The sequence below is a fragment of the Phoenix dactylifera genome, unplaced genomic scaffold (assembly GCF_009389715.1).
Source record: "Phoenix dactylifera cultivar Barhee BC4 unplaced genomic scaffold, palm_55x_up_171113_PBpolish2nd_filt_p 000140F, whole genome shotgun sequence".
NCBI classification, from domain to species: domain Eukaryota; kingdom Viridiplantae; phylum Streptophyta; class Magnoliopsida; order Arecales; family Arecaceae; genus Phoenix; species Phoenix dactylifera.
In genome coordinates, this window is record NW_024067696.1 from 772,573 (window position 1) to 916,751 (window position 144,179).

The 144,179-nt window shown below is 40.5% G+C and overlaps 1 protein-coding gene across 6 annotated transcripts; it reads left to right on the forward strand.

Annotated features, from left to right (window-relative positions):
• Positions 1 to 652: 652 nt before the first annotated feature.
• LOC103697780 (beta-1,6-galactosyltransferase GALT31A) lies at positions 653 to 101,918 on the forward strand. 6 transcript variants are annotated; one of them, XM_039116819.1, is made up of 11 exons: positions 653 to 974; positions 41,326 to 41,428; positions 41,596 to 41,657; positions 93,550 to 93,761; positions 93,849 to 93,912; positions 93,987 to 94,059; positions 94,170 to 94,293; positions 94,387 to 94,474; positions 94,588 to 94,713; positions 94,824 to 94,904; positions 101,578 to 101,918. In XM_039116819.1, the coding sequence occupies exons 1-10, from the start codon at positions 862 to 864 to the stop codon at positions 94,855 to 94,857; spliced, it is 999 nt and encodes a 332-aa protein (XP_038972747.1). In that variant the 5' UTR covers positions 653 to 861; the 3' UTR covers positions 94,858 to 94,904; positions 101,578 to 101,918. The 6 variants fall into 6 exon arrangements, 5 of the variants coding, with proteins under 5 accessions (XP_038972747.1, XP_038972746.1, XP_038972749.1 ...); XM_039116821.1 differs by having other exon boundaries at positions 654 to 974; positions 94,173 to 94,293; XM_039116816.1 differs by having other exon boundaries at positions 655 to 974; positions 94,795 to 94,904.
• The last annotated feature ends 42,261 nt before the right edge of the window (positions 101,919 to 144,179 follow it).

Consider the following 144,179-nt stretch of genomic DNA (forward strand, 5'->3'; position numbering starts at 1 on the left):
GTGAAGGTAACGGCGCCGCGGATTGGGTAGCTGCGTATGTAGCTTGTCATTCCGGAGGCACCTTGTGGATTGATGATGGGGAGTTGCCTTTGGCACTTCGAGGTATCCTATTTTTTGACCTTATTGGGTGTATCCGTTTCCGTCGGGTATGATACCCCATTTTAGTAAAAAAAAAAAAGAAAAAAAAGAAGAAAAGAAGGAAAGAAGAAGAAGAAAGGTGCAAGCACAGGTGTTGGAAGCTCCCAAAACAACTGTTACAACGACTGCTAGTCTGGACCATGATTTGAACCAAAGGCGACCTTCTCCTCTCTTTGAAGCAACCATTTTGCCGGTGGAGATTGTGTTTAAGTTAAAATATTCAGAATAGACTCCTGAAACGAGCTAAAAAATTATTGGTGAGGACCACATGGCAAGTAACGAGTGCCGCAGCAGAGTAAAGAGCACGGAGGCCCAGAGTCCCAGAAGAACACAATTTTTAAAATTTGAACCAGTAAAATGTACGGGCACGTCAGTGATAGAGGGTAGGGGTGGAAATAACATGAGGAGGCGACCGCACTAGCCCTTTCAATAGTATACCAAAATGTGCTCCTGCCAACTCTGACAAAAGCCCGCTTAATGGATGTACAAACACCAATTTACAATTAGTATATAATAATAATAATAGGCAGTCCGATATCGAGCTCCATCTTCCCCACTGCAATGGTGTTGGGCTTTTGGGAAAAGCCCCTCTAAGCAAGCTCAGAGCATTTCCTTCTCTTCTCGTAGCTGCGATCGAGGGGTTTCTCCTGCCGCTTGCTGCTGAAGCGATGAGTCGAAGGCTCTGCTGAGAGAGGGTGGGGAGCTTTCGAAAGGGGAGGAGAGATGGGCACGTTGCCGGGAACCAAGCACCAGAAGGTGGCGGGCGGAGTCTCCACGACATGGGTTTCTGTTCTCTGTCTCTCTTGCTTCCTCCTGGGCGTTTTCGTGGTTAACAGGTGGTGGTGTTTCTACTTTTCCTTTGCTCGTATGCTTCTTTTTTTTTTTTCAAGCGCAAGGAACTTCGGTGGCTTTTCCTACTCCTGTTGGGACTTGTTTGATGGATAAAGAGTTTAAATCTGGGAATTGAACCACTTCTATCATCCGGTTTTCTGGGTTTTCTGATTTGGTTGTGCTGAATTATGTCTTCTGGTGTTTTTTCGAAGTAGAATAATGGAGAATTTGCTAATAATAGGATGCAGTGTCTCTAAATTGGAGATCTGCAATGCCACATTTTTTTTCAAAGTCCTCGAAATAACAGAATAACACCTTGCTTAACTCCCATCTGCTTGCAAGCTGTGTTAAATGGGCGGTCCTTTTAAGAGTTAACATGAGACCATGATTTATGTTGTCAATGGGTGACAGATATATGTTGTGTTAAATCCTTTTGTGTGTTGGGGTGGGGGGGGGGGGGGGGGGGGGGGGGGGGTGTGTTGCAGGAATAGATACTGTTGCTGGAAATTGGACCCGGGGGCGGCCGTCGGCTGAGAAGGAGGAACTTCGGCGCGAGAATGGCGGGTGGCGGTCCGTCGGCGGGCGGCGTCCTCCGGGAGGCCTGCAAAATGCCGGTGGCCGGGGTTTCCGGCGCCGGCCCTCCGATGCTTAAGTCAGAGGGGGGCTTAATTTTGGAGAAGGAGAGGGACTGTATGTAGAAGTCCGAAGTCCTCCCTTGGGAGGAAGAAGCCCATTTTTAGAGGAAGAAGCTCCCCTTTTATGGGAGGAGTGTCAGGGTTACCTGTGATATGACTGGGCGAATTAATGGGTTACCGTCACGATTGGACGTGGGCATGTGAAATAATGAGTTGCCGTGGATGGCCCGTTTCCATCATGGGGGAGATGGCGCGTAGCCAGAGCTTGCTTGTGGCGCGCAGTGCAGTCCATTCTTGGAAATGGTGAGGCGTTGACAATCGTAGCAGGGTATGGTTCCTGGTTGATATGTAGTGGCATGACCAGCAGGTAAAGCATGGTGCGGTGAGACTGCTGCAGGGCATGGCCGCAGCATGTGGACGACGAGGTCGGCCTTCTGAGGTCAGCTCGGCAGCCTTCTGAGCTCGGTCTACATGAGCTCGGCCTACGTGAGCTCGGTCTTCTGAGCTCGGACTGCATGAGCTCGGCTCGGATTGCATGAGCTCGGCCTGCATGAGCTCGGTCTTCTAAGCTCGGACTGCATGAGCTCGGTTTTCTGAGCTCGGACTGCATGAGCTTGGCTCGGACTGCATGAGCTCGGCCTTCTGAGCTCGGCCTGCATGAGCTCGGTCTTCTAAGCTCGGCTCGGACTGCATGAGCTCGGTCTGCACGAGCTCGGCCTCATGAGCTCGGCTCGGATTGTATGAGCTCGGTCTGCATGAGCTCGGTCTTCGGAGCTCGGTCTTTTGAACTCGGCCTCATAAGCTCGGCTTCATGAGCTCGGTCTTCGGAGCTCGGCCTCATGAGCTCGGCTCGGACTGCATGAGCTCGGCCTCAGGGGCGGCCCAATACATCTGGGGGCCTAAGGCGAATTCAATAAATGGGGCTTTTTTTTTAATAATAAATTTTTTAATAAATATAAAATACTTAAAAAAATATTATGGAAATAGATTGCGGTCAAGTACACTATTTCAACAAAGATGCATGAATCTAATAAAGGTAGACAAAAAGGCTCTTCAATTTAATATAATTCTTGAATGAAAATATTAAAAAAAATACTTAAAAAAAAGGGCCCATGAAACTGTTCTTGGCAATACTGTTTACCATGTGAAGCAAGAGCAGAATAGGAAAAGGTCATCCCATGGCGCTTCACGGTCAAAGAATTTGTCCAGAAAGGGACCTCTCTATAAGAGAAAGTAGGGTCATTATGGGAAATTCACTCCATCTAATTAATAAAAGTCCCATCCCACCATCTTCCCTTCAAGTGAGTACCCAAGCAGCCACTGCAACATCACGGCACATCAGCCATTCAACCCCCCCTCCCTCCCTCTCTTTCTCTACCCTCCTTTTCTTTTGCTAAAGACCATCTCCCCCTTCAAGTGAGCACCGAAGCTGCAACTGCAACATCACGGCATAGCAGCCATTCAACCTCCTCCCTCCTTTTCTCTCTCTACCACCCAAGAGGGGAGAAGAAACCGAGAGGAGAAAATTAAAAGAATCTCCACCCTCCAAGAAGTCCATCTCCAATCCCCCTATCTTTCTTTCTGATGGCCCAGCTGGATCAGGAGTAATGACTTGTGAGGGAAGGAAAACCAAGACCAAAACCAAAAAAGAGAAGGGATGAAAGATAAGAGTGGCTTCAGGCGTGTATCAAGCCAACCAAATCCCTCCTCTCTCTCTCTCTCTCCACCCAAAACAAAACTACTGTCCCCAACTTCCCCAATTGCCCCTCTGCAGGCTAGGAAACCCTCCACCTCCCTTCCATCAAGGGAGAAGACTCGTAGCCAGCTTCTGCTCCCGGAGGCCTTCCATTGGCCCGAGGCCTTAGGCTACTGAGGCGCTCGGGCCGGCCCTGCTCGGCCTGCATGAGCTCAGGCCTGCTGTCGGATTTGGGTGCTTTAATTGTATTTGTGGGGTGGTCCATTTTTTCCCCAACACTATCCCCTGACTTCCAAGTTCGAGCTGCTTTTTGGCTCGAGCGAAGGAAGTAGTCCAGTCATCGATCATCCTGTAATATAGCAAAATGTCTATGGAGATGTACGTACCAAGTAGGGTGTACCTCTCATGTAGTTGGAGCTAAGTGCTTCAGGTCGACTCAGCGGCCTTCTTTGGTTAGTGGTCGACTCAGCAGGGTGCCCCCACTCAGATCGGGGCGTGTTGTCATAGGAGGCATTGAAGGGCGTCGAACGGCGTTGACATGGCGTCAAACGGCGTTGACATGGCGTCGGATGTCGTCGAAGTGGTGTCGCATGGCGTCGAATGTCGTCGAATGGCGTCGAATATCGTTGAAGGGCGTCGAATGGCGTCGAATGTCGTCGAATGTCGTCGAATGACGTCGAATATCGTCGAATGTCGTCGAATGGCGTCGAATGTCGTCGAATGGCGTCGAATGTCGTCCAAGGGCGTCGAAGGTCGTCGAATGTCGTCGAAGGGCGTCGAAGGTCGTCGAATGTCGTCGAAGGGCGTCGAATGGCGTCGAAGGGCGTCGAAGGGCATCGAATGGCATCGAATGTCGTCGAAGGGCGTCGAATAGGCGTCCCGAGCTTGGTCGGGGCATCATTGGAGACACATACAGGAGATGGACTTCGTTCGTTGGCGATCGTGCGCCCTTATTCGGAGCGGGGCGACGTTGGAGATAGAGATACCCATAGGTCGTTTTTTGGATTCTCCGACCTAGAAATAGATAAAATAGTGAAATTATTAGAAGCCAAAGTGGCGTCCTATACCTTTTGGAGATATTTTGATGGCTCTCGAGCTTCGAAGTTTCTCAGGACTTGGCTCAGCACCGGCCTTCTAAGCTCGATTTTCTGGGGGAGGCGTTTTGCGCTCGGGCTTCTGAGCTCGGGCTTCGGAGCTCGGCAGCCTTCTGTGCTCGGCGGCCTTCTGAGCTCGGCCTTCTGTGCTCGGCGGCCTTCTGAGCTCGGCCTTCTGTGCTAGGCGGTCTTCTTAGCTCGACAGCCTTCTGAGCTCGGCGGCCTGAGCTCGGCATTCTGTGTTCGGCCTTCTGGTCTCGGCCTTCTGAGCTCGGCCTTCTGAGCTCGACTTGGCCTGGATGAGACTGCTGCAGGTCGTGGCTGCAGTATGTGGATGACGAGCTCGGCCTTCTGAGCTCGGCTCGGCCTGCATGAGCTCGGCCTGAATGAGCTCGGCAGCCTTCTGGTCTCGGCCTTCTGAGCTCGGCTCGGCCTGCATGAGCTCGACGGGGGCTTCGGTGATGGCGACGCTCTGAAGGAGAGCAATGTCGCCGGCGCCGTCCTGAGGACTTACACCCGTGAGGAGGGAGTACATGCTGGTTTCTTACTTGCTGCCGGAAGACAGAAGACTTGGAAGGACAATGGGATTTAATGGGGCTGTACCCTTTGCCATAGAGGCTTACAATCCCATTTTAAAGCTTCATAACTCTCCTTCTCCAGACCTCAGCTTTTATTTCTCTTTTCCTCCAACTCGTTGACGTGAGACTTGGGCTACTACTTCTCACTGGTTGCCCCCACATATGTCGTTGCAGTGGGAACCATGCCTGATTCGAGATGGCTCGGGAGAAAGTTTCTTCCTCTGCTTAACATGAACCCGTGGAGGCGGCACAGGAGGGGCCTCCACTTGTTGCAGGCTTTGGGCTGCAATGGCTAGCGCTTGGACTTGCTGCACTAGCGCGTCGAAGTGCTCGGGTTGGACTTGTGGAACTTGATCTACCGAAGATCTTGGTGGTGAATTCTGGACTGAGCGTTCGGGACTTAGAGCATGATGCCGAGAGGCATTAAAGGCTCCTCTGCTCCTTAGTTTCATGGCTGCAACTCGGGCCCTTCCTCTAGCGCGAATTGTTGCTGGAAATTGGACCCGGGGGCGGCCGTCGGCTGAGAAGGAGGAGCTCCGGTGCGAGAATGGCGGGTGGCGGTCCGTCGGCGGGCGGCGTCCTCCGGAAGACCTGCAAAATACCAGTGGCCAGGGTTTCCGGCGCCGACCCTTCGATGCTTAAGTCAGAGGGGGGCTTAATTTTGGAGAAGGAGAGGGACTGTATGTAGAAGTCCGAAGCCCTCCCTTGGGAGGAAGAAGTCCCTTTTTAGAGAGAGAAGCTCTCCTTTTATAGGGGGAGTGCCAGGGTTACCTGTGATGTGACTAGACGAATTAATGGGTTACCTTTACGATTGGACGTGGGCATGTGAAGTAATGAGTTGCCGTGGATGGCCCGTTTTCATCATGGGAGGAGATGGCGCGCAGCCAGAGCTTGCTTGTGGCGCGCAGTGCAGTCCATTCTTGGGAATGGTGAGGTATTGACAGTCGTAGCAGGGTATGGTCCCTGGTTGATATGTCGTGGCGTGACCGGCAGGTAAAGCATGGTGCGGTGAGGCTGCTGCAGGGCATGGCCGCAGCATGTGGACGACGAGGTCGGCCTTCTGAGGTTAGCTCGGCCTTCTGTGCTCGATAGCCTTCTGAGCTCGGTCTGCATGAGCTCGGCCTTCTGAGCTCGGACTGCATGAGCTCGGCTCGGACTGCATGAGCTCGGCCTGCATGAGCTCGGTCTTTTGAGCTCCGACTGCATGAGCTCGGCTCGGACTGCATGAGCTCGGCTCGGACTGCATGAGCTCAGACTGCATGAGCTCGGACTGCATGAGCTCGGCTCGGACTGCATGAGCTCGGCCTTCTGAGCTCGGCCTGATGAGCTCGGCTCGGACTGCATGAGCTCGGCCTTCTGAGCTCGGCCTGATGAGCTCGGCTCGGACTGCATGAGCTCGGTCTTCTGAGCTCGGTCTGCATTAGCTCGGCTCGGACTGCATGAGCTTGGTCTTCTGAGCTCAGTCTGCATGAGCTCGGCCTCATGAGCTCGGTCTTCTGAGCTCGACCTCATGAGCTCGGCCTCATGAGCTCGGCTCAGACTGCATGAGCTCGGCCTGCATGAGCTCAGGCCTGCTCTCGGATTTGGGTGCTTTAATTGTATTTGTGGGGTGGTCCATTTTTCCCCCAACAGATACCAAGCTGTGGTGGAGGAAGTCAAGGATTGACAACACGCAGAAGAAGAGGAAAAGAAAATAAGAGAAGAGAGAAAAAAATGATTTTATTTCTCAATTCCATCATATTCGATACATCTCGAGAGTTATATATACTCATGTACAGATTCCATACAAAAAAAGTAATATAGACTGATATAAGATGATGCAAATAAAAAATAATAATATTCGCTGATACAAGTTGCTATGTGATTTCTAAAATCACTCTAAACAAATCATGCTAACAAAGAAAAATAATACTGACCAATATAGAATTATGCTAATAAAGAAAAATAATACTGATCAATATAGTATCATGTTTATTGTGGTTCAAATCTGGCCCGAGGATGACCATGCCGGTGGAGCTGAGGGAGCCGCCGAAGCTGGAAAGGAAAAGACGTGAGCCACCTCATGCGCGACGGCCGCGGACCTGCACAAAGCCTCATCGGTGTTCCCAGTGAGGGCCCCTCGACGATCAAGTTAGAGTGGGTAGATTTGGTCCAGCCAAAAGGTTCTTTTGAAATTACCTGACCGAGCTATTTATAGCCTCGGTGGAGTGGCCCAGATGACGAAGGTATTGTCAGTCCCCATCATGAGGGGGCATGACTTTGAGCCGGATGGCGCGCAGCTCAGGTTGGCTGGTGATGTGCGGTACAGCCCGTTCTTGAGAACGGTAGGGCGTTGACAGTCACAGCAGGGTATGGTCGGAGTAGTCGAGGTGCCATCTGACTGTTGTTGGCCGGTTATGGAGACGTGACACGGCAGTGTGGGGAGTACGGCCACGTAAGTGAGGGTAGGCCCGCACATGGGTGTGGTCATTGACGAGGCCGAGCTCGTTAAGTAGTCTCGTTATGCGTTTGATGAGGTCGGCTTGGCGGATACTAGGAGTAGCTCGGCTTTCCGGATTACGAGATGTGCTCGGGAGAGCGCTCCGAGCTCGAGGATCAGAGCGTATGCTGCGTATCGCTGGGGTTGGCGCCTCGAGCTTAGTCGGGGTGGGTTGGCGATTGTCTGGAGGTACCTCGAACTTAGTCAGGAGAGTCGGCGAATGTCCGGAGTTGGTGGAGCTTTCGGCGGGGTCTCGAGGACGAGATGGCCCTGGGCTGAGGTGAAGATTCAACCGATCGTCGTTGATGTTTACTGGGCCGAAACTGGACGGCCTTTTAGTTGTGGGCTGGATGATCCATTTTTTTCTCTATCATTTGCCCCCCACTTTCGAGGTCAAGTTACCTTGTGGTTCGGACGAGGGAAGTAGTCAGACTTCTAGTCGTCCAGCGCTTCAGTTAGATAAGCAAAAAGAGGCGTGTACCGAATCGGGTATGTATATTAAGGGCCGGTCCCTTTTGGTCGCATCGCGTGAAGCGAGCTTGGGCAGATTAAGTCGCCACGTCAGCTGAAGTGGAAAAGGTTGCTAGAGTTCCTTTAATGCCTTGCGTGCGCACTTCCTTTCGAAGCGTTGCCGGGTGGAACGCGAGGGCCTCATTAATGCTCAGTTTTCAAAAGCATCTGCCATGATGACCGGCCTTTAGTATGACAGCCTGGGGGAAGATTTGCTATGGCGGTCTCGAGGGTCGCCGCGTGGCGAAATCTGATCGTCCCACCGTGTCGGGAAGTAGATCGGAGCCGCTAAGGCAGGCTATATAAAGCCTTGAGAGGGAGATCTTTGGGATCCCTATTTTTCTTCCTTTCTTTATCTGTCGTCGCCTTCTTTCCGAACCTTTCTGGAGGTTCACGGAGTAATTCGGAGTTTTCCGGCGGACCTTTCGGCGGCTCTTTTTCTGTCTTTTTTCTTTGGTGAGTCCCCTAGGTAGGCGTCTTTACCCTTTGTTGGTTGCTCGGAGGGACTTTCCTTTTTTTTCATTTTCTTCCTTTACTGTGGGCGAGGCAATGGGGTCACCCTCGAGGGCTCTAGTGCTTGGTGCGGGCCCATCTCAAGCTCGGGTTTCTTCGTCGTCGGAGGAAGCGGAGCTTGATGGGAGCCCCGACCCGTATGGACTTAGCTCTTGCATGGTCGGGGAAGAACTGTCCCATGTTAGGGGATAGTTTTTCATTCCCTTAGGGTTCACTTTGGAACTCTCTGGTCCCGGGGCTCGCGTCGACGATCCTCCCGAGGGTCGGATTGGGGTGTACATGGATACACTCCAAGCGGGACTGAGATTCCCCTTACATGGGTTCGTGAACGAGCTTCTGGCGACTTACTACTTAGTCCCAGCGCAGCTCACCCCGAATTCATGGAGGATGATAGTGGGTCTGCGCTAGCCAATCAAGGGCGCAAAATTGAAGCTCTAGAGCATAAGGCTGGGGAGCTTGACCGGCTTGCTAAGGAGCAAGTTTCAATGGCCGTCCAGAACTTCCGCGAGTCCGGAGAGTATATGGACGAGTTGGCGAAGGCGGCGGCGAACGCTATGGTCTGGGGCATGGTCTGCCATACCGGTCCGTACCGGCCGGTACGGGCCGGTACGTACCGGTCCGGCCTGGGACCGGTACCGGATCAGCGTAAAATCCGGTACCGGTAATTTATTGTTGAAGAACCGGTACGGAACCGGTACGGGACCGGTTCGGCACGGTTCGGACCGGTACGGACTGGTACGCCACCGGTATGGACCGGTACGGACGGTTTCGTACCGGTCCGGGCCGCCACCGGTACGCCGACCGGTACCGGTACGGCGGACCTTGGTCTGGGGTTTTGACAATTGCCAGGACCAAACCCAGAAACTATGTCCCGGGGTCGACCTTAGTGGCTTGTGCCCGTGCTTGGACGACAATGCCGAGGCGGACGAGTCAGTGGAGACGCATGGATCCACTGTTGGGGCGGTAGACCTCATTGAAGCTGCTGCCAAGGCCACGACGACGCCCGCTACCAAGGCTGAGAGCGAGAACCTCTCCTGAAGTTGACCCGAGGTGGAACAGGTCAGTTAAGCCTTTGGCTTAAGTGTACATTTTCTTTTTCTTCTTTGTAAAGTCGGTGATCTGGGAGGCCTTTTGTATTTTGTCTGACCTTGAGATCAATTCTTTTTGTACTTGGCTTTTCGCCTTTTAGTGTTAATGAAGTAAACTTTTTTCTCCTTTAATTCCTTTATGTCTTCGATTCACGTGGCTTTGCCTTTAAGAACTTAACCACGTCTTCAAATTTTTCCGTCTTACGTCCGGTCATTAAAAACCAGACCGCGGTGCTTAGGTTCACATCCGGCCAATGCAGAAGGAACTATGCCGAATATGAAAGAATAGATGCCCTACAAGCCAATCGCAATATGTATTGCGAAGAATTTTCTTTTGATTTGTCCAAATCATGTACATGACATTTAATTATGAATAAAGACATTATGTTTCATCATACGCTGTTTATTATATTTGTGATGAATCCTTTAGATTAGGGCAATGGTTTTAGGGCTATGATGAGATCATACTTGTGAGACCTAAAATCCTAAAACCCTAATCTTAAATATTTTCAGTCGTTGGTACATTGAGTCGGGAATCAATGTTTACCGGCAAGACTGGCAGATCTTATGTATGCTCGATGCAGAGGGTGATTGATCTCACAATCACTTGTATGGAGATACTAATACAAAGATGTAGGTGCTCATTAGAGGAATGAGTTCACTGAATTGACCTACAAAGAAAAATCTTATAAAGTCTTACTTACATGTCAAAAGATGATTCTCTTAGTGGGAGTTGTGCAACTGATCCTTTGACCTGAGATCACCATGGTATCTTGTGCACATGAACCCATATTTTGGTTCACACTCATTCATATCTTTAAGTTGTGTACGGGGTCTTCTGGATATGGTAAATTGTGTACGAAGATTATGAGTAGGTCAACAAGGAATCAATCACTTCTAGTAAGAGAAGATCGCATCCCATTTATTCTAATCATATGATAATTCAGGGAGTCTTTAATCAAAGCAAAATGAAAATTAGAAAGAGTTTCTAATATTTCATGATTCGAATTATCATTAGAAGATTAAGAGAAATATGAATATGAAATTGAGTTTGACATACATTCATACTCATATACATATTCGGGATGCAATTTAATTAAAGGATTAAATTGCACGGTAACTTGCCATTGAAGGATATTTTTGGTATTTCCACCAAATTCCATATTTTTTGGGTAGACATGATACGTTGCTTGATGTCAATCTTGTCTTATAGGTTTGATCAAATTAAAGAGTTTAATTCGATCCCCAATTAGAAAGGACTCTAATTGTTAAGTTCGGGTTCGCGCAGTTTGGACTTAAATCGATTAGAAGAATTCTAATCAAGTTGGGTCAACTCGCACTCACACCTATTGCTGGCTAAGTATGGAACCCAATGGATCACACATAAGGAAACTGATCAAGGGTCTAATTGGATTAGATCATGTTTGCAAGATAAATATCCTAGCAGGTGTTGCAAACCTTAGCTTTTGATTCGAATATGATTCGAATTCAATTCAAATCTGATTCTTAATTGATCTAATTTGATTAGATCATATCCTAATATGAGTTAGCCAAGAGTTGGCACCTAATTGGCTTGGTTTGAGTCTGATTGGATTAGATTTGATAAATCATTCATTTTAGACCGTTGGATCTTTATCTACTGTTGGATGAAGACATAATGGTGAGGTGGTTTGAACCCAATTGGATTGGGTTAGGTAGGGCCTTTAATCATGACCATTTGATCTTCATCATCCATTGGATGAAGACATAATGGGATCATGATGAGGCACCTTGGATTGGAGCCCTTGGATCATCATCAAATCATTGGATGATGACATAACTCTCTCTCCTTGATGATGATGGCATGAAGAGGTACTTCCTTGGTTAGTTACGGATAAGACATTCTTATCTTTTTATCAGATAAGGATTACATCTTATCTCTCCATAACTTTCCTATATCATACTATCATGATATGCCCTCTCATCAAGAGGCACATCCCTTAGATCCCACGCCTAGGACTGTCGGGCTACTCATGAGCATGGTGCCTCATGCGAGTGACCGGCAGTAGGGCTCGCGGGAGCCATGATTTTCAATATTTAAGCTATGTATACATATGACTGAGCAACAAATGTATTATTTTTAAGCATAATGATTTCAGAACCTATGCGAATGTTCTATGTATCAAATTCCTCAGGGAAGGAAAGTGGACTCTACGGTCCAGAAAAAAAGACTTGAGCAAGGCGATTTTATTATTGCTTTATTGTAAAGCAACAGCTTTATTTCCTGCTAGTTGTAGTACTATTGGCAAATAGCAGGTTTCTTATGGAGTTGAAATCTAAGTGCTTTAAAATCAAATGCAAATGTTTCATATGTGGCATAAACACGTTATATTTAATGTATGTAAATAAGTATCACAGCTGAAACCTCTTATTTCCTCATGGTTAACAGATTATCCACTTACTGGGACTTAGGTCTCATCCCTTTCTTTTTCTGTAAATTTTTGCAGATCGGTAGAGTCATAACATTATAAAGGTACCGCATCAGCATCATCCTAGAAGTTTGTCATAGAAGGTTGGCCATGCTCCTCTGAGTGAAAGGAAAAACCTTTGTATTATGCATATAGGTGGGGTGGAATGTAAAGTAAATTGAGACAGATGTAAAGTTTGTTATATTTTGAGCTATGTATAGTAGACTTTAAGTTATAAATGAAAGCTTGGGTTGCTTTTAGTTATGATTAAAGTGAGTTAAATTAATTAAACTGACAGGTTTAGTATGTGTTAATTTTTATTGGTTGGTTGGTTGGTATAGTAATTGACAAGTTTTTAATAGTAACTTGTGAACCGCGGCACAAGCTGCTAATAGAAACTCTGCTCGGTACTGTACCCGACTAACCTACTGTGGGAAGGGATCCCACAGCGGTTGGTATCAGAGCAAAGGGATTAGATTGCATGGGCATATGCATAATAAAGTTATTTTCAGTCGGTCTGATCATTTCCATTTTTGTGATGTAGGGAGATGGTACAGACAAGATTAGGTTCTGGTGGAGAACGACCATCAGTCAGAAGTAGAGGTCGGGGTAGACCAAGAAAAGTTGATAGGGATGGCCAATCTAATAGGATTTCACCTAGTGTTTCATCTTCTGCCCCAAGAATGGAGGCAGAGGTATCACCAGTTCATGAGCATGTGCATGATTCTCCACCTAATGTACCAGCACAGGCGCATATTTCTGGGTTATCAGATTTGATTGGAGTACTTACTGTTAGGGATCAACCCTACGATTGCGGAATATAAAGGATAGTAGGAGAAAGAAGAACACGGCAAAAAACAATAGCAAACGCACAAGACACTCAAGTTTATGTGGTTCGGAGTCTCTTGCTCCTACGTCCACAGCCGCACAGATCAATATTTCACTATATGATCAAAGGAAGTTACAGAGATTCAAGAGAAGAGAACAAAATCTCTTTCTCACAGCAAACAATCTCTCTCAAGACGAGCAACACGTCGTCTTCCTGATGCACACAAAGGATCTACTTTTGGAACCTCTCGTTGATGAGTTCTAGGGTTTCTCTAGGTTGCAACATACCTCTCGTGTCCCTCAAGAAGTCTATATATACCTCCCAATCTCTTACTTTGATTAGGGCTCAAATAACCATGGCTTAGACCTGGTTCATAACTCAGCCTCGCGTGAAAATCGTGCTCGAGTAGACTCCCACAATTTTGCGAGTCGACTCGGCAACAGTCCACAGAAAATGCCTCTCTGTCTGCCTGTGGGAGTCGACTCCTGGAGTTCTCGAGTCGACTCCAACACTGGGGAGTCGACTCCAAGTCTGCTAGAGTCGACTCCAAAAGCTGTGCCAAGTCTACCTGCGTGCCAGAGTCGACTTCAAGTCTGCTGGAGTCGACTCCGAACCTTGCTGAAGATTTTTTCTTTGCTGATTCAACTCTGAATCTTCTCAAACTCTTTCCGGCTTGTCTTTCCTTGATCCTCCACCACCATAGTGCACATAGGGGTCTAGAAAAAAAAGTGAATGGATCAGGCTCCACAACCCAACAACTCTCCCACTTGGAGATTGATACATCCAGTCGTGCATCTATCTTAAAAATAAACAAACTTCCATATCTTGATCTGTATTCTCTGTGCGGCATCTCCATTCAACTATCTTTGGAGGCCAATTGAGGCCATGCATCACCTCAATTTCTCTGTAGTGACTGTCTTAGTCAACATATCAGCTGAATTCTTTACTCCTTGAATCTTCTCAAGTAACAAACTGCCATCTTCTAGCAACTTTCTGATGAAGTGATATCTCAGTTGTATGTGCTTCGTTCTCGCATGAAACATTGGGTTCTTAGCTAAGTGAATAGCACTCTGACTGTCGCAGAATAGTACACTACAGTTCTGTTCTCTGCCCAGCTCTTTCAGAAGGTTCTGCAGCCAAATCATCTCCTTGCTGGCTTCTGTAATGGCAACATATTCTGCCTCAGTTGTCGAAAGAGCAACGATCTTTTGCAGTTGTGAGAACCAGCTCACTGCTGTCCCGCCTACGGTATAAACATATCCTGTGGTGCTTCTTCTAGTGTCAGTATCACCTCCTAGGTCTGCATCCACAAAACCTTGTAGTGTTTGACTGCCTTTTCTATAACACAAGCCTACATTTCTGGTACCTTTCAAATATCTTAGGATCCACTTGACAGCCTCCCAATGTTGTCTACCCGGATTGGCCATGTATCTGCTCACAGCTCCCACTGCATGTGCAATGTCGGGTCTCGTGCATATCATAGCATACATTAAGCTGCCTACGGCTGAAGCATATGGTACCCTTGACATATTCTTCAGCTCATCATCCTTGGGTAATTGCTCTTTTGAAAGTTTGAAGTGGCTCGTCAAAGGTGTCTTCACAGGATCTGCATCTGTCATATTGAATCTATTCAGCACCTTATCAATATAGTTAGCTTGAGAAAGCTTTAGTGTTCCAGCCACCTTGTCCCTTTCAATCCTCAGCCCAAGCATCTGTTTTGCTGCACCCATGTCTTTCATTGCAAACTCCCTTGATAGTTCTTTCTTCCATCTTTCAATCTCTTGTAGGTTCGGTCCGGCTATCAACATATCGTCAACATACAAGAGTAAGATAATAAAACTGCCATCAAGTACCTTAAGATAACAGCAATGATCTTCTTGACATTTTGCAAAACCATTGTTGATCATGAATGCATCGAACTTTTTGTACCACAACCTCGGGGCCTGTTTTAAACCATACAAACTTCTCTTTAGCTTGCATACAAGGTTCTTCTTGCCAGGGACTGCAAAGCCAACAGGTTGCTGTATGTAGATGTCTTCATCAATCTCTCCATAGAGAAATGCAGTCGTAACATTCAACTGCTCCAAATATAGATTTTCTGCTGCCACAATACTCAGAATCACTCTAATTGTTGAATATTTGACTACCGAAGAGAAAATCTCAGTGTAGTCGATACCTTCCTTCTATTGGAAGCCTTTCACAACCAACCTTGCTTTGTACCTTTTGCTGCCATCATGTTCCTCTTTAACTTTGTAGATCCACTTGTTCTGTAAAGCCTTCTTGCCTTCTGGTAGTGAACTGAGTTCCCAAGTTTGATTTCTATCCAAGGACTTCATCTCGTCCTTCGTGGCTAACTCCCACTTCATCGAGTCTTCACTTTCCATGGCTTCTTCATAACACTCGGGTTCACCTCCATCTGTCAATAGCAGATAATGTAAAGAGGATGAATATTTATCCGGTTGTCTCGAGATTCTTGTAGATCTTCTCAGCTGTGGTATACTTGGTTGAGGTTGTGTTGCAACAGTTTTTGAATTTTCAGGATTTCTCTGAGCTCTTTTGGCAACGTCTTCTTCTGTAATCTCTTGCAACTCAACTTGTTGTTTTTCCTTGCTTTGCTCCCCTACATTCTCAAGATCTGAAGTATTCTTGTCCTTATAGAGAACTCGCTCATTGAATATCACATCCTTGCTTCTGATGATTTTCTTGTTCTGCGCATCCCAGAACTTGTAACCAAAATCATCTGTACCGTATCCAATGAAGAAACATTTTTTGGACTTTGCATCTAGCTTGTCCCTTTTCTCTGCATTGATGTGCACAAATGAGACACACCCAAAGACCCTCAAGTGTGACAAATTTACTAATTTTCCAGTCCACTCTTCTTCAGGCAATTTGCAATCTAGGGAAACTGACGGGCCTCTGTTTATCATATACGCTGCGGTGTTGACTGCCTCAGCCCAAAATATCTTGGGCAAACCAGCATGGATCGTCATACTATTGGCTCTCTCGTTCAGGGTTCTGTTCATTCGCTCAGCCACCCCATTTTGCTGTGGTGTGCTCGGTATTGTCTTCTCCATTCGGATTCCATTCACTGCGCAGAATTCCTTGAACTCACTGCTGTCATACTCACCGCCATTGTCAGACCTTAGTCGTTTTATCTTTGCACCAGATTCATTATCTACTAGACTTTTCCACTTCTTAAAGGTGATAAATACCTCTGATTTGTGCTTCATGAAATAAATCCAAACCTTTCTGGTAGAGTCATCGATGAACGTGACATAATAGTGTGAGCCTCCAAGAGATGCAACCGGTGAAGGCCCCCACACATCTGTGTGTACAAGCTCTAGCTTTTCTGTCTTCGGTGTTCTTCCACCCTTTGAGAAACTGACCCTTTTCTGCTTCCCAAATATACAGTTTTCACAGAGACCTACATCAATAGTTTTCAGATCTGCTAGCTTGTTCTTCTTCACCATTATCTTCATACCTTTCTCACTCATATGTCCGAGTCTGCGATGCCAAAGAGAACTATCTGCACCTGTCTCTGCTAATGCCACCGTATCCTTGGTGTCGTTGGTCATGTAGAGTGTCCCCAACTTGTTCCCACGTGCTATCACCGTAGCTCCTTTGGTAATTTTCCATGAACCACCTACGAAGGTAGTAACATACCCTTCGCTGTCAAGCTGCCCAACAAAAATCAAGTTTCTCTTCAAGCCTGGGACATGCCTCACATTCTTCAGTTTCCACACTGACTGATTCAGCATCCTGATATGAACTTCACCTTTCCCCACAATATCTAAAGGCTCATCATTAGCGAGATAAACCTTTCCGAAGTCTCTTGTAGTGTAATTTAGCATACACTCCTGTGAGGTAGAATGAAATGAAGCTCCAGAGTCTAGTATCCACGATTCCATAGGACTGTCCACGCTGAGAATCAAAGCATCGTTGGCTTCATCTGTGGTTGCATTCGCGGACTCCTCGTTCTGCCCTTTGCTAGGATTCTTCTTTCTGAGCCAACAATTCTTCCTCGTGTGGCCCATCTTGCCACAATGCCAGCAGCCATCACCTTTCGATCTAGACTTGCTCCTCCTCTTAGACTTCGATCTGCCACGGTTTTCACTGCATTGCACAGTTCTTTCTCTACCTTCAGATGTGTTCAGAATCGAACTAGATTTCACACCAGACTCCCTCCTTCTGATATCTTCACTGAGTATCAGATTTCGGACCTCCTCAAACTTCAGTTTGTTTGAGCCGCAGGAACTGCTTACAGCTGTCACCGTTGCACCCCAACTTTCTGGCAAGGAGGATAGGAGAATTAAAGCACGAACTTCATCCTCAAAACTGATTTCCACCGAACTCAACTGGCTCGTAATCAGATTGAACTCATTGATGTGATCCGTAACTGAGGAACCTTCACTCATCTTCAGATTGAATAAACGGCGCATCAGGTACACCTTATTGGAGGCCGAGGATTTTTCGTACATATTCGACAGTGCTTTCAGCAAACCTGCTATTGTCTTCTCTTCCAAAACGTTGAACGTAACGTTTCGAGCCAACGTCAAGCGAACAACTCCCAAAGCCTGACGATCCATTAAATCCCAGTCGGCCTGTGACATATCTGTCGGTTTCATAGCTTCAAGGGGTAGATGAAGTTTTTTCTGATACAGATAATCTTCGATCTGCATCTTCCAGAAACCAAAGTCTTTGCCGTCAAATCTGTCAATCTTAACCTTGCTTTCTTCAGCCGCCATTGCTCCCACTTTTTCCTTCGAACCAGATTGCTCTGATACCAGTTGTTAAGGATCAACCCTACGATTGCGGAATATAAAAGATAGTAGGAGAAAGAAGAACACGGCAAAAAACAATAGCAAACGCACAAGACACTCAAGTTTATGTGGTTCGGAGTCTCTTGCTCCTACGTCCACAGCCGCACAGATCAATATTTCACTATATGATCAAAGGAAGTTACAGAGATTCAAGAGAAGAGAACAAACTCTCTTTCTCACAGCAAACAATCTCTCTCAAGACGAGCAACACGTCGTCTTCCTGATGCACACAAAGGATCTACTTTTGGAACCTCTCGTTGATGAGTTCTAGGGTTTCTCTAGGTTGCAACATACCTCTCGTGTCCCTCAAAAAGTCTATATATACCTCCCAATCTCTTACTTTGATTAGGGCTCAAAAAACCTTGGCTTGGATCCGGTTCATAACTCAGCCTCGCGTGAAAATCGTGCTCGAGTCGACTCCCACAATTCTGCGAGTCGACTCGGCAACAGTCCACAGAAAATGCCTCTCTGTCTGCCTGTGGGAGTTGACTCCTGGAGTTCTCGAGTCGACTCCAACACTGGGGAGTCGACTCCAAGTCTGCTAGAGTCGACTCCAAAAGCTGTGCCAAGTCTACCTGCGTGCCAGAGTCGACTCCAAGTCTGCTGGAGTCGACTCCGGACCTTGCTGAAGATTTTTTCTTTGCTGATTCAACTCTGAATCTTCTCGAACTCTTTCCGGCTTGTCTTCCCTTGATCCTCCACCACCATAGTGCACATAGGGGTCTAGAAAAAAAAGGAAATGGATCAGGCTCCACAACCCAACACTTACTCAAGCTATCATAGTTGCTGTAGCATCTACTCCTAATTTTCAGCCTAGTGGTGCTGAGGTAGAAAAGAGTTATGAGAGGGCTATAAAGTTAGGGGCAACAGAATTTCAGGGTACTACAAACCCAATACAAGCAGAAAATTGGTTTCAAAAGTTGGAAAGGGTGTTCACATTAATGAAAAGTACTGATGAGCAGAAGTTGAGTGTTGCCACCTTTCTGTTAGAGGGCCGGGCCCGAAATTGGTGGTCATATGTTGAAAGGCAGTCGCAGGAATCTGTAATTTCTTGGACTGATTTCAGTAGAGAATTTTATCAGCAGTATTACTCCACTGTGTATCGAGACTAGAAAAGAAGGGAATTTCTGAATTTGACTCAAGAGAATATGACGGTAGCTGATTATGAAGCAAGGTTTAGTGAATTGTCTCAGTTTGCTCCAGCTTTTATAGCAGAAGAAAAAGAAAAGTGTAGATTATTTCAAGATGGATTGAGGCTTGATATGAGGGCCAAAACAAGAATGCATGGCTATAATAATTTCTCAGAATTGATAGAAGGGGCTATCCGAGCAGAAGATATTGAAAGGGAGTTTTATGGGCGGAGGCAGGAGAGGTTCAAGAGGAGTGCACAAAGTTTCTCCTTAGGTGGAGGGAGTCATCAGCCACCAAGGAAGACTTTTGTGGTTGGGCAGCCTAATCAAAATTTTAGGATGCCAGGAGAGTTAAGTAGAGATTCATTTGCTTTTACTAGTCTTGTACCTAGGAGACCAGAACAAAGAGCTGTACCACAGCCAGCAGAAAGTAGAGTTACTGGAAGAAGGGAGAATCAAGGTAGCTTGAACAGGGGAGTTAGCCCAGTAACTACCTCAGTTAGTCAGATTCCTCGGTGTAGGACTTGTGGAAAGTTATACCGTGGAATGTGTAGAGAGGGGTTCCAGGGATGTTTCCGGTGTGGCCAAATGGGCCATCGGAAAAGAGATTGCCCTAGGAATGTTCAGGACAGTGGTCCTCCACCAAGATCTTTTATCTCACAAGAACTTCCAGTGAAGGGCAGTAATTATAATGCTAGTACACCAACAAATAGAGTGGAGACTAATATGAGCAGGCAGAACACTGTGCAGGGCCGATGAAGAGCTGAGGCCAGAGTATTTGCCATGACAAGACAAGAGGCTCAGGCTACTCTTGATGGGGTGACAGGTACATTATCTATATTTGATCATGATGCATACATATTGATTGACCCCGGGTCTACACATTCATATCTGTCACCAGCGTTTGCTATGCATACTGATAAAAATTTGAGTCTATTAGACTGTAGTTTGATGGTGTCTATACCAGTGGGGGAGCCATTTAAAGTAGAGCATGTGTACCAAAATTGTTCAGTACGGGTAGGTGAACATGAGTTGGTAGCAAACTTGATACCTTTAGATATGCATGATTTTGATGCTATTTTGGGTATGGATTGGTTAGCTGCACATCGAGCCAAAGTAGATTGTTTTAGGAAGGAAGTAAACTTTCACATGTTAGATGGCAGGGAGATATATTTTTCAGGTGAACGCCGAGTGCTTCCCTCATGTATTATTTCAGCTTTAGTGGCAAATATTTCCCTTAGAAAAGGGTATGATGCATATCTAGCCTGTGTGGTGAATACAAAGACTAGTAAGCTGAACTTAGCAGATATTCCAGTGGTCTGTGAGTACCCAGACGTTTTTCCAGAAGAACTTCCGGGGTTGCCACCAGATAGGGCAGTAGAGTTTGGTATTGATCTGATTCCAGATACCAGACCTATATCCAGGGCACCTTATAGAATGGCTCCAGTTGAATTAAGGGAGCTTAAGACTCAGTTGCAAGAATTGCTTGATAAGGGTTTTATTAAACCAAGTATTTCACCTTGGGGGCCCCCCGGTGTTGTTTGTTAAAAAGAAAGATGGTACTATGAGGTTGTGTATTGATTATAGATAGATTAATAAAGTAACCATCCGAAATAATTATCCATTGCCTCATATAGATGATTTGTTTGATCAGCTCCAAAGAGCTAGAGTATTTTCAAAGATAGATCTCAGATCAGGATATCATCAGCTTAAGATCAAAAACGAGGATGTATCAAAGACAGCTTTTAGGACCTGGTATGGTCACTATGAATTTCTAGTGATGCCGTTTGGTCTAACAAATGCTCCAGCGGCTTTTATGAGTTTGATGAATCAAGTATTTCAGCAATACTTGGATAAATTTGTGATTGTGTTTATTGATGACATATTAGTATACTCCCAAGATGAAGTAGAACACAGAGAACATTTGAGGACTGTGTTGTAGGTGCTTCGAGAGAACGGCTGTATGCTAAGTTGAGTAAAAGTGAGTTTTGGCTGGATAAAGTGGGGTTCCTTGGTCATGTGATTTCAGCAGAGGGTGTATTGGTGGATCCACAGAAAGTGGATGCTATTGTGAACTGGGAATCACCCACTAGTCAGACAGAGGTAAGAAGTTTTATGGGTTTAGCCGGTTACTATCGAAGATTTATTGAGAACTTTTCAATCATTGCCTCCCCAATGACCAAACTGCTTAGAAAGAATATAAAATTTGAATGGACTGCTGAATGTCAGAAAAGCATGGATGAATTAAAGAGTAGGCTGACCACTGCTCCTGTGCTTGCCCTGCCTTCTAGTGAAGGAGGTTATGTGGTTTATAGTGATGCTTCCCGCAAAGGGTTGGGGTGTGTGTTGATGCAACAAGGAAAGGTAATTGCATATATTTTTCGACAACTTAGACCCCATGAATTGAATTACCCTACACATGATTTGGAACTTGCTGCAGTGGTATTTGCTCTCAAAGTGTGGTGACACTATTTGTATGGGGAAAAATGTCAGATATTCACAGATCACAGAAGTTTAAAGTATATGCTAACCCAGAAAGAGCTAAATTTGAGACAGCGAAGACGGGTAGAACTTATTAAAGACTATGATTGCACAATTGAGTATCATTCTGGAAAGGCTAATGTAGTGGCAGATGCATTAAGCCGGAAGTCTACAGCCACCTTGTCTCATATTAAGACGGTGTATTTGCCATTATTGACAGAATTGAGGATGTTGGGTGCTGAGTTATCAGTGGGAGATTCTAAAGCCTTATTGGCTAGTTTTCAGGTTAGACCTACATTGGTGAATGAAATACATACAGCTCAGACTCAGGATTCACAATTGGTAAAAATTTTTGAGGCTGTTCAGAATGGATCTCGAACAGATTTTATAATCAAAGAAAATGGTATTTTGATGAATGGGAACCATGTTTGTGTTCCAGGGATCGGTAATCTTAGAAAACAAATAATGGAGGAAGCTCATAGTTCGGCTTATGCTATGCATCTAGGAAGTACTAAGATGTACCGAACCATTAAGCAAAGTTATTGGTGGAATGGTATGAAAAGAGAAATAGCTGAATATGCATCTAAATGCCTAGTATGCCAACAGATTAAAGCAGAACATCAAAGTCCAGCTGGAAAACTGCAGCCACTACCTATCACAGAATGGAAGTGGGAACATATTACAATGGATTTTGTTTTGGGTTTTCCAAAAACAAGTAAAGGTAATGATGCAATTTGGGTGATAGTTGATAGACTAACTAAATCAGCTCATTTCCTGCCTATCAAGATAGCATTTGCATTGGATAGATTAGCAAAGCTGTATGTGGATGAAATCATTTGTAGACATGGGGTTTCTATTTTAATTGTGTCAGATAGAGATCCTAGATTTACTTCACGATTTTGGCCAAGTTTACAAAGAGCCTTGGGCACCAGGTTGAATTTTAGTACTGCATTTCATCCGCAGTCTGATGGACAGTCTGAAAGAACTATTCAAACTTTAGAAGATATGCTACAGGCATGTGTGATAGAATTTTTAGGTAGTTGGGATGAATACCTACCATTAATGGAGTTTGCATACAACAACAGTTATCATTCCAGTATAGGCATGGCACCTTATGAGGCCCTTTATGGTAGAAAATGCAGAACTCCAGTATGTTGGGATGAAGAGGGAGAAAGGAAATTGTTGGGCCCAGAAATAGTACAGATCACCTCAGATCAGATAAAATTGAGTAAAGAAAGATTGAAGGTAGCCCAGGATAGACAGAAAAGTTATGCAGATCCAAAACGGAAAGATGTATATTTTAGTGTAGGAGATAAAGTTTTTCTCAAAGTTTCCCCTTGGAAGGGTATACTGAGGTTTGGAAAGAAAGGAAAATTAAACCCAAGGTTATCCGGGCCATATGAAATAATAGAATGTATTGGGCCAGTAGCGTATCGCTTGGAACTACCACCAGAACTCTCCCAGATACATAATGTGTTTCACATTTCAATGTTGAGAAAATATACTTCAGATCCCTCTCATATTTTGTGGTCTGAACCAGTTGAATTAAAAAGAGATTTATCTTATCCAGAGAAGCCAGTGCAGATTCTGAGTAGAGAAGTGAAACAGTTGCCCAATAGAGTTATACCCCTAGTTAAAGTGCTCTAGCAGAATCAAAATGCAGAAGAGGCTACTTGGGAAAGAGAAGATCAAATGAGAAAAAAATATTCATATATATTCCAGATTTCAGGTAACTAAATTTCGAGGACGAAATTTTTTTTTTGTAGGGGAGAAATGTAACACTCTGAAACAGGGTTAGGGTAGCTTAAGTAATTTTTACTAGTTATTAAGCATTTTCATGATTTTAACCTAGTTTATTATAAGAATCCGAATGCACATGAAAGGTGAGGGAATATCAAAAATTTTGTGATGCAAATTGGATTGGAATTTCCCAGGAAGTTTGATTCAAAATCAATTCAAAAAGGTCGGAATTTCAGCTGTTACAGAAAATTTTACGGTTCCACGGATTGAGAGTGCAATAACTCTGGATATAGTCCATGAATCTAAGTAAAATTTTAAACACATAATCTGCATTGAGTGAGGGATTTACTCTTGAAATTTCAGCTCAAACGGATTAGCCTACAGCCTGGAACAAAACAAGTTAGTTGAGTCCCTCGGAAGCCTGTCATTACAGAAAACTGTAGACCTAGATTTGTCCAAAATTTTAGTAAAAAGTAGGAAGCATGACGTGGCCTGAAACCTAGTTTTTAAAACCCCTGGGAACCACTCTTTTGACTCGTTAGGTATCTGGGAAGCTAACGTGTCAAGAAGGGGGGGGGTGTCTAGCGTGTTTTCAGCAGGCAGCAACTTATGCTGCTGCTGTTCAACCGTTAGGAGAAGTTTAGTTGTTGGTTGTAGGTGCCAGCCCAAATCAGGCCAGGAAAAGCTCCAGGGAGGGAGAGAGGAAGCTAGGGAAGAGAGAGAGCTACTTGGGGAATCCAAAGAATTTGTGGAAGAAGGTTTAAAGAAAAGAGGAAGAGCAACTTGCTGTTGGGCTGCAGAACAGAAATACAGAAATTCTGGTGCACCCAGGCTTCCCAGCGAATTTTAGGTGAGTTTTCCAAACTTTTTAGTGATTCTAATTGTAGTCCCACGTAGGAGGGTGATAAAGGAAGATTTTAGTTATTTTAGATGAATTTTTAGGTATGAAAAAAGATTTGAACTATGCTTCCGAAGTTGTTGAAAGCAGTCTGAAATTCTGCAGAATGAAGCGATGGGATTTCTTTGTGTTTTAGGTGATTAAATTGTTATTTAAAGCTAAAAGTTTGTAGGTTGTGTTAGGGATTTCCTAGTCCTAACACAAAGCCTAATAGGTGGAATTGATTGTTTAAGAACCTTCGGGAGTTAAGAGGTTTAATTGGCTCGAAAATAGAACAAACAAGCTGAAAACAGGGAAATTGAATTCTGATTTATTTTTGATGTTAAGTAGTTGTTTGGCAGCTGAAAATTTATAGATGATATAGAAGGTTTTCTAGTCCTAACCCAGGGTATCAAAGAGGGAGATAAAAGCTTGGAAACCTTTGAGAATTGAGAGGTTTTATTTATCCTAAAACAAGACAAGCAAGGTAAAAATCAGAAAGTTGAGATGAGGGTGTTGGATTTCTTTTTGGAACATGCATAATCATGTTGCATCATATAGGTTATAAGTTTGATCGACTCTTTTAATTGTTTAGGAGGAGAAGAGAGTCCTGGAAGTGTGCCAGGAGTATCAAGCACTAGGGTGGTGCATTAGCCATCACAAGGTGAGTGGTTTTCATCTTAACTATGGTAGTTTATTTTGTAATTCTAGAGAAATGAATGATGTCTCCAAATTCAGAATGAATATGCTACAGAATGAAAATAAGAAGTATTAATTCTCATGATTAAATTGCTTTCTATCAGTGGATAAATGATCTGATTTGGAAAATATATGCTATGCTTGAAAATACTTTAAATTCATGTTTGTTGATTCGTAAGTTTATGAACTTGTTTGGGAATGGATTAACCCAAAGTGGCTGAACCACTTAAAACCCCTTATCACGGCCAAGAGAGTTATTTTAGTTTGACTCCAAGCTATTCTGGAGTCGACCCCTGTACTCTAGAGTCGACTCCAACCTTGTTACAGTAACTAATATTTGCACTTTTACCTTGGATACATCACATCAGAGTTTATGATATGTGCCCAGTAGGGCAGAGATGGGACGCCGGGAGGGCGTAGCTATGATATGTGCCCAGTAGGGTAGAAATGGGACGCCGGGAGGGCGTAGTAATGATATGTGCCAGTGGGGCAGAGTTGGGACCCCGGGAGGGCGTAGTGGTAGCACCATGCATAGGACTGTCGGGCTACTCATGAGAATGGTGCCTCATGCGAGTGACCGGCGGTAGGGCTCGCGGGAGCCATGATTTTCAATATTTAAGCTATGTATACATATGACTGAGCAACAAATGTATTATTTTTAAGCATAATGATTTCAGAACCTATGTGAATGTTCTATGTATCAAATTCCTCAGGAAAGGAAAGTGGACTCTACGGTCCAGAAAAAAAGACTTGGGCAAGGCGATTTTATTAATGCTTTATTGTAAAGCAACGGCTTTATTTCCTGCTAGTTGTAGTACTATTGGCAAACAGCAGGTTTCTTATGGAGTTGAAATCTAAGTGCTTTAAAATCAAATGCAAATGTTTCATATGTGGCATAAACACGTTATATTTAATGTATGTAAATAAGTATCACAGCTGAAACCTCTTATTTCCTCATGGTTAACAGATTATCCACTCACTGGGACTTAGGTCTCATCCCTCTCTTTTTCTGTAAATTTTTGCAGATCGGTAGAGTCATAGCATTATAAAGGTACCGCATCAGCATCATCCTAGAAGTTTGTCATAGAAGGTTGGCCATGCCCCTTTGAGTGAAAGGAAAAACCTTTGTATTATGCATATAGGTGGGGTGTGAATGTAAATTGAGACAGATGTAAAGTTTGTTATATTTTGAGCTATGTATAGTAGACTTTAAGTTATAAATGAAAGCTTGGGTTGCTTTTAGTTATGATTAAAGTGAGTTAAATTAATTAAACTGACAGGTTTAGTATGTGTTAATTTTTATTGGTTGGTTGGTTGGATATAGTAATTGACAAGTTTTTAGTAGTAACTTGTGAACCGCGGCACAAGCTGCTAATAGAAACTCTGCTTGGTACTGTACCCGACTAACCTACTGTGGGAAGGGATCCCACATTTCCCCATTTGGAACTCGGAAGGTTGTTCGGTATGCCCAGAGGATATTGTAGAGATCCTCTGCCCACTGCCCCTTCGCCCGGTCCAATCGGGCTTTAAGCCCTTGTAGGATGGTCCGGTTGGTAACTTCTGCTTCCCCGTTGGCTTGCGGATGGGCCACCGACGTGTAGCGGTGATTGATATCGAGCTCGGAGCAGAACTCGTCGAACCGAGCATTGTCGAATTGGCGGCCGTTGTCAGAGATGATGATCCAGGGAAGTCCAAACCGACAGATGATCATCTTTCAGATGAAATCTTGTACCTTTAGTTCGGTAATTTGGGCGATGGGTTCGGCCTCGACCCACTTGGTGAAATAGTCGATGGCGACAATGAGGAATTTTCATTGTCCCGTGGCCGGAGAAAAATGTCCCAGGATATCGATTCCCCATTGGGCAAAAAGCCAAGGGGCACTGATCGATGTTAACGGCGCCGCATGTCTGCGTTGAATGCTGGCGTAGCATTGGCATCGGTCGCACTTTCGGGCGAATTCTATCGTGTCCTTCCGCATAGTGGGCCAGTAATACCCTTGCCGCAGGATTTTGTGTGATAGGGCTCGGCCGCCTTGGTGACTCCCGCAGTAATACCCTCCTGCATCACGTAATCTGCTTCCGAAGGTCGGAGACATCCGAGGAGCGGCGATGTAAAAGATCGGCGATATAGCTTGCCCTCGTACATGATATAATGGGCAGTCGAGCGCTCGAGTCGTCAAGCCGCAAGCCTATCCGCGGGGAGGATTCCATCTCGTAGAAAGTCTATTAGGGGATCCATCCAACTGGGCTCGATTTCTGCGCATAGCACTGATTCGGACTCTTCCGTGCTTGGCGTCATTAAGTGTTCGAGAAAAGTGCCTGGTGGGAGTTCGACCGAGGTGGAGGTCGCCAGCTTTGATAACAGGTCGGCTCTTGCATTTTCTGACCTGGGGATGTGCTGGATGTTGAAGTTGGTCAAAGTTGAAGTGATGCTCCGCACCTTTTGTAGGTATTTTACCATGGACGGTTCTCGGGCTTCGAAATCTTCTAGAACTTGGCTTACCACGAGCTGGGAGTTACTAAAGACTTTTAAGCTGGGGGCGTTAAATTCTTTAGCCAACTTGACCCCGGCAATCAGAGCTTCATACTCCGCCTTGTTGTTGGAAGCGGGGAATTCAAAGCGCAGGGCTTGCTCTGCCACCACTCCTTCCGGGCTGGTGAGGATGAGGCCTGCGCCACTGCCCCCCGACGTCGAGGAGCTATCGACATGCAGAATCCACGATCGTTCGGAGGCATTTTCTTTTGTCTGGTTGAGCGCGGCCGAAGGGTCGTCCGGCAGTGTGGACTATACTAGAAAATCGGCGAGCACTTGGGCTTTGATTGCCGGTTTGGGACGGTATTCCAGACCGAATTTCTCGAGCTCAATCGCCCACTTTGCAATTCTTCCGGCCCGATCAGACCGCTGCAAAATTTGCATGAGGGGTTAGTCAGTCAGCACGACTATGGGGTGCGCTTGGAAGTATGATCGAAGCCTGTGGGCTGAGGTGACGAGCGTGTGGACAGTTTTCTCTAACTTGGAATATCTGATCTCTGCATCTCGTAGGATCCGGCTGGTGTAGAATATGGGCTTCTGGCTTTTATCTTCTTCTCGGATCAGCACCGAGCTTACCGCTGTCGGAAAGACCGCAAGGTACAGAAAGAGAGCCTCCCCATGCTGGGGCTTCGTAAGCAAAGGAGTGGCGAGGTAGCATCAGAGCTCTTCAAAAGCTTGCTGGCACTTTCGGATCATGCGAAGTCCTTAGGCTCCTTGAGAATTTTGAAAAAGGGGGGCACCGCTCGGCTGATCGGGCGACGAATCTTCCAAGAGCTGTCCCCCGACCGGCGAGCTGCCGCACCTCGTGGACTGTCCTCGGCGGTGTCATTTCCAGCAATGCCCGGATCTTTTCGGGATTAGCTTCGATTCCTCGTTGCGGCACCACGAAGCCGAGGAATTTTTCTGAAGTGACTCCAAAGGCGCACTTCGCTGGGTTGAGCTTCATTCGGTACCTTAAGAGTGTGGAAAATGCTTCTCCCAAGTCAGCAACGTGGTGACTGGCCGCTTGACTCTTTATTAGCATGTCGTCGACGTAAACCTTCATGTTTCGCCCGATTTGATCTTTGAAGATCTTGCTGACAAGCCGTTGATAGGTCGCACCGGCATTCTTCAGTCCAAAAGGCATGACCTTGTAACAATAGAGGCCATTGTCAGTAATGAAAGCGGTTTTTTCATCATTTTCGGATGCCATTCGGATCTGATTATATCTAGAAAAGGCATCCATGAAGGTCAAAAGTTGATGTCTGGAGGTGGCGTCAACGAGTTGATCGATCCTTGGAAGAGGAAAGTTGTCCTTCAGGCAGGCTTTGTTCAGGTTGGTGTAGTCTACGCACATGCGCCACTTTCCGTTAGCTTTCTTTACGAGGACAATGTTGGCGAGCCAATCGGGGTAAGTGACTTCCCTGATGAAGCCGGCTTTGAGGAGATTGTCGACCTCTTCGGCTACTGCTTGTTGTCGGTCAGTTGCTAGGCTCCGCTTCTTTTGTCGGACCGGCTTGTGGGTCGGTTGTACTTTGAGGTGGTGGACTATCACCTCGGGGTCTACTCCTGGCATGTCGGCGGATGACTAAGCGAACATATCCGCATTAGCCTGGAGAAATTCGATCACATGGGCTCGAACCTTCGGGCTCAAATCATACCCGATCAGTATAGTCTGCTCGAGTCTGTCATCCCTCAGGGGAACGCGAAGGAGAGGCTCGCCCGGCTCACTTCGTTGCTGTCTTGGTTCGTCCCGTACTTCTAGTCCTTCAATGGGCAGTGCTTGAGGGGGAAACTCGGCTGGCTGCTTGCCTTTAAGCGCAGTCATGTAACATTGCTTCGTGATTGCTTGATCCCCCCGGACTTCGCCGACCCTTTTGCTTGTAGGGAACCGCATCAAGAGGTGATAAGTTGACACCACCGCTCGGAAGGTGTTCAGCCCTGGTCGACCGAGGATGGCGTTGTAGGCCGAAGCGACCCGGACCACGAGGAAGTTCAACTTCATAGTACTTTTTCGGGGCACGCTTCCGGCCGAGACTGGTAAGCTGATAACTCCTTCGATGGGCACAGAGTCTCCTATAAACCCAACCAGGGGGGTACTCATTCTTTCAAGCTGCTCTCCGGCCATTCCTATCTTTTGAAAGGCATCATAAAAAAAGACGTCTGCAAAGCTTCCATTATCAACCAGAACTCTTTTTACATCATAGTTTGCGATGGTAAGGAAAATCACTACAACGTCGTCGTGGAAAGTTTCAACACCCTTTAGGTCCTCATCGGTGAAGGAGATGACCACCGCAGTGCGCGGACATTTCGAAGGAGCTTCTTTTCGGCCTGTCGTCTCAAGCATTCTGGGCCGTCCTCCGCCGATGGTGTGAATAACGCCCGCAACGGGGTGACTGTTGTTCTGCTCCTCGGGCGGCACGCAATTCTGCTCCTCGGGCGCCCTCCTTTCAGGTTGGCCGGTAACAAACCGGCTTAGCCGTCCACGGCGGATGAGTGCCTCAATTTCATCACGGAGCTGGTAGCAGTCCTCCGTATCATGGCCGTAGTTTTTATGGAAGCGGCAATACTTGTCCGAGCGCTTCCGTGAAGTCGAGAACTACATTTTTGGCGGGGGTTGGAGGTAGCGTCGACCTTCGATCTCCATAAGAATCTCAGCTCGGGTGGAAGAAAGGGGTGTGTATCTTCCGAACTTTGGAAGGGGTGCATACTTCTTGAACTTTTGGGCCGGAACCTCGGGTCAACCGAGCTCCGAGGCCAGCGAGGATTTTTCTCACGCCGAGGAGATCGGTCCCTTGGGCGGAAGCGCTCCTCAAAGCGTTTCTTCTTTATCTTGGCCGGTGGCTCGGCCGTCTCTCGTCGAAAGGCCATGGCTTCTTCGGCCTTGGCATACTTCCGGGCTCTGGCCAACATCTCGATAAAGTTGACGAGGAAGCTTTTCTCGATGGAGAAGAGGAATTTGTAGGATGGAGCTTCAATCTTTAATACCGACATGGCGATTAACTGGCCAATATCTCGAATTTCCCACGTGGTCGAGGTGAAGCGGTCGATGTAATTTTTCAGAGATTCTCCTTCCCTCTGCTTAATAGCGAAGAGGGAGTCTAAAGTCCGGCGCTGACGTCGGCTAGCAGCAAAGTGGGTGGCAAGTTGCCTTCCCAACTGTTCGAATGAGAGAACCAAACTAGGTTTCAACCCAGAGAACCAGAGGCGAGCTGCTTTGTGGAGAGTTGCTGGGAAGGCCCTGCAAAGCAGGGCATCTGAGGCTCCTTGGAGAGTCATGAGAGCCTTGTAGCTTTCCAGGTGGTCCAAAGGATCAGAAGAACCGTCATACGGTTCCATTTGTGGCATCTTGAACCTCTGGGGAATCGGCTCGTCCGCGACCGATCGCGGGAACGGGGACTCGGTCGTGAAGTCGACATCCACGTCGCGCCTGGGAGCCTGGTCTCGGAGCGTTTGGATCTGTCGCTCCAGCTCCTCGACCTTCCTGTTGAGTTCCGGCGGGGATGCCATCGCTTATGGTCGGCGGGGTCTCCCTGGCTCCGGGTCAACATTGCAGGCGCCCCAACACGGGGCAGACCCTGCCTCCGATGGTTGATCCTGCGATCGAGGGGTTAAGCTTCGACGTTGGCTTCCAGGATGACGATGGCACGATGAGCTCTCCCGGCTCAGAGACCGGATTTGGCCGGGACTTTGACGGCTGCTGGGCTCCCTCTCGCTCGCTGTATGGTGTCTGATAGGGGAGCGATGCTACGGGTGACATCCCGCGGACTCCCACCCACGGAGAGGGGGCGCAGATTGGGCCCTGCTTCGTTGCAGGCCCTAAACAGCTGCGGTCAGCGTCTGGACCTGCTGAAGTAGTAGGTCAAATTGCTCTGGCTGGATTTGCGGGACCTGGCCCGCTGGCGCAGGCGCCGCAGAGGGTGGATTTTGGTGAGAACGGTTGGGTAGCGGGACTCGGCTGCTCGATGCACTCGGAGCTCCGTGACTCCTTAACTTCATGATCACGACTTAGACCCTCCTAGCGCCAGAAATGTTGTGGTTCAAATCTGGCCCGAGGGTGACCACACCGGTAGGGCTGAGGGAGCCGCCGGTGCTGGAAAAGGGAAGATGGGAGCCACTTCCTGCGCGACGGCCGCGAACCTGCACAAAGCCTCACCGGTGTTCCCAGTGAGGGCCCTTTGACGATCAAGTTAGAGTTGGTAGATTTGGTCCAGCCAAAAGATTCCTTAGAAATTACCTGACCGAGCTATTTATAGCCTCGGTGGAGTGGCCGAGGTGACGGAGGTACTGTCAGTCCCCATCATGAGGGGGCATGGCTCTGAGCCGGATGGTGCGTAGCTCAGGTTAGCTAGTGACGTACGGTACAATCCATTTTTAAGAACGGTAGGGCGTTGATAGTCACAGCAGGGTATGGTCGGAGTAGTCGAGGTGCCGTCTGACTGCTGTTGGCCGGTTATGGAGACATGACACGGCAGTGTGGTGGAGTATGGCCACATAGGTGAGGGTAGGCCCGCACATGGGTGTGGTCGTTGACGAGGCCGAGCTCCTTAAGTAGTCGCGTCATGCGTTTGACGAGGTCGGCTTGGCGGATACTGGGAGTAGCTCGGCTTTCCGGGTTCCGAGATGTGCTCAGAAGAGTGCTCCGAGCTCGAGGGTCGGAGCGTATGCTGCGTATCGTTGGGGTTGGCGCCTCGAGCTTAGCCGAGGCGGGTCGGCGATTGTCTGGAGGTACCCTGAACTTAGTCGGGAGAGTCGGCGAATGTCCGGAGTTGGTGAAGCTTTCGGCGGGGTCCCGAGGACGAGCTGGCCCTGGGCTGAGGTGAAGATTCAGCCGATCGTCGTTGATGTTTACTGGGCCGAAACTGGACGGCCTTTTAGTTATGGGCTGGATGATCCAGTTTTTCCTCTATCAATGCTAATAAAGAAAAATGATATGGGTTGATACAGGTTGTTATGTGATCCCTAAAATTATGCTAACATCCTTCTTCAAACTCAAGATGGTACTATAAGTGCCAACTTGAGTTTGGAAACTAGATCACAAATGTATCTAAAAATTGGCGTACTAGATTAAGAGATAAAGTAGCAGTTTAGAAACTGGCTTGTTAGACTAGGAGCTGACATAGCAGCTCAAAGACTAGCGTGGTGGTAAATCAAGAGTTAATATGGCAGAACATAAGTTGTTATAGCAGCTTAGAATCTAATGTAGTAGATTAGGAGTTAACATAATAACTCAGAAGCCGTTATAGTAGACTGATGTGTTTGACTGACGTGACGGATTGACATGTCTATCGATGTGGCTGATTAACTTGTCTGATGATATGGCAACGAGAAAATACATAGAAGATGACAGTTGTAGCGAGGATAGAAGTTAGAGAAAAAGCAACCGAAGGTCGACGATCCTCGTAGATGGAGGCACTATGGAAGAGGAGCATTGGTTGATGGACTTGTCTGATGATGCGGCAGCAAGAAGACACATAAACGATAACAGTTACAGCAAGAACAGAGCTCAGAGAGAAGACAACTGAAGGTTGATGATTTTCGTAGACGAAGGCACCATGGAAGAGCAAAAGATTTTGAATTGGATGGTGAAGGAGCCGGAGGCAGCAAATAAAATTGGAGATGGAGTTAAAGGGACCAAGCCACAGTGAGGAGAGACGACCGAAGATTTGAAGCTTAGAAGAAAAGTGGTGGAAAGGAGCTATGGATCCATTAGAAAACAAAATATTTTTGGATATTATTCTACCAAAAGTAAAGGATATGCGGGAAAATAGAGGATCTGTGGATCCACCGAGAAATAAAGAATTTTTGGATGTTGATTCACCCGGGTACAGAGATCGATACATCGACTATGGGGGTCTTGAAAGCTTCTAGACATGGCAAGGGCAGCCACAACAAAGACAGAAGAGATGATGGGGATAGATTAGGTGATCGGTGGCTTTGATACCATGTTAAAATATTTGTTAAAATATTTATAGAAGAAGAGGAAAACAAGAGAAAAAGAGATAGAAAAATAATTTTATTTCTCTATTTGATCATATTCGGTACATCTCAGGGATTATATATTCTCGTGTATAGACTCCATACAAAAAAAATAATATAAGCTAATATAAGATCATGCTAATAAAAAATAATAATACTTGTTGATACAAGTTGTTATGTGCTCCCTAAAACTGCTCTAATAAGATAATGCTAACAAAGAAAAATAATACTGACTGATATAGAATCATGCTAATAAAGAAAAATAATACCGACTGATACAGGATTATGCTAACAAAAAAAATAATATGGGCTGATACAGGTTGTTACATGATCCCTAAAATTATGTTAACAAGGTGAAAGAGGGTTCATAGAAAATAGAGAGTAAAATAAGAAATATAGCTGAGAAGTGATGATACAACCCTTGACAGGGATGAATAACATTGTTTAAATTGTATAGTTGAGCATAGATAGATGAAACAAGGCCTGTTAGTTCCATTGTTGGTTGTTTGATAGGGCAAGTAGGATGCTATTTGCTACAGCATATAATTCATTTATCTGACATTAAGGTTGGTTTTGCTAATTAGGCTTCAAATATTTTGGTTTCTAATAGAAGCACGGGTGTCAACTTTTGTGCTTGATTCAACAAAAAAAATAAGAAATTTAGCTACCAGATGACAATTAAGATACTGTGACTGTGTCGTGACCATAAAATTAAGATATAAGACAAGTCTATTAATTTTTCATATTGTAGCCAGAAAGACTTTTTGTTGTTTAGATTGTATAGGGAGTAATCATTGTGTTTAATGTTAGATAAAATGTAGCATAACTTATTCAGATATAGGAAAACTTATGAGAAGCCTTATAAGGTAAAGAACAGATACATACAAATCTAGTCTCTGGCATAATTGAAATCAAATACCCAATCTAAAGTTTCACGGAAATTTAGTGGTGAGTGGTAACAAATTGGTTTGGCTAGGGATACTTTTCTAGATAGTTATAACAATAGATTATCATGTTATATATACCTTTGGAAGCAAAGGCTTGCCAAATGTAGTGCTGAAGCAGTTACCTACTCCCTCTTCATTTTCTACTCTTTGTGCCACTTTGAACATAAAAATAAAACTTCGAACTTATTCTTGCTCCTGGCATCAAATGATAGCATATGAACATTTGATGCATTTTTCATGTGTTTTCTTCTATACTATGTTTGTAACATTTTACCTGGAATATAAATAAGTCTAGATACATATGCACTTGTAATAGAGTCAGTATAATGTACAGTCCTCTTAATCAGATATATAATAAAGCAGCATAAATAAGGTCTAAAATATTAATTTGTGCAGTTTGTTGTTTTAGGTAGCCAACTGAAACTACTCATATCATAAATCTAGCCATCTAATTGACATCAATAAGTCATTTTAAGATACACTCAACTTGTGCATGTAATTCCTTTAGCACAATATAGGCAATTCATTGTCATGTACAATGTTGGCAACTAAAAAACATAAGATATCTGTCACAATATATAGTTGAATCTTAACTAATTTTTTTTAAAGAACACAAAGTATGTGCTTCTAATTTCTAATGCCACTTTAAGGACTCGATCATTTGTACATATTTATATTTGCAAATATATGTAGTATTATTCAGTAATATCTTGAAAAAAGGTGCCAACTCTAAAGGGATGTTTGTTGCATTTTGCATTTACTCAATTTTTGAAGATAGATGGACTTGTGCAACTTATTTGTGGTTATTGTAGTTTAAATTTAAGGACAAAAGACCCCAAGCATGTTTTTTTAAATTTTTTTCTTGCTAGCTTCTAGTCTGCAAAGGATGAAGGGATGGATGTGGTATCTTATATGACACTGAAATTGAGGTGGTAGATGTCATTAGGTAGCTATAGGTGTTATACACTTTTTTCAAGCAGAATTGTAAGCAAGGTTTGCCGAACTGATATTAGAGGGGGTTTCGGTTAACAATCGGTTCAGTACGGTACAAGTCCGTACATGCTGCTCTAGGGTGTACCGACATAGGGAGAGCCAAAGAGGAGGGGGAGAGGGAGAGAGGGAGAGGGAGGGAGAGATGGAGAGGGAGGGGGAGAGAGAGGCTGGGAGAGAGAGGGCTTGAACAGCCCTCCTTGTCATCGTCGAGGGGGGAGAGGAAGAGGGAGAGATAGAGAGAGGGAGGGAGAGGAAGACTGGAGACTTACATGGTCGGAGGGAGAGGGAGGTTTCGAACGAAGGGAGACAACTGATCGAGAGAGAGGAACGAAAGATTGGGTGAGTGTGACAAAAGATCTGGTGAGTATGACAAAAAATCCAGCGGGCAGGATGGAGCTTTGGAGCTTTGAAGAGAGAGAGAGAGGTCCTCAGAAAGCATTGTCGGAGGTGGAGGGGTTTCTAGAGTCTTTAAATGCATTGAACTAGCGCTCGGGAGATTTAAACATGCTGAACGGGTTAGAGTAGCCGAACCGTTCTGGTTCTTGATCGATTCGGTTTGGTACAGACCCGAATCATCTGGTTTGTTTTGTCTCGACAAACTTTGATTGTAAGTATAGCTCCAAGTATTCTCCATGCTATGATTCGGGTGACTGAAGCAAACGAGATGAAAGAAACTAAAGCAATGAGTGAACAAGGTCCTTTGAAAACAAACAGAATGGATTTGTCTTGCTTTGTAGTAAGTAGAGAAGAAGGAAATTCACTATGAGGTAGAGCTGCAAAGATGAAAGGTGAACATGTCAGAAAATTAGAAAGTAATGGGTGGAAAAAGACAACAATGAAGGAAACAAATCCAATAAATGATAAAATGAGTGGAATCTGAGATAGTAGGGCTTTGTCCTAGGTAAGCAAAAGCATTTCTTATAGAAAGGAGTTTTAAAATCCATATTAAAGGGTTATAAAGCTTGGGGAACCAAAGGAAATTTGCATGTAAAAAACAAGAAAAAATTCAAAGTTACCTCGAATTTAAGGGGGTTTTTGTGGGTGGTAAGAACTAATGACGCAGAAGGAACATAGATTTATAGATGGGATAAAGCATGTTGTTCATGTTTTCTTGGTGTTATGATTTTCTATCCAGTAATATAACAGACAAATTTTGTCTCATAAAATATCATTATACAAACCAATATTTTAAGTGATACCAAGGAACCTGAATAACTTCAGGAGTTTGAGATAATTATTTATATTTTTAATTAACATGACATCACATTTTATTTCATTTTATATTTTCCTTTAACATGACATCACATTTTATTTCATTTTTTATTTTTGAATCTCGACAGTGCAGATGATTGCAAGGGATAGTAAAAAAAGCAATTGCTACCTTGATTTCCCTATTTCTATTGTATCCCAACAGTCCAAAATTCGCTTTTAACATTAACAAGCTACAAGTGTTGGCTAAAAGAACAATCTTGCTTTCTTTCCTTGGCGGAAGCATGTGCCCTTCTAGCTTATGAGAGGCAGACATGGCATACCACACCAAAGTCCATTGATCAGGCCCCTTGGTCACTTCTTCAAGTCCGCTTCCATTCCATTTTATGAGTAAGAGGCTCTTCCTCTTCCCTGCATGTGGAGAGAGCCTCCCAAATCCCATTCCACTGCCCCATTAAAAAAAAAGTCTCTTCCTCGATATAGTGACCAAAAAGAATATTGAGCTCACTTCTCTATGAAGAATCAGAAGAGGAGGTCTTGATGATAGAATGGTTTGGAGTGTGCATATAAGATCAATGATATCCCATATACTTTCTTGGGGTTCCTAGTCAAGAGAGACATTCTTGCGATGATCCTTCTCTAATTATTGAAGGAAAGGTTTTTTGTTAATTTATGCATTTTTTGAAAAAACAATGCTCCCGTTGTTAGTAGCGGTCGCAAACCTCTTCGAAGTTATATATTCTTTTTGAAGTTCACTGCATTATTTCCCGTATTTTCTGATTGTGACATTGGAATATTTGGGAATCTCCTGGACTCTAAGATAAGGGTCTTGTTATGTTTGATCTCCTTTATCTCTCTTTCCTGATGATTTTCTACCCAGGTCATTAAAGGCAGACAAAGATTTGGTCAAATTGCTGTGGGTTTAGTAGGTTCTTTATTTCTGTCTTCCTCTTCTTTGTTCCTCACTTCTAGATCTCCAATTCTTTGCTTTGTTCTATCAAAATAAATGTTAAAGCCCGTTTCCACCACTCACTCCTTTTGAATTCTTTTGCTTCCCCTTCTAGATTTGGTTGTCTATGTCTCTAAATCTGCTTGTAGATTCTCCTTCAGATTGTTATGTACCATAACTCCTAGCAGATTCGAGATTCTTCTTCCCAATCTTTCAAGGTTTTATGTGGGGAAAGGATCCCCAAGACCTAACTCTTAGGCCTCCAAACTTTGGGTTTCCTAATCCAGCATGAACCCATTTTTTTTTTGTCTACATTGACCAAACCTGGCATAGGTAATGGGTAGTGGGTTTGGTGAATGACCTGTAACAACCCAAGAGTTCACCTAAAAAAGCTACTTAGAAGTCATTAGGTGGGTTCCTTCATCATGTATAAGTATTCAATATCTCCCCATTGCACAGTGACGTGGGACTAACACACACCAGCATAAGTCCTTTCATACTCCCTTCGTTTAAGCCTTGGTGTTCTTGCTAGGCTAAAGGTCCAATTAAGATCACAAACACTATAATCGGCTCGCAATCAACCCCAAATGAGCCCATACTGTGGTGTCTCCTTTTTCCATATGGACTATGGGCTGTGTTTGTTTTGATACCATTAGCAATGACCCAAAAAACTTATCCCAAAATGCTAGCCTGAATTTTGGTTCCTTAGCCCTCTATAGGTACCAACATCTTGCCAATACACAATCAATATGGGATTAAATAAACGCCTGTATGCCTCCTCACATATGACATGTATTAGATAAGATAGAATTGTGATTAAAATTTAGTGATTATGTATTAATCCTAATGAGACTTGAGTTTGCTGGTCAGTGCTTCTCTCCTTAGTATTTTAGACTAAGTCATAGTTCCATGTTTGAACACAAATAGTGGTTCAACAACCATTATTCTTAAAAGGAAAAAGTATATACATTAAGTGACAATGGTACCCAGGCCCACATGAAAATCTTTTCTTGGCAGGTGCTCTCGAGTTTTATAAAATATCATGTCCATATTCAACAATGGATGTGTTCTCTCTTTTGTAAAAGTCATGTGGAACTTATCTTTGGTGGTTATGGTGATGATAGAAAATGACATTCATTGCCTTCTGTTATTGTGTTTGGGCCGAGGGCTAGTGGGTTTCTAGCATGATTTTTTTGAGGAAATGGTGACAACATTTTGGATGGATAACAATGGGGACAATCTTTTATGGTGACTACTTGCTTCAAGTTAAGGTTTGGTTTCAAAAACTGAGAGTTTAAGGATCTTAGAAAATTATGAGATAATAAGAGTCAATGCCCAGGAATAGAGAGTATGTTTCCTGGAATTGAATCCAAGTTTACGTCGATAATATTCTTGGTTATGTTGCTTGGAGCATATGCATAGCTTTGGGTTATGTTGCGTGGAGCATACACATAGCTTTTGAGAGCACTTAATGAAAGAGCAGTAGAAAGAGTCCAGTCATCTATGTTTTTATGACAATCAACAAGAGGAAATGGGAACATGGAGAGTGAGGTGACCAAAATGTATCTGTACAAAGACATGTAGAAAATGAATTCATTCTCTCTAAATATGTTTCTGTATGTTGTTTTTGGCCATTTTCATCATTTCCTTATGAATTCCAGATATCCTGTGTTATTTCAACTATTGTGCCCTTAGCTTTTTACAGGAGGCATAGATACTTCAAATTGCTTTCTATGACCATATTGGATACTGATACTTGTTAGATACTTCTAGAGACGTGTCTAATACTTGTGTTAAATCCTGTCTTTCAAAATTAAAAAGTGTCTGGATGCTTTTAGGCTTCACTTAAGCTACTTCCTTGATACCTTTGGAAATGAAAGGGAGGATTTCTTTTCTTTTTTTTTTTTTAAAGAATGTTAACCTTTTAAACAAGGTTTTTAATCTCGGTGCCAAATCCCATACTCGTAGGTTTCTAATATGGTTTGGGTTGGTTTGATATAGCTAACAGTATGGGTTGGGTAGATATGGTACATCCCCACATAATAACCTGCTGGATGCAAGATAGTAACTATACCATGTGTTGGTTTAGAACAATATCAAGCCCTTGTACCATACTGGTACCTTATTGGGTTAGATCACTTAGATGTATGATACACTTGGCACCATGCAATATCAGCCAGTATAGAAAACTTTGGTTTTAATAATCAATGGTTAATTTTGAAGTTTATGATAATAATTTTATGATATGGCATGTGGACTGAGATCTTTGGATTTGATTCATAACTAAATGACAAGTTGGTGGAAGTTAATGCTATTGTAGGAAATATGGACTATGTAATATTGATTGTTTACTATACTTCATGGAAGCTTTTCCTATATATGTATATATATATATGTAAAAAGTATGCATATACTTATAGCCATATCTTATCCTAATTCAAGATTTGTTGTATAGATGTATATGTACCCCATATCGATACCCTTAGGTAAATTATTCTGCTCCTGAATGCTTACGGGCTGTTTGGACTTTGGATGCTAGCAATTGCAATTGCAGGTTGCATTTGAACCGCAAAAAAGGGATTAAATCTTGTAATTGAAACTGCATGCTAAATTAGCCATAATTCCAATGCAAGATTTGTTGCAATTGGAAGCAACCTCAAAAGAGTTTCCTTACCACTCCAACCATTGAAAGTAATATCCTATACTTTTAACTTCTTGAGGGTGAGCTTTGTCACAATGGTAAGGTTGCTTCACTGTGATTTAGAGATCATGAGTTTGACATGCAGAAAGAGTCTCTCGCACATAGGATATTACTTTCACAGTGATGGGAGCCTCATGCATCGGGCCGCCTTCATTTTAACATTATTAAATATATATTAATTAAATAGATATAACTTAACTATATATATTTGTTATAATCAAGGTTATCTTAGTAATACTGTAACGTTATGTTATTGGTTTAATATGGTACAGTAGGGTCGGTACCTAGGTTCACTATCTCGATTCTGGACTCTGTATCGGTGCCATTCTATTATAGTGTCGGTATGCTTAGTACAAGGGCTAGTTTAGTATACTGAGTGTTGGTACTCTCTTTGTACTATATACTGGTTTAGTATCGGTATGGTCCGGTACAATCGGTATGCATCAGTATCAACCGGTATAACAAACTTTGGCCGGTACAGTATGATATGCACCTTGTACCGAGACAGTTTCCAACCACTTTTCTCACTTTCTATCATGGTACCTCCCAAACGAGCAATAGAGGTCGATATGGTATGTACTTTGGTATGGAGTAGTACGAGTCGGTTTTTCTCGATTTGGATTTGTATGGACTCTACTGAACTAAACCTCGATACTATACTGGTACTTACAAGTACGGTACGATACAGATTGATATGGCCGACCTTGATTACAATATATCTAATTATTTTATAGTGATATGATTACTATAGTAATTGCAGTTTTGATAATCTAATAATTTAAATACTTTTCTATTATATTTATAAAATTAATATGATAAATATTATATTATGATAACAAAATTAAACAAGTTAGCGTAGCCAAGGGGGTAACCTTACCAAGTCATTTACATTGTTATCATATCTCTTTCAGCATCATACAACCAAACAACTATAATTGAATTTATAATTCTCAATTACAGACAACCAAATAGTAACTGGTTTTGCAACTGCAATTCTAATTGCAGCCTATATTTGAATTGCATGAAATTAAATTGTAGGCAAACAATTGGCTTCTTAGAATACTTTACTCTTGGATGATGTCATGCTTCCATTCTATTATACTATTTTCTAAAATTGCCACCTTCAAACATTGACTTTTATTCATTGCTGCATTTCTGAATTTAATGTTTCAAGTCTCAATAGGCATGCAATTCTATTTCTATTTTGTATTTTCATCCATAATACCTTATTTCTTTTGTTTGTCAGTCAATTACTACTTTGTTATTTCTTTTATGATAGGAAAGACTTATAATGGTTGTAGTTCATGTAGCCATGGACGGTTATGTGAAAGTTTACATTACATCTCCAATTGGATTTCCTTTGTAATTCTATTCCTTAATGTTCATTTGTTATAGGATAGATGTTGTGTTTGATGATTGCTAACAATCATTTATTTTTCTTGAATTTAAAGGATATGGAGTATTCCTGAGCTGGTCGAAGTAAATGGAGAGGCTTCATCTGTGGAAGGTATCCAAAGGAAACACTCAAAAGTTTCTATGAAGTGTGAAAAGAAGGTAAGCTACTGTAATGATCTTTCTGTACCATCTTGAGTGCATAATAAATGTTTCTTTATGTTTATGGTGGTTGGCTGTCAGCATCTGCAAGTTGCTGTATGTGGATATGGTTGGCTAGATGCAGGAGCAGTTATGTATTGTGTCTAATTTTTCTGCTGCTATTTCAGGAAACCTCTGTTCGTGCTGGAGATATTCTTAGTCAAGTTTCGTTGACTCATGATGTAATCATGTAATTCCTTATACTCCTTTCATACAGTGCTTGGCATTATTACTATTTACTCTTTCATTTTAAAGTATTGTGGCTTTTTACTTTTAGAGGATGAGCCTTGGTGCAATTGTAAGATTACTCAAGGTCCGTTGAATCGGTATTGAGACCCGTACCGGTTGGCGTCCGATATGGTTCGGTGCCGAACCGAACCAGTAGGGTGTGCCGGCCGGCAAGCCCTAATTTTTTTTGGAGTTCTCAAAAATATTTAATTGGTAATCACTTCTTTTGAACTTTTTCTATAAATTTAAGTCTAATTTGATATTTTTTTATGTTTTCTTTTTTTAATATTTTTTTATTTTTTTTGTTGTTTTTATGATTCCGGTTTAACCTGAATGATGCATTTTATTGCTTTAAAATGATACAAATCATCAAATGAACAGAATAAAATATCGTCAAATCAAGTAATAATGTGAAAATTAAAAAATAATACAATCAATTGCATACTTTTAAAATCCAACATACATATCGATATCTAAAATCGGGTCGAGTGGCGATGTCTCTCGTAGATATCCGAATCATCAGTATAATCAGGAGGCACATCAACCCACCCCTCTAACCAAGCGGCGGTGTAGTTTTGTACGTTCATCCTTAAGAAATGCGCGTTGGGTTATAAGCACTTTTGGATTTCTCGTTGAAGCTCTGGCTCTGAGAAATGTCCTCTGGCTGATAATACGACTGTGGAAAGGCCCATCCGAATATGCCGACAGCAAAATTCGGCCTGTGAGATGCTTCGGGCTACGTAGGATAGTAGCTACCAGAAGATGCCTTAGACGCACCAAATCTATATCCGTATCTGTATGGATCATATGCTGCCTGCGGCTGCGAATAATAGGATCCAGTATATGACTCGGAACCTGATACGTCTATAGATTCTACTTCACGTGCGAGGTCATTGGCAGTTGCATCGTATTTTTCTGAATGATCTCAAGGAGCCCGTCTCCTGTATGCAATCGTGTCCTCATGAGCTCTACCAGATCGTGCATCGTAGTTCTTATCCTGTGTAGCATGCGTAAACTGGGACTCACCGGTATATCAAAAACCATCCTATGGCTGTCTCATAATAATGGTGTCCTGTCTTCCATTTTCTTCATGGCCAGTAGATCTATGACCACCAGAACTATCATCACTGCTGCTCCAAAACTTCTTGACACTCCATTGGGGCTGCAGGTGCCTTTTATTTTTTTTGGTGTGTTGGGCAGCTGTTTTCTTACCCTTTGTGCCTCTTTGCCTGACTATGTCGCTCTCTTGACTGAGTCGATCGGATGGCATAATGGCCTCGTCTAACTATCTTTCGATCATATCTCTGAGAGGATGTCTCGGACAAGGAGTCATGTGGTGATTGGCTTCTCTGTGGCTGTGGATGATCAACTGTAGGAATGCGGGGAATATTGCACTTAGCCCATTGCGCTATATCGACCCTAGCCTCGTTGGCTACGAAACTGGCCAATCATGGAGGAGACTCTGGCTCTTTAAGTTTCAGCTCCTGCTGCAGGCCTACAAGTCATCCGATCATAAGATCATCCTCATCATCAACAAAAAGACTATGGATCGTATTTGTATTCTTAAGCTCTACTGTGAGATAACGCCCCTTTTGGAAGGAGCCAAAGCAGGGGATCGCTGTGCGATCCCTTCCGGCTTCTTCGGGAGCAGAGACACCGTGGGCAACCCGCGGCTGCACCGCGGTCATCCCGCGTCTATCCCGCGGCCGCATGAGCGGCCGCTGATTTCGCCCCCACCGTGATTCCCGCGGCAGAGAGCTGTTGAAATGGGGTGATAAAAACCCCCATTTTCTCCTCCTGAGATCACCAACCGAGCCTTCTTCTCCTCCTTCCTTTCATCCTCCTTCCTCACCTCCGACCACCGCCTTGAGATCTGATAAGCTCTCTTTCCCTTCTCCCTCTCTGTTTCTTTCGAGCCCTGTTCTGAGATTTGTTTCGCCATTGGAAGCACCCACCAAACGCCGCCACCGCTTAACTGCCAGATCGAGCAGCCGCGGTCGAGATCTCCCTCCCACCGCCTCTGCCACCGCTGGTAAGCTCTCTCCGCTCTTCGATTTCAAGCTTAATCATGCTATATTTTCCCTATTTCGGGCCCATAAACCGAGACCTTCTTGGTTGTTTCTCGACCCCGGCCACCGCAATGGCTGCCGGCCGCCACTGCGGCCGGCTGGCCGTCGACCGAGGGATGGCCTCCGGCCACCTAGGCCAGCCACCCCGCCGGCCCCCTTCCTCCCGTTTTTCCTTCCCGTCTGTGGGGGTTTGGGGAAGGAGGCCCATCATGGGCCAAAATGGGCCTTGGGCCCTGTTCACCGTGGGCCCAACTTGGGCCCAGTTACGCCTAGCTGGCCCTATTTCGGTAGTACCCTTTGTGGGCCCAACTTGGGTCCAGTTCATATCCGAAATCCAGTTCAAACCCGAAATCTAGTTCAGATCCGAAATCCGAAGTCCGAAACTCGAACCCGTTTGGCCAATAAATGAAATTTTGCAGTTAAGCCCTTGACAGTATATTATTCTACAAAAGAGTTCCGCAATTTATGTTTGATCCCTATAAGAAAGATTGCATAAATGTCCATTTAGAGGCCAACTTTGGGGCCCTATTGGGTTGGATCTATGCGGGTCCATTGGGCCATGCCCGATGTGGGCCTTATCGGGCCATGCCCATTATGGGCCAACTCTGGGTCCTGTTGGGCCGTGTCCAATAATATTATTTTTGATTTTGCTTAGCTCTGAAATTAACAAAAAAAATTAATTAAATTTAAACAGGTGAACCTGATCTGCCTACCTGAAGTAGGAGTTAAGCGAGAAGAGGTAACTTAATACTTCAAGTGTAATTTCCAAATTATTTGATAAACTGATTAAGTTTTGACATATGTTTTGTATTCAATAAAATGGATCAGGCATGTTAAATTTTATTTGAAAATCATGTTATATGCTTTAAAATCCATGAAATATGAATGGACAGTTTATGAAATCTATTTTTGTATATATGCATTCTCAGCATGGCTATGACCTGTTCTGTTCTGGCTCCGCCAATAGGGATTATACGTTGGACCTGTCGACTTATAATCTGTGAGAAATCGGTTTCGACACCGCGCCACCGATGATTAGAATAGTGAATTTGGACACCGGCTGCCATCGTTGGGTAAATATAGTGGATTTGGCACTTTTGTGCAACATCGGCTGCCATCGGTGGATAAAAATAGTGGATTTGGCACCTTGTGCAACCCATGCCACTGGGTTACGTGGCCGTAACCTGTTATGTTGAGATTATGATATCAGAGTTTTTGTAAAAATGATAATAAGTCTTGGAAAGAGAAAAATGATGTTATTTGTGATTTATTTTCAGTTATTATTTTGTATTTTGATCTGATATGCTTTGACCCCACTCTGGGGTATTTTGTTGCTTACTGGGCTAGTGTAGCTCATTATTCTGTTTTCTCTGTTTTTCAGATCTAGAGACTTGATCGTACGGGATTGGGGGAGTGCGTTAGAATTTTCGACGATTCCTTCAGTTAGATTAGCTTGGACATTTGAATTATGCTGGCATATGCTATTTTGAAATTTTATAAGACTGTTTTTGAATAAACGACTTAATTATTGATTGGTCCTTTAGTTAGATTAGCTTGGACATTTGAATTATGCTGGCATATGCTATTTTGAAATTTTATAAGACTGTTTTTGAATAAATGACTTAATTATTTATGTCAATTTTAAGTATTTATATTCGCTTCGATATGATCAGCTGCCTTGCACACCTGTGCGGCCCGCCGTGCGGGCGTGCGGCGTCTGTCGTGCTCCGGGCTCGGGGCGTGACAGATTTGGTAGTATCAGAGCTCAGATTTCAGATTCCTAGGGATTGTGTTTGAAACAGTCATATTTGAGCCTAAGTTTTAAGATCCTAGGATTCGTTGAAAAGTTTGAGAGATGGGTAGGAATGAGGAAATGAGACACAAATTTTGTTTGCTTTTGATATTGGTAAATTTGTGTTATTTTATCTGAATTTTATTTGTCATGCTTATTAAAAGCCGAATGCTAGCTAACTGTGCTAGTAGCCAAAGTGTGAATAAATTATTTTGAGAGAGTTTTCTTGATGGAGTAATTTGCATTTCAGGTTATGATTAAATAAGATTTTGATAAAATTAAGTGAAGGATTATTAACCATGGAATATTATTTTACATTGTAAATTATTAGCTTATTTGCTATATAAGTGAATTTGGAAGTTTAACTTTATATTGGGTACTGTGATGTTACTTCTAGCTTGAAGTCAACTATTTTGGTGAGAAGTTAAGGTTCGTTCATAAAAAGTTGTTAATATTTGAATTTGGAAAGATTTTATTATATTTATTAAAATATTTTTTTGAGGTTAAAAATCTATATATGGATCATACATGAAACTTTTACATATAAGAAAAATATATTTGGGATGAGACTTAAAGAATTCTAATCTGGCTCTACATGAGACTTGAAACAATTAAGATTGATATTCTGTTGGAAAGTCAATTAGTAAATCTTGAGAATATTGGTGGATTAAAATGTTTTTGGGTTGGTCGAAAATAGGACTTGTTTGATTTGGAAAAGTTCTTGATGCTTTCCTTTTTAAGAAGAAAAAAAATCATTGAAAAGTATAGGATTTTGATCGATATGGATATCATTGTGTTATTAGTAGATTCTCTAAGTCTAGTAGATTTACAAGATCTCGAAATGTTTGTAGTATTGCAAATAAAACTATTTTACTTATTTGAGGAATTGATCTCAATGTAAAATTATAGAGCTTATATCTTGGTGGAATTTCTTGTAAATCTTTGAACTAGATTATTAGATTCTTGTGAGTTAAATATTTATAAATCAAGGCCATGAGTTGATTATGGATTTTGTATCACCACATGAGAAATGCAAGTGGGCTTTCATGAGAGGCCCTAATAAGTTTAGCCTAAAAGAAAAGATTCGGGATGATTGAGTAGGCTCCTGAGTAAGTTAATCTAGAATCTTTTAATTATCGAAGCTTAGAATAAACATCAACTTGTATAATGGAATTGTCAAGGGAAACTAGAATTGGCTTAGTTCAAATTTGGATCTAGAATATGATTACTTGATCATATGATGGTACAAATACGACAACTATCTCAAAGGTTAATCATGACTTAGTGTACTTGGGAAGCAAGGATAAAATTTTGCTTGGATATTATAAAAAAAAATGTTGATCTGGGATCATTAAGAAATTTTGGAGAATATTGATCAGAGTTGCGCAACGAAAGTATGATGGACTGAATCAATTTAAACTGGTCAAAAATATTGACTGTGTTTTGGAAACATGTTATGATGAAGGACTATGTTGTTCAATAATGAAAGATTTTGTTAATAAGGGAAGGTGAATACTATTGATGCTCAGGTCAATCATGATATGATTATGTTATCTCTTGGATAGACTTTGCCATTTTTGGGTATGTTAAGAAAAATTTGAGTATATCATGACCAGGATTGGTTGATCATTGATTAAATATGGTCTAATTTGTTATGTATCTGAATAAAGCATAAAGCATGCATTATTTGCTCCCATCTTATAATTTATAAGTTAAAAGCTTTGTGGCATATTGAATCACGATATCAATACTCTGCTTTCTCAAATTTGCTCTTGTGATTTGATGCCAATCATTTTCCATATAGACCATTGTTGCCTGATAACTATCATTACATGTTCATTTTGTGAATCACATTCCAAACTATATAATAATTTGACTCTACGGTTGGTCATTATCCTTTGTGGAATCAGCACACTACCATGATAAGTGTATGAGATCTATTTCATTTCAAGTTCTACCCCAAATACAATTCATTTTATCGATCCTGTTGTGAAACGATCCTGATCTGATCTCGAGTGAACATGCATCAAGATGATAATTTCAATTTGAGATTTTAGTTAGTCACTTATCTAGTGCTAATCTTGTGAGTTTATATGAAATTTTTGATAATTGATCTAAAGCTATCTATCACACTGATTTTGATCGGAAAAAAAAATGAGATCTTGGATTTATATAACTCAATGGGCTGAACATCTTTAAAGTTGGAAGGCCAACATTCTTCAAATTTCGAGGACGAAATTTTTTATAAGAGGGGGAGAATGTGAGATAACGCCCCTTTTGGAAGGGGCCAAAGTAGGGGATCGCTGTGCGATCCCTTCCGGCTTCTTCGGGAGTAGAGACATCGTGGGCAACCTGCGGCTGCATCGCGGTCGCCCGCGTCTATCCTGCGGCCGCACGAGCGGCCGCTGATTTCGCCCCCACCGTGATTCCCGCGGTGGAGAGCCGTTGAAATGGGGTGATAAAAACCTCCATTTTCTCCTCCTGAAATCACCAACCGAGCCTTCTCCTCCTTCCTCACCTCCGGCCACCGCCTTGAGATCTGATAAGCTCTCTTTCCCTTCTCCCTCTCTGTTTCTTTCGAGCCCTGTTCTGAGATTTGTATCGCCATTGGAAGCACCCACCAAACGCCGCCGCCGCCGCTTGACTGTCGGATCGAGCGGCCGCGGTCGAGATCTCCCTCCCACCGCCACTGCCATCGCTGGTAAGCTCCCTCCGCTCTTCGATTTCAAGCTTAATTATGCTATATTTTCCCTATTTCGGCCCCATAAACTGAGACCTCATTTCTTTCTCGACCCCTGAGGATCCTAGTGTGATTTTGATGTTTACAAAGCCATTAAGGTCAAATGGACAGACTAATGCTTTTAATTCAATTGATCTAATACATAAGTAAGTAAGGAAGAAAGATTTGATACATCCTTGATACGCTTTACTTGATATATTTAAAAGAACTTTCAAGAACACATCTAAAACAAATTATATTGGAAGAACTTGAGGAAAGAACTAATTTAGAGTTTAATATACCTTAGAGTCAAGTTCTTTTGATTGAAGCTTAACTCTGTCATTTACATGCTTAATGAGCTTAAACTTTAATGTGTTAAGCATCCTAAGGAGTAAGAAATGATTTGCAATGTTGTTACTTCTTTTATATGTTTAATGTGCAAATCTAACCTAAAGATGCAGAAAAACAGGGTTAGAGTCGACCTCAGAAGAGATGGAGTCGATCCTGGCACAATTTGGCACAGATCTCAGGTCGACCCCAGAAAAGCTCGGGCCGACCCCAGCTCGGGTCGACCCCAGCTTCAGCCATCTGAAAATACAGCCTTCTGGAATTTCTTGAGAGGGCCGACCCCAAGTTTCCTTGAGCCGACCCCAGGTGGAGCCGACCCCAAGAGACCATGAGCCGACCCCAGGTTAAGAACTCAAAAAATATATCTCTGGAATCCCTGAGAGGGTCGACCCCGCTGTAGCTTGGGTCGACCCCACTGTAGCATGGGTCGACCCCAAGAAAGTATGAGTCGACCCCAGCGTGAAGAGTCAAAAAAACAAGCTTCTGGATTTTCTGAGAGGGCCGACCCCACTGTAGCAGGGGCTGACCTTAGAAAAGTTTGAGTCGACCCCAGCACGGGTGACAGTCCAACGGCTAGTTTTGCAGATGTACTTTTTAAGTCCTCAACGGCTATAAACGGCTACTTTCTCCATTCCAACGATAGGAAAGTGATCTTTGGAGATTGGAGAAGTATTTAAGAGCCACTATTCATCAAAGGAAGTAATCTTGGTGGGAATCTAAGTGTGCATTCAAGAGAAAGAGGAAATCCAAGAAAGTTAAGGTTATTGCTTCAAGTTCAAACCCAAAAGAAGTGTGTTGAGCAGAATTCAAGTGCCTTCAAAAGCTCAACCAATTCATTGAAGAGTGAAGCAACCTTGGGAAAGAAAAGAAGAGCAATCTACAAAGCGATAATTATTTTCTACTCTCTTCTTTTTGCGCATATTTGTTATATTTGCTCATTTAGGAGTTTTAAACTTCTTTTCTATTATTCATTGTAAGGTTTGTTGGTGAGCCCGCAAAAATCAATGGTGTAGGTTGTTGGTGAGCCCGCAAAACCAACGTTAGATTGTTGGTGAGCCCGCAAAACCAACGTTAGGTTGTTGGTGATCCTAGAAAACCAAATTGTAAAGGTTTTGGATTGTGAGCTCGAAAAACAATCCTACTATAATATGAGGGATTATAGTAAAATTTCCAAGGGGACGCTTGGGGAGTGGACGTAGGTGCCTTGGGGTGCACCGAACCACTATACATCATAGTGTTTGTGTTGTGGCTTCACTTGTGATTATTCTTGCATTATCTTTCATCTTTGCTATAGTTTAATTCATTGAAATAATTTAAGAAAGCATCCACCGCACTCAACTAAGGAAGTTTTTAAAACACTAAAAATTTGGAAAAACCTAATTCACCCCCCCTCTTGGGTTGTCACCTTGGGCAACAAGTGGTATCAGAGAAGGTGCTCTATAATTCCTTGCCTTTTTAATTTTGACCTAACCACCAAAGAGCCAAAGATCATGACAACTCAAATAGATAGTTTCCTAGGAGAGAGACAATTAATTGATCGACCTCCACTATTTAATGGTATAAACTACACACATTGGAAAGCACGCATGCACATTTTCATTCAAGCACATGACTATGATTTATGGAGTATCATAGTCAACGGGCTACACACAAACACTAATCATGATAAGAAAATGGCTCAGCAAAATGCAAAAGCCATGAATATTCTATATTGTGCATTAGATGATAGTGAACTTAATAACATATCTTTTTGCATAAATGCTAAGAAAATCTGGAATATGCTTGAAGGTAAATATGAATGCACTAACATTTTTAGTGAATCTGAAACTAGCTCTGAAGAAGAGCAGCAAACTAAAATTAAAAATATATGCTTTATGGCATATGAAGATAAGGTATGTACTGAAACACAAAGTGATTTCTCATTCCAAGATGAAGTACACGCTGAAACTTAATCTGATTTTACATTTGATGAACTTCATGATGCTTTTTCTGATCTATACTTAGAATATAAGAAGCTTAGTTTAAAGAATAAAAAGCTAAATCAGAAAAATCTTTCTTGCTGAAAGCTATGATATAATTCAGAAAAATAATAAATTATTTTTAGAAGACAATAAAAGGTTAACTAAAGAAGTTAACAAATTTAAGCCTATAGTTGAAAAATTTACTATCAGCTCTGAAAAGCTGAACTTATTGATAAATAATCAAAGAGCTGAATTTGAAAAGGCTGAATTAGGATATCAATCTTGGTACATGTTGTCCGATTCCTGTTTACCTAAAAATATGCTAAACAGATCGTTGTTAGAACCGACAAACAAAGTTTAAATTAATTTTACTCTTACCTGTTCTACTCGAAGAATAGTGGTTGTAAGAAGTCGATCCACAGGGAGGCGATTGGAGTTGCTTAAAAATAAAAACGTTCACTCGGATTCAAAAGCGATTTTTGAATAACAAAAGAAAAACATTATGTCGGGGATGTTGATATGATTTTCTAATTGAAACTAATTAAAAGAAAGGTACTCAGATTCGAAAAGCATTTATTTAATTAATCAAAGAAGAGTTTTGGCATAAATTAAATGGATGAAAACAAGAAGATTGAAGCGAACACAAATTACATGAAGGAAGATTTAATTGTATTGCATAAAAAGAAAAATTACAGAAGTTGAAGAACGGAACTTAAAAATACAGAAATTAAAAACAATAGAAATTAAAGCTTTAGCATAAATTGGATGAAAACAGTGCTAGGAAAATTGTAGACTGGAATATAGATTGCATAAAATAAATTTATGGATTGCATAAAAGGACAAGTGCTTACAAGAGTAAGAAAGAAAAAAAATATTAAAAAAAACAAGGAACAAGTAACTCGGTTGAACACCTAAACAAAAGAAAAATTAAAATAACATTTTTTTTTCTTCCTTCTTCTCGGAAAACAGGGCCTCCCCTGTTCTTTGGCTCAACACCCAGCCCGCACCGAGAGCTCCCCTCCTTCCGATGGCCACCCTCTTTATAGGTCGAGTGAGGATGCTTGGATTCCGGAAGGGGCGGACTCGGAGGCTTGACTACGGCACGATCCATGGAGCTCGGACGCGGGGGATGGGATTTGGATGAAAGGGCGCTGCGGGATCTTTGCTGGGACCACTGCTAGCATCACGGGAGGCTTGGATTTCGGAAGCTGATGCACGCGGGATCGCTGGAGATGGATGCAAGCGAGCGGCTGGGCGCGATGATGGGAGGAGCGGATCCATGGGAGAGGGGCTGAGACGCTGGATCTTGATCACGGGATGAGCTGGGAGCGTGGATTCGGGACGATGGCCGCTGGGGTTCCGGATGAGCTTGGATCACGGTAGAGTCTGGGACGTGGGCGTTGAATGCCGACGGTTGGAATGGAGGAGACGCGGTGGGAAGACGCCATTCACGGACGCTTGCTTGGGGGCGATCTGTGAGGCGGGATCACGGGAGAGGGGCTGAAGATCATGGTGCGGATGCGGGCGGCTTGATGCTGGATTTTCAGAATGGGTGCACGACTGGGATTGGGTCGCGGACGCGGGATGAGACGGGAAGATGAGAAAACAGGGGAGGATGAACGCGTTGGGAGGCTGGAAATGTGGTTCCTGGGGGGTTTGGGATTCCGGTGCGTCACGGACGGAAGCGGCTAAATCAACTGATGCTGGATGGCTGTAAGGCATGGTGGGGACGCGCTGGAGACGCGGACGGCCTGGCACGGAAACTGGCATGCGGCTGGCACGATCAAGGGAGGAAGTCTGGGACGCGGGCGTTGCTGGCACGCTGGCTTGACTAGAGCTTGGGCTGCTGGGCCTTGCGCTCAAACCCAATATTATGGGGTCTTTTGGATTACTTGCACTCAAACATAAATACAACGTTAATTAGTTAATTTTATTATTAAAGATTAACTATAATACTAGTTAAGATGGTATGACGATTGCACTTTTGTGCTCTCATCACACCCCCCAACCAGCTTATTGCTAGTCTCTAGCAATTAATGAGCAAACGATAAAATGAGGGCACAAAAGATGTAGTCTAGCCCATGACTTTTTATTCAAGCTAAGTACATAAAAACTGAGATACGTACCCACTTTCGTAAAGCATCACGATTACACTTAGCACGTGCAGCAAGCCTTTAAACCCCTAGGTTATCCTAGTGGACGAGTGTTGTCTCGTGAGGGTTTACAGTGAAGTTACCCACAAACTTCATGAGTCAGGGATTTCCAATTTTTAACTTGAAATTTGAACAAGTATTACTGTTTGAAACTAGAATTGCAAGGATAATAGAGACTCTAATTCAAGTTTCATTACACCCCATCTATCTGCTAACAAGTCAAGAATGTAGTGAGGTGCAAGATAATATCATATAAATGAGTGGCTTTCACTTACTTTCAACATGATCACTCCAATTTTCAAGACTTTCTAGAGTTAAATGGTAATGAACACCCCAGATTTATTTATTTATTTATTTAGTTTATTTTTTTTCTTTTTTTTCTTTTTTTTCAGACTAAATACTAAGAAGAATGACTTGTGCAATATCTAGCCTTATTAAGCTTTCTAGCTAACCCATGTAGCGAGTGTTAGGCCAATGACTCCCGATCCAGATGGCTCAGGGCACTAGGTGTAAAGACACCCTAACAGGCTTAATAACTCAAGTCAACTAGGCTCGAAGGCCGAATTAGTCATTCAGAGTTTAATCTCAGCCATCCTCACCTTTTTACGCGAACACTCGCTGCTTGCCAAGCAAGAGGCCCGGTTACTCAGTGAGAAGACTTAAAATAAACTCGTTTTATTTATTTTTTTTCATAATAGGGTGTTCATCACACATATAACTTTAAATTATCCAGAATATTAAAAGTATTCATATTAGTTGCAAGTTTACATACCCCACTATCATGTGCTTACGTGTAGGTGCTAAATCGTCTTCTATCATGTTAGCAGAAGATAGGTGGGATGAAAACTCAAGCTAGAACTGCTATCATATTCCTCAACTCAAAGCTATTGTCAAAGCAATTCCTAGTTTATACAGGCAAAAAGATTAGATCTTGAGTTAAAAATTTGAAATCCCTTCTCTCTTTTTTTTTTTTTTCAAATTTTTTTAGGCAGAAAAATCAAAAATATTCTCACCCCCATACCTAAATCTAACATTGTCCTCCATGTTAAAGAAAATTTAAAGCAGTAATAGGACAGAGGAGAAGTTATCTGATATGGGTAGGTAAAGTGACAATTGGGGCCAAAAAAAAATCCAAACCTGCATGTTAGTAATTTATTGATTTTTTTTAAAAAATAATTATTTTATTTTTATTTTTATTTATTTTTTTATAATATTTATATGTTGGGTTGCCTCCCCAGAGCGCTAAGTTTTATGTCTTCAGCCAGACAAAATGTGGATTCATTTTTTTTCAACCATTATCTAAGAATGGTTTTGGAAGAGTCCGAGGAAGAACAGTTGGCTGATGACGATCTATGCTCTGAGGAAAACAGAATTAGGGAGCGCATGCTCGACTCCTTCATCGGAATGGGCAAGGTAAGCTTCGAAAGGATCTTTACTATAAGTTTGAAAAAAGTCTTCTGAACCAAACTTTCAATCATGTCAACTTCATTGATTTCTTCATCGTCTGGTGGTTGTTTACTTATGTTAAAGACATTAAGCTCAACTTTCATGTTGCCAAAAGATAACTTCAGCATCCCATTTCGACAATTGATCACAGCATTTGCTGTGGCTAAGAAAGGTCTCCTTAAAATTATAGGTGTGTGAATGTCTGGATGTATTACAGATTCGGTCTCAAGGATAACAAAATCCACGGGATAGTAAAACTCGTTTACCTTCACTATTACATCCTCTACAATCCCCTTGGGGTACTTCACCGTCCTATTTGCTAAGGAAAGGGTAAGATTTGTGGGTTTTAATTTTTCCAAACCTAACTTTTGGTACACATAGTAGGAAAGTAAGTTCACACTGGCACCTAAATCTAATAGGGCTCTCTGGATGATCGTTTCTCCTATTTTTATTTCAATGGTTGGGCAACCAGGGTCTTGAATTTCGGGGCAATCTGTTGTTGAATGAGAGATGAGGCTTGTGCAGCCATAACAGCTTGCCTAGGAATGCTGGTTTTTCTTTTGACCGTGGTGAGGTCTTTCAAGAATTTTGTATAGGAGGGAATTTGTCGTATGGCATCGAGGAAAGGTATATTTATTTGAACAGTTTTAAAGACTTCCATTATTTCATCAAAGTTAGATTGTTTCTTGGAGTCCTGAAGTCTACTGGGAAAGGGAACCTTAGGTTTGTATGTTTCTATGGGTTCTTCCTTTTTGTCTGATTTATCCTGTTCTTGATCCCTCTTTTGAATAGGGTTCTTATCGGATTCATTTTTATTTTCTTTTTCATGTTCAGGAAGTTGGACTTTATTGTCTACTTGCTTGCCAGACCTTAAAGTGGTAATTGCCTGGACTTCTTAGGTCGGATTTTCATTAGAATCGATTTGATACTGACCTCTCTGACCTTGATTTTGTTGTCTACTAGGGTTAGGCACTGGTTGACTAGGTAGCTCACCTTTCTTTCTATCCCCTATATAGTTTGCTTTTTGGCTTAGACTAACCTCAAGTTTTGCAATCGCTTGCGCATGGAATTGGTTAGTCTGGGCTTGGGTTGTATTGGTCTGTTGTTGTTGCTTGATAAAATCTTGTTGTTTCATCATATTAGCCATCATGGTTTCTAATTGTGAAGGTTGCTGTGGGATAGGGGCATTATAAGGAGGTACAGATAGAACCAATGGTTGGTTCATTTGTGATGGACCTATCCTGGGGAAGTTGTTCTGAAAATCTGGTGGACCACCTTGATGCTGAATAGGTTTATTCTGCTTGTATGAGAAATTTGGATGGAACCTATTATCAGGGTGGTAAACTAGGCTGAACGAGTTGGGAGTGGGCTTCTTAAAGGCACTATATGAATTTAGAGCATTTGCTTGCTCGGCCTTTATGGTGGGCAGATTAGGGCAGCACTCCACTAGATGCTCCGGACTGTTACACAAGACACACAAACTATATGACTCGTGATCCACTTTCATGACGGGATTTGACTCTTTGTATGAACTCGAACTAGGGGAAATAGTGAAAGCATCAAACTTTTTACTTAAGTTGTTCATTCCAGTCACCAGATTGGACATGACATTTTTGAGTTCTGGATCTGTTTTCATTTCATAATTACCTGATTTTCTAGATCCGAACTCATCTCTATTTACTTTCTCACCATAGCTACTCCAATTTTGGGCATTTTCAGCTAAGTCAACAAGAAATTCATAGGCTTGATCTGGAGTTTGGTTCATGAACCTACCCTTGTGCATGGACTCAATCATATTTCTATGTGCCGGAGTTAGTCCTTTATAAAAGAAGTGGACCAGATCAGCTTTATCAAGCCCATGGTGCGGGCACTTGACCAAAAGATCATGGAATCTTTTCCAAAGTTGGAAAAATTTCTCCTCAGATTTTTCTCTAAAAGTTCTTATGGCATACTTAATTTTTTCTGTTTTAATCATGGGATAGAACTTAGCCATGAACTTCCTAGATAGTTGTTCCCATGATGTGATGGAATTTGAAGCAAGAGAGTACAGCCATACAGCAGCACGATCCTCTAAAGTCATGGGAAACAACCTTAATTTAATACCCTCTTCATCTAAGTTTTCATTTCTAAACGTTTGACAGATTGTCAAAAATTTGTTTAGATGAATATACGTTTGTTCACTCTCAAACCCATGAAATTTGGGTAACATGTTTATTGTTGCAGCCCGAATTTCGAATTGGGCTGCATTATTAATTGGTAATACTATGCAAGTAGGTGGACTAGCAGATGCGGGAGCGAATAATTCATTCAGGGTTCTGATATGATCACCCATTGTAGAGATTGGTGGTTGATCACTAATTCGTCGGATGTGAGGATAATTTTTTCCAACCTCTGGGTTAAATGGTGTTAACTTACTCCTTAATGATCTTCTACCATGCATACATTATCCACAACTTAATTAGACTCGACTCCTAAACGAAATCCTAAAAGATAAGAAGGGCTAGACCAAGATGACCACAATCAACAACACACAATGGATTGGCTCTTTAATCTTGCGGTTAAAGAAGGTTTAGTAGCTTTTAATCTAGTTGCACAGAGATTTATCAGGTTAAAAAGTTCCTAAAATTTTCTCCTAGATTAGACAGTTCCTAATCTCTCTTTCAGATTAAGCTTGAGCTTACCAGTTAAGCGACCCAGTAACCAGTGACCAGGAAAGTCTCGGGGTGTGTGGTGGTGCCAGAAGGGATACACCGATACCACAATATCCGTAACAGTTCTTACTGTTGTAAAACTTTCCAAGACATCACCAATTACTAAATTCTCACTGGAGTGGCTTTCGGCCGCTTCTTTCCAAGAGCCTAATTGAGCTCGAAAATTCTAAGGCCAACGTCTAATTGATTTTAATTTAATTTGGCTTAGGATATGTATGCAAGGTGGTGATTTTTGGGCTAAGGACAGGTAATGACTTTCCGACCTTATCTTTTTAATGGGTTTTGCCCTTAAATTATTTTATGCAAATGCTTAATACTCAATGCAGCAAATAATCAATGATTTTAAAGTTTATGTAATGTCATTAGGTTGTACTGATTAAATGAGCAAGCAAATTTTTTTTTAAATTTACTATTTTTTTAAAATTTTTTTTTATATAGCAATAACTTGAATGTAAACTAAACACAATCCTTATGCGTCAATCAATCTCCGAATGTCCGGTGAATAAGCTCTAGAGATTACTCCGTGAGGAGCCCCAATAGAGGTATGATAACCTCGGAGGATTGTATCCTATCAATTACTAGCAAAAATAATATTTTTATTTTTATTTTTTAATTTAATTAATTTTTTTTTCAAAATTTTAAATTTCGAATTTCAAAATTCAGAATTCAAATTTTTAATTTAATTTTTTTTTGAATTTTAGAATTTTGGAATTTTTTCTTTTTCAATTTTTTTTTTGAATTTTAAATTTCGAATTTCAAATTTCAGAATTTAATAACTACGAAATTATTAACTAGAATTATCAAAATAAGAAAAATTAATAAAAATAAAAATAAAAACTTACTACCGAAGTGCGTTCACTCCGGGCATCCAAAACTCGATTTATCTTCGTGATCGTTCTTGCTTCTCGATTTGCCTTTCCGGCAACGGCGCCAAAATTTTGTTGTCCGATTTCTGTTTACCTAAAAATATGCTAAACAGATCGTTGTTATAACCGACAAACAAAGTTTAAATTAATTTTACTCTTACCTGTTCTACTTGAAGAATAGTAGTTGTAAGAGGTTGATCCACAGGAAAGCGATTGGAGTTGCTTAAAAATAAAAACGTTCACTTGTATTCAAAAGCGATTTTTGAATAACAAAAGAAAAATATTTTGTCGGGGATGTTGAGATGATTTTCTAATTGAAACTAACTAAAAGAAAGGTACTCAGATTCGAAAAGCATTTATTTAATTAATCAAAGAAGAGTTTTGGCATAAATTAAAATGGATGAAAACAAGAATATTGAAGCGAACACAAATTGCATGAAGATTTAATTGTATTGTATAAAAAGAAAAATTACAGAAGTTGAAGAACGGAACTTAAAAATACAAAAATAAAAAATAATAGAAATTAAAGTTTTAGCATAAATTGGATGAAAACAGTGCTAGGAAAATTGCAGACTGGAATATAGATTGCATAAAATAAATTTATGGATTGCATAAAAGGACAAGTGCTTACAAGAGTAAGAAAGAAAAAAAATATTAAAAAAAACAAGGAACAAGTAACTCGGTTGAACACCTAAACAAAAGAAAAATTAAAATAACATTTTTTTTTCTTCTTCTCGGAAAACAGGGCCTCCCTTGTTCTTTGGCTCAACACCCAGCCCGCACCGAGAGCTCCCCTCCTTCCGATGGCCACCCTCTTTATAGGTCGAGTGAGGATGCTTGGATTCCGGAAGGGGCGGACTCGGAGGCTTGACTACGGCACGATCCATGGAGCTCGGACGCGGGGGATGGGATTTGGATGAAAGGGCGCTGCGGGATCTTTGCTGGGACCACTGCTAGCATCACGGGAGGCTTGGATTTCGGAAGCTGATGCACGCCGGGATCGCTGGAGATGGATGCAAGCGAGCGGCTGGGCGCGATGATGGGAGGAGCGGATCCATGGGAGAGGGGCTGAGACGCTGGATCTTGATCACGGGATGAGCTGGGAGCGTGGATTCGGGACGATGGCCGCTGGGGTTCCGGAGGAGCTTGGATCACGGTAGAGTCTGGGACGTGGGCGTTGAATGCCGACGGCTGGAATGGAGGAGACGCGGTGGGAAGACGCCATTCACCGGACGCTTGCTTGGGGGCGATCTGTGAGGCGGGATCACGGGAGAGGGGCTGAAGATCATGGTGCGGATGTGGGGCGGGCTTGATGCTGGATTTTCAGAATGGGCGCACGACTGGGATTGGGTCGCGACGCGGGATGAGACGGGAAGATGAGAAAACAGGGGAGGATGAACGCGTTGGGAGGCTGGAAATGTGGTTCCTGGGGGGTTTGGGATTCCGGTGCGTCACGGACGGAAGCGGCTAAATCAACTGATGCTGGATGGCTGTAAGGCATGGTGGGGACGCGCTGGAGACGCGGACGGCCTGGCAACGGAAACTGGCAATGCGGCTGGCACGATCAAGGGAGGAAGTCTGGGGACGCGGGCGTTGCTGGGCACGCTGGCTTGACTAGAGCTTGGGCTGCTGGGGCCTTGCGCTCAAACCCAATATTATGGGGGTCTTTTGGATTACTTGCACTCAAACATAAATACAACGTTAATTAGTTAATTTTATTATTAAAGATTAACTATAATACTAGTTAAGATGGTATGACGATTGCACTTTTGTGCTCTCATCACACCCCCCAACCAGCTTATTGCTAGTCTCTAGCAATTAATGAGCAAACGATAAAATGAGGGCACAAAAGATGTAGTCTAGCCCATGACTTTTTATTCAAGCTAAGTACATAAAAACTGAGATACGTACCCACTTTCGTAAAGCATCACGATTACACTTAGCACGTGCAGCAAGCCTTTAAACCCCTAGGTTATCCTAGTGGACGAGTGTTGTCTCGTGAGGGTTTACAGTGAAGTTACCCACAACACTTCATGAGTCAGGGATTTCCAATTTTTAACTTGAAATTTGAACAAGTATTACTGTTTGAAACTAGAATTGCCAAGGATAATAGAGACTCTAATTCAAGTTTCATTACACCCCATCTAATCTGCTAACAAAGTCAAGAATGTAGTGAGGTGCAAGATAATATCATATAAATGAGTGGCTTTCACTTACTTTCAACATGATCACTCCAATTTTCAAGACTTTCTAGAGTTAAATGGTAATGAACACCCCAGATTTATTTATTTATTTATTTAGTTTATTTTTTTTTCTTTTTTTTCTTTTTTTTCAGACTAAATACTAAGAAGAATGACTTGTGCAATATCTAGCCTTATTAAGCTTTCTAGCTAACCCATGTAGCGAGTGTTAGGCCAATGACTCCCGATCCAGATGGCTCAGGGCACTAGGTGTAAAGACACCCTAACAGGCTTAATAACTCAAGTCAACTAGGCTCGAAGGCCGAATTAGTCATTCAGAGTTTAATCTCAGCCATCCTCACCTTTTTTACGCGAACACTCGCTGCTTGCCAAGCAAGAGGCCCGGTTACTCAGTGAGAAGACTTAAAATAAACTCGTTTATTTATTTTTTTTCATAATAGGGTGTTCATCACACATATAACTTTAAATTATCCAGAATATTAAAAGTATTCATATTAGTTGCAAGTTTACATACCCCACTATCATGTGCTTACGTGTAGGTGCTAAATCGTCTTCTATCATGTTAGCAGAAGATAGGTGGGATGAAAACTCAAGCTAGAACTGCTATCATATTCCTCACTCAAGCTATTGTCAAAGCAATTCCTAGTTTATACAGGCAAAAAGATTAGATCTTGAGTTAAAAATTTGAAATCCCTTCTCTCTTTTTTTTTTTTTTCAAATTTTTTTAGGCAGAAAAATCAAAAATATTCTCACCCCCATACCTAAATCTAACATTGTCCTCCATGTTAAAGAAATTTAAAGCAGTAATAGGACAGAGGAGAAGTTATCTGATATGGGTAGGTAAAGTGACAATTGGGGCAAAAAAAAATCCAAACCTGCATGTTAGTAATTTATTGATTTTTTTAAAAAAATAATTATTTTATTTTTATTTTTATTTATTTTTTATAATATTTATATGGTTGGGTTGCCTCCCCAGAGCGCTAAGTTTTATGTCTTCAGCCAGACAAAATGTGGATTCATTTTTTTTCAACCATTATCTAAGAATGGTTTTTGGAAGAGTCCGAGGAAGAACAGTTGGCTGATGACGATCTATGCTCTGAGGAAAACAGAATTAGGGAGCGCATGCTCGACTCCTTCATCGGAATGGGCAAGGTAAGCTTCGAAAGGATCTTTACTATAAGTTTGAAAAAAGTCTTCTGAACCAAACTTTCAATCATGTCAACTTCATTGATTTCTTCATCGTCTGGTGGTTGTTTACTTATGTTAAAGACATTAAGCTCAACTTTCATGTTGCCGAAAGATAACTTCAGCATCCCATTTCGACAATTGATCACCAGCATTTGCTGTGGCTAAGAAGGTCTCCTTAAAATTATAGGTGTGTGAATGTCTGGATGTATTACAGATTCGGTCTCAAGGATAACGAAAATCCACGGGATAGTAAAACTCGTTTACCTTCACTATTACATCCTCTACAATCCCTTGGGGTACTTCACCGTCCTATTTGCTAAGGAAAGGGTAAGATTTGTGGGTTTTAATTTTTCCAAACCTAACTTTTGGTAGCACATAGTAGGAAAGTAAGTTCACACTGGCACCTAAATCTAATAGGGCTCTCTGGATGATCGTTTCTCCTATTTTTATTTCAATGGTTGGGGCAACCAGGGTCTTTGAATTTCGGGGCAATCTGTTGTTCGAATGAGAGATGAGGCTTGTGCAGGCCATAACAGGCTTGCCTAGGAATTGCTGGTTTTTTCTTTTGACCGTGGTGAGGTCTTTCAAGAATTATTGTATAGGAGGGAATTTGTCGTATGGCATCGAGGAAAGGTATATTTATTTGAACAGTATTTAAAGACTTCCATTATTTCATCAAAGTTAGATTGTTTCTTGGAGTCCTGAAGTCTACTGGGAAAGGGAACCTTAGGTTTGTATGTTTCTATGGGTTTCTTCCTTTTTGTCTGATTTATGCCTGTTCTTGATCCCTCTTTTGAAAGGGTTCTTATCGGAGTTCATTTTTATTTTCTTTTTCCATGTTCAGGAAGTTGGACTTTATTGTCTACTTGCTTGCCAGACCTTAAAGTGGTAATTGCCTGGACTTCTTAAGGTCGGATTTTCATTAGAATCGATTTGATACTGACCTCTCTGACCTTGATTTTGTTTGTCTACTAGGGTTAGGCACTGGTTGACTAGGTAGCTCACCTTTCTTTCTAATCCCCTATATAGTTTTGCTTTTTGGCTTAGACTAACCTCAAGTTTTGCAATCGCTTGCCGCATGGGAATTGGTTAGTCTGGGCTTGGGTTGTATTGGTCTGTTGTTGTTGCTTGATAAAATCTTGTTGTTTCATCATATTAGCCATCATGGTTTCTAATTGTGAAGGTTGCTGTGGGATAGGGGCATTATAAGGAGGTACAGATAGAACCAATGGTTGGTTCATTTGTGATGGACCTATCCTGGGGAAGTTGTTCTGAAAATCTGGTGGACCACCTTGATGCTGAATAGGTTTATTCTGCTTGTATGAGAAATTTGGATGGAACCTATTATCAGGGTGGTAAACTAGGCTGAACGAGTTGGGAGTGGGCTTCTTAAAGGCACTATATGAATTTAGAGCATTTGCTTGCTCGGCCTTTATGGTGGGCAGATTAGGGCAGCACTCCACTAGATGCTCCGGACTGTTACACAAGACACACAAACTATATGACTCGTGATCCACTTTCATGACGGGATTTGACTCTTTGTATGAACTCGAACTAGGGAAAATAGTGAAAGCATCAAACTTTTTACTTAAGTTGTTCATTCCAGTCACCAGATTGGACATGACATTTTTGAGTTCTGGATCTGTTTTCATTTCATAATTACCCTGATTTTCTAGATCCGAACTCATCTCTATTTACTTTCTCACCATAGCTACTCAATTTTGGGCATTTTCCAGCTAAGTCAACAAGAAATTCATAGGCTTGATCTGGAGTTTGGTTCATGAACCTACCCTTGTGCATGGACTCAATCATATTTCTATGTGCCGGAGTTAGTCCTTTATAAAAAGAAGTGGACCAGATCAGCTTTATCAAGCCCATGGTGCGGGCCACTTGACCAAAAGATCATGGAATCTTTTCCAAAGTTGGAAAAATTTCTCCTCAGATTTTCCTCTAAAAGTTCTTATGGCATACTTAATTTTTTCTGTTTAATCATGGGATAGAACTTAGCCATGAACTTCCTAGATAGTTGTTCCCATGATGTGATGGAATTTGAAGCAAGAGAGTACAGCCAACAGCAGCACGATCCTCTAAAGTCATGGGAAACAACCTTAATTTAATACCCTCTTCATCTAAGTTTTCATTTCTAAACGTTTGACAGAATTGTCAAAAATTTGTTTAGATGAATATACGTTTGTTCACTCTCAAACCATGAAATTTGGGTAACATGTTTATTGTTGCAGCCCGAATTTCGAATTGGGCTGCATTATTAATTGGTAATACTATGCAAGTAGTGGGACTAGCAGATGCGGGAGCGAATAATTCATTCAGGGTTTTGATATGATCACCCATTGTAGAGATTGGTGGTTGATCACTAATTCGTCGGATGTGAGGATAATTTTTTCCAACCTCTGGGTTAAATGGTGTTAACTTACTCCTTAATGATCTTCTACCATGCATACATTATCCACAACTTAATTAGACTCGACTCCTAAACGAAATCCTAAAAGATAAGAAGGGCTAGACCAAGATGACCACAATCAACAACACACAATGGATTGGCTCTTTAATCTTGCGGTTAAAGAAGGTTTAGTAGCTTTTAATCTAGTTGCACAGAGATTTATCAGGTTAAAAAGTTCCTAAAATTTTCTCCTAGATTAGACAGTTCCTAATCTCTCTTTCAGATTAAGCTTGAGCTTACCAGTTAAGCGACCCAAGTAACCAGTGACCAGGAAAAGTCTCGGGGTGTGTGGTGGTGCCAGAAGGGATACACCGATACCACAATATCCGTAACAGTTCTTACTGTTGTAAAACTTTCCAAGACATCACCAATTACTAAATTCTCACTGGAGTGGCTTTCGGCCGCATCTCTTTCCAAGAGCCTAATTGAGCTCGAAATTCTAAGGCCAACGTCTAATTGATTTTAATTTAATTTGCTTAGGATATTATGCAAGTGGGTTGATTCTTCATGGTGTCTGTCTCGGGAACTAAGCTGACAAGTATGTTAATAGACTTCCCGACCTTATCTTTTTAATGGGTTTTGCCCTATCAAAAATTATTTTACTGCAAATGCTTAATCACTCAATGCAGCAAATAATCAATGATTTTAAAGTTTATGTAATGTCCATTTAGGTTGTACTGATTAACTGCCTATGAGTCAACGCAAATTTTTTTTTAAATTTAATTTTTTTAAAATTTTTTTTTATATAGCAATAACTTGAATGTAAACTAAACACAATCCTTATGCGTCAATCAATCTCCGAATGTCCGGTGAATAAGCTAGACGATTAGCCTGGGTGAGGAGCCCCAAGTATGAGGTATAGTATAACCTCGGAGGATTGTAATCCTATCAATTACTAGCGAAAAAATATATATTTTTATTTTTATTTTTAATTTAATTAATTTTTTTTTCAAAATGTTAAATTTCGAATTTCAAAATTCAGAATTCAAATTTTATTTAATTTTTTTTTGAATTTTAGAATTTTGGAATTTTTTCTTTTTCAATTTTTTTTTTGAATTTTAAATTTCGAATTTCAAATTTCAGATTTAATAACTACGAAATTATTACACTAGAAATTATCAAATAAGAAAAATTAATAAAAATAAAATAAAAACTTACTACCGAAGTGCTTCACTCCGGGCATCCAAACTCGTATTTATCTTCTGATCGTTGCTGTCTCTCGATTTGCCTTTCCGGCAACGGCGCCAAATTTTGTTGTCCCGCTATTTTTCTGTTTACCTAAAAATATGCTAAACAGAGATCGTTGTTATACCGACAAACAAAGTTTAAATTAATTTTACTCTTACCTGTTCTACTTGAAGAATAGTAGTTGTAAGAGGTTGATCCACAGGAAAGCGATTGGAGTTGCTTAAAATAAAAACGTTCACTTGGATTCAAAAGCGATTTTTGAGCGATTTTTGAATAACAAAAGAAAAAATATTTTGTCGGGCGGATGTTGAGATGATTTTCTAATTGAAACTAACTAAAGAAAGGATTTACTCAGATTCGAAAAGCATTATTTAATTAATCAAAGAAGAGTTTTGGCATTAAATTAAAATGGATGAAAACAAGAATATTGAAAGCCGAACACAAATTGCATGAAGATTTAATGTGTATTGTATAAAAAGAAAAATTACAGAAGTTGAAGAACGGAACTTAAAATACAAAATAAAATAATAATAGAAATAAAGTTTTAGCATAAATTGGATGAAAACAGTGCTAGGAAAGATGCGACTGGAATATAGATTGCATAAAATTAAATTTATGGATTGCAGTAAAAGGACAAGTGCTTACAAGAGTAGAAAAGAAAAAAAAATATTAAAAAAAACAAGGAACAAGTAACTCGGTTGAACACCTAAACAAAAGAAAAATTAAAATAACATTTTTTTTCTTCTTCTCGGAAAACAGCGGCTCCCTTGTTCTTTGGCTCAACACCCAGCCCGCACCGAGAGCTCCCCTCTTCCGATGGCCACCCTCTTATAGGTCGAAGTGAGGATGCTTGGATTCCGGAAAGGGGCGGACCTCGGAGGCTTGACTACGGCACGATCCATGGAGCCTCGGACCGCGGGGGATGGGATTTGGATGAAAGGGCGCTGCGGGATCTTTGCTGGGACCACTGCTAGCATCACGGGAGGCTTGGATTTCGGAAGCTGATGCACGCGGGATCGCTGGAGATGGATGCAAGCGAGCGGCTGGGCGCGATGATGGGAGGAGCGGATCCATGGGAGAGGGGCTGAGACGCTGGATCTTGATCACGGGATGAGCTGGGAGCGTGGATTCGGGACGATGGCCGCTGGGGTTCCGGAGGAGCTTGGATCACGGTAGAGTCTGGGACGTGGGCGTTGAATGCCGACGGCTGGAATGGAGGAGACGCGGTGGGAAGACGCCATTCACGGACGCTTGCTTGGGGGCGATCTGTGAGGCGGGATCACGGGAGAGGGGCTGAAGATCATGGTGCGGATGTGGGCGGCTTGATGCTGGATTTTCAGAATGGGCGCACGACTGGGATTGGGTCGCGGACGCGGGATGAGACGGGAAGATGAGAAAACAGGGGAGGATGAACGCGTTGGGAGGCTGGAAATGTGGTTCCTGGGGGGTTTGGGATTCCGGTGCGTCACGGACGGAAGCGGCTAAATCAACTGATGCTGGATGGCTGTAAGGCATGGTGGGGACGCGCTGGAGACGCGGACGGCCTGGCACGGAAACTGGCATGCGGCTGGCACGATCAAGGGAGGAAGTCTGGGACGCGGGCGTTGCTGGCACGCTGGCTTGACTAGAGCTTGGGCTGCTGGGCCTTGCGCTCAAACCCAATATTATGGGGTCTTTTGGATTACTTGCACTCAAACATAAATACAACGTTAATTAGTTAATTTTATTATTAAAGATTAACTATAATACTAGTTAAGATGGTATGACGATTGCACTTTTGTGCTCTCATCACACCCCCCAACCAGCTTATTGCTAGTCTCTAGCAATTAATGAGCAAACGATAAAATGAGGGCACAAAAGATGTAGTCTAGCCCATGACTTTTTATTCAAGCTAAGTACATAAAAACTGAGATACGTACCCACTTTCGTAAAGCATCACGATTACACTTAGCACGTGCAGCAAGCCTTTAAACCCCTAGGTTATCCTAGTGGACGAGTGTTGTCTCGTGAGGGTTTACAGTGAAGTTACCCACAAACTTCATGAGTCAGGGATTTCCAATTTTTAACTTGAAATTTGAACAAGTATTACTGTTTGAAACTAGAATTGCAAGGATAATAGAGACTCTAATTCAAGTTTCATTACACCCCATCTATCTGCTAACAAGTCAAGAATGTAGTGAGGTGCAAGATAATATCATATAAATGAGTGGCTTTCACTTACTTTCAACATGATCACTCCAATTTTCAAGACTTTCTAGAGTTAAATGGTAATGAACACCCCAGATTTATTTATTTATTTATTTAGTTTATTTTTTTTTCTTTTTTTTCTTTTTTTTCAGACTAAATACTAAGAAGAATGACTTGTGCAATATCTAGCCTTATTAAGCTTTCTAGCTAACCCATGTAGCGAGTGTTAGGCCAATGACTCCCGATCCAGATGGCTCAGGGCACTAGGTGTAAAGACACCCTAACAGGCTTAATAACTCAAGTCAACTAGGCTCGAAGGCCGAATTAGTCATTCAGAGTTTAATCTCAGCCATCCTCACCTTTTTACGCGAACACTCGCTGCTTGCCAAGCAAGAGGCCCGGTTACTCAGTGAGAAGACTTAAAATAAACTCGTTTTATTTATTTTTTTTCATAATAGGGTGTTCATCACACATATAACTTTAAATTATCCAGAATATTAAAAGTATTCATATTAGTTGCAAGTTTACATACCCCACTATCATGTGCTTACGTGTAGGTGCTAAATCGTCTTCTATCATGTTAGCAGAAGATAGGTGGGATGAAAACTCAAGCTAGAACTGCTATCATATTCCTCAACTCAAAGCTATTGTCAAAGCAATTCCTAGTTTATACAGGCAAAAAGATTAGATCTTGAGTTAAAAATTTGAAATCCCTTCTCTCTTTTTTTTTTTTTTCAAATTTTTTTAGGCAGAAAAATCAAAAATATTCTCACCCCCATACCTAAATCTAACATTGTCCTCCATGTTAAAGAAAATTTAAAGCAGTAATAGGACAGAGGAGAAGTTATCTGATATGGGTAGGTAAAGTGACAATTGGGGCCAAAAAAAAATCCAAACCTGCATGTTAGTAATTTATTGATTTTTTTTAAAAAATAATTATTTTATTTTTATTTTTATTTATTTTTTTATAATATTTATATGTTGGGTTGCCTCCCCAGAGCGCTAAGTTTTATGTCTTCAGCCAGACAAAATGTGGATTCATTTTTTTTCAACCATTATCTAAGAATGGTTTTGGAAGAGTCCGAGGAAGAACAGTTGGCTGATGACGATCTATGCTCTGAGGAAAACAGAATTAGGGAGCGCATGCTCGACTCCTTCATCGGAATGGGCAAGGTAAGCTTCGAAAGGATCTTTACTATAAGTTTGAAAAAAGTCTTCTGAACCAAACTTTCAATCATGTCAACTTCATTGATTTCTTCATCGTCTGGTGGTTGTTTACTTATGTTAAAGACATTAAGCTCAACTTTCATGTTGCCAAAAGATAACTTCAGCATCCCATTTCGACAATTGATCACAGCATTTGCTGTGGCTAAGAAAGGTCTCCTTAAAATTATAGGTGTGTGAATGTCTGGATGTATTACAGATTCGGTCTCAAGGATAACGAAATCCACGGGATAGTAAAACTCGTTTACCTTCACTATTACATCCTCTACAATCCCCTTGGGGTACTTCACCGTCCTATTTGCTAAGGAAAGGGTAAGATTTGTGGGTTTTAATTTTTCCAAACCTAACTTTTGGTACACATAGTAGGAAAGTAAGTTCACACTGGCACCTAAATCTAATAGGGCTCTCTGGATGATCGTTTCTCCTATTTTTATTTCAATGGTTGGGCAACCAGGGTCTTGAATTTCGGGGCAATCTGTTGTTGAATGAGAGATGAGGCTTGTGCAGCCATAACAGCTTGCCTAGGAATGCTGGTTTTTCTTTTGACCGTGGTGAGGTCTTTCAAGAATTTGTATAGGAGGGAATTTGTCGTATGGCATCGAGGAAAGGTATATTTATTGAACAGTTTTAAAGACTTCCATTATTTCATCAAATATAGATTGTTTCTTGGAGTCCTGAAGTTACTGGGAAAGGGAACTTAGGTTGTATTTTCTCTATGGTTCCTTTTGTCTGATTTATCCTGTTCTTTCTTGATCTCTTGAATAGGGTTCTTATCGGATTCATTTTATTTTCTTTTTCATTTCAGGAAGTTGGATTTATTGTCTACTTGCTTGCCAGACCTTAAAGTGGTAATTGCCTGGACTTCTTAGGTCGGATTTTCATTAGAATCGATTTGATACTGACCTCTCTGACCTTGATTTTGTTGTCTACTAGGGTTAGGCACTGGTTGACTAGGTAGCTCACCTTTCTTTCTATCCCCTATATAGTTTGCTTTTTGGCTTAGACTAACCTCAAGTTTTGCAATCGCTTGCGCATGGAATTGGTTAGTCTGGGCTTGGGTTGTATTGGTCTGTTGTTGTTGCTTGATAAAATCTTGTTGTTTCATCATATTAGCCATCATGGTTTCTAATTGTGAAGGTTGCTGTGGGATAGGGGCATTATAAGGAGGTACAGATAGAACCAATGGTTGGTTCATTTGTGATGGACCTATCCTGGGGAAGTTGTTCTGAAAATCTGGTGGACCACCTTGATGCTGAATAGGTTTATTCTGCTTGTATGAGAAATTTGGATGGAACCTATTATCAGGGTGGTAAACTAGGCTGAACGAGTTGGGAGTGGGCTTCTTAAAGGCACTATATGAATTTAGAGCATTTGCTTGCTCGGCCTTTATGGTGGGCAGATTAGGGCAGCACTCCACTAGATGCTCCGGACTGTTACACAAGACACACAAACTATATGACTCGTGATCCACTTTCATGACGGGATTTGACTCTTTGTATGAACTCGAACTAGGGAAATAGTGAAAGCATCAAACTTTTTACTTAAGTTGTTCATTCCAGTCACCAGATTGGACATGACATTTTTGAGTTCTGGATCTGTTTTCATTTCATAATTACCTGATTTTCTAGATCCGAACTCATCTCTATTTACTTTCTCACCATAGCTACTCCAATTTTGGGCATTTTCAGCTAAGTCAACAAGAACCTACCCTTGTGCATGGACTCAATCATATTTCTATGTGCCGGAGTTAGTCCTTTATAAAAGAAGTGGACCAGATCAGCTTTATCAAGCCCATGGTGCGGGCACTTGACCAAAAGATCATGGAATCTTTTCCAAAGTTGGAAAAATTTCTCCTCAGATTTTCCTCTAAAAGTTCTTATGGCATACTTAATTTTTTCTGTTTTAATCATGGGATAGAACTTAGCCATGAACTTCCTAGATAGTTGTTCCCATGATGTGATGGAATTTGAAGCAAGAGAGTACAGCCATACAGCAGCACGATCCTCTAAAGTCATGGGAAACAACCTTAATTTAATACCCTCTTCATCTAAGTTTTCATTTCTAAACGTTTGACAGATTGTCAAAAATTTGTTTAGATGAATATACGTTTGTTCACTCTCAAACCCATGAAATTTGGGTAACATGTTTATTGTTGCAGCCCGAATTTCGAATTGGGCTGCATTATTAATTGGTAATACTATGCAAGTAGGTGGACTAGCAGATGCGGGAGCGAATAATTCATTCAGGGTTCTGATATGATCACCCATTGTAGAGATTGGTGGTTGATCACTAATTCGTCGGATGTGAGGATAATTTTTTCCAACCTCTGGGTTAAATGGTGTTAACTTACTCCTTAATGATCTTCTACCATGCATACATTATCCACAACTTAATTAGACTCGACTCCTAAACGAAATCCTAAAAGATAAGAAGGGCTAGACCAAGATGACCACAATCAACAACACACAATGGATTGGCTCTTTAATCTTGCGGTTAAAGAAGGTTTAGTAGCTTTTAATCTAGTTGCACAGAGATTTATCAGGTTAAAAAGTTCCTAAAATTTTCTCCTAGATTAGACAGTTCCTAATCTCTCTTTCAGATTAAGCTTGAGCTTACCAGTTAAGCGACCCAGTAACCAGTGACCAGGAAAGTCTCGGGGTGTGTGGTGGTGCCAGAAGGGATACACCGATACCACAATATCCGTAACAGTTCTTACTGTTGTAAAACTTTCCAAGACATCACCAATTACTAAATTCTCACTGGAGTGGCTTTCGGCCGCTTCTTTCCAAGAGCCTAATTGAGCTCGAAAATTCTAAGGCCAACGTCTAATTGATTTTAATTTAATTTGGCTTAGGATATGTATGCAAGGTGGTGATTTTTGGGCTAAGGACAGGTAATGACTTCCCGACCTTATCTTTTTAATGGGTTTTGCCCTTAAATTATTTTATGCAAATGCTTAATACTCAATGCAGCAAATAATCAATGATTTTAAAGTTTATGTAATGTCATTAGGTTGTACTGATTAAATGAGCAAGCAAATTTTTTTTTAAATTTACTATTTTTTTAAAATTTTTTTTTATAGCAATAACTTGAATGTAAACTAAACACAATCCTTATGCGTCAATCAATCTCCGAATGTCCGGTGAATAAGCTCTAGAGATTACTCCGTGAGGAGCCCCAATAGAGGTATGATAACCTCGGAGGATTGTATCCTATCAATTACTAGCAAAAATAATATTTTTATTTTTATTTTTTAATTTAATTAATTTTTTTTCAAAATTTTAAATTTCGAATTTCAAAATTCAGAATTCAAATTTTTAATTTAATTTTTTTTGAATTTTAGAATTTTGGAATTTTTTCTTTTTCAATTTTTTTTTTGAATTTTAAATTTCGAATTTCAAATTTCAGAATTTAATAACTACGAAATTATTAACTAGAAATTATCAAAATAAGAAAAATTAATAAAAATAAAAATAAAAACTTACTACCGAAGTGCGTTCACTCCGGGCATCCAAAACTCGATTTATCTTCGTGATCGTTCTTGCTTCTCGATTTGCCTTTCCGGCAACGGCGCCAAAATTTTGTTGTCCGATTTCTGTTTACCTAAAAATATGCTAAACAGATCGTTGTTATAACCGACAAACAAAGTTTAAATTAATTTTACTCTTACCTGTTCTACTTGAAGAATAGTAGTTGTAAGAGGTTGATCCACAGGAAAGCGATTGGAGTTGCTTAAAAATAAAAACGTTCACTTGGATTCAAAAGCGATTTTTGAATAACAAAAGAAAAATATTTTGTCGGGGATGTTGAGATGATTTTCTAATTGAAACTAACTAAAAGAAAGGTACTCAGATTCGAAAAGCATTTATTTAATTAATCAAAGAAGAGTTTTGGCATAAATTAAAATGGATGAAAACAAGAATATTGAAGCGAACACAAATTGCATGAAGATTTAATTGTATTGTATAAAAAGAAAAATTACAGAAGTTGAAGAACGGAACTTAAAAATACAAAAATAAAAAATAATAGAAATTAAAGTTTTAGCATAAATTGGATGAAAACAGTGCTAGGAAAATTGCAGACTGGAATATAGATTGCATAAAATAAATTTATGGATTGCATAAAAGGACAAGTGCTTACAAGAGTAAGAAAGAAAAAAATATTAAAAAAAACAAGGAACAAGTAACTCGGTTGAACACCTAAACAAAAGAAAAATTAAAATAACATTTTTTTTCTTCTTCTCGGAAAACAGGGCCTCCCTTGTTCTTTGGCTCAACACCCAGCCCGCACCGAGAGCTCCCCTCCTTCCGATGGCCACCCTCTTTATAGGTCGAGTGAGGATGCTTGGATTCCGGAAGGGGCGGACTCGGAGGCTTGACTACGGCACGATCCATGGAGCTCGGACGCGGGGGATGGGATTTGGATGAAAGGGCGCTGCGGGATCTTTGCTGGGACCACTGCTAGCATCACGGGAGGCTTGGATTTCGGAAGCTGATGCACGCGGGATCGCTGGAGATGGATGCAAGCGAGCGGCTGGGCGCGATGATGGGAGGAGCGGATCCATGGGAGAGGGGCTGAGACGCTGGATCTTGATCACGGGATGAGCTGGGAGCGTGGATTCGGGACGATGGCCGCTGGGGTTCCGGAGGAGCTTGGATCACGGTAGAGTCTGGGACGTGGGCGTTGAATGCCGACGGCTGGAATGGAGGAGACGCGGTGGGAAGACGCCATTCACGGACGCTTGCTTGGGGGCGATCTGTGAGGCGGGATCACGGGAGAGGGGCTGAAGATCATGGTGCGGATGTGGGCGGCTTGATGCTGGATTTTCAGAATGGGCGCACGACTGGGATTGGGTCGCGGACGCGGGATGAGACGGGAAGATGAGAAAACAGGGGAGGATGAACGCGTTGGGAGGCTGGAAATGTGGTTCCTGGGGGTTTGGGATTCCGGTGCGTCACGGACGGAAGCGGCTGAATCAACTGATGCTGGATGGTTGTAAGGCATGGTGGGGACGCGCTGGAGACGCGGACGGCCTGGCACGAAAGCTGGCATGCGGCTGGCACGATCAAGGGAGGAAGTCTGGGACGCGGGTTGTTGCTGGCACGCTGGCTTGACTAGAGCTTGGGTTGCCGGGCCTTGGGCTCAAACCCAATGTTATTGGGTCTCTTGGATTACTTGCGCTCAAACACAAATACGACGTTAATTAGTTAATTTTATTATTAAAGATTAACTATAATACTAGTTAAGATGGTATGACGATTGCACTTTTGTGCTCTCATCAGTACACACAAAAATTCCTTAATGACATATGTGTTAAATCCTCCACTATCTATCCTAAAACAGATTCTAATATATCTGATGAACCTAATGAACAAAAACAGAAAATTAAAAATCCATCATCTACTTATGTTAAATTTATGTTTGTTAAATTTAATAAGAGTATGTAGAAATACATTCCTTGTAATCCTAAAACCTGCAAATTAATAAACAAAATAGCTATTAAGAGAATATGGGTTACAAAATGAACAATTATAGCTAACCTGCAAGGATCCAAAAGAGCTTGGGTTTCTAAGTTGAAAATCTGATCATTTTTAGCAGGTGTGTCTAGCTACCCAAGATTCCAATGAAAGATGTTATTTGGACAATGAGTTCTCTAGACACGTGTTAAAGAATGGAACTTAAAATGTAATTAAGAAGAGTGACTAAAATGGAAGAAATAATGAAATTAGTAATTCTTGCATCCTCTCATATTGAAATTGTAGCTAGTATTAATCATTTCTGTGATATAACTGATACTTTTGGTATGAAAAGAAAATATATCCAAATCACTCCATCTTCCTATATTATGCTTCAGTTATTGATGGATAATTTGCTTAATCAATACTCTTAGAATAACTCTTTGAATTCTCTATATGCTTGATTGAGAGTTCTTATCCATGGCATTATCTTCTATTGATCATAAACATAAGAATGTCTACTTGGTATATTTTAAATATATGCATTAAGAATACTGAGATTAAAGAGACTAGTTTTGGCATATAAATTCAACTCATACTAGTATGGACTTAATCTCAAAAGACCTTGTCATTGGTTCACATAGATTAATTTTTGCAAGGTCAAAGTTTGCTATGTATGTCATCCAGAAAAACAAAGTAGAATCATTTCTAAATCTGAAAACATTGTTTTCACCTTTTAGCCTTTGAAAATTCTCCATAAGAACTTATTTGGATCTCTAGGATTGTGAACCTAGGAGATAAGCTTTCTGATTTTGTAATTGTGGATAATTTCTCAAAGCTAACATTGGTTTTGTTCTTGGCACTTAAATTGAAATATTTTCTGCATTAGCACAAACTTACAAAAGGTTTCAAATGAAAAAGGTTTGCAAACTGTTAAAGTATCATGGCACAGTTTTGAAAACCAATTTGTTAATAAGATTTGCACAGAAAATGGTATTGAATACAATTATTTTGCACCAAGAACACTATTGCATATAGGGGTTATAAAAATATAAAAATAGAACCTTTATTGTGTAAGAACAATGCTTTGTGATTGTAGTTGATTAATGCTATCATCACAGCTTGTCATATTATAAGGTTTCTATTAAATCTATTTTTGAAGGAAACCCCATGTGAACTCATGAAAAACAGAAAATCAAATGGTGCATACCTTCATGTTTTTCAGTTATACATGTTATGTTCTCAAGAATGAAATATATGCCAAATCTGATAAAACAAGTATTTCTTTGGATATTACTCTTTAAGCAATGCATATAGAATATTTAATGAAAAGATACTAGTTGTAGAAATATCAATTCATATTATTCTTATTAAAACTAGATTTTTTATTGAGAATATAGTTTGTCATTTTGCTTCTATTTAAAAGACATTAAGAAGAATGAACAAGATGATAATTGGTTAAGTTAAACTAAATCATTTTGAAAGGGATAAAGTTTGAAATCTTGTTGAAGAATCTGAAAACTTTTTATATTTGGAACAAAATTGAGTTTTTCAGAAGCACACTTAATTAAGAAGAATTGGTGATTACTAAAAGAATGAATCAGAAAAGATGAATAGATTTTGAAGAAATCTTTGCATGATTAGAAGCCAAAGATAACCACTTTCGTTTGATTGTTTTATGAGACTTGTATTTTGTCAAATGAATATGTAGAATGAACTTCTGTGTGGTTATATCATTAAAATTTTTATGTAAAAATAAACATCTATATTTGAAAAACATTCATTACAAACATGATAAAACACTATTTGATTTAGAACAAGTGCCAAGAGCATGATATGAAAGATTAAATAACTTTTTGATAGAAAGTAATAGTGATAAAACTATGTATCAAAAAGAAAAATTCTGATATCATAATTGCTCAAATATATATTGATGACATTATTTGTGGTGCTACTAATAAAGCTTTATGTAAAGTTTTTACTAAGCTCATGCAGGGTGAGTTCGAAATGAGTAAAATGGATGAACTAACCTTTTTCTCTCGAACTCCAAACTAAGACAAATAAGAAAGGGGATCTTCATTGGCCAAAGTAAGTTCACAAGAATATTCTTACAGAAGTTTGGCATGAAGAAAGGTATATCTATGACCCCATATTGTAGAGTTTAAAAATGATGAGCAAAGTAATTTTATTGTTTGAAGCTGTATTACTGTCACGTCCCAAACCCATCACTCGGGTCGACCACGTGACACGGCCACATAATCCCTAAAGTAAAACCCTAGAGATCATGTAAGGCCTAAAAAGGTACAGTATTCACAAAAATGCCAAAAATTAACGATTAATGTATTTAAACCAAACCAACTAAAATGTACTGATTGATTACACAATTTCAAATGTCCATAAATAAAAGATAAGCTAACTTCTAACTATCTAGCAGTCTACCTCCAGATTGATCTCACTTCTTGTCCCATCCGACAGATTTTACAAATCCAGTGCTTCTGAAAAAGAAAATAAGTATAGTATGAGCTTTTCCAGCCTAGTAAGAATTTCAAAAGCCAAACACAATAATAATAATAAAATATTCAAAGTAACAAATAAATGTCATTTCATCATTTCAAAAGCTCAACAAACAACAAGTATATATAACCAATACATATACATAAATCCTTTTTACATATTATGTGATCCACTTTCGTATTACTCTGATTCCCAAGTTTTAAGATTTTTCACTTCTGACTTTGGACTAACCAAGATCATGCCCCAGTCCAAGACTGCACAAATCCCATGCATAAGCTCGTGGCAGCTATCCCACGCGTAAGCCCGTGGAGGCTATTCTACGCATAAGCTCGTAGAGGCTATCCCACGCGTAAGCCCGTGGAGGCTATCCCACGCATCAGCTCATGGCAGCTATCTTACACATAAGCTCGTAGAGCTATCTCATGACAAGGTTAGTCCAACCCATTTTACATGTCTAGTTTTACATGTTTAATCACATTTCAATCACATCATATATTTTCATAAATTCTCAAAAATTTATTCTTCCCAATTTAATTATTTCAATATTTCATAATAAATAAAATGCACGCCTCATAGGTATCATATTAGCTCATAAAACAAATAATAACATAATTATAAAATAAATCCAACGATAAATCAAATATATGCATAAAGGTGCTCAGATGTAGGGATTCTTACAGGAATTTGTAGACTGACTCATATACGGATCCGAATCACAACCTATGAGCTGGGTGCTGAGTCCCCTGATCAAAAACCTCCTGGCACTGCTGACTCTTCCCCTACAACATCGGTTATAAATCACGAACTAAATTATTTAATATTTAAATATTCTAAACCATAATTTACATCTACTTTGAGGCCCATCACCAGATCCCTAAACATCTTAATTCCTCTAGATCTAGGGCAGTCGGGGTGGCCCGACTCCCACCCTTGCACCACCGACCTATGTCGTCGCCAGCTATGCCGCCACTATACTGGCGATGATGGCCGGGTCTCGGTGAAAGGACCAAAAGAAGGGGATGATGAGAGAGAAGGGCTTCACAGATGTTTTTTTTCTTGGTCCAAGGGTATAAGCCATGGTGGCTGCCCTCTCCTTTCCCAACCCGGCAACACCTCGGCCATCACTGGGCCAAACCATCGCCGGCCGCCACTGTTGCAGTCGCCGGCGATGGTAACCGGCCAAGAGAGGAGGAAGAAGTTGTCTCTTCCTCTTCCTCTCCCAAGAACCGGCAGACCCCGAGGGAGGGAAAGAAGAGGTTCTTCTTCTTCCCCAAGACCGGAAGGATCCTCCCCCCCCCAAAATGGATGGATTCCGGCCAACCCGGCGGCCGGTGGCGGCAGGATCCGGAGGAGAGGAGCTGAAACAGGGGTACCCTATTTTGGATCCTCTCTGATAGTTCATCGGCCAAAACCTAATCCAACACAGCCACAACCCTAGCAAAGAAGCACAAGGGGGTGAGCCATGCATACCCTCGGTCCGATGGGGGGTGTTCCGGCGGACCCTTCCGGCGAGAAATCGGAGGCGAAAACCTTGAGCAAACGCGGATCTACACGCACGGATCCAAGACCTCTTCACTATATTTGTGGGGAAGATCTTCGTTGAAGGGAGGAGGCTTTAAGGCCTCCTCCCGGCGCCGGATCTCGAATCGTCGTCTCTCCGGTGCTCGGTCTCCTCCGACGAATCACCTCCCCCCGCCTTCGGCTCCTCCTATCGCTCCCTCTTCCACGATCGTGCCTAGGGCACGATCGTAAATGATGATGGGCCCGGCTTCTTCGGGCCGGCCCATCAATCCTTTTTTTTCCTGGGTTCTCACATTCTCCCCTCCTAAAAAAAAATTTCATCCGCGAAATTGACGTACCTGGAATACCAAAGAGTTGAGGGTGTTTGCTTTATTTCTTCTCGAGCTTCCAAGTGGCCTCTCTTTCTGAGTAATTGCTCCATTGTACCTTTACATAAGGAATGGTCCGACGTCGCAACACTTGATCCTTTCTATCCACAATCCGTATCGGATACTCTTCATAGTTAGGTCCTCATGCAGACTTATAGGCTCAAAATCTACCACATGGTTCAGATCCGGAATATATTTTCTCAGCATTGAAACATGGAATACATTATGTACACCTGATAAGACTGGTGGTAGAGCCAAACGGTATGCCACTTTCCAACTCTGTCCAGATCTCGAGCGGACCAACATACCTAGGGCTCAATTTGCCACGAACCCCGAACCTCATCACACCTTTAGTAGGAGATACTTTCAAGAAAACATGATCACCAATCTGAAACTCCAGTTCTCTTCTCCTATTGTCAGCATAACTCTTTTGTCTACTCTGAGCTATAAGGAGCCGTTCTCTGATCACCTGTATCTTATCCATAGTTTGTTGTACTATCTCTGATCCAATACTTTCTTTCTCCCACATCATCCCAACAAATTGGAGATTGCATTCCCTGCTATACAATGCCTCAAAAGGAGCCATCTGAATACTAGCCTGATAACTATTGTTGTAGGCAAACTCAACCAACGACAAATGACTATCCCATGCACCACCCAAATCCATGACACAAGCCCTCACATATCCTCCAAGACCTGAATAGTGCGCTCCGACTGTCCATCAGTTGTGGATGAAAAAGATGTACTGAAGTCCAGTCTTGTACCAAGGGCTTTTTGAAGGCTTTCCCAAAATTGTGATACAAATCTAGTATCTCTGTCAAACACAAATTGAAACTGGTATTCTATGCAGCCTCACAATTTGCTTATGTACAAACTTTCAATTTCTCCAAAGAAAAGCCAACTCTAAAAGGCAAGAAATGTGCTGACTTGGTCAGTCGGTCAACAATTACCCACACTGCATCATTACCTCGAGGGGTCTTAGGCAAGGCAGTTACAAAAATCCATGGTGATATGCTCCCACTTCCACTGAGGAATGAGAAGAGACTGTAATGGTCCAGCAGGCCTCTGATGCTCAGTTTTTACTTGCTGACACACTAAGCACTGTGCAACATACTGAGCTATATCTCGCTTCATGCCACTCCACCAAAAAAATTTTCTTCAAGTTCCGGTACATTTTAGTTCCTTCTGGATGCATTGTATAAGCTGAGTTATGGGCCTCATCAAGAATCTCTTTCTTCATTTCTGGTACTTTCGGCACACATACCCTGTTCCCCGAATCTTAAAGAGCCATCTTCATGCACTCGAAATTCTGACTGCACACCTGACTCTACTATTTCTTTGATCTTCTGTAACTTTGGATCCTCTTTCTGAGACATCCTGATCTTTTCAATCAGAGTAGGTTGCACTGCGAGGGTAACCAATTGTACCTTAGGATCATGTAGTCGTATCTCAATCCCTGATCTCTCCAAATCCAATAAAATATGCTTCTGTGTAGTGATCAATGCTGCTAGCCCACTTGAGGATTTTCTGCTCAAAGCATCAGCCACTACGTTTGCTTTTCCTGGATGGTAACTGATAGTCAGGTCATAATCCTTCAGTAGCTCTAGCCATCTTCTTTGCCTCAAATTCAACTCCTTCTGTGTGAAGATATATTTCAAACTCTTATGGTCTGTGAAAATCTCATAGTGTTCTCCATACAAGTAATGCCTCCATATCTTCAGAGCAAAAACTACCGCTGCCAACTCCAAATTATATGTAGGGTAATTCTGTTCATATGACTTTAACTGTCTAGAGGCATAAGCTATCACCTTTCCATTCTGCATCAGAACACACCCAAGTTCTTTACGAGATGCATCACTATAGATGGTGAAGCCTTCTGTTCCAGATGGAATAGCTAGCACTGGGGCTATCACCAGACGCTTTTTCAGCTCTTGGAAAACTCTGTTCACAGTCATCTATCCATTCAAACTTTACTCGCTTCTGAGTTAAGCGACTTAGAGGCATAGCAATACAGGAGAATTCCTTAACAAATCTTCTGTAATATCCAGCCAATCCTAAAAAGCTGCGCACTTCAGTTACATTGGTAGGTCTACACCACCCAACTACTGCCTCCACTTTCATGGGATCAACAGAGACACCTTCTTTGGAAATTACATGCCCAAGAAAAAAAATACTATCCAACCAGAACTCACACTTTGATAGCTTAGCATAAAGCTTTTTTTCTCTAGGAGTTTGCAATACTATCCTTAGATATTCTTCATATTCCTGTGAGCTCTTTGAATACACCAAAATGTCATCAATGAACACTACCACAAACTGGTCCAGATAAGGTTTAAATATCCGATTCATAAGATCTATGAAGGCAGCCGGTGCATTTGTTAAACCAAAAGGCATGACCAAAAATTCATAATGCCCCGTATCTAGTCCTGAAAGCTGTCTTGGGCACATCCTCTGCCTTTATTTTCATTAGTGATAGCCAGAACGAAGATCAATCTTCGAGAAAACCTGAGCCTCTTCCAGCTGATCAAACAATCATCAATTCTTGGTAGTGGGTATTTATTCCGTATTGTCACCCTGTTTAATTCCCGGTAGTCTATACAGAGTCGGAGGCTACCGTCTTTCTTTTTCACAAATAATACAGGAGCGCCCCAAGGAGAAATATTAGGCCTGATAAAACTCTTATCTAGTAACTCCTGTAGTTGTTCCTTCAGCTCTTTCAATTCAGCTGGAGCCATTCGATATGGAGCTTTTGAAATTGGACCAGTGCCAAGAATCAAGTCAATGGAGAATTCAATCTTCCTATCAGGGGTAATCTGGCAATTCATCTGGAAACACATCTGAAATTCTGTCACCACAGGGATATCCTCTAACTTAGGCTCCTCTTTCTGGGTGTCTAACACAGCAGCTAAGAATCCTTCACAACCTTTTGCGAGAAGCTTCTTAGCCTGTAGAGTCGAGATTAACTTCATTTGATGCGGTGACTTGCTACCCACCAAACCAAACACTGGCTGACCAGGGATCTGAAACTTGATCGTTTTCTCAAAATAATCAATAGTAGCATGGATGCAGCCAACCAGTCCATTCCAAGGATCAATTCAAATCATTCATCTCTAAGACCAGCAAGTCTACATTCAGTTTCCTGTCCTCAATGCCCAAAATACAGTTCTTGCAAACTGAATTAACTAATATAACATCTCCACTTGGCGTCGAGAGACAGAGATCAACTTCTAATGGCACAGGTGATATTTCAATTATTCTTCCTAACAAAATTGGCCGATATGAAGGAGTGGGTAGCACTAGAGTCAAATAAAACATTCATAACTTAATCATTTCTGTAAACATAGTCCCAAGGCACCTAATCACAATCTTTAACCATACATACATAAACATATATAACCTAACAAAATTTATGACATGCTAAACAAGAGAGAGTATTAGGAATGGATTATTACCTGTCACCACTGAATTAGAAGCCTTAGCATCTTGCTCCATGAGTGCATAGATCCATCCTTGGGTCCTAGGCCTCTGCTGCCCTCCTCTGCTGTTGTCCTTCCTGAGGTGCTCGGTTTACAGGGGCTCTCTGCGAGGACTGAGGTGCCTGTCGCCTCTACGGTTCTTTTCCATTAGGACAAACAATAGCCTTATGCCCCTCTTGACCACAAGAAAAACATGTCCCTCCAACCCAAGTGCAATCTCGCTTAAGATGAGGTCCTCCACAGCGGTAGCATCTAATAGCACCCCAGGCTTGACCTCTATCTCCGGTGATAACTTGATTCGGTCTTTATTCCTTTGACTTGAAAGGTCTACTATTTTGGCTCGGAGAATCAGTGGTCGAAACCTTTTCTTCAAATTCTTTTCTCTGGCAGCTTGGGCATTGTCAAGCCCTTTTTCTTTCACCAGGGCTTGTTAACCACATCTTTATAGGTAGTCAGTTCAAAAGCACGACTTATTGCTGAATCCGTCCCCTGAGTCCATTTTCAAATTTTCTTGCTCGGTCACTATCCTCTGATATCAAGGTCGGAGCATATCGGGACATCTCTTCAAACTTGCTGCATACTGGGCAACTGTCATATCACCCTGCTCCAGTCGGTCAAACTTTCTATATTTCTGAAATCGGATACCGTGGGGAAAATACTTCTTATAGAAAATCTTTTTAAATTCTTCCCAAATGAAGGGGCATCATTCGGACCAAGCTTCCCTTTCTCCATCTCCCACCAGTCAGTTGCCTCACCCTGTAACATGAAAGTGGCAAAAAGGACTTTCTCCTCATCAGGGCACCTCAAGGCCTGAAAGACCTTCTCTATCTGTTTCAGCCAGCTCTCAGCCTCCATTGGTCAGCCGTACCTTTAAAAGCTGGGGTGCATATCTCTGGAAATCCAACAGACTGACTCGGTGCTCCGGCTGGACTGTAGTGCCTTGACACTATTGTTGTTGCTGCTGCTGTTGTTGATACATTGCTTGCTGCTGCTGCAACTGTTGTTGCAAGAACTGTTGTTGTACCTCTACCATCCTCATCATGTCTGCCCTGGCAGCAGCTCTGCACCATCATTTGCATCAACTGTGAAACACTTATCGTCTCCTCAAGCTGAATACTTGATCCTTCGGATGTCCCAATCTCTGGAGCTCCCATCTCTAGAGTACTGCTAGTAGGGTCGATAGTGTGCTCCTGCTGTTGCACATCTCGAGTCGGCGTGGATGAGGTACCTTCCTGCTGTCCAGAAGCGTGGATGAGGTACCTTCCTGCTGTCCAGAGGGTGCCCAAGCCGTGGAGCCGTCCGCAAATTGGGTCGGCCTTCTGGCACGCCCCTGACCACGCCCTCGCGCCATATCAACCTACACAATTTTTCCAGCATCAAGATTATTAGATTGAGACAAATTTTGCATCCTTAATATGTTAAATACACCATTTTAATATCTTACGTGTTTGGTGATTTTCCCCACTCATGCTTACTCAAGCCTAAACCCTAAGATTCCTAAACCTTAAGCTCTGATATCAAATCTGTCACGCCCCAAACCCATCACTTGGATCGACCACGTGACACGGCCACATATCCCTAAAGTAAAACCCTAGAGATAATGTAAGGCCTAAAAAGGTACAATATTCACAAAAATGCCAAAAATTAACGATTAATATATTTAAACCAAACCAACTAAAATGTACTGATTGATTACACAATTTCAAATGTTCATAAATAAAAGCTCAACAAACAACAAGTATATATAACCAGTACATATACATAAATCCTTTTACATATTATGTGATCCACTTTCGTATTACTTTGATTCTCAAGTTTTAAGATTTTTCACTTCTGATTTTGGACTAACAAGATCATGCCCCAGTCCAAGACTGCACAAATCCCATGCATAAGCTCGTGGCAGCTATCCCACGCGTAAGCCCGTGGAGGCTATCCTACGCATAAGCTCGTAGAGGCTATCCCACGCGTAAGCCCGTGGAGGCTATCCCATGCATCAGCTCATGGCAGCTATCCTACGCATAAGCTCGTAGAGGCTATCTCATGACAAGATTAGTCCAACCCATTTACATGTCTAGTTTTACATGTTTAATCACATTTCAATCACATCACATATTTTCATAAATTCTCAAAAATATGTTATTTCTTTCCAATTTAATTATTTCAATATTTTCATAATAAACAAAATGCACGCCTCATAGGTATCATATTAGCTCATAAAACAAATGACAACATAATTATAAAATAAATCCAACGATAAATCAAATATATGCATAGAGGTGCTCAGATGTAGGGATTCTTACAGGAATTTGTAGACTGACTCAAATACGGATTCGAATCACAACCTATGAGCGGGGTGCTGAATCCCCTGATCAAAACCTCCTGCACCGCTGACTCTTCCCCTACAACATCGATTATAAATCACAAACTAAATTATTTAATATTTAAATATTCTAAACCATAATTTACATCTACTTTGGGGCCCATCACCAGATCCCCAAACATCTTAGTCCCTCTAGATCTAGGGCAGTCGGGGTGGCCCGACTCCCACCCTTGCACCACCGACCTATGTCGTCGCCAGCCGTGGCTGCCGCCATACCGGCGACGATGGCCGGTCTCGGTGAAAGGACCAAAAGAAGGGGTGGATGAGAGATAAGGGAAGAAGACCCTTCTCTCTTCACAGATGTTTTTTGTTTTTACTTGGTCCAAGGGTATAGCCATGGTGGCTGCCCTCTCCTTCCCCAACCCGGCAACACCTCGGCCACCACTGGCCGAACCATCGCCGACCGCCACTGTTGCAGTCGCCGGCGATGGTGGCCGGCCAAGAAAGGGAGGAAGAAGTGGTCTCTTCCTCTTCTTCTCCCAAGAACCGGCAGGACCCCGAGGGAGGGAAGAAGAGGTTCTTCTTCTTTCCCAAGAACCGGAAGGATCCCCCCCAAATGGCATGGATCCCGGCCAACCCGGCGGCCGGTGGCGGCAGGAATCCGGAGGAGAGGAGCCGAAACAGGGGTACCCTGTTTCGGATCCTTCTCCGATGATTCATCGGCCAAAACCCAATCCAACATAGCCCTAACCCTAGCAAAGGAAGCACAAGGGGTGAGCCATGCATACCTCGGTCCGATGGGGGTGTTCCGGCGACCTTTCCGGCGAGAAATCGGAGGAAAAAATCTTGAGCAAACGCAGATCTGCACGCACGGATCCAAGACCTCTTCACCAGATTTGTGGGAAGATCTTCGTTGAAGGGAGGGCTTTAAGGCCTCCTTCGCGGCCGGCCGGATCTCGGAATCGTCGCCTCTCCGGCGCTCGGTCTCCTCCGGCGAATCACCTCCCCCCGCCTTCGACTCCCCCTATCGCTCCCTCTTCCACGATCGTGCCTAAGGCACGATCGTAAATGATGATGGCCCGGCTTCTTCGGGCCGGCCCATCAATCCCTTTTTTTTCCTGGGTTCTCACAATTACTATATCATACAGCTTGTAGGCCAAATTGTATGCTCATTTTGTACTTATATGCAAAGATATCAAACTAATTCTAATGAATCACATTTAATTGATATCAAAAGACTCATAAAAATCTGTTAAGATAATAAAACTAAGTACTCCATCTTAAGTAAAAGCAAAACAAGCATAATATATTCAGTACATTTGTAAGAATTATGTGAACATTCCTTTGGAAGGGATAAAATATGTAATAAACTATATTTAAACAGGGAGAGTTTGGAGTGAACATTTTAAAGGGAACGGTTTAACCTTTCTATATTGCTCATCATAGGGATGGTGTCAATGGGGTAGCTAGTGTAGTACCCCGGCACTATTTGACCCAACTATTCGGTGTAGGGCATATTAGGGACGACACAAGAGGAGGCTAGTGTAGTACCTCGTGCCCCTTCCAACTCCATCGGATAGGGAGCAAATAGAGTATAGAGCATAGAAAGTAAAACCAAAAAGAAATGAAGATCAGAATGTTCATTGAGTGCTTAAAGAAAGAAATTCAAAAATGAGGAAATGAATGACAAGATAAATGAAAGTATATAAGAAGCTTGTGAAAAGTCAAATGAAGTTTCGATCACTTGAAAACAACACCTTAAGGATAAAGTCAGTGTAGAATTATATATAAATAGGGAGAGTTTATTTGAAAAGAATTGATTTGATCCTTGACATGCTTGCTCTTAATATTTTAATCCATGATGTTATGACTTAATGCATATTATGTTTTGCATGTGACATGATGTTTTGAATTATGTGTTTTTCAATATTCAAATAGCAAAGATCTTTCCTAAATATAATTTGTAATGCTTCATGCCTAGATAATTTGATTGAAACATGTTACCAACATCATTTTGTTTTAGTGAATATATCTGAAAAATAAAGAAAAGAATAATTTGAATTTGCAAATTAGGCCAGAATGAATTATTTTTGAGTTATTCTTCATCTTGCCTAACATTGGTACATAATAAATTGCTCCAATTTGTACCAAAATTCAATATTAACTACAAAGATTTTGAATGTGCTAAATATTTTGAAAATATGTTTTTCAATCTTAATGATTTATTATAAAAACTACAATTTTAAAAAAAATATAGTGACTTAGTTGTTTGCTCCGATTACGCATCTGAAACATATTATTTCTATCTTATAAGTGTACTAAAATTGGTCTAAGTGATGTGTTTTTCAATGATCTTGATTGCGAACAAAATATTTCTAAATATATGATTTTACTTTGATATAAAATGACTTATTGTGCTTCATGTATACATTGCTGAGAAACTATGACAAGAATTGAAATTTATAAATATACACTTGAATGATCTTCAATATGTTTTTTCTATATAATTAATTGCTTCTATAATTAAAAGGAAAAGCTATTTTTAAGAAGAAAGTGAATGATTCTAAAGCTTGAAAATATTTCAACTTACTCAAGTAATTCTTAAAAAAAAAATGTAATTGATTCTAAAAGAAATTTGAGCTTCAAAAGAATTATTTTCTAATTAATATTTCAGTGCATACTCTCAAAAATTAAGAGGAAGCATAACTTGTTCTTGCAAGATTAAAAAGGATGATTGCTGTAAATTTTGGGAAGCTCTAGATCACTCTACATTTTTGATATCATAGAATTTCAGCTTATTGTTAAAATCTGAAATTCAATAAAAGAAAAAGAATGATTAAAAAAAAAGAATGCATCTTTTGAGGGAGAACTTTAGATATTCAATCTAAATGTAGTCTGTATCTTATTTATATTTGATGCGTACCTTGAATATTTTATGTTTTATTCATTATCATTCTTGTAAATTTCTGAACTTAACTGCTTTACCTTCAAAGCATGAATAGATCTCAAGAGGCTAATTTAAATGAAAGAGAAATGAATTTTCTTAAAAGCTAAATCATTAAAGATTATGCTATGTAAATTTGGCAAAGGACTTTTAGTATGCTTTTAATGTCTAATTGGTTTCAAATTGATATCAATTTAAGCATATTTTGGTATTAGACTTTGTGCTTTATTGAATATCTTTTGAAAATTGGATTTTCATTGGTACTTAATTGGTAAATCATTTGTTTTGAAAACTAATTGAAAAGAATTCCATTTGTCTTATTATCGGAATTTTATTTTGGAATCTACTAATGAGTCTTATTAGCATGCACCTTATTAGTGTTTGAATCCTGAGCCAATTCATTCTAATTGATTTTAATGCTATAATCTTTAAAGGAGTAAAAGAAAGTCTTTAAAAGAGCTCTAAAAGAACTCTCAAAGCTTTGGATTTTATGTATCATATATATCGCATAAATTTATGTTTTGGTATATGTGCCCAAATATTTTTATATCATAAAAGAACTTTGAAATCATTAAGAATTAATGATTCAACATGATCTTATGTTTTTCGAGTATATAAGTTTCGATCTTTATCTTATACTGAAAAAAGATTGCTCTCATGTTGCTGTATACTTAACATGATCTATACTTGATTTGAAAAACTATCTTTGGAATCTATATTTAGAGATCTCTTCAGTCTCGTATGTCTCATTTTTAAAGCCAAATGTTTCATGCTTAATTTTAATGATATTGATGTGAAGTAAAAGAACTTTAAAGAATGGTATCAAATTTGATGTGATCTTATCATAATTTTGAAACTACCTTAATTGGCTTCGTTCTATACTCATTATCTTGCCCTGACATTATTGCCTTGAGTCATATGATTCATATTCTTGCAATAATCTGACATGCATTGAATAAAATATTGTCTTGTATTTAATGTTTCATTATTTTGCAACCTTTTTGATGTTGTCAAAAAAAAAGAGAAATATCTGAGTATATGCTCATAATACTTTATGCCTTGAATTGAATATAAATCAGTTTTGATTGAAATATGTTGATTATGTTAAAGCTGATTAACTCTAAAGCATTATCATGAAGTGTGTTCTTAAAGTCTCCTAGATTATATATTTGTTTTGACTTGTTTTTGCTCTTTGTGGTAGTTTGTGCTTTTGGCATAGATGAAATACAATGCTTCTCTTGAGCTATGATCTTTCTGATTGTCATTACAATGCTATCCATTTCATTATTATTCATTCTTTTTGATGATGACAAAAAGGGGGAGAAAATATAAGAAAGAAACTAGAAACAAATTCTTTAAGAAAAACTGTATAGGAGAGAATATAATAGGAGGGAAAATATAAAAGGTATATATTGCATACTTAAGGAGGAGACATGCATTATATACTTAAGGGGGACATGTGACAAAAAAGAAAAAAATCTAAATTCTGGCGCATAATAATAGAGATTTTTCTTACCTCGATACATGACTTGAAACTCTTGCTTTGACACAAACTTTTGAAAATTTTGTTTGAATGAAATACAAGAGTAAGGGGGAGCAAAGCTAAAATTCATTTGGCATCTATTTGGATAAGATAGGAGGAGCTTTTGGTTCATTGATACATTCTCTAAATTGGACCATCTTGACACTTTTACACCAAAAGCATTTTCTATACATTAAACCTTCTCACATGAATATCAATTTGCTTACACTCAACGTTTTGTAATCATCAAAAAGGGAGAGATTGAGGATCCTAGTGTGATTTTGATGTTTACAAAGCCATTGAGGTCAAATGGACAGACTAATGCTTTTAATTCAATTGATCTAATACATAAGTAAGTAAGGAAGAAAGATTTGATACATCCTTGATACGCTTTACTTGATATATTTAAAAGAACTTTCAAGAACACATCTAAAACAAATTATATTAGAAGAACTTGAGGAAAGAACTAATTTAGAGTTTAATATATCTTAGAGTCAAGTTCTTTTGATTGAAGCTTAACTCTGTCATTTACATGCTTAATGAGCTTAAACTTTAATGTGCCAAGCATCCTAAGGAGTAAGAAATGATTTGCAATGTTACTTCTTTTATATGTTTAATATGCAAATCTAACCTAAAGATGCAGAAAAACAGGGTTAGAGTCGACCCCAAAAGAGATGGAGTCGACTCTGGCACAATTTGGCACACTTTGGCACATTCTAGCACAAATGGCACAGATCTCGGGTTGACCCCAGAAAAGCTCGGGCCGACCCCAGCTTCAGCCATCTGAAAATACAGCCTTCTGGAATTTACTGAGAGGGCCGATCCTAAGTTTCCTTAAGCCGACTCCAGAAAACCTTGAGCCGACCCCAGTGGAGCCGACCCCAGGTTAAGAACTCAAAAAATGTCTCTGGAATCCCTGAGAGGGCCGACCCCACTGTAGCATGGGTCGACCCCAAGAAAGCATGAGTCGATCCCAGCGTGAAGAGTCAGAAAAACAAGCTTCTGGATTTTCTGAGAAGGCTGACCCCACTGTAGCAGGGGCCGACCCCAGAAAAGTTTGAGTCGAGCCCAGCACGGGTGACAGCCCAACGGCTAGTTCTGCAGATGTACTTTTTAAGTCCCCAACGGCTATAAATGGCTACTTTCTCCATTCCAACGGTAGGAAAGTGATCTTTGGAGGTTGGAGAAGTATTTAAGAGCCACTATTCATCAAAGGAAGTAATCTTGGTGGGAATTTAAGTGTGCATTCAAGAGAAAGAGGAAATCCAAGAAAGTTAAGGTTATTACTTCAAGTTCAAACCCAAAAAAAGTGTGTTGAGCAGAATTCAAGTGCCTTCAAAAGCTCAACCAATTCATTGAAGAGTGAAGCAACCTTGGGAAAGAAGAGAAGAGCAATCTACAAAGCGATAATTATTTTCTACTCTTTTTTTTGTGCATATTTGTTATATTTGCTCATTTAGGAGCTTTAAACTTCTTTTCTATTATTCATTGTAAGGTTTGTTGGTGATCCCGCAAAAATCAACGGTGTAGGTTGTTGGTGAGCTCGCAAAACCAACGTTAGATTGTTGATGATCCCGGAAAACCAAATTGTAAAGGTTTTGGAAAGGGACTGAGGGATTATAGTAAAACAATCCTACTGTAATCTGAGGGATTATAGTAAAATTTTCAAAGGGACGCTTGGGGAGTGGACGTAGGTGCCTTGAGGTGCACCGAACCACTATACATCATGGTGTTTGTGTTGTGGTTTCACTTGTAATTATTCTTGTATTATCTTTCATTCTTTGCTATAGTTTAATTCATTGAAGTAATTTAAGAAAGCATCCACAGCACTCAACTAAGGAAGTTTTTAAAGCACTAAAAATTTGGAAAAACCCAATTCACCCCCCTCTTGGGTTGTCACCTTGGGCAACAACCCTGGCCACCGCAACGGCCGCCAGCCGCCACTGCGGCCGGCTGGCCGTTGACCGGGGATGGCCTCCGACCACCCTGCCGGCCCCTTCCTCTCCCGTTTTTCCTTCTTCCCCTGTCCGTGGGGGTTTGGGGAAGGAGGCCCATCATGGGACAAACTGGGCCCAACTTGGGCCCTGTTCACCGTGGGCCCAATTCAGCTTAGTTGGCCCTATTTCGGCCGTACCCTTTGTGGGCCCAACTTGGGCCCAGTTCAGATCCGAAACCTAGTTCAGACCCGAAACCCGAAGCCCGAAACTCGAACCCGTTTGGCCAATAAATGGAATTTTGCATTTAAGCCCTTGACAGTATATTATTCCACAAAAGAGTCTTCCGCAATTTATGTTTGATCCCTATAAGAAAGTTAGATTGCATAAATGTCCATTTAGAGGCCAACTTTGAGGGCCCTATTGGGCCGGGTCTATGCGGGTCTATTGGGCCACGCCCGATGTGGGCCTTATCGGGCCATGCCCATTATGGGCCAACTCTGGGCCCTGTTGAGCCGTGTCCAATAATATTATTTTTGGTTTTGCTTAGCTCTGAAATTAAAAAAAAAAAATTAAATTTAAACAGGTGAACCTGATCTGCCTACCTGAAGTAGGAGTTAAGCGAGAAGAGGTAACTTAATACTTCAAGTATGATTTTCAAATTATTGGATAAATTGATTAAGTTTTGACATATATTTTGTATTCAGTAAAATGGGTCAGGCATGTTAAATTTTATTTGAAAATCATGTTATATGCTCTGAAATCCGTGAAATATGAATGGACAGTTTATGAAATCTATTTTTGTATATATGCATTCTCAGCATGGCTATGACCTGTTCTATTCTGTTCTGGCCCCGCCAATGGGGATTATACGTTGGACCTGTCGATTTATAATTTGTGAGGAATCGGTTTTGACACCGCGCCACCGGTGATTAGAATAGTGGATTTGGACACCGGATGCCATCGGTGGGTAAATATAGTGAATTTGGCACTTTTGTGCAACATCGGCTGCCATCGGTGGATAAAAAGTGGATTTGGCACCTTGTGCAACCCATGCCACTGGGTTACGTGGCCGTAGCCTATTATGTTGAGATTATGATATCAGAGTTTTTGTAAAAATGATAATAAGTTTTGAAAAGAGGAAAATGATGTTATTTGTGATTTATTCCCAGTCATTATTTTGTATTTTGATCTGATATGCTTTGACCCCACTCTGGGGTATTTTGTTGCTTACTGTGCTAGTGTAGCTCATTATTCTGTTTTTTCTGTTTTTCAGATTTAGAGACTTGATCGTATGGGATTGGGAAAGTGCGTTAGATTTTTCGACGATTCCTTCAATTATTGGTCCTTTAGTTAGATTAGCTTGGAGATTTGAATTATGCTGGCATATGCTATTTTGAAATTTTATAAGACTATTTTTGAATAAACGACTTAATTATTTATGTCAATTTTAAGTATTTGTATTCGCTTCGATATGATCAGCTGCCTTGCAGCCGCCGTGCGCGCCGTGCGGGCATGCGCGTCTGTCGCGCTCCGGGCTCGGGGCGTGACATCTGCTTTCTTCTGAATGCACTTTAGCCTCAACCTCAGATTGTAGTGAACATATACAAGATCGTTGAGGCGATTCTGTGTCAAACGATTCCTCTACTTGTAGTAAGGGCGAAGGTGGACCAGTTGCGCCACGTGCTACTTCAACCTGGTTACCCCTCCTTTCTTGAACTCTGTGTTACACAAGTTGCACTGCCAATGGTGTCGGCCTAAGAGCATTTGCCCATGCTCTCGGCCAATATCATGCTTTGGGTTCTTTTTTCTTGACAGCTTCATTTCTGTAGGTTTATCAAGTATATCAGTTTATCAATTATTTAAAATTAGCAAAATATTAATTCAACAACGATATTTTTTTATCTTAAAAAATATATATGATTTATCTAATACATAACCCTAATTATTTATTTATTTATTTATTTATATATTTTTAGTAATTTTTAATTTTAAAAATTGTTTATATATCATAAATTCATAAAAATATGATTTCTATCTCAAAAATTATTTTTGAATTATGTAATACACTACTAATTTTTCATAATTTTTGGTATTAATTATATATTTTAAATTATTTTTTATTTAAAATTAATTTTTAAATATTAATATCTTAAAAATTAATTTCAGCTCAGATTCATGTAAAACCCAACAATGGATTGCCCCTCGGATATGCATAAAAGGCTACTTATTTCTTAATTTTTTTAAATTTAGGCTTAGGCTGTTATGCGTGTGATCGCATCAAAATTTAAATAAATGAACACCAAATTTTTATAGAGAGTAACTTGCATGCCCCTAAATACGTTTCTGATTTTATAGTTTTTTTTAAAAAGAGTATTCTTTTTTAATCTAAAAATATATTTTTAATTTTTAAAAATTATATATAATTTGAAAATTTAAAATTTTATATGCCAGCGTGTACATCGTCCATAGTTCTACAACATATAAAAAAATAAGCCCAAATCAAAAAATTTGGCATCATCTTCTCTTATTTTGCAATTTTTGAGCTATTTTTTCAAACTCCTCAGAAAAGAAAAGAGAGAGGAGAGAGGAAGCACACCTTATTTAGCCTTGGCTCTTCCTTTTAATAGTCTGAATTATTGTTGTTTGAAGATTTTTTGGAAAGGGGATGCCAAATTCTGTTGGAAAGGCCTTTTCAGGCTTTCCCAATGCTGGGATGTGGCTTTTAAAGGCATGTCGTGGCCCCTGTGGCATTATTGCCACAGCGGCACTGTGGCAGTCAATCTGGTTCGAAACTGGGTTGACTCGGTGCGAACCGACCGATTCATACCGAGACGGCATTGAACCAGACGGTTCTGGCCGATTCCGACTCGAAAAGGATCGTTCCGACCGGTTCCTTTGCGGTTCCGGCCCATAGGGATCGGAACCAAATTTAAATAGTGAACCGACCCAGAATCGAATTTAAATAGCGAACCGACCTGGTTTTACACCGGGTTGATTCGGTACTGCCTGATCCGGATGGTTCGGCCCAGTTCAACAGACCTTGGTTACTCTATTATGACATGAAGGTCAAAGGTTCAAAACATAGAAACAGTCTATCCGTACATGAGGATATGACTGCGTACACTGACCCTCTCCAGACCCTGCAATAGCAGGAGCCTCATGCACTAGGCTGCCCTTTTTATGGCTTATTACTTCTCTTCATCAGCCTAAGTTTTGTAAGCTATTATTATTTGTTATGCTGAAATTTTTAAAATGTATGAGATTAACATTCATGATCTTGTGTAGGACTTTAGACAAGACAATTTCTAATCTAGAGATGCAGCTAGCAGCAGCTAGAGCTGCAAAGGCCAGTAATCAGGGCGAATCTCCAATTGATGTTAAATCAGGAACAGATCTATTAAAGGATCGCCCAAAAGTCTTCTTTGTCATGGGAATCATAACTGCATTCAGCAGCAGAAAGCGCAGAGACTCAATCAGAGAAACCTGGATGCCTCAAGGTAGATTTAATCACAACTTCTTGTTTGATTGCTGTGTACTAGAAAATGCATAATATGTTCTAATTGGATTGCAATTTTTTTTGCTAGGTGATAAATTAATAAAAATAGAGAAAGAGAAGGGAATTGTCATGCGTTTTGTTATTGGTCACAGGTAAGATGTACTATAATCACTGGGATGATGTTTTCCTTCCCTTCTTAATCTGTGGAGTGGGCTTTTCATGATAGTGCAACCCCTGGTGGTGTTTTGGATGGTGCTATTGATGCAGAAGACGAGCAGAATCATGATTTCCTAAGACTGGTATGTCCACACTCATGAATCTTGAGGACTATTGCTTACAATTCCTCGGACCCCTCTTGGTTCAGACATAGAATGTCATATTTTCTCCATTACATAATGATGTCCTTTAGCAGAACCATGTTGAAGGCTATCATGAATTGTCTTCAAAGATTCAGATATTCTTCTCAACAGCTTTATCGATTTGGGATGCAGATTTTTATGTAAAACTTGATGATGATGTGCATGTCAATCTTGGTTTGTTACTTGGAAACCTTTTACAATTTTAATTTCCATCTGGCTAGGGAAAATGAATGCAAAGAATGTATTTGGTGTAACACTTGTAAACAGGTCTGGTTGGTTCAACTTTAGCTCGCCACAGGTCAAAACCACGTGTTTATATAGGCTGTATGAAATCTGGACCAGTTCTGGCAAAGCGGTAAGATCTATAAAACCTTCCATTTTCTTAGTAGGTAGCACATATATATTTTACAGCATCACTATCCTTGCATTTGTTTTTCAAGTAATATACATCTCTGGCTAAATATGTAGAGGGGTCAAGTACCATGAGCCAGAATACTGGAAGTTTGGTGAGGAGGGTAACAAATATTTTAGGCATGCAACAGGACAGTTATATGCCATCTCCAAGGATCTGGCTACATATATTTCAGTTAATCGGTAAAGTTTAGTGCTATTTGGTGCTAAAATGGAGAGATTGCTCCAACGTACAATTCTTTGTTTTTAATTATCATTTTGTAGGCTTATACTACACAAATATTCTAATGAAGATGTCTCCTTGGGTTCGTGGTTCATTGGTCTTGATGTGGAGCATATTGATGAAAGGATCCTCTGTTGTGGGACTCCCCCAGGCAAGTAACTTCTTGAATTTAAATAAGTTTATTCTATTTATTGAGAACAGATCCTCTGTGGTGCATGGGCGGCACCGTAGGGTGCTATGTAGCGCTGAATAGCTGCCATCAGGAGATGGATGGCCATCAAACAAGATGGTCAACAAGTGCATACCGTGTCATACATGGTGAGTGTTGTTTGATGGCTGTCCATCTCTTAATAGCAGCCATCTAGGGATGCATAGCACTCTCCAATGTGGCCCGCACACTGCAGAGGATCCTAGTTGCTATTTATTTCATTGACATCAGCTTTCAGCATTTGGCTAAATCAAACAATTATTATAGTCAACTTGTTATTTTCTAATGGCAAAATTGATTAGTGGTTACTTTGACCTAATTATGACCTCTAAATATCTATTTGATGTAGATTGTACTTTTTTGGAAATTATTAGAGCATGTACACCCGAATTGGATAGAGAATCTCAAAGGGTCTACTTTTCCCCCTTTGATCAAAATTATACTCAAATCTTATGCTTTTAGCATATATAACTCCATGGTTTATCAACTTTTGCATTCCCTAAAAAAGGGTATTTGTACCATTTGTTGTTGAACCTTCATTCCAAGAATCCTACAAATTCCCCAAATGCCCACTCTAGTACATGTTTGTGATTCTCAGGAAGATGTCTTTCTGGATTGCATTCCCAACTACTAGTAAAGACATTCTGGAGCAAGAAACTTGTTGTCTGCATCAGATTTGCATGGGCCATGAAAGCATGATCAAAGTCAACATTGAACAAGATAATCTTTGTAACCAATGTTTGCTGAACCAGTATCGGGACCCGTATTGATCGGCAGACGGTTCAGTATGGTACTAGTTTGTTACCATACTAACACAATATGCCAAGGTGTGCCAGTTCGGAATCGGCGCACCAAATTTTTTTAAAGTTTTATAGGTATTTTTTTCAACTTTTTCAATGATTTTAAGAATAATTTTATGTTTCTTGATATTTTTGATGTTTCTATGATCTGATATAACCTAAATGATTCTTCTTGTTGTTTTAAAGTGATACAAAATATAATAATTAGTGAGATATTGCATGCTATAAGAATCAGTATGAAATATCCTAAAATCAACTAGTGAGATAGAAAATATAAAATAATATAATCAATTACATATATTTAAAGTACAACTTACATATTGATATTTAAAATTTCGTCGAGTGATGCTATCCGAATTATTAGTATATTCAGGAGGCACATCAGTCTACCCCTCTAACCAAGCGGCATTGTAGTCTTATTTGATCATCTTATAAGAGATGCGCTTTGGGTTGTAACCACTCTCGGATCTCTCGCTGATGCTCTGACTTTGAGGAGTGTCCTCTGGCTGATAATACGGCTGTGGAGAGACCCATTCGAATATGCCGGCAGCAAAATTCGATCTGTAAGATGCTCCAGGCTACATAAGATAGTAGCCACCGGAAGATGATGCCTCAAATGCACTATATCCATATCCATCTTCTCTGACTCTTTATAGTGATAGAAAGGTGGCTCTACCGCCTGGTAGTCCATCTCCGTGTTCTTCTCGGCAACTCTCTTTCGCTGCTCTAAAATTATTGAAGTGTTTTTCATCTGTTGTTAAACTCTGGTGGGCTTTTTCGGCACATAGATACGTCAAGATAACCATCAGCTAGGTGTTACTTCAACCTGCTTACCCGTCCTCTCTTGAACTTTATGTTGCAGCAATTGCACTTCCATTGGTACTGACTCGAGAACATTTGCCCATGATCCCAACCAATGTCACGCTTTAAATTATTTCTTTGATGGTTTCATTCTTACAGGTTTATCAAATATGTCACTTGATCAATTATTTAAAAATAACAAAATTTTATTATAATTAAAAAATATTTTTTACTTCAGAAAATACATCTAATTTATCTAATATATAGTACTAATTATTAATTATTATATTTTAATAATTTTAAATTTTCAAATATGTTTAAGTACCATAAATTCAAAAAAATAATATATTTTGTTTAATGTTTAATACCTAATATTCAAAAAAAAAATATTTTTTACTAATTTTTCATAATTTTGGTATTAATTATATACTTTTAATTATTTTTAAATTAAAAAATAATTTTTAAATATAAATATTTTAAAAAATTAATTTGAGCTCAGATAAATATAGAATTCTACCATGGATTCTACATATTTTTTTCTAGATTTGTGGGCATGCATCAAAGGTTACTTATTTCGCAGTGTTTTTAAAATTTAGGCTTAGGCCACTATGCGCATGATTACATCAAAATATGAATAAATGGATATTAAATTTAGCTGAAGAGTAGTTTGCACGCCCCTAAATATGTTTCTAATCTTACAATCTTTTTTGAATTTTATGTTTTTCTTTTTAATCCAAAAATATAAATTTTAATATTAAAAATTATATATAATATAAAAATTAAAAATTTTGGTGGGATTGTGTTGATCATCCATAGATCTACAGTCTAGCATGAAATCATGCCAAAATCAAAAATTTTGGCATGATCTCCCTTGATTTTGCAAATTTTGAGGCATTTTTTGGCGTCCAAAAAAAAGAAAATGAGGTAAAGGAGAGGAAGCATAGATTATTTTGGTTGGATCCTCCTTGAATCTTCTTGAGTCCTTGCATTTTTGGCTAAGGGGTGGTTTGAAAAAGAATGTTGGTTTCTCAGGCCTTCCCAATAATGGGAATTTAAAACATAAAGGAGAGGGAGAGAACTAGTTCAGAATCGGTCAAAATTGGTACTCTGACCGGTTCGAGAGTGGTTCTGAATCCCACAGGTGAACCGACCGGGTTCCGCGCCAGGTCGGCTCGGTATGGGCCAAACTGGGCGGCTCAGCTTGGTTTGGTAGTCCTTAGTTGTAACCCTGATGCTACATAATAGTTTACTGGAACCATGATCTCAATAAACTCCACATGTTGTATCTTAATATGGATTTATTTGATGTGGACCTTAGCCACAGGCATAATGTAGTGCATTAATATGATGCCCTGGGCATAAGAAACTTGCAATACATACATGATAAACCTCACTTAGGGAATATGATTGTTTTATCTAACTAAAATTTTTTTTTATTGCATATATATGTATTGTTCAAGCAGCAGAAAGCAAAGCATCCGCAGCTAAAGTGAAGTTAGCTCGGGCCAAGGGGTGAGCAGTTCGAGCTGAGGAATGAGTTGCTTGGGCTAAAGGGAGAGCCGTTCGAGCTAAGGAATGGACTGCTAGGGTCAAGATAAAGATTTGGCGGGCAATTAAGGACTTCATGGGCTTAGAGGACTTCCACAGCAAAATGCTTGGAGGGGGCTATGGACTCCTTTAAGAAGGGATTTGAGGCAAGCCGAGTAATGGTCGACAAGCTGCACCCTCAAGTCGACCTTAGCCACATTGTCCCTAAAGGACCTACCACTACCGAAGAAGAGGACGGACCTTCTTCTGAAGGGAAGGAGGAGAGCGAGAGGAATAAGATAGGTCTTTTTTTTGTAGCTCGGCAGTAAGAGACCTTTTTGTACCTTCTCTTTCCTACTCCTATCATTTTGTAACCTTCCTCACAATCTTTTAATATAAACAACGGCTTCTCTAGAATCTTGTCCCTTGCTATTTTTGGCTAAGTGTTGTAGCTCGGTCCAACATCGGTAACTCATTCGTAGGCTTTCTAGGGCTTATTCGTCGAGACCTTTTAGTTGGTTTTCGTTGGTCAGCACTTGAACCAGACGCAGGCTTTTAAAGCTGCTTTCTTCTCAGTTTCAATACAATCGAGGTCAAAGTTTGCTGCTTCTCGAGGCCACTTGATAGCCTTGTGAATAGGCAATCGAATGATGTCACTCCAACCATTTTCGATTGTTTCAAAGAATTTTCCTCAGTCTTGCCATTTGGGGGAGGATGCATATATCAAAAACTAGGTCATCTTTATTAGGGCTGCAGTTTCGTAATAATGGCCTTTGAAGATCGAGCTTTAAGGAGCGTTTTCTAGAGGAAGGCTTACCGTTAAAGGCCTAGGAACTCACCACGTATCTGGCGTTCTCAAGGAATCAGAGAGCGCACCACGTATCCGATGATCAAGCCAGGTGAGACAATTCCGGCCATCAAGACCTTTATAAAAGGAATGGGGCTTCTCCCTGTGGATGGGGTAAGTCTTGGTTTCTTTCTTCTTCCTTCATCATCCTCGTTCGAGCACATGGAGCCCCTACTTGTGGCATGACTTTCCGATCACACTGAAGCTCTCTAGCTTGCTTTGTCACGGGCCATAGAAAGAGTGGCCAAGATTGAGATGAAGCTGGCTTGTTCTGACCGACTCTCACCAAGCTATCATGGCTTCTTCTACATTTATATACTTCACAGCTCGGGCAAGGAGTCCAAAAAGCTTCTCAAGAACCTCTTCTCGAGGGAGAAGAGGAATTGAGAGGTCTTCAACTTGCATCTCAATGCGCACACCGTGACCGAGTGATTCAGGTTGTGCAATTCCAGGGCTGCTGCATTAAAGCAATTGATATAGTCCTGGAGGGGCTCTCCATCCTGCTGCGTGATAACGAACAGGCACTCCGAATCTTTTCTCTACATACGGTTGTTGATGAAGTGTGCTGCGAATAATCAGTCGAACTGCTCTAAAAAGTGAATCAAGTTCAACTGCAGCCTAGTGTACCACAATTGAGCTACTTTTCGAAGAGTAGCTGAAAAAGCTCGGCCGAGTAATGCGTTGGTGGCCCCATGGAACATCATGAGGGCCTTGAAGCTTTCTAGGTGGTCTAGGGGGTCAGCAGTCCCATCCTAGGTCTCCAGCTGGGGCATATTGAAACGAGGAAGTTCCTCCATGATCTTCACCAGGAATGGGAGCTCGGTCATGAAGTCGCTCCGCAAGCTCGGCATTGCGGCCTCTTAAAGCCTCGAAGCGACGATCCATTTTTTCAAACCTATGGTCAAGGTCGACCTCTTTCCTGGAGATCCTCTATGATCGGTGGTGGACAAATATCCTAGCGTCAATCCCTCTTGAGATTGTGAGCTTGAGGATCGGTGCCTCCTTTCTTGCCTTGTGCTTTGTGGGCAAGAATAATGACTATCGAGCCTATCCTGGACTCCGAAGATGGGAATAACGACTCGCCTGCACCAGATCCTCCTATCTCCTGGTGTGCGAGTTTGCTACGGTGACTATCATGGCTATGGTTCCTCCTATTGGTGGTTAGCAGTCGTCTGCTGTAGGTTCTAGATGGCGGCGGTTAATGTCTAAACCTATTGCATAAGCAAATGGAACTGCGCAGTAGTGACTGATGAGTCTAGCTATGGCTCTTATGGGGAAGGAGCCCTTCGAAGGCTCTGCAAAGAGCCGTCGGACTCCAGGGTTGCTTCTTGCTGGGCGGCTACCGTCATTGCTTGTGTTATTGACCTCCAAAGATGGGATCAAAATTCTTTCTCTAGCGCCAATTTGTTGCTGCCGAGAACTAGTCTTACCCCGGTGCCGAGTTAACAAGGTTGCTGGAGATCTCGGTTTGTCTACCGTCCAAATCGTAAAGATCAAATGGGGTTGTTCTACGCCTCCATGGCGATGGTCCGGTTACTACTGCGCTCGATCAGGAGGCTGAGTGCCTATGAGCTAGCATTGGAGGATGTAGGAACAGCTTCGAGTGGCACTATCATGCTGGCTCCAACCTGAAGTAGCAAAACAAAGAAGTCTGCCCACTAGAGCATGTCTCGTGGGGACTCTTTGTTGCCTATGTCCAACACGGCTTTCATAAAATAGGAGTTCTGAGAGGAGCAAAGAGGTAGCGTAAGAGAGTCTAAAGAGAACTTATCTAGAGAGCCCCCCAGGAACGCAATATATAGGCGAGGCCCAAAGCCCGCTGCTGAATATTGTAGGGCTATATGCTGGTTGATAAGGCAACAAACTGCGTATCTCACCCATAAATTATGCCTGCGCTTCTCGGTCGCGATGATTTACTTGGGTGTTGCGTTTGTTGCAAAATAGTTAGCGATCACGGTGAATTGTTGCCAACTGGGGGGGAAGTTTGAAATGAAGAGGACTCCCCACGCACCTTCTGGTCAGCCACAAGGCAAACTTTGAGCGGTCAGCCCGTAGCTAGGTGGCAAGCTTTCATTGGTCGGCTTGCCTCATCGGTAGATGTTGGTTCGAGGTGTATCAGGAATGATATAACTTGGTGTGATTATATGTGATTGCCATCTTCTAAGATGAATTTGTTCTGATTTGCTTGTGTTAAAGAGTGCCTGTCATTTCATTTTATCTAGCATTACAAATGATGATATATATTTGATCTCAGATCTCATACCTTTGTCTTCTTGGTGAGACTTACATGATTTTTATGTTCATGTTTAATTTGCTGTGACAAATGTAATGGGACATCATGTTTTTTTCCACTTGGCCTCGAGAATCCTGGTCATTTGACTCTGGTCAAATGTATTCAAATACATAATAGTTGAAACTCTTGTGGCCTCTTTTATCCCCTTCATCTTTCCAGCGGTGGATGCTTTCGCTATACTGACTCTACTTTTGTTTGCTAGTATTTCATGTCCACAGAACAAATTCAACTATTTCATAGGAGTACTATTTATGAGAAACAAAAGCTGGCTTCATTACAGTTGAGGCTTAATACTCTTGTTTAGGTGTCATGGGTCTTACAAGAAATCTAACAAATTCAGTCTTGCAGATTGCGAGTGGAAGATGCAAGCTGGAAATCCTTGTGCAGCATCCTTTGACTGGAGCTGCAGTGGCATTTGCAAGTCCGTTGAGAGGATGGAAGAGGTTCACCAACGCTGCGGAGAAGGCAATGAAGCTATTTGGCACACAATGTTCTAAGAACCAAATGTTCCAAATTTTGTGCTCTCTGCTATCTTTTTCAATACATCCTTGTTAGCGCAAGGCATGATGATTCAAGCTATGCCTCACAAGTGCTTCCACATAAAACTGGATGTATAGTTTATTAAATGCCACATCCAAAATGTTTTGGATTAATATGTTCATAAAAATCCGTTGAGCTCTGCATTTTCATGGATCAAAGGGTTCTAATAATATGCCTATCTGTCAAAGAAGTCCTGCGTGCATCCTTTAGTGATAAAAACTGAATTATTTAGGAAGCTTGGATAAACTTTGTAGCCAGATAGGTCTAGCTAAATTGGATCTTGAGCATATGTTCCACATCAGCCTAAACAGCCGCTCGGATGTCTGAAGTTCCATTGGGCTGTCCGTCCGGGTTTAATGTTGTCTTAGCCTTGTTTAGCCTACCAGGTGTCTGTAAGGAAACGGTCTAAAGTTCGGGCTACGCCATCCATCTGCTGCTTGGCTCATAAAGCCAATGTCGTCAACTATTATGGCAGATATTTTCTTCTTCTTTTTTTTTTTTGAGTTCCACCATATCTACCTGCTGCTTGATCGCATTGATTACAAGTCGCAGATTAATATTGACAAGCTGAAAAGTAGGGATCCAACCATGAAAACAGTTCGACAAAAATTTGCGACTTAATGATGAACCATAATAGTCCATGAGGCATGCCAAATGCTCTTCTGATTTTCGTTTTCATTTCTAGTGAATTGTTGATATGCACGAGTTCTTCATCTCAATGGTAAGGCCAGATTGGTTAACTGGAGAGTATACATAAATACATATGTATGCATATGAAACTAGGTACATAGAGGCTAAATTACTTAAAAAATCTTATAATTAAGAGTCATTTTTTTCAGTTTTAGCATACCATTTCAATTTTTGTAATTAGGTACAGGTATGTTATTAAGTGTTGCAATGTTGGTTTGCTGTCGCTGGGCATCCAATTTTGTCATTAAAGTACCCCTAGGAATGACATGGAAATTTTTCAGAAATGAAAGCGATAGAGAAAGGGAGAGCCCCAATGACCATGACCTCGAGAGCTTGGGCAAAGCCAATGGCCGAAGCCGAACAGGATCAGCAGCCGCCTGGTTCAATGTTATATGTATCATTCCAGAGCCGGAGAATCAGGGGAGGCCCAATACATTTGCAGCCTAAGGTGAACTCATTAAGAAAAATTTTTTTGGAAAATGACAAAAAAAAATTTAATGAGTCTAAAATACTTTAAAATTTTATTTAAAAATAATTTATCTAACTTTTTAGATGCAAAATTATTAATCAAACTTTTGTACTCAAGATTCATTAAGATTCATTATCAATATGTCAACAGGCCAAGTTCATTTTCTGAAGCATCTCTTAGAAAATTTGTTTCATGAAAGAAAAAAAATCCAATGATATCCAAAGAGATGTGTGGTCTAAGATTGCTAGCATAAATCCTAAACTAAGCGAAGTTCCAAAGAAAAGCAAAGTTCCAAAAACTTGGAGCAAAACTAGTCATTATAGGTGTTTAAGTTTCTTAACTTGTAAGATAAGCTCAATATGTTGGATTTTGACCCACATGACTAAACGTGGGTGGTTACTAGTTGGTTATAGTAACCACTTACGGAGAAGTTTACGCTGGTTATCCTTGATGGAAAGATAATTTCATGGGTCTCACCCTCTGCCAATAACGAGAACACAAAATCGGTCTCCATCATCGTGTGTTTTGAATAAGGGTCAAGAGGGAGAAAACAAAGCTTGATTGTTCAGTCATCCATGGATCCAGGTACCCTATCCTTCATAGTTCTATTTTATGATCCTATTTACAGCATCTTACATGTGGTATCAGAGCCTGGTTCATTCTAGAACTAGATCACAGTAAAAGGGTAGAACTAGATCACAGTGGAAGACCTATTTTTTGACAGTCCATCATGCCATGGACAGTCTTCCACGACCGCAGGGACAAGGCAATGGTCACTTTGGCCGGCGTAGAGGCAAACTGATCGTCGCCTTGGCGGCCGTCACTAGGACGCCGGGATACTGCACCGAGAGTCGACCATTGCATTGTCCCTGGCTGGGTTTTTGATGATTCCGAGAGCCGACGCCGGATCTGGCCAGCATATGGCGCCGAGAGCCAACAAAGGATCCGGCGTAGCCGCTGGTCATGGCCTCACTCCCACCCGATTACAAAAAAAAAAAAACCTTCCGGATGACCATCGTCGGGCGGCGGATTCCTGCGGGTGGCGCGATCGTCCGGGTAGTCACCGTCGGGCGGCGTTGCATCCGGTGGTGGAAATTAGTAATCCTTGCATCCTCTCATATCGAAATTATAGCTAATATTAATCATTTCTGTGATATAAGTGATACTTTTGGTATGAAAAGAAAATATATCCAAATCACTCTATCTTCCTATATTATGCTTCAGTTATTGATGGATAATTTGCTTAATCAGTACTCTTAGAATAACTCTTTGAATTCTCTATATGCTTGATTGAGAGTTCTTATCCATGGCATTATCTTCTATTAATCATAAACATAAGAATGTCTACTTGGTATATTTTTAAATATATGCATTAAGAATACCAAGATTAAAGGGACTAGTTTTGGCATATAAAATCAACTCATACTGGTATGGACTTAATCTCAAAAGACCTTGTCATTGGTTCACTTAGATTAATTTTTGCAAGGTCAAAGCTTGCTATGTATGTCATCTAGAAAAACAAACTAGAATAATTTCTAAATCTGAAAACATTGTTTTTACCTTTTAGCCTTTGAAAATTCTCCATAAGAACTTATTTGGATCTCTAAGATTGTGAACCTAGGAGATAAACTTTCTGATTTTGTAATTGTGGATAATTTCTCAAAGCTAACATTTTTTGTTCTTGGCACTTAAATTAAAATATTTTCTGCATTAGCACAAACTTACAAAAGGTTTCAAATGAAAAAGGTTTGCAAACCGTGAAAGTATCATGGCACAGTTTTGAAAACCAATTTGTTAATAAGGTGTGCACAGAAAATGGTATTGGATACAATTGTATTTGCACCAAGAATACTATTGCATATAGGAGTTATAAAAATAAAAAATAGAACCTTTGTTGTGTAAGGACAATGCTTTATGATAGCAGTTGATTAATGCTATCATCACAGCTTGTCATATTATAAGGTTTCTATTAAATCTATTTTTAAAGAAAACCTTATGTGAACTCATGAAAAACAGAAAATCAAATGGTGCACACCTTCATGTTTTTCAGTTATACATGTTATGTTCTCAAGAATAAAATATATGCCAAATCTGATAAAACAAGTGTTTCTTTGGTTATTACTCTTTAAGCAATGTATATAGAATATTCAATAAAAAGATACTAGTTGTAAAAATATCAATTCATATTATACTTATTAAAACTAAATCTTTTATTAAGAATATAGTTTGTCATTTTGCTTCTATTTAAAAGACATTAAGAATAATGAACAAGATGATAATTGGTTAAGTTAAACTAAATCATTTTGAAAGGAATAAAATTTGAAATTTTGTTAAAGAATCTGAAAACTTTTTATATTTGGAACAAAATTGAGTTTTTCATAAACACACTTAATTAAGAAGAATTGGTGATTACTAAAAGAATTAATCAGAAAAGATGAAATAGATCTTGATGAAATCTTTCATTATTAGAAGCCAAAGATAACCACTTTCATTTGATTGTTTTATGAGACTTGTATTTTATCAAATGAATGTGTAGAATGAACTTCTGTGTGGTTATATCATTAAAATTTTTATGTAAAAATAACCATCTATATTTGAAAAACATTCATTACAAACATGATAAAATACTATTTGATTTAGAACAAGCACCAAGAGCATGATATGAAAGATTAAGTAACTTTTTGATAGAAAGTAATAGTGATAAAACTATGTATCAAAAAAAAAAATCTGATATCATAATTGCTCAAATATATATTGATGACATTATTTGTGGTACTACTAATGAAGCTTTATGTAAAGTTTTTACTAAGCTCATGCAAGGTGAGTTTGAAATGAGTAAAATGGATGAACTAACATTTCCTCTCGAACTCCAAACTAAGACAAATAAGAAAGGGATCTTCATTGGCCAAATTAAGTTCACAAGAATATTCTTACAGAAATTTGGCATGAAAAAAGGTATATCTATGACCCCATATTGTAGAGTTTAAAAATGATGAGCAAGGTAATTTTATTGTTTGAAGTTGTATTACTATATCATACAGCTTGTAGGCCAAATTGTATGCTCATTTTGTGCTTATATGCAAAGATATCAAACTAATTCTAATAAATCACATTCAAAATACTCATAAAAATCTGTTAAGATAATAAAACTAAGTAAGTACTCCAATCTTAAGTAAAAGCAAAACAAACATAATATATTCAGCACATTTGTAAGAATTATGTGAGCATTTCTTTGGAAGGAATAAAATCTGTAATAAACTATATTTAAACAGGGAGAGTTTGGAGTGAACATTTTTAAAGGGAACGGTTTAACCTTTCTATATTGCTCATCATAGGGATGGTGCCAATGAGAAGGCTAGTGGTAGTACCCGGCACTATTTGACCCAACTATTCGGTGTAGGGTATATTAGGGACGGCACAAGAGGAAGGCTAGTAGTAGTACCTCGTGCCCCTTCCAACTCCACCGGATTGGGAGAAAATAGAGTATAGAGCATAGAAAAGTAAAACCAAAAAAAATGAAGATAGAATGTTCACTGAGTGCTTAAAGGAAGAAATTCAAAAATGAGGAAATGAATGACACGATAAATGAAAGTATATAAGAAGCTTGTGAAAAGCCAAATGAAGTTTCGATTACTTGAAAACACACCTTAAGGATAAAATCAGTGTAGAATTATATGTAAATAGGGAGAGTTAATTTGAAAAAAAAATTAATTTTGATCCTTGACATGCTTGCTTTTAATGTTTTAATACATGATGTTATGACTTAATGCATATTATGTTTTGCATGTGACATGATATTTTAAATTATGTGTTTTCAATATTCAAATAACAAAGATCTTTCCTATATATAATTTGTAATGCTTCATGCCTAGACAATTTGATTGAAATATGTTGTTACCAACAACAACATCATTTTTTTAGTGAATATATTCTAAAAAATAAAAGAAAAGAATAATCTGAAGTTGCAAATTAGGCAGAATAAATTATTTCTGAGTTATCCTTCATCTTGCCTAACATTGGTACATAATAAATTGCTCCAATTTATACCAAAATTCAATATTAACTACAAAAATTCTGAATGTGCTATAATATTTTTGAAATATATGTTTTCAATCTTAATGATTTAAGATAAAAACTATAATTTTATAAAAAAAATTATGATGACTTAGTTGTTTGCTCTGATACGCATCTGACACATATTATTTTCTATCTTATAAGTGTACTAAAATTGGTCTAAGTGATGTGTTTTCAATGATCTTGATTGCGAATAAATATTTCTAAATATATGATTTTACTTTGATATTAAAATAATTTATTGTGCTTCATGTATACATTGCTGAGAAACTACGACAAAAAATTGAAATTTATAAATATACACTTGAATGATCTTTTATATATTTTTTCTGCATAATTAATTGCTTCTATAATTCAAAGGAAAAGCTATTTTTAAGAAGAAAGTGAATGATTCAAAGCTTGAAAATATTTCAACTTACTCAAGTAATTCTTTAAAAAAAATATAATTGATTCTAAAAAAAATTGAGCTTCAAAAGAATTATTTTCTAATTAATATTTCAATGCATACTCTCAAAAATCAAGAGAAAGCATAACTTGTTTTTGAAAGATTAAAAAGTGTAATTGATGAAAATTTTGAAAAACTCTAGATCACTCTACATTTTTGATATCATAGAATTTCAGCTTATTGTTAAAATCTGAAATTCAACAAAAGAAAAAGAATGATTAAAAAAAATGCATCTTTTGAGGGAAAGCTTTAGATATTCAATCTAAATGTACTCTGTATCTTATTCAAAAGTCACTTACATTTGATGCATACCTTGAATGTTTTATGTTTTATTCATTATCATTCATGTAAATTTCTGAACTTAACTGCTTTACCTTCAAAGAATGAATAAATTTCAAGAGGCTAATTTAAATAAAAGAGAAATGAATTTTCTTAAAAGCTAAATCATTAAAGATCACACTATGTAAATTTGGCAAAGACCTTTTAGTATGCTTTTAATGTCTATTTGGTTTCAAATTGATATCAATTAAAGCATATTTTGGTATTAGACTTTGTGCTTTATTGAATATTTTTTGAAAGTTGGATTTTTATTTGCACTTAATTGATAAATCATTTGTTTTGAAAACTAATTAAAAAGAATTTCATTTGTCTTATTATCGAAAATTTATTTTGGAATTTACTAATGAGTCTTATTGGCATGCACCTTAGGGTTTCAATCCTGAGCCAATTCATTCTAATTGATGTTGATGCTATAATCTTTAAAGGAGTAAAAGAAAGTCTTTAAAAGAGCTCTAAAAGAACTCTCAAAGCTTTGAATTTTATGTATCATATATTGCATAAATTTATTTTGGTATATGTGCCCAAATATTTTTATATCATAAAAGAACTTTGTATCATTAAGAATTAATGATTCAACATGATCTTATATTTTTCGAGTATATAAGTTTCTATCTTTATCTTATACTGGAAATAGATTGCTCTCATATTGCTGTATACTTAATATATTGGAAAAAGACGTTAAATGAAAAGATTCCATCTACACTTGATTTGAAAACTATCTTTGGAATCTATATTTAGAGATCTCTTCTGGCTCGTATGTCTTATTTTTAAAGCCAAATGTTTCATGCTTGATTTTAATGATATTGATGTGAAGTAAAAGAACTTTAAAAGAATGGTATCAAATTTGATGTGATCTTATCATAATTTTGAAACTACCTTAATTGGCTCCGTTCTATGCTCATTATCTTACCCTGATATTATTGCCTTCAGACACATGATTCATATTCTTGCAATAATCTGACATGCATTGAATAAAATATTGTCTTGTGCTTAATATTTCATTATTTTGCAACCTTTTTGATGTTATCAAAAAGGAAAAAAATTGTCTGAGTATATGCACATAATGCTTTATGCCTTGAATTGAATATAAATCAGTTTAGATTGAAATATGTTGATTATGTTAAAGCTGATTAACTCTAAAGCGTTATCATGAAGTGTGTTCTTAAAGTGTCTCCTAGATTATGTATTTGTTTTGACTTGTATTTGCTCTTTTGGTAGTTTGTGCTTTTGGCATAGATGAAATAGAATGCTTCTCTTGAGCTATGATCTTTGTGATTGTCATTACAATGCTATCCATTTTATTATTATTCATTCTTTTTGATGATGACAAAAAGGGGGAGAAAATATAAGAGAGAAACTAGAAGCATATTCTATAAGAAAAACTGTATAGAAGAGAAAATATAATAGGGGAGAAAATGTAAAAGGTATATATTGCATACTTAAGGGGGAGACATGTATTATATACTTAAGGGGAGACATGTGACAAAAAAAAAAGAAGAGAAAATCTAAATTCTGGCACATAATAATAGAGATTTTTCTTGCCTCGATACATGACTTGAAACTCTTGCTTTGACACAAACTTTTGAAAATTTTATTTGAATGAAATACAAGACTAAGGGGAGCAAAACTAAAATTCATTTGGCATCTATTTGGATAAAATAGGGGGAGCTTTTGGTTCATTGATACATTCTCTAAATTGGACCATCTTGACACTTTTACACCAAAAGCATTTCCTATACATTAAACCTTACTTCTCACATGAATATCAATTTGCTTACACTCAACGTTTTGTAATCATCAAAAAGGGGGAGATTGAGGATCCTAGTGTGGTTTTGATGTTTACAAAGCCATTGAGGTCAAATGGAAATACTAATGCTTTCAATTCAATTGATCTAATACATAAGTAAGTAAGGAAGAAAGATTTGATACATCCTTGATATGCTTTACTTGATATATTTAAAAGAACTTTCAAGAACACATCTAAAACAAATTATATTGGAACAACTTGAGGAAAGAACTAATTTAGAGTTTAATATACCTTAGAGTCAAGTTTTTCTGTTTGAAGCTTAACTCTGTCATTTACATGCTTAATGAGCTTAAACTTTAATGTGCCAAGCATCCTAAGGAGAAAGAAATGATTTGCAATGTTGTTACTTCTTTTATATGTTTAATATGTAAATCTAACCTAAAGATGCAGAAAAACAGGATTAGAGTCGACCCCAGAAGAGATGGAGTCGATCCTGGCACAATTTGGCACACTTTGGCACATTCTGGCATAAATGGCACAAATGGCCCAGCTCTGGTCGACCCCAGAAAAGCTCGGGCTGACCCCAGCTTCAGCCATCTGAAAATGCAACCTTCTAGAATTTACTGAGAAGGCCGACCCCAAGTTTCCTTGAGCCAACCCCAGGAAACCTTAAGTCGACCCTAGTGGAGCCGACCCCAAGAGACCTTGAGTCGACCCCAGGTTAAAACTCAAAAAATACCTGGAATCGCTAAGGCCGACCCCACTGTACTTGGTCGACCCCAAGAAAATGAGTCGACCCCAGCGTGAAGAGTCTGAAAAACAAGCTTCTGATTTTCTAAAAGGGCTGACCTCACTGTAGCAGGGCGACCCCAGAAAAGTTTGAGCCGATCCTAGATTAATGAATAATGACTTGAGCCGACCCCGGAAAAGCTTGGGCGACCCCAGCACGGGTGACAGCCCAACGGCTAGTTCTGCAGATATACTTTTTAAGTCCAACGCTATAAAGGCTACTTTCTCCATTTCAACGTAGGAAAGTGATCTTTGGAGGTTGGAGAAGTATTTAAGAGCCACTATTCATCAAAGGAAGGGATTTTGGTGGGAATCTAAGTGTGCATTCAAGAGAAAGAGGAAATCCAAGAAAGTTAAGGTTATTGCTTCAAGTTCAAACCCAAAAGAAGTGTGTTGAGCAGAATTCAAGTGCCTTCAAGAGCTCAACCAATTCATTGAAGAGTGAAGCAACCTTGGGAAAGAAGAGAAGAGCAATCTACAGAGCGATAATTATTTTCTACTCTCTTCTTTTTGTACATATTTGTTATATTTGCCTCATTTAGGACTTTAAACTTCTTTTCTATTATTCATTGTAAGATTTGTGGTGACCCCGCAAAAATCAACGGTGTAGGTTGTTGGTGACCCGCAAAACCACGTTAGGTTGTTGTGAGTCCGCAAAACCAACGTAGGTTATTGGTGATCCCAGAAAACCAAATTGTAAAAGTTTTGGATTGTGAGCCCGAAAAACAATCCTACTGTAATCTGAGAGATTATAGTAAAATTCCAAGGGACGCTTGGAGAGTGGACGTAGGTGCCTTGGCTGCACCGAACTACTATACATCATGGTGTTTGTGTTGTGGTTTCGCTTGTGATTATTCTTGTATTATCTTTCATATTTGCTATAGTTAATTCATTGAAGTAATTTAAGAAAGCATCCACCGCACTCAACTAAGAAGTTTTAAGCACTAAAAATTTGGAAAACCCAATTCACCCCCCTCTTGGGTTGTCACTTGGGCAACAAGTGGTATCAGAGGCAGGCTCTATAATCCTTGCCTTTTTGATTTGACCTAACCGTCAAAAAGCTAAATCATGACAACTCAAATAGATAGTTCCTAGGAGAGACAATTAATTGATCGACCTCCACTATTTAATGGCATAAACTACACACATTGGAAAGCACGCATGCACATTTTCATTCAAGCACATGACTATGATTTATGGAGTATCATAGTCAACGGGCTACACACAAACACTAATGATGATAAGAAAATGGCTCAGCAAATGCAAAAGCCATGAATATTCTATATTGTGCATTAGATAATAGTAAACTTAATAGCATATCTTTTTGCATAACTGCTAAGGAAATCTTAATATGCTTGAAGGTAAATATGAATGCATTAACATTTTAGTGAATCTGAAACTAGCTCTGAAGAAGAAGAGCAGCAAACTGAAATTAAAAATCTATGCTTTATGGCACATGAAGATAAGGCATGTATTGGAACACAAAGGATTTCTCATTCCAAGATGAAGTACATGCTGAAACTCAATCTGATTTACATTTGATGAACTTCATGATGCTTTTTCTAATCTATACTTAGAATATAAGAAGCTTAGTTTAAAGAATAAAAGCTAAATCAGAAAAATCTATCTCTTGCTGAAAGCTATGATATAATTCAGAAAAATAATAAATGCTTTCAGAAGACAATGAAAGGTTAACTAAAGCAGTTAACAAATTTAAGCCTATAGTGAAAAATTTACTATCAGCTCTGAAAAGCTGAACTTAATGATAACTAATCAAAAAGCTGAATTTGAAAAGGTTGGATTAGGATATCAATCTTGGTACACACAAAATTCCTTAATGAATATGGTTAAATCCTCCACTATCTATCCCTAAAATAGATTCTAATATATCTGATGAAACCTAATGAACAAAAAACAGAAATTAAAAAATCCATCATCTACTTATGTTAAATCTATGTTTGTTAAATTTAATAAGAGTATGCAGAATACATTTCTTGTAATCCTAAAACCTGCAAACTAATAAACAAAATAGCTATTAAGAGAATATGGGTTCCAAAGGAACAATTATAGGTAACCTGCAAGACCAAAAAGAGCTTGTGTTTCTAAGTTGGAAACCTGATCATTTTTTAGCAGGTGTGTCTAGCTACCCAGATTCTAATGAAAGATGTTATCTAAACAATGGGTTCTCTAGACACGTGTTAAGGAATGGAACTTAAAATGTAATTAAGAGAGTGACTAAAATGAAGAAATAATGAATTAGTAATCCTGCATCCCTCATATTGAAATTGTAGCTAGTATTAATCATTTCTGTAATATAAGTGATACTTTGGTATGAAAAAAAATTATATCCAAATCACTCCATCTTCCTATATATGCTTCAGTTATTGATGGATAATTTGCTTAATCAATACTCTTAGAATAATTCTTTGAATTCTCTATATGCTTGAATGAGAGTTTTATCCATGGCATTATCTCTATTGATCATAAACATAAGAATGTCTACTTGGTATATTTTTAAATAATGCATTAAGAATACCAAGATTAAGAGACTAGTTTTGGCATATAAATCAACTCATCTAGTATGGACTTAATCTCAAAAGATCTTGTCATTGGTTCACTTAGATTAATTTTGCAAGATCAAAGTTTGCTATGTATGTCATCTAGAAAAACAAACTAGAATCATTTCTAAATATGAAACATTGTTTCACCTTTTTAGCCTTGAAAATTCTTCATAAGAACTTATTTGGATCTCTAGAATTGTGAACCTAGGAGATAAGCTTCTGATTTTGTAATTGTGGATAATTTCTCAAAGCTAACATTGGTTTGTTCTGGCACTTAAATTGAAATATTTTCTACATTAGCACAAACTTACAAAAAGTTTTAAATAAAAAAGGTTTGCAAACTGTGAAAGTATCATGGCACAGTTTTGAAAACCAATTTTTAATAAGGTTGCATAGAAAATGGTATTGAATACAATTATTTTGCACCAAGAATACTATTGCATATTGGAGTTATAAAATATAAAATAGAACCTTTGTTGTGTAAGACAATGCTTTGTGATAGCAGTTGATTAATGTTATCTCACAGCTTGTCATATTATAAGGTTTCATTAAATCTATTTTGAAAAAAACCCCGGTTGAACTCATGAAAAACAGAAAATCAAATGGTGCATACCTCATGTTTTCAGTTATACATGTTATGTTCTGAAGAATAAATATATGCCAATCTGATAAAACAAGTATTTCTTAGATATACTCTTAAGCAATGCATATAGAATATTCAATAAAAGATATTAGTTGTAGAATATCATTCATATTATTCTTATTAAAACTAGATCTTTTATTGAGAATATAGTTTGTCTTAAGAAGAATGAACAAGATGATAATTGGTTAAGTTAAACTAAATCATTTGAAAGGGATAAAATTTGAAATCTTGTTGAAGAATCCGAAATTTTTTTATATTGGAACAAAATTGAGTTTTTCAAAAACACACTTAATTAAAAGAATTGGTGATTACTAAAAGAATTAATCAGAAAAGATGAAATAGATCTTGATGAAATTTTTGCATGATTAGAATCAAATAACCACTTTCATTTGATTGTTTTATGGGACTTGTATTTGTCAAATGAATGTGTAGAATGAACTTTTGTGTGGTTATATCATTAAATTTTTATGTAAAAATAACCATCTATATTTGAAAAACATTCATTACAAATATGATAAAACACTATGTTGCCCAAAAAAGACAATCCAAGAGGGGGGGTGAATTGGGTTTTAGTAATATTGCAATTAAAAACTTTGTGAGTAACTAATTAAACTTAATGCAAGTGGATTAATTAGTTTACTATATGCAGTGAATGAAGGGAATGGAAGAGACATGAAACAATCACACACAAGAGATTTTATAGTGGTTCGGAGCTAACCTTGCTCCTACGTCCACTCCCCAAGCTTCACTTGGGAGTTCACTATAATCCCTCGGATTACAGCCGGTTGTTTTACAAGCTCACAACCCAACTTGTTGTTTTACGAGATCACAACGAACTCGGTCGGTTTCACAGGCTTACCGACTAGAACCACCCGATTATTTTCACGGGATCACAATCGAACCCTACATTGTTGTTTTAACTTTGGCTCACCAACAAACCTCACTCTCTTGATTCATCCCCTGATTGAATCAAGTAACAAGAAAACAGTTTGTAAAGAATACAGGATAGCTTCTTGAAAGCAAATATAAACAATATGATGCGATCCGATAGAATTTGATCCGTATCCCAAGATTCTTGACTCTTCTTGATTCTGAAAGGGTAGTTCCGACCTGATTGCAGACACGATTTCTAAAGATCCGTCCGTCAGATCGATCTCAATTTTCGATATATTGTAGATCTCCGCGTAGCTTTCCAGCGGTAGGTCATGGGTCTAGAGACGTCAGGATCTTAAGATATTAGCCTCCGACTGATGACTGCGCAGGGAAGGACGGGCTGATAATCCAACGGGATGGAGTTGTTTGTAGAGGCTGGAAGGTATCAAGGAGGAAGGAAGAGGGAGGAGGTGGCTGGCCCTCTCGGGACAGAGGTGGTGCAGCCGGATGAAGGAGGGGGGCGGCGACCTTGGACGGCGGCCTAGGGAGAGGGTAAGGCGTCGCAGAAGAGAAGAGAGAAGGAAAGAGAGCTAGGGCAAAAGCCTTCAATAATTTTTGCATGCTGAAATAGGTGCTCACCACATCTATTTATAGGTGGCTACCAGACCCCTTAACTTGACTTGATCTAATTGAATTCAAGAAACAACTAAACCCAAAGCGACTCTATAAAGGCCAAGTCGGCTAACCCGAGCAAGGCTATGCTGAAATGAAATTAACATCAAGGACTCAAAAGCAAAAATAACCAAATTAAGTCCGAGGCGGTCTAGTGGATCCAACGCATCACTCCACCACGCTTCCTTAACCTTGTCCTCAAGGTCGGAAGTCAGGAAAACGATCAAGTATCTCAGTCTCAAACTCCCATGTGCCTGGTCTGCTGCTCTCCCCAGCCACTCTACTAGTATCTGGGTTTTCAGTCGTCCTTCTACTCGTATTCTGCGCTTCGCCAGCACTCGAACCGGCTCCACTACCTCGTCCTCCAGTGGCTCATGTATGATTGGGCCGACAGATGTCTTGGGTCCAAGCCGGCCCTCAGAAGCGACACGTGGAATACCGGGTGAACTCTCGATGTAGTCGCAAGTCCAAGCGATACGCCACGGGTCCAATGCGCTCCATTATCTGAAAGGGCCCATAGAAGCGATGAGAGAGCTTCTGGTTCGCCATGGGCCGCAGTGTCAACTGTCGATAAGGCTGCACCTTGACGTATACCCAGTCGCCCACCTCGTATACTGGATCTCTGTGCTTTCGATCATGCAGCTGCTTCATCCTGTTCTGCGCAATCGTTATGTGGAACTTTAACCGCCGTAAGGTAGCATCGCGGTCTAAGAGCTCAAAATCTACCTCTATCCGGTCCGCATGTGACAGTGGATCATAACTCGCAGCGTCGGTGGTACTCGTCCATACACCGCTCAAAGGGTGTCATCCCTATGGCTGAGTGGAAAGCAGTATTGTACGAATACTCGGCCCAAGGTAAATAAGAAAGCCACTCTCGGGGCCGATCACCAATCATACAGCGCAAGTACTGCTCGATGCAGCAGTTTACCACCTCCGTCTGCCCATCGGTCTGAGGTGGTAAGCCGAGCTCATGGCAAGCTTCGTCCCTTGCTGTTTGAAGTAAGCCTGCCAGAATGCGCTAACAAAATGCGGTCATGATCAGAAACAATAGTCCGAGGCATACCATGTAATCGAGCAATGTCCCATATGTAGACCTCTGCCACCCGTCGAGCAGAAAAGGATGTGCGAGCGCCGAAAAGTGGGCATACTTGCTGAGGCGGTCCACAACGACCATGATCACTGAGTACCCTCGAACTAATGGCAGCCCCTCAATGAAGTCCATCGACACATCCTCCAAACCTGATCAGGAATCGGTAAAGGCTGAAGTAGACCCGCAGGTCGCAGTGAATCCGCCTTCGCCCTTTGGCACACATCGCATTGCTGTACATAAGCTCTGACCGCTGCCTTCATGCCTACCCACGTACAGCTCTGGCTCAGCCTCTTGTAAGTCCTGAAAAATCCCTCGTGTCCAGCAAAAGGAGTATCATGGAAGTGCTGGATCAATACCTGCCGCATGGCTGAATCGGTGGGCACGCGGATCAACCCATGGTCCAGAATCAACCCATCTCGGTCCTCCATCTCGGGATGACTACTCGGGTCTGCTGCCAACTCCCGTCTGGATCTGTACTAGGTCCGGATCCCGGCATGTGGCGGTCCTCAAGTCTGAAATAAAGGAAAAACCGGCGTAGTCAAAGCTTGCAAACTCGCCGGACTCGGGATGGCGCGATAGTGCATCCGCCACTCCCCGATTTTCTGCGCCCTTTTTGTAACACCAATCTCATAGTCGTAGCCGAGAAGCTCGACCACCCACCTCTGCTGGGCTGAGTATGTATGCGCTGCTCAAGAAAAAATGGAAGGCTCTGCTGATCAGTCGAACGATGAATCGGCGGTCGATAAGGTACGGCCTCCACTTTGTGACTGCATGGATGACCGCCATCATCTCTCTCTCATATGTGGACAGCGAGCGGGTCCTAGGGGACAACGCCTTGCTCATGAAAGCAATTGGCCGTCCCTCCTGCATCAAAAACAGCACCAATGCCGGCACCGGAAGCATCGCACTCGACTACAAACGGTTTTGGCGAAATCGGGTAGCGCCAAAACCGGGGCCGTCGTCATGGCTTCCTTGAGCTTCTCGAACGCTTCCGTCGCTGCCGTCGGTCCATCTAAACTCGCCCTTTCACAGCAACAGGGTCAGTGGCGCGGCGATCTTTCCATATCCCTCCACAAACCGGCGGTAATAACCGGTTAGGCCCAAAAATCCTCGAGCTCCTTTTGGTTCTTGGATAGCGGCTACTCGGTCATGCAATGTATCTTTGCTTGGTCCGGCTCCACACCTGCGGCAGAGATGACATGGCCTAGGTACTCGACCTTCGGCTCGGCCCATAGGCACTTGGATCACTTTACCTTCAATTGATTTCTGCGCAGAATTTTCAGCACTTCCTCTAAGTGCTCTAGGTGCTCCTGCCATGAACGACTGTAAACCAGTATGTCATCGAAGAATACAAGGACATACCGTCGTAGTAATGGTCTGAATATGTCATTCATGAGCCCCTGGAACGTCGCTGGTGCATTGGTGAGGCCGAACGGCATCACCCGGAACTCATAATGGCCATCGTGTGTCTGAAACGCCGTCTTGTACACATCTTCGGGCCTGACACGGATCTGGTGGTATCCGGCACGGAGATCAAGTTTGCTGAAGTATTCCACACCAGCAAAGCTCATCAAACAGCTCCTCGATGACTGGAATCGGATACCGGTCCTTAACGGTGATCGCGTTAAGTACCCGGTAGTCGATGCAGAATCGCCATGTCCCGTCCTTCTTATGTACCAGTAGCACCGGTGATGAATATAAGCTTCTACTGGGCTGAATGATGCCGCTCTCCAACATCTTTCATACCATCTTTGAGATCTCCTCCTTCTGAACGTGCGGGTAGCGGTAAGGCCTCACATTCGCCGGTTCTGCTCCCGGTACAATCTCTATGTGATGATCATGCTCCCTCTCGGGTGGAAGACCATGAGGCTCCTCAAATAAATCTGCGAACCCCTGTAAGAGAGCAGCCAAATCAGTAGGTATACCTGCCTCCGTCGTGGTCTCCGTCGACAGAGGTAAGAGCTGCATCAAGTAGCTGTGCGCGCTGGGTCCCGGGCAAGCCGACTAGGGGCTGAAGTGCAGCCCTTGGGCTAGGCCGAATGCCATCCAATCTAACTCGCCGTCCGCTCCGTCTGAAAGTCACCCACATCTCGGCGAAGTCGAATGTAACCGGGCCAAGACTCTGCAGCCACTGCGTACCAAGGACCAAATCAGCTCCTCGTAATGCCAACGGATAGAGATCGAGCTTGAATTGGCTGCCCTGGATCGTCAAAGTGATGCCTCGGCATATGCCCTCCGCCCTCAACGTGGCTCCGTCACCCAATGCCACGGTCGCAGCCCAATGTCGGCTCTGCTATGAGACCGATCTGTTTGACGAGCCTCTCATCTAAAAAATTGTGGGTGCTGCCCGTATCTATGAGGATACGCACCACACGTCTTTTGATCATGCCGTCCCACGCGTAGCGTTTTCGGTGTCGCCGATCCGGAGTAGGCATGCAATGAAATCTGAGGTGGCACGTCCTCTTCCTTGGCCTCTAAATCTTGGGGCTCGTCCTCAGCAACCTCATCACCATCTTCAGCCACGGCCTCGTCCTCCAATCCGTCGATCAACATCACCGCTCCGACGGGCCGCGCAGACCGGTGTCCCCGGTGTAAATTTCTCGTCGCAGCGAAAACATAGGCCTTTTGCTCGACGTTCCCTCCACTTGTGCTGGTGTCAAGGTCCTCCCGGGTGGACGCTCAACCCTCTTGACGTCACCTGACAAGCGAAGAGGGGTCCTCGGCCCTGTGTTGGCTGCTGCAACCGTCGGCGCTCTCGGCTGGCCGATGGAGCCCCCTGCGGTTTGGCCGGCTCGGGGGTTGGTCCAGTTGCCCCGTGCCGCTGATCGAGTGGTCTTGATCTTCTCTTCCACCATTAGGGCCAAGGCAAAGGCATCCTCCAGAGACTGTGGCCGCAAAGTCCTCACCTCGGCTTGAATGTCGATACGAAGTCCTCCGAGGTATACGCTTTTCAGCGCGGAGTCGCTCCACCCCACCACTCGGTTGCTGATCCTCTCAAACCCCTCTTGAAAGGCTCTAACAGTAGTCTTTTGGGTGACCCTTGATAGCATAGACTGGAAGTCATCGTACTCGGTAGGGCCGAAACGCCGACAAATTGCTGCAGAAAAATCCTCCCAACCGTTGAAAGGTCGGGCTCAGTCGGTGGTTTGAAACCATCGCAGGGCGGTCTCTTCTAGGTGAAAAGATGAGATCAATACCTTTTGGTCCTCCGCTGTGCCATGGTAGTGAAAGAACCGCTCAGCTCGATACACCCAATCGAGAGGATCGCCGTCTTTAAACTTGGGAAATTTCAGCCTAAGAGTCAGTCCGCGATTTCCTCCCTCTCGATCTCCATTACGGTCCCGATCTTATTCATATCCTCGGCGTGGGTACTCCCCCACACGCTGATTCCTCATCTAAAAATTCTGGATGGGATCATCCTCCATATCCGACCCGTCGTCGATGCCAATCGGGCTCATCCCCCGAGCCCTAGCGCGTGCGCCAATCGGTATGAGCTCGGGTCGAGGTCTAGGTTGATCTTCTCCTTGGTCCAACCACATCTCCTCTGGTGGGTTGGGAAGGAGAGACTCACGAGGAGGGGGTCCCCTCCGTCCTAGTCGTCCACGGGTAGGGGCTGGAGATTCCACCCGGGTCCGACGCGGAGCTCCCCCCGGTGGAGTTCTTGCCGCTGATTTAGCAATAGTTGCAACATCATCTCGATATGGCGTTGCGTGGTATCCATCTTCTCCATCAATTGTTGTTGGCTTTGCTGCATAGTTGTTTGATTCCCACGCAAGAACTCCAAGAGACGGTCGGTGGAATCAAGATCGGGTCTCAGGTCCGCCGAGCCCGCGGGTGATCGCGAGCCTTCTTGATGTGGGTCGACGCCCCTTGAAGATGCCGCTTCTTGCTGCTTCGAGGTTGTAGAGCGGGTGTTCACCATCTTCCAAGGCCAAGAATGCCCCTTGATCTTTTACTCTTTTGATAGAAGAGTTCCTGCTCTGATACCACTTGTTGCTCAAAAAGACAACCCAAGAGGGGGGGGGTGAATTGGGTTTTAAGTAATTATTGCAATTAAAAACTTTGTGAGTAACTAATTAAACCTTAATGCAAGTGGATTAATTAGTTTACTATATGCAGTGAATGAAGGGAATGGAAGAAACAATGAAACAATCACACACAAGAGATTTTATAGTGGTTCGGAGCTAACCCTTGCTCCTACGTCCACTCCCCAAGCTTCACTTGGGAGTTCACTATAATCCCTCGGATTACAGACGGTTGTTTTACAAGCTCACAACCCAACTTGTTGTTTTACGAGATCACAACGAACTCGGTCGGTTTTCACAGGCTCACCGACTAGAACCACCCGATTGTTTTGCTGGGATCACAATCGAACCCTTACACCGTTGGTTTTAACTTTAGCTTACCATCAAACCTCAACTCCCTTGATTCAATCCTCTGATTGAATCAAGTAACAAGAAAACAGTTTGTAAAGAATACAGGGATAGTTTCTTGAAAAGTAAATATAAACAATATAACCAAAGAAGAGTTAGAAGCCCTCAAACAGATTTTTGGAGGTGAGGAAGGGGGGCTTCTCGAACTCTACAATCTCCTCTTGAGTGGGATGAAGATTTGCTGTCAGATGAGGAGCCTTGAATGCGAGGAAAATGTTTGGAGGAAGGACTTCAATGCACTTCTTCCTTCTTTCTCTTGTATTTACTCTAGAGAGGCTTTGGTAGGTGGAAATCCCTTTTGCTTTGAATGGAGTCTCTTTCTTGGTGAGTATTACTGTTCAATCTGGCTATTTAAGCAATCTCCATCGAAAACTAGCCGTTAGACACACTTTTAGAGCCGTTCTGCACAATCTGCAATTCTTGACACAGTGTCCGTTGGGATCGGAGTCGACTCGCTCGATCTGGAGTCAACTCAGCTGTTGCTGGAGTCGACTCATGCTTTATTGGAGACGACTTGCCTACTGTTCGAAATTTGAAATAAAGTGCTGTCCCGTTCTGGAGTCGACTCGGCCAAACTTGGAGTCGACTCGCCAATATCCGGAGATGACTCTCCCATCAGGAGACGACTCTATTTCAGGAATCCAGAGATCTTTCTTTCGGATTTACTTCCTCGAGTCGACTCGGATTCTCTTGGAGTCGACTCAGCTCTCAGAGCCTGAAAAACTGGTTTTCTGTTTTTGGAGTTGAACTGCCTCGGAGTCGACTCGGACTTTGCAGGAGTCGACTCGGCTCTCAGAGACCGAAAAACTGCTCTTCTGTCGTTGGAGTTGAACTGCCTCGGAGTCGACTCGGACTTTGCGGGAGTCGACTCGGCTCTCAGAGACCGAAGTTGGCTCTCTGACTTTTAGTCTTGCATTCCTCTGAGAGTCGACTCTTGCTTTCTTTGGAGCCGACTCGCCAACCGTTGGAGTCGACTCGAGTTCTTCTGGAGTCGACTCGGCTCTCAGAGTCCAAAAACAACTTCTCTATCTTTCTGTCTGTTACTCCTTGGAGTCGACTCGGAACTATCGGGGGTCGACTCGGCAAGTATCGGAGTCGACTCGAATTCTTCAGGAGTCGACTCGGTAACAGGGTCTGAGTTCCATCTTTCTGTCCTGCTGTCTGTTCTCAGTCGGAGTCGACTCGCAGTGTGCCGGAGTCGACTCGAGCCTGTGCCAGGACATCTGAACCACTTGGAGTCGACTCGAAATCTTTCGGAGTCGACTCGAGCTCAGACTTTGGTTCGAACTAAGTTCCATACTTAGCCAAAATATATTGAACTAAAGCTAGAGACACTTAAACATAAATTCACAAATATTTGCCTGAAACACTAGATTGAATTCATTAGTATAACACAAGATATACTCAAATGCTTTGAGTTCATCAAAATCAAATAGGGGTATTCTCAATCACTCCACAATCTCTCCCTTTTTGATGATGACAAAACATTGAGTATTTGTAAAGTGAATTGCTTAACCAAAAGGAGATTTATAATTTAGTTTTGAGATGAATTCAAGTGTCTAGTCAATTAATTTATCCAAAATTGAAAGGTGTGAAACAGTAAATTCTGAAGTTAAAGCTCCTCCTTTCATTTGGAATTATATAAGCCTTCATATCATGCAATCAATTGTTTGACTTATATGTGTTTAATGAATTTGCTTTCTTAAGATTTCAGATTCTCCCCCTCAACATATGCATTCAATTTTGTTTAGATTCTCTGAATTTTCTTTTAATGTCTTGAAGTTTTTGAGCTTAAATTTTTGGTTTTAGAGGGAAAACTGACAATTTGTTCTTGAGTATGATTCAACTAATCTCCGAATATCTCTTGAATAGATTCTGGAGATTACTCCTTTAGGAGCCCCAATAGAGAGATAATGAGCCTCGAGGTATCGAATCCACTTAGAACAAATTACTTTTCGCTTTAAGAATTTTCTTTTAATTTTCTTTTTAGTGATTCCCTTTACATTTCAATTCAATATATTTTCTCCCCCTTTTTGTCATCATAGCAAAAAGGCAGAAAACACAGAAAAGTATAAGAACTCAAGAATGCACAAGTTTGACAGGAAATCTCTACTCATTGTATTAAATTCAAATTTGAGTACAAGTGTGATCACATATCAAAAGAAGTCCTCAGGGGACTGTACATAAAAAAAACATAAAAAATACACTAGGGTTTCGTTGTAGTGGAGGATGTGGATCCTGTTCTAAGCCTATTCATTTGCATGACTAGGCTTATCCCCTTAGAGATGTTCCCTAGCTGCTCGATGATCTCCGAGGTGGCCCTAGACTGGATCGTGGTAAGCTCGGTCACACTCATCTGAAGGGTGTCCAACTTGGAGATCAATGCTTGGGCTAGCCTCTCTGCACCCTGGCTCTGGCTCCCTAGCTCAAGTCTGATGCCGTCTCGCATCTTCTTCGTATCGTCCTTGACGTCACTTATGTTCTAGTATTGAGCTTGGACCAGGCTGCGCACATTGGATATCTCCTCCCTCATGTGCGCAATCATCTCGGCTACTGCTGCCAGGGAGGGAACTAACTCGGTGGGGGGAGCACTCTGATGACCTCTGATGACCCAAAGATTGATTTAAAGATTGATTTTGATGATCACAAAACCTTGAAGTATAAATACTAATGTTTGTGTTGCAAGGAGAAAGATATTTATTTTGCAAGGAACATAGCAAGTTGGAAGAATATAAGAAGGCCTCCAAAGCTCTCAAGAAAAGTTGGAAGAAAGCTACAATTTATTGGCCCAAGTTTCAAGTTTAAAGTATTCAAGTTAGAGGAACAAATTCTAAAGAAAAATTCAAAAGAATAGTTCTCGAGTCGACTCCTCGAAAATTCGAGTCGACTCCGATACATGCTGAGTCGACTCCCAACGTTTCCGAGTCGACTCAAAAGAGTAATAGAGGAAAGACAGAACAATGAATTTTAGACCCTACAACCGAGCCGACTCCAGAGGACCACGAGTCAACTCCGAAGTCAGGCGAGCCGACTCCTAATTGTGCAAAAGTCGACTCCCAGAGAAAAGCAAGGCAAAAAGTCAGAGAGACAATTTCAGACACTAAGAGCCGAGTCGACTCCCGCAAAGTCCGAGTCGACTCCGAGGCAGTTCAACTCCAAAGATAGAGGATCAGTTTTCGGGCTCTGAGAGCCGAGTCGACTCCAAGAGAATCCGAGTCGACTCGAAGAAGAAAATCAGAAAATATGTCTTCTGCATTCCTGAGAATGAGCCGACCCCCAAGTGCCCGAGTCGTCTCCAGCTATTGGCGAGTCGACTCCAGTTTGGTCCGAGTCGACTCTAGGACAAGGGATGCACATTAATTCAAATTTGGAACAGTAGCCGAGTCGTCTCCAGTCAAGCACGAGTCGACTCCTGCAACAGGCGAGTCGACTCCAGATCGCGCGAGTCGACTCCGATCCCAACGAAAATATTGTCAGGAGGTACAGACTGTGTCCAACGGCTCTATTTTTGTCTCTAACGGCTAGATTCTTGTTTCCACGCCATCTAAAGCTATAAAATCAAGAGGAGAGCTAGGGAAGAAGGTATGGAAGTGGGAAAGAACATTTAGGAAAGAGATTTCAAAGAGATTACAAGGAAAATCTCCCATAAGCACAAAAGGGCCATTCAAAGTAAAATAGAGAGAAGAAGAGCATCCAAGTGAATCCCAAAGCTTCCTCTCCATCCGTGTGCTGCCTCAGTGATCCTCTACCTCGTGCGAAATCAGAAGAGGGTCAAGTATAGAAGAAGCCGAGTTCCTTCATCTATAAAATCTGTTTGAGGGCTTCTTCTCTTTACTCTATTTATTTACACTGTTATATCTGCTTGTTTAAGAAGCTTGTATTTGTTTTAAACTTTTGTTTTAAACATCTTGTAACTTGATTCAATCAAGGGACTGAATCAAGGGGTTAAGGTTTGTTGGTGAGCCAAAAGAAAAACCAACGGTGTAGAGTTGTGGTTGGTGAGCCTTTGGAAAAACCAACTGGGTTGATTGTGAACCCGAAAAATAATCGTTGTAAGGTTGTGGTTGGTGAGCCTTTGGGAAAACCAACTGGGTTTGATTGTGAACCCAGAAAAACAATCGGTTGGTTCTAGTCGGTGAGCCTGTGAAAACCGACCGAGTTCGTTGTGATCTCGCAAAACAATAAGTTGGGTTGTGAGCTTGTAAAACAACCGGCTGTAATCTGAAGGATTATAGTAAAATTTTCAAGAGGTCTTGGGGAGTGGATGTAGGTGCTGGGGTGCACCGAACCACTATATGTTTGTTGTGTTTGTGATGCTTTTTGTCATTGTCTAACTTGCTCACTTACTTACTTAGATAAATTGCTTGCTTAACTCTTATCCACGCATCCTTTAGTTGCAAGCATATTCAATTTACTTATTCAAGTCTCATTCAATAAATCAAACTGTTGCTAAGTTTAAATTCCACTGTACATTTATACAACTTAGCATAATTAATTGAAAAGTTTTAGAAGTAGTATAAAAGTTTTAAAAGACCCAATTCACCCCCCCCCCCTTGGGTTGTATCTACTGGGCAACAACCTCGGAGCTCCCTCAGCAGATCATCTCTCAGATCCCTCACTATCTCCTGCCGCAACTCTCGGAGCTGCTCAGAAGATATCCGGACCTCCAATGGCTGCTGCTGAGAAGATGGGGCAGTGGAGGTGGAGGGCTCTGTATATGTAGGACCTGAGGTAGAAGGATAGGTGGGAAGATCTGTATAGTGGTCCTGGTCATGGTCAGGGCTAGGAGAGTGATGACTGGTAGGGTCAGATGGTGTGGAAGTGGATGGTTTCCGAACCCAGACTCCCCCTACCTTATGGAATCCCATCCGATGAAAGGTTCCCTCACCCATGCAATCTGTAAACCGCAGTGAGCGAGAGGGTTCCCCCTCAGGGATAGGGACCTCTAACTTCCTAAATATAAGGGTGAATAACATGCCATAAGGGAGACTCAACCTAGGTTTGTCTAGGGGTTCACAGAGGTATTTGTAGATAAGCTTGGGGAAGTTGATGGGAGTGTCTTGGAGGAGATGGTACATCAGTGCTAGGTCTCTCTCTGAAATAAAATCGAACCTACCCGTTTTGAGGAAGAGAGTCCTAGAGATGACACTTAGGAGAAGCCGCATTTCAGCCGAAAGCTGATTTGCGAACACCTCCTCTATGGGGGACAAGGGTGGACTCCCTAAGATGGCCGTAAGGGCCTCTGTCCTATCAGAGGGGTGTGTGGGAACAATCACCTCACTCGAGAGATGGAGGACTCGAGCAATGAAATCCTCCGAGATGAAAATAGGGACACCCATAACCGTCCCCTGGATACCCCCGCTAACCCGTGCGACAGTACCATAGAATTCTCTAACTAGCCCTGGATAGGTAGGGAGGTCAAGTGTGCAGAAAAACTCTAAACCCTGGGCCCTAAGGTGATGCCCTAGGTTGAACCCTTCCTGGGAGAGGAAGTCAAAGTTGACTTGCCTCCCGGTAGAGACTACCTTCCCAGCGCATGAGCGCGAGGGAACCGGCCTAGGCGGGGAAGGAACCGGAAGTGGTGGCCTCGCCGATTCGTTCCGAGCCTTGGACCGTCGCTCGGCCCCACTCGCGGAGGAGGGTCTCTTTCGGCTCGGGACAATGACCTTCCTAGGCATTTTTCGACCTAACAACGGGGAAAGACACGGAAAATAGGAGGAAAACTCGACGGAGAAGACCTAGAATGGGTCGGAGACGAGTTCGGAGATGGCTCTAGGGTTTTGGAACAGTGTCGGCTGTGAATAGAAGTGATGAATAAACGTTTCGATTAGGGTTAAAAATCGGATTTCCGACCTCGAGTCGACTCCAGTAAGTCGCGAGTCGACTCGACCTCGAGTCGACTCCCAAATATGCGCGAGTCGACTCCCCCATGAGCCGACTCTAAAATGTATCCGAGTCGACTCAAACTCTGGCACACATCCAAAAATCTTGTTATTTTCGTGCCAAAAGAGAGAGTTATGGACTTATCCAGGATTTAAGAACTAATTCGATGATCACAGACAAGAGATCCTATGTCCGACATGAACTAATCCTCTACATCAATGAACTAGAGGAGAGTATCACTAGAATGGATCAATCACTCCTAACCCTCTTCTAAGTATGCAAAATCGATCTTCACTCAAAGGTTTTGTGAAGATATCAGCAAGTTGATCATCAGTACAAACAAATTGAAGTGTCACATCATCATTCAGTACATGATCTCTTATGAAGTGATGTCTTATCTCAATGTGTTTAGTTCTTGAATGCTGAATTGGATTTTCAGTTAGATTGATGGCACTTGTATTATCACAGTTAATGGGAATTTTATCTTGTTTAATGCCATAATCTTCAAGTTGTTGTTTAATCCACAAGATTTGAGCACAACAACTCCCGGCAGCAACATATTCGGCTTCAGCCGTAGATAGTGCAACCGAGTTTTGTTTCTTGCTAAATCAAGAGATTAAGTTTTCTCCTAAGAATTGACATGACCCACTGGTGCTTTTCTATCAAGTTTGCAGCCAGCGAAGTCTGAATCAGTGTACCCTATTAAGTTTATGCTCGAATCTTTAGAATACCATAATCCTATGGTTTTTGTTCCTATTAGGTATTTAAAGATTCTCTTAACAGCAATTAAGTGTGATTCCTTAGGATTAGATTGATATCTAGCACACATGCATACACTAAACATGATATCAGGTCTACTTGCAGTAAGATATAATAAGGATCCTATCATACCTCTATACATCTTTTGATCTACTGATTTACCTGATTCATCTTTGTCTAGTTTGCATGATGAACTCATGGGTGTGCTGATTGACTTGTTTCCTTCCATATCAAACTTCTTAAGCATCTCCTTGATGTATTTAGCTTGATTGATGAAGATCCCCTCTTCAGATTGTCTGATTTGGAGCCCGAGGAAATAGTTCAGCTCTCCCATCATGCTCATTTCAAATTCACTCTGCATTAAGTCAGCAAACTCTTCGCAGAGGTGATTGTTAGTAGCACCGAAAATAATATCATCTACATAAATCTGCACTACTAATATTTCTTTATTTTTCTTCTTTAAAAACAGCGTTGTATCAACATTTCCTCTAGAGAATTCATGGTCTAATAGAAATTTGCTAAGTCTTTCATACCATGCTCTAGGAGCTTGTTTCAAACCATAAAGTGCTTTGTTTAGTTTATACACATGATTAGGGTATTGATGATTTTCAAAACCAGGAGGTTGTTCTACATACACCTCCTCATTAATATACCCATTTAAAAAGGCACTCTTTACATCCATTTGAAATAATTTGAAATCTTTAGAGCATGCAAATGCTAGTAACAATCTAATTGCTTCAAGTCTAGCTACAGGAGCAAAAGTTTCATCAAAGTCTATACCTTCTTCTTGATTATAGCCCTTTGCTACTAGTCTAGCCTTGTTCCTAATCACGATTCCATTTTCATCAAGTTTATTTTTATATATCCATTTAGTTCCTATTATTGAGTATTCAGTGGGTCGTTCAACTAGGTTCCATACCTTGTTTCTAGTAAATTGGTTTAGCTCTTCTTGCATTGCATTTATCCAATTAACATCATTTTCAGCTTCTTCTATGTTTTTAGGTTCAAAGTGTGAGACAAATGCTAGATGATTATTTAAGTTCCTAAGTGATGCTCTGGTTCTAACAGGTTGAGAGAGATCATCTAAAATTAATTCCTTAGGATGACTATGAGCATACCTCCAAGCCTTAGTCAGCCCATGATCAACAATTACCTCTTGGCTTGTTGATGCTTCTCCAATTTGCTTTGGTTCATCTTCTTGTAATGTCATCTCATCAATTTTTCCTTCAAAAATTTCTGCATCATCATCAAGAGCTACTTTCTTGCTAGAAGAGATATCATTAGTATCATCAAAAACATGTATAGACTCTTCAATAACAAGGGTTCTTTTGTTAAAGACTCTATAAGCTTTACTTGATGTAGAATATCCCAAAAAGATACCTTCATCAGATTTAGAATCAAATTTACCTAAGTTATCTTTGCCGTTATTATGAATGAAACACCTACATCCAAAAACATCAAAATAGTTTACTCTAGGCTTTCTATTTCTCCAAAGTTCATAAGGTGTTTTCTTTATAATGGGTCCCAATAAAACTCTATTTATTACATGACATGATGTATTAATGGCTTCTCCCCAAAAGTACTTAGGGAGGTTACTTTCACACAGCATGGTTCTAGCCATTTCATCTAGAGTTCTATTCTTTTTTTCTACAACTCCATTTTGTTGTGGTGTCCTAGGTGCAGAGAAATTATGAGTTATCCCCTTTTTACTACAAAATTCGTCAAATAAATGATTTTCAAATTCCGTTCCATGATCACTCCTAATAGCTATAACTGAAGCATTTCTTGAATTAGTAACTTCCTTATGAAATTTCTTAAACACAGAAAATGCTTCATCTTTATGAGCTAAGAACATGACCCATGTGTATCTAGAAAAATCATCTACAATGACAAGGCCATACTTGTTTCCACCAAGACTTGTAGTTCTAGTTGGTCCAAATAGATCAATGTGTAGTAGTTCAAGGGGTCTAGTAGTAGTGACACAATTTATGGATTTAAAAGAGCTCCTAGATTGTTTGCCATATTGACATGCTTCACAAATTTTATTTTTCTCAAATTTTAGTTTTGGCAAACCTATTACAGAATCTCTTTTAACTATTTTTGATATTGTATCCATACGTGCATGACCTAACTTACGGTGCCATAGCCAACTTATATCATTAACCTTAGTATCACTGGCTACTAAGCAAGGGTTATTTTTGGCAAGATCTTCAAGATCTACTATGTACACATTTCCACGTCTTATTCCTTTGAATACTAAGTTATTGTCAATTGAGTTGGTTATGATGCATAGGGTTGGCTTAAACAGAACATCAAAACCCCTATCATATAATTGACTTATGCTAAGTAAGTTATGCTTAAGACCATCTACAAATCGTACATTATCAACAAAGATTGAGAAGGTGATTTGTACTTTACCTATACCAACGATGTGATCTTGGTTATTGTCTCCAAATGTCACTGCACCTCCCTTTTTAGGCTCAAGAGTGAAGAATTGCTCTTTATCACCCGTCATGTGTCTTGAGCAGCCACTATCCAAGTACCAACAGTTTTTATCGACCTTGGCTGCAAGACACTCCTCATTTTCGTTCGCCATAAAACAGAAGTTGGCCTTTTCCTCTTGTTCCTCATCCGATGATGATGATGATGAATCAGAATCCGTTAAGGTGGAGATGAGGACTTTCTTTTTCTTATATTTGCTGCCCTTCTTGAGCAAGGGACAGTCAACTCTGAAATGTCCCGGCTTTTTGCATTCATAGCATCCGATTCCTTCATTTTCCCTTTCCTTACCTTTATTCTTGTAGTAGGAACTTGAGGGACCTCTCCTCTGATGAAATGACTTCTTTCGGTTGATGAATTTTCTGAACTTTCGCACGAGAAGAGCCTCATCATCATCTCCCTCATTATCTTCTTCTTCACTGCTGCTACTGCAAGATAAATCCTTGTTAGAAGAAGTAGATTTGAGAGCTATTACCTTTTTCTTGTGAGAGGATTCCTCTTCGCTGTGTTGTTTCATTGTGAGCTCGTGCGTCATTAGGGATCCAAGAAGCTCCTCAAGTGGAAGCTTGTTCAAGTCCTTGGCTTCTTGGATTGCCGTTATCTTGGCCTCCCATGACCTTGGCAAACATCGAAGAATCTTCCTGACAAGGTCACTGTTAGTATAATTTTTGTCAAGGCTTTTTAGGCCATTGACAATATCAGTAAATCTAGTAAACATGCAAGTGATAGTTTCATTAGATTCCATCTTAAATAGTTCATATTTATGAACTAGTATGTTTATTTTAGATTCTTTTACTTGATTCGTGCCCTCGTGGGTCACTTCAAGCCTATCCCATATCTCTTTTGCAGAATTGCAAGTTGAGACTCTATTGAATTCATTACGGTCTAAGGCACAATAAAGCACATTTATTGCTTTGGCATTTAGTTGTGCCTTCCTAATATCATTGTGATCCCAATCTTTTTCAAGTTTGGGTATAGTAACACCCTCTACAAAAATTGATGGGATGTATGGTCCATTAACTATGGTGCTCCAAATCTCATAGTCTTGAGCTTGGATAAATATCCTCATCCTAGCCTTCCAATAGGAGTAGTCGGTTCTATTAAAGAATGGAGGTCTATGGGTGGATTGCCCCTCAATATGAGAAGATCCAAATGGGGTTGTCATTTTGATCTTTTACTCTTTTGATAGAAGAGTTCCTGCTCTGATACTACTTGTTGCCCAAAAAGACAACCCAAGAGGGGGGGTGAATTGGGTTTTAAGTAATTATTGCAATTAAAAACTTTGTGAGTAACTAATTAAACCTTAATGCAAGTGGATTAATTAGTTTACTATATGCAGTGAATGAAGGGAATGGAAGAGACAATGAAACAATCACACACAAGAGATTTTATAGTGGTTCGGAGCTAACCCTTGCTCCTACATCCACTCCCCAAGCTTCACTTGGGAGTTCACTATAATCCCTCGGATTACAGCCGGTTGTTTTACAAGCTCACAACCCAACTTGTTGTTTTACGAGATCACAACGAACTCGGTCGGTTTTCACAGGCTCACCGACTAGAACCACCCGATTGTTTTTCTGGAATCACAATCGAACCCTTACACCGTTGGTTTTAACTTTGGCTCACCATCAAACCTCAACTCCCTTGATTCAAGTAACAAGAAAACAGTTTGTAAAGAATACAGGGATAGCTTCTTGAAAAGCAAATATAAACAATATAACCAAAGAAGAGTTAGAAGCCCTCAAACAGATTTTTGGATGTGAGGAAGGGGGGCTTCTCAAACTCTGCAATCTCCTCTTGAGTGGGATGAAGATTTGCTGTCAGATGAGGAGCCTTGAATGCGAGGAAGACGTTTGGAGGATGGACTTCAATGCACTTCTTCCTTCTTTCTCTTGTATTTACTCTAGAGAGGCTTTGGTAGGTGAAAATTCCTTTTGCTTTGAATGGAGTCTCTTTCTTGGTGAGTATTACTGTTCAATCTGGCTATTTAAGCAATCTCCATCGAAAACTAGCCGTTAGACACACTTTTAGAGCCGTTCTGCACAATCTGCAATTTCTGACACAGTGTCCGTTGGGATCGGAGTCGACTCGCTCGATCTGGAGTCGACTCGGCTGTTGCTGGAGTCGACTCATGCTTTACTGGAGACGACTCGCCTACTGTTCGAAATTTGAAATAAAGTGTTGTCCCGTTCTGGAGTCGACTCGGCCAAACTTGGAGTCGACTCACCAATATCCGGAGATGACTCTCCCATCAAGAGACGACTCTGTTTCAGGAATCCAAAGATCTTTCTTTCGGGTTTACTTCCTCGAGTCGACTCGGATTCTCTTGGAGTCGACTCGACTCTCAGAGCCTAAAAAACTGGTCTTCTATTTTTGGAGTTGAACTGCCTCGGAGTCGACTCGGACTATGCGGGAGTCGACTCGGCTCTTAGAGACCGAAAAACTGCTCTTCTGTCGTTGGAGTTGAACTGCCTCGGAGTCGACTCGGACTTTGCAGGAGTCGACTCGGCTCTCAGAGACCGAAGTTGGCTCTCTGACTTTTAGTCTTGCATTCCTCTGAGAGTCGACTCTTGCTTTCTTTGGAGTCGACTCGCCAACCGTTGGAGTCGACTCGGCTCTCAGAGTCCAAAAACAACTTCTCTGTCTTTCTGTCTGTTACTCCTTGGAGTCGACTCGGAACTATCGGGGGTCGCTCGGCAAGTATCGGAATCGACTCGAATTCTTCAGGAGTCGACTCGGTAACAGGGTCTGAGTTCCATCTTTCTGTCCTGCTGTCTGTTCTCAGTCGGAGTCGACTCGCAGTGTGCCGGAGTCGACTCGAGCCTGTGCCAGTACATCTGAACCACTTGGAGTCGACTCGAAATCTTCCGGAGTCGACTCGAGCTTCAGACTTTGGTTCGAACTGAGTTCCATACTTAGCTAAAATATATTGAACCAAAGCTAGAGACACTTAAACATAAATTCTCAAATATTTGCCTGAAATACTAGATTGAATTCATTAGTATAACACAAGATATACTCAAATGCTTTGAGTTCATCAAAATCAAATAGGGGTATTCTCAATCACTCCACACACTATTTGATTTAGAACAAGCACCAAGAGCATGATATGAAAGATTAAGTAACTTTTTGATAGAAAGTAATAGTGATAAAGCTATGTATCAAAAAAAAATTCTAATATCATAATTGCTCAAATATATATTGATGACATTATTTGTGGTGCTACTAATGAAGCTTTATGTAAAGTTTTTACTAAGCTCATGCAGGGTGAGTTTGAAATGAGTAAAATGGATGAACTAACATTTTCTCTCGAACTCCAAACTATGACAAATAAGAAAGGGGATCTTCATTGGCCAAAGTAAATTCACAAGAATATTCTTACAGAAGTTTGGCATGAAGAAAGGTATATCTATGACCCCATATTATAGAGTTTAAAAATGATGAGCAAAGTAATTTTATTGTTTGAAGTTGTATTAATATATATCATACAGCTTGTAGGCCAAATTGTATGCTCATTTTATGCTTATATGCAAAAATATCAAACTAATTCTAATGAATCACATTTAATTGATATCAAAAACTTATAAAAATCTGTTAAGATAATAAAACTAAGTAAGTACTCCAATCTTAAGTAAAAGCAAAACAAGCATAATATATTCAGCATATTTGTAAGAATTATGTGAGCATTCCTTTGGATGGGATAAAATCTATAATAAACTATATTTAAACAGGAAGAGTTTGGAGTGAACATTTTTAAAGGCAACGGTTTAACCTTTCTATATTCATCATAGGGATGGTGCCAATGAGGAGGCTAGTGGTAGTACCCGGCACTATTTGACCCAACTATTCGGTGTAGGGCATATTAGGGACGGCACAAGAGGAAGGCTAGTAGTAGTACCTCATGCCCCTTCCAACTCCACCGGATAGGGAGCAAATAGAGTATAGAGCATAGAAAAATAAAACCAAAAAGAAAAGAAGATAGAATGTTCACTGAGTGCTTAAAGGAAGAAATTCAAAAATAAGAAAATGAATGACAAGATAAATGAAAGTATATAAGAAGCTTGTGAAAAGCCAAATGAAGTTTCGATCACTTAAAAACACACCTTAAGGATAAAATTAGTGTAGAATTATATATAAATAGAGAGAGTTAATTTGAAAAAAGAATTGATTTTGATCCTTGACATGCTTGCTCTTAATGTTTTAATACATAATGTTATGACTTAATGCATATTATGTTTTGCATGTGACATGATGTTTTGAATTATGTGTTTTCAATATTCAAATAACAAAGATCTTTCCTAAATATAGTTTGTAATGCTTCATGCCTAGATAATTTGATTGAAATATGTTGTTACCAACAACAACATCATTTTATTTTAGTGAATATATTCTGAAAAATAAAAGAAAAGAATAATCTGAATTTGTAAATTAGGCAGAATAAATTATTTCTGAGTTATCCTTCATCTTGCCTAACATTGGTACATAATAAATTGCTCCAATTTATACCAAAATTCAATATTAACTACAAAGATTCTGAATGTGTTATAATATTTTTGAAATATATGTTTTCAATCTTAATGATTTAAGATAAAAACTATAATTAAAAAAAAATTGTGATGACTTAGTTGTTTGCTTCGATACGCATCTGAAACATATTATTTTTTATCTTATAAGTGTACTAAAATTAGTCTAAGTGATGTGTTTTTCAATGATCTTGATTGCGAATAAATATTTCTAAATATATTATTTTACTTTGATATTAAAATAATTTATTGTGCTTCATGTATGCATTACTGAGAAACAATGACAAAAAATTGAAATTTATAAATATACACTTGAATGATCTTTTATATGTTTTTTTTGCATAATTAATTGCTTCTATAATTCAAAGGAAAAGCTATTTTTAAGAAGAAGGTGAATGATTCTAAAGTTTGAAAATATTTCAACTTACTCAAGTAATTCTTTAAAAAAAATATAATTGATTCTAAAAAAATTTGAGCTTCAAAAGAATTATTTTCTAATTAATATTTCAATGCATACTCTCAAAAATTAAGAGAAAGCATAACTTGTTCTTGAAAGATTAAAAAGGATGATTGCTGTAAATTTTGAAAAACTCTAGATCACTCTACATTTTTTATATCATAGAATTTCAGCTTATTGTTAAAATCTAAAATTCAACAAAAGAAAAAGACTTATTAAAAAAAAAGCATCTTTTGAGGAAAAGCTTTAGATATTCAATCTAAATGTAGTCTGTATCTTATTCAAAAGTCACTTACATTTGATGCATACCTTGAATGTTTTATATTTTATTCATTATCATTCTTGTAAATTTCTGAACTTAACTGCTTTACCTTCAAAGCTTGAATAGATCTCAAGAGGCTAATTTAAATGAAAGAGAAATGAAATTATTTAAAAGCTAAATCATTAAAGATTACACTATGTAAATTTGGCAAAAAACTTTTAGTATGCTTTTAATTTCTAATTGGTTTCAAATTGATATCAATTTAAGCATATTTTGGTATTAGACTTTATGCTTTATTGAATATCTTTTGAAAGTTGGATTTTTATTTGCACTTAATTGGTAAATCATTTGTTTTGAAAACTAATTGAAAAGGATTCCATTTGTCTTATTATCAAAAATTTATTTTGGAATCTACTAATGAGTCTTATTGGCATGCACCTTAGTGTTTCAATCCTGAGCCAATTCATTCTAATTGATTTTGATGCTATAATCTTTAAAGGAGTAAAAGAAAGTCTTTAAAAGAGCTCTAAAAGAACTCTCAAAGCTTTGGATTTTATGTATCATATATTGCATAAATTCATATTTTGGTATAAGTGTCCAAATATTTTTATATCATAAAAGAACTTTGTAGTCATTAAGAATTAATGATTCAACATGATCTTATATTTTTCGAGTATATAAGTTTCGATCTTTATCTTATACTGGAAAAAGATTGCTCTAATATTGCTGTATACTTAATATATTGGAAAAAGACGTTAAATGAAAAGATTCCATCTACACTTGATTTGAAAACTATCTTTGGAATCTATATTTAGAGATCTCTTCTGGCTTGTATGTCTCATTTTTAAAGCCAAATATTTTATGCTTGATTTTAATGATATTGATGTGAACTTTAAAAGAAAGGTATCAAATTTGATGTGATCTTATCATAATTTTGAAACTACCTTAATTGGCTCCGTTCTATACTCATTATCTTGCCCTGACATTATTGCCTTGAGTCACATGATTCATATTCTTGCAATAATCTGATATGCATTAAATAAATATTTTCTTGTGCTTAATATATCAAGGGGAGACATGTATTATATACTTAAGGGGGAGACATGTGACAAAAAAAAAGAGAAAATCTAAATTCTAGCACATAATAATAGAGATTTTTCTTACCTCGATACATGACTTGAAACGCTTGCTTTAACACAAACTTTTGAAAATTTTGTTTGAATGAAACACAAGAGTAAGGGGGAGCAAAGCTAAAATTCATTTGGCATCTATTTGGATAAGATAGGAGGAGCTTTTGGTTCATTGATACATACTCTAAATTGGACCATCTTAATACTTTTACACCAAAAGTATTTTCTATATATTAAACCTTACTTCTCACATGAATATCAATTTGCTTACACTCAACGTTTTGTAATCATAAAAAAGGGGGAGATTGAGGATCCTAGTGTGATTTTGATGTTTACAAAGCCATTGAGGTCAAATGGAAACACTAATGCTTTCAATTCAATTGATCTAATACATAAGTAAGTAAGGAAAAAAGATTTGATACATCCTTGATATGCTTTACTTGATATATTTAAAAGAACTTTCAAGAACACATCTAAAATAAATTATATTGGAAGAACTTGAGGAAAGAACTAATTTAGAGTTTAATATACCTTAGAGTCAAGTTCTTTTGATTGAAGCTTAACTCTGTCATTTACATGCTTAGTGAGCTTAAACTTTAATGTGCTAAGCATCCTAAGAAGAAAGAAATGATTTACAATGTTGTTACTTCTTTTATATGTTTAATGTGCAAATCTAACCTAAAGATGCAGAAAAATAGGGTTAGAGTCTATCCCAGAAGAAATGGAGTCAACCCTGGCATAATTTGGCACACTTTGGCACATTTTGGCACAAATGGCACAAATGGCCTAGCTCAGGTCGACCCCAGAAAAGCTCGGACCGACCCCAGCTTCAACCATCTGAAAATACAGCCTTCTGTAATTTACTAAGAGGGCCGACCCCAAGTTTCCTTGAGCCGACCCCAGGAAACCTTGAGTTGACCCTAGTGGAGCCGACCCCAGGTTAAGAACTCAAAAAATATGTCTCTGGAATCCCTGAGAGGGCCGACCCCACTGTAGCTTGGGTCGACCCCACAGTAGCATGGGTCAACCCTAAGAAAGCATGAGTCGACCCCAGCGTGAAGAGTCAGAAAAACAAGCTTCTGGATTTTCTGAGAAAGCTGACCCCACTGTAGTAGGAGCCGACCCCACTGTAGCAGGGGCCGACCCCAGAAAAGTTTGAGCCGACCCCAGACTAATGAACAGTGACTTGAGCCGATCCCAGAAAAGCTTGGGTCGAACCCAGCATGGGTGACAGCCCAACAACTAGTTTTGCAGATGTACTTTTTAAGTCCTCAACGGCTATAAACGGCTACTTTCTCCATTCCAACGGTAGGAAAGTGATCTTTGGAGGTTGGAGAAGTATTTAAGAGCCACTATTCATCAAAGGAAGGGATTTTGGTGGGAATCTAAGTGTGCATTCAAGAGAAAGAGAAAATCCAAGAAAGTTAAGGTTATTGCTTCAAGTTCAAACCCAAAAGAAGTGTGTTGAGCAGAATTCAAGTGCCTTCAAGAGCTCAACCAATTCATTGAAGAGTGAAGCAACCTTGGGAAAGAAGAGAAGAGCAATCTACAAAGCGATAATTATTTTCTACTCTCTTCTTTTTGTGCATATTTGTTATATTTGCTCATTTAGGAGTTTTAAACTTTTTTTCTATTATTCATTGTAAGGTTTATTGGTGACCCCGCAAAAACCAACGGTGTAGGTTGTTGGTGAGCCCGCAAAACCAACGGTAGGTTGTTGGTGATCCCGGAAAATCAAATTGTAAAGGTTTTGGATTGTGAGCCCCAAAAACAATCCTACTGTAATCTGAGGGATTATAGTAAAATTTTCAAGAGGACGCTTGGGAAGTGGGCGTAGGTGCCTTGGGATGCACCGAACCACTATACATCGTGGTGTTTGTGTTGTGGTTTCACTTGTGATTATTCTTGTATTATCTTTCATCTTTGTTATAGTTTAATTCATTGAAGTAATTTAAGAAAGCATCCACCGCACTCAACTAAGGAAGTTTTTAAAGCACTAAAAATTTGGAAAACCCCAATTCACCCCCCTCTTGGGTTGTCACCTTGGGCAACAGTTTTTTTTTCAAAACTAAGCTATAAAAAGACCCATTCAAAGCGAAACAAAGTGTAGAACAAAAAATCCAAAAAAAGAGGGAAAGCATATCAGTTTGAAACAAAGGCACAAAGGATATTCACAGAAAAATTGGGAGAAAGCAAGTCTTCATCAAGAATCCAATCTTTCTCTACATCAGAGCCATAATAGAAGGATCCTACACTGCTAGTTGATTTGGGAAAGGATCCAAAAGAAGAGAAGCAACATCTCGATCGGCCAAAATCATCCGAAAAGCTTCTCTTTTCCTTATTCATTTAAACTGTTTTATCTGCTTTCTTAGAAGCTTGTACTTATACATTTATTCTCTTATTTGGGTATTTGATTCAATCAAGGGATTGAATCAGAAGGGTATAGGTTGTAGTTGCTAATCCAAGAAAAACAAACTAGGTTGGATTGTGAGCCCGTGAAAACAGTCGGAGTAGTTCTAGTTGGTGAGCCAGTGAAAACCAACCGAGTTCGTTATGATCTTGTAAAAACAACAAGTTAGGTTGTTGTTGCTGAAATAAAACTGTTCTCCCAAGTGCAGGAGAATCGCACAAGTAGTATAACTCGGAAGTCCGAGGTCGATTCCTCAGGGAACGATTTATAGATTATTAGCATAATTTCTAGATGTAATTTTTAGTTGATTTTCAAAAATTAAAAGCAGAGGATTAATAGATAACTAAATAAAGATCAAAAATATAGAGAAGGCTAGGGATCCGGAATCCTCCTTGACAATATTGCTTTCAATATATAAACTCAGCGATTCTTGATTAAGGATTAATATGATAGATTTGTTCTAATCATGGAGTATACAATCTGAGAACACGAATTTAACATCCAAGTATTTATCGTGCCGGTTACGTCTACGACAAATCAAGCATTGAAATAATCCATGCATCAACATATATATAAACCATACAAGATCTTATCCAATAAATAAATAAGCAAGAATCCAAAACATACCAAGGGATATAAAACAATTAGAATAAAGGTTTAGAATTTACTTCAAAGATAGCAATACATCAAGGGTTCCTCCATCACCCTTCACCTAAAGGATTAGCCAGCCATCAACATCAAAGACCCTCCCCTGTTACTCCTCTCTCTATTCTTTTTTTTCTTTTTCTTTTTGGAAATAGGGCATCCCCTGTTTCCCTTTCTCTTTTTTTTTTCGTTTGAAGACTCTGCAGCAGCCCGACGCCACTCTTCTTCCTTCCCTATTTTTTTTTTCCTTTTCGGAAACAGGGCATACCCTGTTTCCTTCTTCTCTTTTCCCTCAACCGCGGAGGCCGGCCGCTCCTCTGTTCTTCTCCCCTTTTTATACACTCAAAATCCCTCAAATAACCTTCCAAGCAAATCAAAACGGACACTGGAATCTGGGATGCGGAAACGCTCGCTAACGGCTGGGAGGAACTGATGCTTGCTCACGGCTGGGATATTGCGGAGAAATGAAGCCGCGGACGCTTGGGACGCTTCACGGCTGGCTGGGACCATTCACGGGATGCTGGTGGTGCCGAGCCGCTCACGAATGGCTGGAATGGAGGAAGAAGCGGGCGCTGATCTCGGCTGGGAGGTGGTCACGGCCGGATCCGGCGTTGCGGAGGAGGCGGACGGCACGGTCGGCTGGGAAAGGGAAGTGGACAGACGCCATGGATCACGGCTGGGATGCAGTGAAGACGGGGTGAATGGAACTGGGAGGTAGTCACGGCCGGATCCGGCGCTGCGATGGAGAGACTCCTGGAAGGTAGAAGCGTGGATGTACGGATGGAAGGAGATCACCACGGACAGCTGGGTGTTGGGCTCGGGATGCTGAGTAGAAGCTCACGAACGGGGAAAGGAAATGATGCGGGATGCTGGGCGGCTTCACAGGCTCGGGCGGAAGAAAAGGAGGCACAAAAACATCATGAACGGCTGGGAAAGGGAACGCCCAATTTTGAGAAGTCTCTGATTTGGAATCAGGAAATTGACTGTGGATGGCTGGATTGGGGGCCTGTACAACTGAAGATGAAGCGTGGGATAGCCAACCAATACTTGGAATACTTCCCCAACTACACGTGATATTTCTTTATTTTGATCCCCAATGTGCTCTAGAAGCTGTGGCATGTAGACATGTATAGCTCCGGTGCAAGTGTGTTTGACCAGGTTCAATTATGCTCCTAACATCATCAGGCTTGGAGCCATGCCTTATCCCAAACTATACAAAATGCGCATTTAAACTCTTGATTTACAATAACCTATGCACCACAAAAATATAATATTAATGCAACACTTTTATCATTATTTATTAGCAATAATATTAATTTAAGTGATGTGTAAATCGCACTTTTGTGCTCTCGTCACACCCCCCAACTAACTTATTGCTAGTCTCTTAGCAATTAACGGACAAATGAAAAAAAATGAGAGTGCAAAAGGTGTGGTTTGAACTATGACTTTTTATTGAAGCTAAAGATACAAAACTAAGATACGTACCCACTTTCGTAGGGCATTACGATTGCACTTAGCACGTGCAACAAGCCGTTAAACCCCTAAGTTACCCTAGTGGACGAGTGTTGTCTCGTGAAGGTTTGCAGAGATGTTACCCACAAACATCATTCATAAAATGATATACAATGAAATCTAAGTCAATACACATGTGATATATATTTTTCTCAAGCTTGGCAACTATCAAAACAAGGGAAATACTAAAGTGTAGTATGCATAAACAGAATGACTTTCTTAGAGCACTAATACCTCCACTACAACATGGTACTGCTTGAATTTTTAGGTGCACTACTCAAGTTTACAAGTGTTTACTACAGTTTATTAAAGCCTGATCCATCAAATTTTCAGAATACCTCATGTTGTCTAAATTTGTCAAAAATGGTTCGCATATAAAGAAGGAGCTATCAAGCCCAGCTAAACATCCAAAGTACACAGAGTTCCAAATTAATGGAGTCAAACCAGCCATTACCACATGTCACTGGGTTCAGTCCAACCAACCTTATTCATGCTTATTTTTATTTTTAAACAAATATGATGATTACAATAGTCCAACCCCCTTAGGCTCTAGCAAGGTCCATGTAGCGAGTTTTCGGCCAATGACTCCTGATCCAGTTGGCTCAAAGCATTAGGTGAAACACCCCTCGGGCTTAATTACTCGAACCAGACTACGCCACGAGGTTAGACTTGTTATCTCCTCTCTTTTTTTTTTCTTTTTTTTTTTTTTTGGAATAGAGAAGGTAAACTGAACCATATAATGTGACTGTATCGTGACTATAGGTCAACCAAGGTTGGAACATAAGACACTTAGATGATCTAGCCGGGGTATTCAACCTCTATCTTTATGTGAAAACCAAATCATGAACCTTATAGTACGGACAAGGATACTCGTACTTCTTTTACAGATATGGCTTAATAAAAATGCATTAAACAAATGTGAACTCCTGAGGCCTTCCTATAATCATTAAGTACATGTGCGGAGATCTAATAATAGATCTCTGATCAGTCATAGTATGCATGTGTTCCTTACTTTAATAGTTGCACAAACTCAATGCATGTGCATTTGCAATAAATCAAATACAAAAACATGTTTTTTTTTTTTATTTTAATCAAAATATTTCCCTCCCCCCAACTTAAACATTGCATTGTCCTCAATGTAATAGATACAAGAAAACTATATACGAGAGACAAGTAGAGAAAATAATATTGGAGAGAAGAGGAATACCTTGAGCTGCTGATATCCAGAAAATAAGACCTACAAAACTAGAAAAATAATTCTGACTAATATACACATACCTTTGCCTTCATGTTCAGTCATAAGAAGGCTCCCCCAAGGAAAAGGAATCCTCTTCATTTGAAAAATTCTCAAGAAAAGGTTTTAACCTGTGTCCATTTACCTTAAAAATTCTACCATCCCGTGGATTCTCAATCTCTACTGCCCCATGTGAAAAAACAGTTTTTATGATGTAGGGACCTGTCCATCTTGATCGTAACTTACCAGGAAACAGATGTAAGCGGAAATCATATAAAAGAACTTTTTGCAAAGGTTCAAAAGATTTTTTCAAAATTGATTTATCATGTAAGATCTTCATTCGTTCTTTGCAAATTTTAGCATTATCATAAGCATCTCTGCGAATCTCATTAAGCTCGTTCAATTGTAATTTTCTAGCTAGACCGGCATCTTGTAAATCAAAATTCAATTTTCTAATTGCCCAATACGATTTATGTTCTATTTATACGGGCAAATGACACGCTTTTCCGTAGACTAGCCGGTAGGGAGACATGCCAAGATTGGTTTTGTATGCAGTACGATAAGCCCATAATGCATCTGATAGTTTCAAGGACCAATCTTTCCGTGATGGGTTCACCGTTTTTTCTAAAATACGCTTGATTTCCCTATTGGCTAATTCTACTTGGCCACTAGTTTGCGGGTGATATGGGGTAGCAACTCTGTGGGTGACACCATACTTTTTTAATAATGTCTCAAAAGGCTTATTACAAAAGTGTTTTCCACCGTCACTGATTATAACCTTAGGCATCCCAAATCGTGAAAAAATATTTTTTTAAAAAAACTTCAGGACAGGTTTGTGATCATTGGTCCTACAAGCGACAGCTCTATCCATTTGGAAACATACTCGACACCGACTAAAATGTACTCATATCCAAAAGATGGTGGGAATGGCCCCATAAAATCGATGCCCCAACAATCGAAAATTTCGATAATAGTAATGGGTTGAAGAGGCATCATTTGCCTACGAGTTAGACTTCCAATACGTTGACATGGATCACATGTCCTGCAGAACTCGTGGGCATCTTTGAACATAGTAGGCCAATAGAAACCACATTGCAAGACCTTTGCAACAGTTTTCTTAGAGGCAAAGTGTCCACCGCAAGCATCAGTATGGCAGAAAGAAAGTACGCTTTGTATATCATGATCCGGTATGCATCGTCTAAAAATTTGATCGTTGCAATATTTAAATAAATAGGGTTCGTCATAGTAATAATTCTTTACTTCGCGCAAGAAAATTTTTCTATCTGTCGACCCCCAATGTTCTGGCATCCGGTTTGTAACAAGAAAATTTACAATATCTGCATACCATGGCATACTAGAAAGTACAAACAACTGCTCTTCAGAGAATGAGTCCTTGATGGAAAATTGTGGCACTGAATCATGAAAAACTAATCGTGATAAATGGTCAGCAACCACATTCTCTACTCCTTTTTTATCTTTAATAGTGATGTCAAATTCTTGGAGTAAAAGTATCCATCGTATTAAGCGTGGTTTGGCCTCTTTCTTATCCAACAAATATTTTAGCGCTGCATGGTCTGTGAAGATAACAATAGGAGCACCAAGGATATAAGAGCGAAATTTATCTAAGGCAAATACTACTGCAAGCAATTCCTTCTCGGTGGTGGTGTAATTCATTTGAGCATCGTTTAAGGTTTTGCTTGCATAGTAAATGACATATGGCTTATTATCCTTGCGTTGTCCTAAGACAGCTCCTATTGCATAGTCGCTAGCGTCGCACATAATTTCAAAAGGAAATGACCAATCGGGTGGTCGAACGATGGGTGCAGTGCTAAGCATAGACTTTAACTTCTCGAATGCCTCCTGACAGGTTTCAGTCCAATTGAACGGTGTATCAAGGGATAGGAGGTTACATAATGGTCGAGCTATGACACTAAAGTCCTTGATGAACCTCCTATAGAATCCGGCATGACCCAAAAATGATCTAACATCTCTAACCGTCTTGGGTGCAGGTAGCTTAGCAATTAAATCAGTCTTAGCTCTATCTACTTCCATGCCCTTCGATGAAACAATATGTCCTAAGACAATTCCTTTTGGCACCATGAAGTGGCATTTCTCCCAATTCAGTATCAAATTCTTTTCTATACATCGTGCTAAGACTGCTTGTAAATGTGACAAGCAATCATCAAATGAGTCACCAAAAATGGAGAAGTCATCCATGAACACTTCCAAAAATTTTTCGTTCATGTCTTCAAAAATGCTGAGCATGCATCT

Excerpts from the sequence above, each read along its gene's own strand:
- LOC103697780 (XM_039116816.1), top strand. The coding sequence starts at position 862 with ATGGGCACGTTGCCGGGAACCAAGCACCAGAAGGTGGCGGGCGGAGTC. Across the intron at positions 41,429-41,595 it reads CTATGAAGTGTGAAAAGAAG|GAAACCTCTGTTCGTGCTGG; the intron begins GTAAGCTACTGT and ends CTGCTATTTCAG. Across the intron at positions 94,905-101,577 it reads CTGTTGTGGGACTCCCCCAG|ATTGCGAGTGGAAGATGCAA; the intron begins GCAAGTAACTTC and ends TCAGTCTTGCAG.